Source organism: Sciurus vulgaris, assembly GCF_902686455.1.
Source record: "Sciurus vulgaris genome assembly, chromosome: 2".
Taxonomy (NCBI): Eukaryota; Metazoa; Chordata; class Mammalia; order Rodentia; family Sciuridae; genus Sciurus; species Sciurus vulgaris.
This window is the reverse complement of record NC_136462.1, coordinates 103,603,430-103,747,608: the sequence shown is the minus strand read 5'-3', so window position 1 is coordinate 103,747,608 and position 144,179 is coordinate 103,603,430. Positions and strand designations below refer to the sequence as shown.

Here is a 144,179-nt window from a genome sequence, read left to right as displayed (position 1 = left end):
ATACTTTGAGAAGTATTGGAATGAGCTCTTCTTTAAAGGTTTTGTAGAACTCGGCTGAGAACCCATCTGGTCCCGGACTTTTCTTTGTTGGTAGGCTTTTGATGACTTCTTCTATTTCAGTACTTGAAATTGGTCTATTTAAATTGTTTATGTCCTCCTCGTTCAGTTTAGGCAATTCATATGTCTCTAGAAACCTGTTGATGCCTTCAAAATTTTCTATTTTGTTGGAGTATAGATTTTCAAAATAGCTTCTAATTATGTTTTGTATTTCAATCCTGTCTGTTGTGATATTTCCTTGTTCATTCCGAATTTTAGTGATTTGGGTTTTCTCTCGTCTTCTCTTTGTTAGTGTGGCTAAAGGTTTATCAATTTTGTTTATTTTTTCGAAGAACCAACTATTTATTTTGTCAATTTTTTGTATTGTTTCTTTTGTTTCAATTTCATTGATTTCAGCTCTGAGTTTAACTATTTCCTGTCTTCTACTACTTTTGGTGCTGTTCTGTTCTTCTTTTTCTAGGGCTTTGAGCTGTAGTGTTAGGTCGTTTATTTGTTGAGTTTTACTTCTTTTATTAAATGCACTCCATGAAATAAATTTCCCTCTAAGTACTGCTTTCATAGTGTCCCAGAGATTTTGATATGATGTTTCTTTGTTCTCATTTACCTCTAAGAATTTTTTAATTTCCTTCCTAATATCTTCTGTTATCCATTCATCATATAATAGCATATTGTTTAATCTCCAGATGTTGGAATAGTTTCTGTGTTTTACTCTTTCATTTATTTCTAACTTCAATCCATTATGATCTGATAGAATACATGCTAGTGTCTCTATCTTCTTGTATTTGCTAACATTAGCTTTGTGGCATAATATATGGTCTATTTTAGAGAAGGATCCATGTGCTGCTGAGAAGAAAGTGTATTCGCTCTTGGTTGGATGGTATATTCTATAAATGTCCGTTAAGTCTAAATTATTGATTGTGTTATTGAGATCTATGGTTTCTTTGTTCAATTTTTGTCTGGAAGATCTGTCCAGTGGTGAGAGAGGCGTGTTAAAATCACCTAGTATTATTGTGTTGTGGTCTATTTGGTTTCTGAAATTGAGAAGGATTTGTTTGACATACATGGATGAGCCACTGTTTGGGGCATAGATGTTTATGATTGTTATATCTTGCTGATTTATGCTTCCCTTAAGCAGTATGAAATGACCTTCTTTATCCCTTCTGACTAACTTTGGCTTGAAGTCCACATTATCGGAAATGAGGATGGATACCCCAGCTTTTTTGCTGAGTCCATGTGCATGGTATGTTTTTCCCCATCCTTTCACCTTTAGTCTATGGGTATCTTTTTGTATGAGGTGAGTCTCTTGCAGGCAACATATTGTTGGATCTTTGTTTTTAATCCAATCTGCCAGTCTATGTCTTTTGATTGATGAATTCAGGCCATTAACATTCAGGGTTATTATAGAGATATGATTTGGTTTCCCGGTCATTTGGTTCATTTTTTAAATTTTATTTATTTATTTGTTTGACACAACTTGTTTCCTCCTTTATTTGACAATTCCTTTAGGATTATTCCTCCCTTTGCTGATTTGCTTCTTTGTTTTTCATCTCTTCCTCATGGAATATTTTGCTGAGAATGTTCTGTAATGCTGGCTTTCTTTTTGTAAATTCTTTTAGCTTTTGTTTATCATGGAAGGATTTTATTTCATCGTCAAATTTGAAGGTAAGTTTTGCTGGGTATAAGATTCTTGGTTGGCATCCATTTTCTTTCAGGGCTTGAAAAATGTTGTTCCAGGCCCTTCTAGCTTTTAGGGTCTGGATTGAAAAATCTGCTGATATCCGTATTGGTTTCCCCCTGAATGTCATTTGGTTCTTTTCTCTCACAGCCTTTAAAATTCTGTCTTTATTTTGTATGTTCGGTATTTTCATTATAATGTGCCTTGGTGTGGGTCTGTTGTAATTTTGTGTATTTGGAGTCCTATAAGCCTCTTGAACTTGATTTTCCATTTCATTCTTCAGATTTGGGAAATTTTCTGATATTATTTCATTGAATAGGTTGTTCATTCCTTTGGTTTGTTTCTCTAGGCCTTCCTCAATCCCAATAATTCTTAAATTTGGCCTTTTCATGATATCCCATAGTTCTTGTAGATTCTGTTCATGATTTCTTACCATCTTCTCTGCTTGTTCAACTTTGTTTTCAAGGTTAAATATTTTGTCTTCAATGTCTGAGGTTCTGTCTTCCAGGTGTTCTATCCTATTGGATATGCTTTATGGAGTTCTTAATTTGGTTTATTGTTTCCTTCATGTCAAGGATTTCTGTTTGGTTTTTTTTCAATATCTCTAACTCTTTATTGAAATGATCTTTTGCTTCCTGTATTTGCTCTTTTAACTGTCGATTGGTGCGATCATTCAATGCTTGCATTTGCTCTTTCATCTCATCATTCAGTGCGTGCATTTGCTCTTTCATCTCATCGTTTGCTTCTCTGATCATTTTAATTATGTACATTCTGAACTCCTTTTCTGTCATTTCTTCTGCCATGCTGTCACTGGGTTTTATTGATGTAACATCTAGATTTGTTTGCAGCGTTTTCTTTCCTTGTTTTCTCATATTGTTCAGGTATCAGAGGACCGCTGAGATATTGCAGATTTCCTCTATTGACTTACAATGTCCCTGAAGATTTCTATATATATCCCCCCTTAGCCTTCAGTAGGCTGAAGTCTTGGAGGAAGTTGATAATGCGGTGCTCCACAAGGAAGCTGCCTCTCTAGGAGTGGTGGCCTTCAGGTGGGGTATAATCCCTGCTAATGGGCAGAGGTGCCTCCACTTGTTGACCAATGGTCATCCAAAGGGGACCTAGGCTGTGGGCTGAGGCAAGGCCTGTTTTGGCCTGAGTCTCTGGTTTTACCGTCCTTGTGGGGAAACCTCACCCAGCAGGGAAGACTCACCCAGTGGGGAGGTCTCACTGGTCAGTTCCCTCCTAGAGGTTCCCCTCAATTTACAGCTACCGCCTGGGCTGGGCTGCCTTCCTCTGCAAAGTTCCCAGGGGCCCGGCCCTACCTCCTGAGCCTGGGAGCCTCACCCTTTGCAGATGACTCTCCTTAGGCTGCCCTTCCTTAGAGAATCTGCCCGCAGGTCTGGAACCTTCGCTCCGCCCTAAGCCTGTCTCTGTGCGGCTCTTCCACCAAGAAGCCTCCTAGATCCTGGGGCCCGGCTCTGCACCTAATCGCCTGGCTATGCGGCCCCTCCTCTGAGCAGCCACCTGGGGCCCTGTACAATCGCTCTGAGTCCCAGAGACCCGCCACACGCCTCTTCCTCCGGACAGCCGCCCAGTATTCCGGTGGGGTCACTAGGAGTCCAAGAAACTCACTGCGTGCCTCCACCTCCACCAACCACCCGTAGCCCTGGGCAATCAATCACTCCGAGACGAAGTGACCCTCCCCTTTCCTCCTCCTTCTCCAGATAACCCCCGGGGTGTTCAGGAGCGGTCGCTCTGAGTGGCTCTGAGTCCACGTGACCCGCAGCACGGGTCCTCTGGGCAACCGCCCGGAGCTCTGGTGCGGCCACTCAAGACCAAGCGTCCCACCACGCTCCTCCTCCAGGCAGCCCCCCTGTGTTCAGGAGCTGTCCCTTTAAGTCCAAACAACTCACCACTCGCCTTCTCCTCTGAGCAGCCGCCTGGAGCGCTAATGCAGTCACTGCGAGTCCAAACGACCTGCCGCGCTCCTCCTCCTCCTCCTCCTCCTACTCCTCCGGGCAGGCCCCGGGGTTCAGAAGTGGTCTGGGTCCAAACAGCTCGCCACGCAGCCCCTTCTCTGGCAACCGCCTGTAGCTCTGGTGCAGTCACTCCAAATCCAAGTGGCCACGCTCCTCCTCCTCCTCCTCAGGGCAGGCCCCGGTGTCCTGAGTCCACACAGCTCTCCTCGCCACTCCTCCCCTGGGCAGCCGCCTGAGCCCCAGTGGTTGCTCCGAGTCCCAGCGCTGTGCCGAGCGGCCTTCTTTACGGCGCTCCCAGCTGTCTGGTCCTCTGTTCTTTATATGTATAAATGAATACTGTGTTTTTGAATGTGATTGATCATTTCAAGTGATCTTCACTCATCTTCTCTTATAGGACATACCATAAGGATGAATCATTGTAATCAGGTTTATAAGTAAATAGTCCTAGTTTCTCAACAGAAAGGAAGGAAGACAAATGTGTTCTCCAGTCCCCCTATTCTTCCATCTTTTCTCCTCCCTTTCTCCCCCCTTCCATCTCATTCCTTACCCCTTTTCCATTTCTCTCTGATCCCTTCCTGTTCCTCCTCATTATTATTACTGTAAATTGCTTGTCTTAATGTTAACAACTTAGCCAGTTGAATATTAAACACATTTTCACTTCTTGTGAAGTTGGGTCAGAAGAAATCTCATCCTGGATCAGTATGTTAACTAGTTTTCTCCTAAGTAAAAAAATTTATCATAATCCTGGTTTATCAATATTCCTTATTTTTTAGTTGACAAAGAGATGATGCAGAGAATAAGAGAAAATTCTATTTTACAAGCACAGGAGAAAGCAAAAGAGGCTACAGAAGCAAAGGCTATAGCAAAGCGAGAAGATCAAAAATATACACTAAATGTTATGATGAAGGTAAGTTTCATATTGATAGGAAATATCTCTGAAGAGATAATAGTAAGTATGTAAAGACAATTATTTTCAATCATAATAATTCTCAACATTTGATTATAAGACTTAGTATGTTATATGAGCCATTTGCTAATTGCATGTATTCTTGAAAATCTGTATGAAAGTCAGCAGTATAGTACTTGGATGGTAAGCTGGGTACTGTGGCACATGTATATAGTCCAAGGTACTCTGGAGGCTGAGGCAGGAGGATTGCAAGTTGAGGACAGGCTGGGTAACTCTGTCTCAAAATAAAAAATAAAAAGGACTGTGGACATAGATTAGTGGTAGAGCACTTGCTTAGTGCTCTTGGTTCGATCCCCAGCACTGAGAAACAAAATTAGAACTTCTCTTTCTGAGAGTGATTCCTAAGAAACTCTAATATTTCCCTGCCTTTAGTTAGCTATAAGAAAATTCTGTCCTCAGCACTGCAACAACAACAAAAAAAAGGAAGAGAAAGAAAGAAAGAAAGAAAAGAAAGAAAGAAAGAAAGAAAGAAAGAAAGAAAGAAAGAAAGAAAGAAAGAAAAGAAAAGAAAAGAAAAGAAAAGAAAAGAAAAGAAAAGAAAAGATATGGGCTGGGGATATAGTTGGTAGAGTGCTTTCCTCACAAGCACAAGGCCCTGGGTTCAATCCCCAGCACCACAAAAAAGAAAAGATAATCTCTGACATGCCTTGTCTGATAGTAGGTCATTAAGATCCTCCTTGATTTCATCTCATTCTAATCAGAATGGCAATTAAGAAGAATATAAGTAACATTAAATGTTGGTGAGGATGTGAGGAAAAAGGTTCTCTCATACATCGCTGGTTGGACTGCAAATTAGTGCAACCACTCTGGAAAGCAGTATGGAGAGTCCTCAAAAAACTAAGAATGGAACCACTATTTGACCTCAGTATATATTCCAAAGATTTAAAATCAGCATACTACAGTGATGCAGCCACATCAATGTGTATAACAGCACAATTCACAATAGTCAAGCTATGGACCCTACCTAGGTGCCTTTCAATATATAAATGGATAAGAAAATGTAGTATGTATACACAATGGAATATTACTTACCATAAAGAAGACTGACTTTGTCTATTTGCTGGTAAATGGATGGCATTGGAGACTATCATGCTAAGTGAAATAAACCAGTCCCAAAAAGTCGAAGGTCAAGTGTTTTCTCTGATATGTAGAAGTTAATCCAAAATGGGGGGTGGTGATGGTAAGAAAAAGAATAGAAGAAAGATCAGCGGTATAGATAAAGAAGGATGGAGGGAAGGGAGGAGTGGGGATAGGGAAAGACAGTGGAATGAATCTGACCTAACCTATATATGTGTGTGTGTGTGTGTGTGTGTGTGTGTATGTACATATGAATATATCACAGTGAATCTCACCATCATGTATATCCACAAGACACTAATTAAAAATATATATAATTAATTAGGAGAAAGACCAGTAGAGTAAAGGAAAGGAAGTAAGGGGGGAGGGAGGAGGGGAGGTAAAGAGGAAGTACTAGGGACTGAATTAGAACAAATTATATTCCATGTTTTTATAATTATATCAAAATGAATCTATTGTTATGTATAACTAAAAAGAACCAATAAAAAAGACCCTCCTCAGTCCAGAGGCGTCCTGCCCCATACCCTGAAGGAAGGAATGGTACACAAAGAACCAAGAAAAATCTGAATGGACAAGCCTTGCTGGGTTTCCTCACCCAGTCTATTAACAACCCTGCCTATGCCATAAGTCTCCATAAAACCCCAAAAGGGCAAGGTTCAAAGAGCTTCCAGATGTGGCATGTAGGGGCTCCTGGAAGGTGGCACACCTGAAGGGGGCATGGAACTTCTTCACTACTTCCCCCATACTCTTCCCCCATACCCTGGCCTATACATTGTATCATCTAAATTCTTTGTTATGTTCTTTTTTTTTTTTTTTGCAGTACTGGGGATTGAACTCTCAGGGCCTTGTGCTTGTGAGGCAAGCACTCTACCAGCTGAGCTATCTCCCCAGCCCTGTTATGTTCTTTATGATAAACTGGTACATGTGTTTCCCTGAGTTCTGTGAGCAGCTTTTTTTTTTTTTTTTTTGTGGTGATAGGTATTGAACCCAGGGCCTTGTGCATGCAAGGCAAGCACTTTACCAACTGACCTATATCCCCAGCCCTCTGTGAGCAGCTTGAGCAAATTATTCTGACCCTGCTTTATAATAAGGCAGTCAGAAGCACAGGTAAAAATAACCTGGGGCTTATGATGACATCTAAAGTTGTGGACTGGGGGTGGGGTGTCAATCTGTGGCATCTGATGTTGTTATCTCTACGTATCAGAACTGAACAGGATTAGAGGATACCCCACTGTAAAACTGATTACTGACTTGCTGATGGGGAGAAATTCTTACACATCCAGTGTTAGAAGTCTGTGTTGACTGTGGTGTGAGATTAGAGGAAAAATAGACATTTTGTTTTTTCAGACACAACCTGTCTCTCCATATTTCAGGGTAACATTTTTCACTGCAACCTCACTTCTAATGAGTCCAAAAAAAATTGATTTTTATTTTTTTTTCAACATTTTCTTATTGTAATAATGGGAGTAACAATTTTAAAGTTCTTTTGTTGTTTTTAAAATTTATTTAAAGTTTCCATAAAAACCCAGCGGGGTTTGGAGAGGTCCCAGATGACTGGACATGTGGACCTACCCCGAGGGTAACACACCTGAAGAGGGCAAAACCACAGGATTTCCCTTCCTCATTCAGAAATGAGATGTCTTTTACCAACAAAGCTGTTGGGTTCTTTTTCACTAGCTTCACGCTGGTAAAATTGACAGGCTCATCATCCAGTTGGAAGTAAGTAGTTAGGAGCATCTTTAGGCAGAAGGACACAGCTTCCTATTGTCCTTATCTGTAATTTTAGCAGTTTTTTTAAATTAAACACTTCAATTTGCAGTTTTTCTTTGGTTAATTTCCAGTGCCCTAAAATGGTTTTGATATTTCTATCCAGTTTTATCCTTGATATTTGTGCAGAATTGCCAGTCTCTTCATATCTCTATAAAACCCGAACTTTTTCTTTTGCAGATGAATTTTATATTTATTTATTTACCAAGTTCCCTATGAGTTCTCTTAGCATTTTGATTGAATTTACATTGACTATAAATTAATCTGTGAAGCATCAACATATTTGTGTATTGAGATTTACTTTCAGGAGCATTTTCAGGAACATTCCTTTCAGGCTTCATCTTCATTTATTTGGATTAACTTTATGTCCCTTAGGAAAATTATGTAACATACATATAGAACTTGCTCATATTTTGTTAAACTTATTCGTAACGTTTTAAGAATTTTTTTTTTCCAGGTACCAGATATTGAACCCAGAACCTCACGCATGTTAGGCGAGTACTCTTCTACCACACTACATCCCAGCCCTTTATTCTTAGCATTTTAAGTTTTTCTGGGTACTGGGGTTGTAGTTCAGTAATAGGGCACTTTCCTAGCATGAATGAAGCCTTGAGTTCAGATCCTTAACACTGCAAAAAGAAAGTCTGTAGACATTGTCAAAAGTCCCAGAGCGGGGAGGGGCAAATTGCCCCAAATCAAACAGTATAGTGTTCCTTAATTTAGAGTCTTTCCCGATCCATCTCTTTGATATATTTCTTCTTGAGTTGGATCCTTTTATAATAAAGGGTAAATATATGTGAATAGTTTCCCTGAGTCTTGTGTGAGTTCTTGTAACAAATGATTGGCAAGGTTTGTGGGAACCTCCACTGTATAACTGGTCGACCAGCGGTATCAGAGGCCTGGACTTAGTATTGGCATCTAATGTGAGACTGACCCTTAAACCTGTGGGATCTGGTGCTAAGTCCAGGTAGATAGTGTCAGAATTGAATTGAATTATAGGACACCCAGTTGGTATTAGAGAATTACTCAGGGTAGTGATCAGAATTGAAGTATAAAGTATTGTGAGAGTCAGGCATAGTGGCTGGCATATACCTGAAATCCTCATCTGTTTCAGAGGTTGAGGCAAGATTGAAAGTTCCAGACCAACCTGGGCAACTTAGAGAGACCAAAATAAAATAAAAAGTGCTGGAATGTAGTTCAGTGGTGGGGTGCTTCCCTAGCATGTGTGAAACCCTGGGTTCAATCACCAGTACAAAAAAAAAAAAAAAAAGTCTTGTAAAAGCATAGCAGAGGCAAAAACTATTTTTTCCCTATACGTTCTTTTTCTTTGATACATAGTTTCTCTTTTCCCTTCGCCATAAGCTTTGTGTTATTTCCTTCATGCTTTTCTGGTCATCATATTTACTTTCTGAGAAGGCTTTCTTTGTCCTTCTTCTTCCTTTCTCTGAAGGGTATTGTGTATCTCTAATATAATTTACTATAAATTAAAATTGTAGATATAATTCCCTTAACTACAACTTAGCTTATATCAGAACTCTACTATTAACTTTTGATTTTAAGAAGAGTCCCACTTTTGGTAATAATACTTAGTCTTAAGTATTTTTAAAAGCCTTATTTAAAATTCATCCTGCTATTCTCTACCATGCCCTTCTGCCATGATGTTCTGCCTCATCTCAGACCCAGAGCAATGAAGTCAACCAGCCATGGGCTGAGACCTGTAAAACCATAAACCCCAAGCGAACTTTTCTTCTCCTATCTTGTTCTTATCAGGTATTTTGGTCAGAGTGAGGAAAAACTAACAGAAAAGATAGATACTGTTAATAAGATGCTTTGGACACCATAGTGGATAGAGTTCATCCAATTTGGAAACAGGGAAGCCAGATGGTGGTGTCCTTTTAGGCTCTGTACCTCCCTGAATTGTTCTCCTACCCATATAGTACTAACAGTTAACTTGTTTTTCTAAGCCATAACATTCCAGATATGCCTTCTTTCTAGCATAGAAAGAAGGAAACGTTTCTTTCTTTGATTAAAAAGATTTTCAGAAGCCCGAATGTCTAAAAAAATGGTGGTTCACAGACCAGATGACCTGAATTCTAATTAGCAAGGTCCTACAATATCCTCATCTTCCTAAGAAAACTCATACCATCAAGAACTTTCTCTCTACTGCCAGAATCTTCTATAGAAACAACAGACCCAATAGCACGTACAACCGACACACATGTACCATCTTTATGGTGCTTTTTTTGGAGCCAAATCCCACCTTCTGACGTTGATGGTGCTCCTTTGGAAGATAGTCAGGAGCTGGGAGCCCATCTCCACAAACCTCTGTCTGGTCTTTTGATTCCAGATATGTTCTTCCGTAGTTGGTAAGAGTGTTTGAGGTCAAAGGGAAGGAGTCGGGAAGGGACTTTCGATTGACTACTAATGAGGAATCCCACCTACCCAATTTTTTGTCTGTTAAATTTCTTTTCCTTTCTTTAGGACCATTCATGTTCTTTCCAATTCCTGCTTTGTTTTCTGGAAATTGCTGTTCTAGCATGGCTAAAGAAATCTTTAGGAGGAACAGGGTAGGGGAATATAGTACTCTAGAATGCTCTAGACTTCTGCGTGCCACAGGGATCCTGGCAATGAACTATTTGTGAGTTAAGTTCTTAGCTTTGGATAGTATTATGAGTTTTTTTTCTTTCTCCCATTTCCTCCATCCATCTCTCCCTCCTTCCTCCTACCTGACCTCCCCTTTCCCTCTTCCCTCCTCCTCCTCTCTACCCACCCCCTTCCCTCTCCTTTCTTTCTTTCTAATTTAGTTATAGCTTAAGAAGGGGCAGTTGTGGGATGGGGGTATAGCTCAATGGTACGGTGTGTGTTTAGTATGCTCAGGGGCCCAGTTGAATCCTAAATACCAAACAAATAACACCCCCACTCAAAATAAAACACCAAAAACAAAAAAGACAACAAAACAAAGAAGGAATAGTTAGCTAGACTGCATTTCATTTTAATAGGAATACATTTTGACTGTTTTCAATCCTAAGACACCTTAGTTATTCCTTCATGCCTTGGCACTTGGAGAAAATGAGGTTTTTGTCTTATTTTTTAAATGCTTATTGCCCCATATCAGTCCTGCCTTCAGGGCTGCTCGACTCCAGGGTTGGCTGTATACTCTTGAGTCTCTCAGTTTCTCTTACCTCCCAGTTTAGAAAGTAGCTGAAGTACCTAGTTCTAAGTACCATTGAATGAGGTACTTAAGAGTAGCAGCTCCTTGCTTAGGTAAGGGTAAAGTGATGGTGCTGCTGGTGTCACTAGTCATGTGACATTCTAGATAGAGAAAAAACATGTGCAATGGGAAAAAGATAGGAAGAACATAGTGCGTGTGGGGAGTGTTGGATTGTTGATGAGACTGTCATAATCCTAAGAGTCTGGGTTTTATTATTGGACCAGTTCTGTTACTTATTCTCCACATAAACTTTTACAAGTCACTTAGACACTTCACTTTCCTCATTTGCAAAATGGGGATAATAAAAGTAGCTAACTCATATGATTGTTGCAAAGATTAAACAATATAATGCATGTAATGTTGAGTGCTTAGCACAGTGTTAGGGTCTTTTTTATTGCCATCATTTGTTTAATTTCCACCCAGAATACAGCTGGAGCCATCAGGTATGGTAGAGGATGAGGGGTCTTTTATACATAAAGGATTTTGGACCATGAGAAACCACCAGAAAGAGCAGGGGCAGTGATATATGGTGTTATTTGTGTTGAAATGACTACAGTGCTTTGGGCATCTTGATTATAAAGACAAGGGCCAGGGCAGTGGTATGTAGCTAGGAATTTTCTGAGTAGGTTATTAAACATAGCCATTATTAAATATTAAATTATACTAAAATTAAAGATTTAAAAGGTTTATCATTTCCTAATTAACTTACTACATTTTACTATTATCCAAGTTTCTGAGATGTTTTTAAAAAATCTACAGTATCTGGAGAGTGGAAACACTATATAATGGTGAGCTACTGAGCATCTCTTCCCAACACTGTTCCCACTGACAGTAGATGGAAATGAGCCAGGGTGGGGGTATTTGCCTCACAGAAATCAGCAGATACTGCAAATCAGTGTTTTTCCCACTTCCAGAGAGCTGGTTGTAGAATCTATGTGGGTACAGTACCAAGCTAGAGAGACTCTGTAGAATAGCAGTAGAGCAAAGATGAGTACTGAATCTTAGGACTTAAAATGGAGAGGAGAAGACAGACTTGAGAGACACTTTAGTGTTAGGATCTGTAGGGCACGGTAACTGACTGAATGTGGGAGAAATAAAGATTGAAATGTGAAACAAAGGTCTCTGCCTTGAGCAGCTGTCCTTGCTGCCTTTGATGAAGCAAAAGGCAATATTGTGAGCTGTCCTGCAGAAAGGCCATCATGGCTAGGAACAGAAGGTTATTTCTGGCTGACAGCCAGCAAAGACTGGAGGCCATTAATCCAACAGTCTGCAAGGTGCTGGATCCTGCCAACAAACATGTGAGCTTAGAAACAGATCCTGCCTCAACTAAGCCTTCATATCTGACTCCAGCTCTGGCTGACACCTTGATTGCAGCCTCTTAAGAGACCTTGAAGTAGAGGACCCAAATAAGCGGATCCCAAATCTAGACCCACCCAAACCATTAGACTATAAAGATGTTTTGGGCTGGGGTTGTAGCTCAGAGGTAGTGGCTTGCCTTGCATGTACGAGGCACTGGGTTTGATCCTCAGAACCAAAGTATTGTGTCCGTCTACAACTAAATTTTAAATAAATAAAGATGTATTGTTTTAAGCTGAAATTAAAAATTTCTGTCAATACAGATTATGAGGGGTGAGCATGTCTGACTTGATATACTTTTCCTTTTTCCTTGTCTTAGGGCAGAAAGAATAAAAGGCAAACTTTATTAAACTGGGTAAAATCATTATTTTCTCCTTTTTGATCTTTAATACTGACTGTTCATAATCCCCTTTGCCAAGTATATAAATGCTGGCTCATTGCTATGTATAAATTCTCCCTAACCCATCTTGTTGGAAGTTCACTGGCAACTCTCTGAATTTAGAATATGTAGTAATTATTATCTTCTCTGCTTAGCCCAAGCCTTAGGTGAATGTATTTTATCTATTTTTCATTACTGTAAGAAAACACCTGAAGCTGGGTAACTTTATAAAGAAAAGAGGTTCATTTAGCTCAGTTTTAGAGACTGAAAGTCTAAGATCAGGGAGCCCCATCTGCTCAGCCTCTGATGGATAACATGATAGGAAGAGCATGTGTGAGAGCAGGAGATCATATCCCAAGATAGGAAGCCAGAGAGTGATTCAGGTATCAGGCTCAGGCTTTTATAACAACTTGCTCTCTCTAAAACTGACTCAAGGGTCTCCAAAGAACGATTTTAATCCCTTCTGAGGACAGTGCCCCTAGTGACCTAAGGATCTCCCACTAGGCCACAGTTCTTAAAGGTCCCACCCTACCACCTCCCACATCACCAGTCAAAGGACTAGGCCTCTAATATATGAATGTTGGGCAGAAACCAGATCCAAACCATAGCAACAGAATTAGAATTCTTTCAGTATCCTGTGAAATTTATTTTGAAGTTTTTGTCTCAAAGTTCAGTAGGAAAATAGTCTTCCAGAAGAGAGTATTAAGTCATGTAGATATTATAGAGCACCTTTCAGTACTGATTTCTTATAAAGTTTGTATCCTAAAGCAATACAATCTCTAGGAGCCTTCATCCACCATGTCCCTATTCTAGAACCACTCTAGATGTACTATTTAAATGTAAATTACTTTAAATATACATTGCTGGCACAACAATATATATTGATTATAGGTAGCAAATAACTATAATCCCAGCAACTCAAGAGGCTGAGGCAGAAGGATCATATGTTTGAGACCAGCCTTAGCAACTTAGTGAGACCCTATCTCAAAACAAAAAAGAACTGGAGATGTAGTTCAGTGGTTAAGAGCCCCTGGGTTCAGTCCACAGTACTGTAAACACATATATAAATATGTTTATATAAGTATATATATTATGTATATACACACACACACACACACACATATATATATATATATATATATATGAAAGTAAAATTGAAAATTCAGTTCCTCAGTCATAATAGCCACATTCAAAGTGTTTAAATTAGCAATGTGTGGCTAATGCCTACTGTATTGGGTAACAGGACATTTTGATCAATGGAGAAAATACTTCTCTAGAGGATAGAGGTGAGAAATTTTCTTTACCATATGAAAATCAGATAGTCATGTACACCAACCATTTGCTCTATTTAACATTTTTTTTCTTGTCTGCGTGAAGACATTTTTAGAGGTAAAAAATGTTGCCACACTCCTATACAAGATACTGCTTTCAAATTCATCCAATGTTTAGCTTTTTACGTGAAAGCATTAAACAGCTACAGTGCAAACATAATCAGCAGCAGGATTAAGAGTTCAGGCATTTCCATCCACCAGAAACAAACTCTCTGTTTATCTTTCCTATTTCCTTCTCTACTGTGCCCTCTTTTCTCAGGTGAGGGTGGGTAGAACTTCAGTCCTAAGATAAGGTAAGACTGGGATAAGTAGAAGGGCACACGTTTGGTTTGTGTATATGTTTTGGTGGGTATATGTACGTAGGTTTGGGGGGAACTTACTTAACTTTTAGAATAATAAATTCTAACTTTTTAATGGAACCCTTAGATATAATATAACAATACCCACCACATTTTATATATGAGTAAACTGAACTTAGAGGAAGTGATTGCCCAAGATCGGAACAGTAATTAGTGGTAGATCCAGGACTAAAACATGTGTTCCATGACCCACAAATCAATAGGCATTCTATTAAATAATTTGTCTTTCCCATTTTTATTCTTTATTTACTACTATGGCTACAGATGCAATGGCAGAAGTTTAGAGATAAGAATAATTAACTAGTATAATCTATTTAAAGAAATGTTTTTTATGTGTCTTAAAGGATTTGGTAATTGTAATTTTTACAGATTGAAGAAGAAGAGAGGAAGAAAATAGAAGATATGAAAGAAAATGAACGAAGAAAAGCAACTAAAGAATTGGAAGCCTGGAAAGAATGTCAAAGAAAAGCTGAAGAACGAAAAAGAATTCAGAAAGAAAAGAAATTACATCAACAAGAAAAGCAAACTGAAGAAGAAAGAAAAAAATTAAAACATAAAAATCTCACTAAAAATTCAGCATCTAGAAATCTTGCCACAAAAGGTACCTGATTACTTTAATAATTCTGGAAAAGTGAGTACTGTTGTTGAAATATATATGATACTTTTATTATGATCATTATTATTTCGGTAAATTTGTTCACAGTATTAGGTCATTGTTTTGTATATTGAGAATAAGCATTACAATATGAAGATTAAAACAAAATATATCAGAAATATATTTCTTCTTATAGGGAGTAGTGAGCTTTTCTAATAAATGACTAAAGATTCAGTGTCTTCATTGCTTGTGTACCTTAAAAAAATGATGCAGGTACTGTTGAAAATGTGCTTAATTTAGGTGTCAAAAGACTTCGAGTGTCCGAGCAGTCTAAGGAGTATTCATTTATTCCTTTAGATGTGAGGAACTAGGAATTTCATTCAAAGACCCTATTCTAACGTGACTCAGGAAAATGAGTACTATAAGCAAACTTGGTCTTCAGTAAATAAGGGCTGCTTCTGGCTTTTGATCCCGATGTGTTCAAAGATAGGTAAAAGACTATAATTCTTTATTGAAAGCTAATTTTGACTTTATCTGATTTTAGAGTATTGAAATTTATTGTAGATTTATAGGGGTCTCCCTTTATCCTTGAGGGATATGTTCTGAGACCCCCAGTGGATTCCTGAAACTGAGGATATTAATGAACCCTACACATACTATGCTTTTCCTATACATACATACCTCTGACAAACTTTAAAGTTGTAAATTATTCACTGTTCTGAGTAGTGTGCCATCCTGCTCTGTCCTGCCCAGGATGTGAATCATCCTTTTGTCCTCTGTGTCCATGCTGTATGTACCCATTAGTCACTCAGTAACCATTTTGGTCACAGAATACTGTGAAACAGTTTATGCTAACAAATTAAGCAACCGAGATGAAATATACTAATTTATTAAAAAATAAAGTGTACCATAATTGGCACAGAAAAAAGAGGAAATCTGAAGAGTTACAGGAACTGAACTGGCTGTTATAAACCTTCCTACAGGGACAGTGTAGTTTAGTGTTATAACATTTGCCTAGCCTGTTTGAAGACCTAAGTTTGAATGCCCCTAGGACTTGGGAAAAAAAAAATTCCATAAAGAAAACTCTAGGCCCCAATGATATCAATAATGGATTCTACCAAACATTTAAAGAAGAAATAATACCAATTTTACATAAAAATCTTTTGTAAAACAGAATATTGTTTTATGAATACTTTTCAACTCTTTTTAGGAATACTTCTCAACTTTTACCCCCTACTTTTTTGGGGGGTGGGGAATGTACCAGGGATTGAACTCAGGAGTACTTGATCACTGAGCAGCATCCCCAGCCCTATTTTGTATTTTCTTTAGAGGCAGGGTCTCACTGAGTTGCTTAGCACCTTGCTTTCCTGAGGCTGGCTTTGACTCCCAATGCTTCTGCCTTACAGTCTCTTGAGCCACTGCACCCGGCTCCCCAACCCTTTTTGAAGCCAGTCTAATTCTAAAATCAAATCCTGACAAAGTCATTACAGAAAAAGAAAATTGCAAGCCTATGTGCCTTATGAATATAAATGCAAACATCCACAACAATACAGTAACAAATTGAGTCCTGCAATAAAAAATAGAATTTATTTAGGAATGCATAGTTAGCTTACCATTTGAAAATCATTCATTGTAATTCATCACATTAATAGAATAAAGGAAAAAATATGATCATTTCAGTATTACAGAAAGACATTTGACAAAATCCAACACTAATTTATGAAAACTTTCTCAGAAAATTTCGTATTTTCCAAGTACACATATTTACTGTTGAATTATTGAATGCTTTGCCCCATAGATCCAAGAACAATACAAAGTTGTCCACTTTTACTACTTCTATTCAACATTATACTGGAGGTCTTTGCCATTGTATTAACACAAGAAGAAATAAAAAGCATAAAGATTAGGTGAAGTTGGATGTGGTCACTCAAGCCTGTAATCCCAATGTATTGGGAAGCTGAGGCAGGAGGATCACAAATTCAAAGCCAGCCTCAGCAACTTAGTGAGGCTATACCCAACATAGCGAGACCCTGTCTCAAAATTAAAAATTAAAAAAAAAAAGGGCCAGTTCAGTGGTTAAGGTCCCCTGGGTTCAATCCCCAGTACCACCACCAAAAAAAAAAAAAAAAAGTGAGAAGTAGAAATGATTTTCAATGTAGAAATCCCTAAAGAAGATACAGAATAACTGCTAACTAGTAAGTAGATTTAGCAGTGTCTTGGGTTATAATATTATAAAAGTCACTTGATTTTTTTATTGATCAACAGCAAACAATTGGAAAATCAAACTTTAATTCATATTTAGTAGCCCAAGAAACATGAAATATTTATGAATAAATTTAACAAAAGAAATTCAAGATCTCATCACTAAAAGTTATGGAATAATTGATGAGAGATAGTTTAAAAAGCCTACATAAATGAAAAGGTATAACATGTTCATGAATCACAAAACTGGATATTGTTAAGATGCCAATTTTTATTGATTAATTAATTGATTTTGGTATTACAGATTGAACCCTGAACCACATCCCCAGTCATTTTTTTATTTTTTATTTTGAGACAGGATTTTGCTAAATTGTTTAGGACCTCACTAAGTTGCTGAGGCTGTCCTCAAACTTGAGATCCTCCTACCTCAACTGATAAGTTGCTACAATTACAGGCATGTACTTCCACACCTGGTTCCAATTCTCTTTATTTTCTCCTCTATTTTTTTAAGTTGTAGATGGTATTGCACAATACCTTTATTTTATTCTATTTTTTAATTAATTAATTAATTAATTTATTTATATTTGGTGCTGAGGATCAAACACAGTGCCTCACACGTGTCAGGCAGACGCTCTACCACTGAACCACAAACCCAACCCTCCAATTCTCTTTAAATCGACTATAGATTCAGTGCAATTCCAATAGAAATCCCTTAGAAACTGACAAGTTGATGTTAAAATTTTATATAAGAACGCAAACGACCTAGAATAGTGAAAGAAATGGAAAAAAAAAGATGGATTAAACTACCTGATTTGGAGACTTAGCATCAAGCTACAGTAATAAAGACAGGGTGGAACTAATGAAAGAATGAATATACAGTTCAAAAGAGCAGAGTTCGAGATTGCCACTGGGAGACAAGCAGCTTTGGTTTGCCGCGCATTCTGGCAATGGCGATGTACTACCTTGTCACAGGCACAAAAGCAACAGAGCCAGGCGACCACAGACCATGGACCGAAGCCTCTGAAACCGACCCCCAGACCAACTGACTGCCCTATCACCGGGAACACAGACCAACTGATTGCACCCGGCCTCCTGGATCCCACAACCACACCAAACACACCCGACCTCCAGGACCACTGCCGGACCAACTGCATCCTGTCTCCAGGACCTCCACTGACCACGTCCACCCCTGAGCTGCAGCTCCCCATTTGCCAACACATTTGGAAGCCAGAGCAGCCATCTTGGATAATCCTGGAAGCTGTAGCTCCCATCTTCGGGTGGGGCAAATCCCATCATGAGACGCCTGCTGGAGGCTTGAAGCTCATTGTCAGGTACCTCTCATACATCAGTCTACTGAACATGGAAGGTTTCATTAATATATGACTATTATACAGTAGATTTTCTTTTTTCTCCTTTTTAAAAAAAATATTTAAGTTTTTATTTCTTTATGTTTCTTGCTTTCTTTTCCTTCTGTTTACCTATTCCCTCAGAGTCGCTTTCTCCCTTATTTACATGATGTTATTGTCCCCATAGGGGCTATTTGGTCTAGGATTGCATAGTGTCTGATTTGGGCACTGCTAATAATGATTTCTCCTTAAAGAAAGGGTTTTGGAAACCTATAGGGCCACTATAAGCCTATAGGGGGAAATCTGCAGCACCCCAGAACTGCAGCGCTAGAAGGGAAGATACATGAACAACATGAAAAAACAAGGGAAGAAAATGATCCAAACAAATCTAGATTCTATAGTAATAGAATCCAATGATAGTATGTTAGAAGAAATGTCAGAAAAGGACTTCAGATTATACATGATTAAGATGATTCGCGAAGCAAAGGATGAGATAAGAGAGCAAATGCAGGTAATGAATGATAATACCAATAGCTGAAAGAGCACCTGCAGGAAGCAGAAGATCATTTCAACAAAGAGATAGAGATTCTCAAAAAAACCAAATGTAAATCCTTGAAATGAAGGAGACAATAAACCAAATTAAAAACTCAGTGGAAAGCATCACCAACAGACTAGACCACTTGGAAGACAGAACCTCAGACAATGAAGACAAAATATTTAATCTTGAAATTAAAGTTGCCCAAACAGAGACGATGGTAAGAAATCATGAACAGAATCTCCAAGAACTATGGGACATCATGAAAAGACCAAATTTAAGAATTATTGGGATTGACGAAAGCACAGAGATACAGACCAAAGGAATGAACAGCCTACTCAATGAAATAATATCAGAAAATTTCCCAAACCTGAAGAATGAAATAGAAAATCAAATACAAGAGGCTTACAGAACACCAAATGCACAGAATCACAACAGATCCACACCAAGACACATTATAATGAAAATGCCTATAAAGATAGGATTTTGAAGGCTGTGAGAGAAAAGCATGAGATTACATATAGGGGGAGACCAATACGGATAGGAGCCGACTTCTCAACCCAGACTCTAAAAGCTAGAAGGGCCTGCACCAACATATTTCAAGCTCTGAAAGAACATGGTTGCCAACCAAGAATCCTATACCCAGCAAAACTAACCTTCAGATTTGAAGATGAAATGAAATCCTTCCTTGATAAACAAAAGTTAAAAGAATTTACAAATAGAAAGCCTGCACTACAGAATGTTCTCAACAAAATATTCCATGAGGAGGAAATGAAAAACAACAATGGAGGTCAGCAAAGGGAGGAACTACCTTAGAGAAAAACCAAAGGAGAAACCAAGCCAACTTAAAAAGCAAAAATAAGCCAAATGACTGGGAATACAAATCATTTCTCAATAATAACCCTGAACGTTAATGGCCTAAACTCATCAATCAGAAGACATAGACTGGCAGAATGGATTAAAAAGAAAGACCCAGCACTATGCTGCCTGCAAGAGACTCATCTCATAGAAAAAGACATCCACAGACTAAAGGTGAAAGGATGGGAAAAAACCTACCATGCACATGGACCCAGTAAAAGAGCGGGGGTTTCCATCCTTATATCAGATAAAGTGGACGTCAAGCCAAAGTTAGTCAGAAGGGATAAAGAAGGACATTTCATACTGCTTAAGGGAATCATAAATCAGGAAGACATAGCGATAGTAAATATTTATGCCCCAAACAATGGTGCATCCCTGTACATCAAACAAATCCTTCTCAATTGCAAGAATCACATAACCAAAACACAATAATTCTGGGCGACTTTAATGCACCGCTGTCACCACTAGATAGATCTTCCAAACAAAATCCATCCAAAGAAACCATAGAACTCAATAACACAATCAATAACCTAGACTTAATAGACACATATAGAATATTCCATCCATCAACGAATGGATACACTTTCTTCTCAGCAGCACATGGAACCTTCTCGAAAATAGACTATATGTTATGCCACAAAGCAGCCCTTAGGAAATGCAAAAAAATAGAGATACTGCCTTGTGTTCTATCAGATCATAATGGACTGAGAGTAGAAATCAATGACAAAGTAAAAAAGGGAAATTTCTTCAACACTTGGAGACTAAATAATATGCTATTGAATGAAACATGGATAACAAAAAACATCAGGGAGGAGATTAAAAAATTCTTAGAGGTCAATGAGAATGATGATACAACATATCAAAATCTCTGGGACACTATGAAAGCGGTACTAAGAGGAAAATTCATTGCATGGAGCGCATTCCCGAAAAGAATGAAAAGTCAACCATTAAATGACCTAACATTACAGCTCAAAGCCCTAGAAAAAGAAGAACAGAATAACAGCAAAAGTAGTAGAAGACAGGAAATAATTAAAATCAGAGCTGAAATCAATGAAATTGAAACAAAAGAAATTATTCAAAAATTTGACATAACAGAAGTTGGTTCTTTGAGAAAGTAAACAAAATAGATAAACCCTTAGCCACACTAACAAAGAGGAGAGAGAAGACTCAAATTACTAAAATACATGATGCAAAAGGAAATATCACAACAGACACCACTGAGATACAGAACATAATGAGAAGCTACTTTGAAAATCTGTATTCCAACAAAATAGAAAGTACCGAAGACATTGAGAAATTTCTAGAGACATATGCTCCTCCCACACTGAACCAGGAGGACATACACGATTTAAACAGATCAATATCAAGCAATGAAATAGAAGAAGCCATTAAAAATCTACCATCCAAGGAAAGCCCAGGACCAGATGGATTCTCAGCCGAGTTCTACAAGACCTTCAAAGAAGAACTCATTCCAATACTTCTCAAAGTATTCCAGGAAATAGAAAAGGAGGGTACCCTACCGAACTCATTCTATGAAGCTAATATCACCCTCATACCCAAACCAGGAAAAGACACATCAAGGAAAGAAAATTTTAGACCAATATCCTTGATGAATATAGATGCAAAGATCCTTAACAAAATATTGGCAAACCTTATCCAAAAACATATTAAGAAAATTGTGCACCATGATCAAGTGGGGTTCATTCCTGGAATGCAAGGATGGTTTAACATCCGTAAATCAATCAACATAATCCATCATGTCAATAGACTTAAGGATAAGAATCATATGGTTATTTCAATTGACACAGAAAAAGCATTTGACAATATACAACAACCCTTCATGCTGAAAACACTAGAAAAAATAGGGATAGTAGTAACATACCTGGACATTGTAAAGGCTATTTATGGTAAGCCCATGGTCAACATCATGCTTAATGGAGAAAAACTGAAAGCATTCCCTTTAAAAACGGGAACAAGACAGGGATGTCCTCTTTCACCACTTCTATTCAACATTGTCCTCGAAATTCTAGCAAGAGCAGTTAGGCAGACTAAAGAAATTAAAGGGATATGAATAGGAAAAGAGGAACCAAAGCTGTCACTATTTGCTGATGACATGATTCTATATTTAGAGGATCCAAAAACCTCCTCCAGAAAACTTCTAGACCTCATCAATGAATTCAGCAAAAAAGCAGTCTATAAAATCTATCCAAAGAGGTAAAAGATCTCTACAATGAAAACTACAAAACACTGAAGAAAGAAATTAAGGAAGACCTTAGAAGATGGAAAGATCTCCCATGTTCTTGGATAGGCAGAATTAATATTGTCAAAATGGCCATACTACCAAAAGTGCTATACAGATTCAATGCAATTCCAACTAAAATCCCAATGATGTACCTCACAGAAATAGAGCAGCAATCATGAAATTCATCTGGAAGAATAAGAAACCCAGAATAGCTAAAGCAATCCTTAGCAGGAAAAATGAAATGGGGTATCGCAATACCAGAACTTCAACTGTACTACAACGCAATAGTAACAAAAACGACATGGTATTGGCACCAAAATAGACAGGTAGATCAATGGTACAGAATAAAGGACACGGACACAAACCCAAATAAATACAATTTTCTCATACTAGACAAAGGTTCCAGAAATATGCAATGGAGAAAAGATAGCCTCTTCAACAAATGGTGCTGGGAAAACTGGAAATCCATATGCAACAGAATGAAACTAAACCCCTATCTCTCACCCTGCACAAAACTCAACTCACAATGGATCAAGGACCTTGAAATCAGACCAGAGACCCTGCATCTTATAGAAGAAAAAGTAGGTCCAAATCTTCACCTTGTTGACTTAGGATCAGACTTCCTTAACAGGACTCCCATAGCACAAGAAATAAAAGCAAGAATCAATAACTGGGATAGATTCAAACTAAATAGCTTTCTCTCAGCAGAGGAAACTATCAGCAATGTGAAGAGAGAGCCTACAGAGTGGGAGAATATCTTTGCCTCTCATACTTCAGATAGAGCGCTAATTTCCAGAATATATAAAGAACTCAAAAAACTCTACACCCAGAATACAAATAACCCAATCAACAAATGGGCTAAGGAAACGAACAGACACTTCACAGAAGAAGATGTACAAGCAATCAACAGATATATGAAAAAATGTTCACCATCTTTAGTAATAAGAGAAATGCAAATCAAAACTACACTAAGATTCCATCTCACCCCAATTAGAATGGCGATTATCAAGAACACAAGCAACAATAGGTGTTGGAGAGGATGTGGGGAAAAAGGTATACTCATACATTGCTGGTGGGACTGCAAATTAGTGCAGCCACTCTGGAAAGCAGTGTGGAGATTCCTTAGAAAACTTGGAATGGACCTACCATTTGACCCAGCGATCCCACTCCTCAGTCTATACCCAAAGGACTTAAAATCAGCACACTACAGAGATACAGCCACATCAATGTTCATAGCTGCTCAATTCACAATAGCTAGACTATGGAACCAACCTAGATGCCCTTCAATTGATGAATGGATAAAGAAACTGTGGTATATATATACAACGGAATATTACTCAGCTATAAAGAATAATAAAATTATGGCATTTGCAGGCAAATGGATGAAATTGGAGAATATCATGTTAAGTGAGATAAGCCAATCTCAAAAATCCAAAAGACGAATGATCTCACTGATAAGCGGATGATGACAGTTAATGGGGGGTGGGAGTGGGACAAGAATGGAGGAAGGAGGGACTGTATAGAGGGAAAAGAGAGGTGGGAGGGGTTGGGGGGAAGAAAAAAATAATGGAATGAATCAAACATCATTACTCTATGTAAATTTATGAATATGCAAATGGTATGCTGTTACTCCATGTACAAACAGAAACAACATGTATCCCATTTGTTTACAATAAAAATAAATTAAAAAAAAAAAAGAGCAGAGTTCAGCCTGGTGCAGTGGCACATGCCTGTAATTCAGCCACTCTGGATGGGTGAGGCAAGAGGATCACAAGTTCGAGGCACACTGGGCAACTTAGCGAAATACTGTCTTGAAATTTTAAAAGAAAAACAGGCCAGGGATGTAGCATGTAATAGAGTGCTTGCCTAGTATGTGCAAGACCCTGGGTTTAATCCTTAATATTGAAAAATGGGCTACGAGGCTAAAATAAAGAATACTGAGAAAGCAAAAAGTTTGGGAAATTTTTCAGAAAGTAGAACAGAATGACAAAAAAATTTAAAATAGGAAAAGCATTAGAAGATTCAACCAAGATGTCCAGCATCACATAGTAGAAATATTAGGGAAAGGGAAAGAAAAATAGAGGAAATCATTAAAAGTGTTTTCTTAAATTCTGAGAATTAAAATAAATGAGGTTTTAGATTGAAAGGACCAAGCACGTCTTTTTGTTTTGTGAAAGTATCACAGAGTGCCACAGACCGGGTTATTTATTTATTTATTGAACCCAGGAGTGCTCTACCACTGAGCCATATCCTCAGCCCTTTTGAGCCCTTTTGTTTTTTTTATTTTGAGACAGGATCTCAATAAATTGTCAGTTGTGATCTCAAACTTACAGTCTTCCTGCCTCAGCCCCCCTGAGCAGGTGTGTGCCATATAATTTTATAATAGTTCACAGCTAGTTTTATATGTTTAGTTTTATAATAGTTCTGGGTTTTTCAAATTTTCTATTTTTTCAAGTTAATTTTGGTAATTTGTTTCTAAATTGCACATTTCATCTTTTTAAATTTGTTACCATAAATTTCTCTTATTTATTTATGTCTACTTTTGAACATAAGGTGGGCTCAAGCTAACCATTGTAATAAAGAGACCCAAAAAATTAATTTATTGTAATGTAACACTTTGTTATGCTACAGTGATCAATCTAGGTCTGATAGATGACTATGTTCCATAGGAACCAAGGTCCAGACTGGAAGGTTCACTTCTGTCTTCACATCATATGGCTCCCATTCTTGGGTACAAGAGGTCTTTTCTCTTACCTGCACCCCTCCTTTGAAATGTCTACTCAGGTCTTTTTCTGTTTTTATTTAATTATTTATTTATGGGATGGATCTCTTTATGTTGCCCAGGCTGGCCTGGAACTCCTAGGCTCAAGTCATTCTTCTGCCTTAGCCTCCCAAGTAGCTGGATTACACTTGGCCTTTTTCAAGTTTTTTAAATTGTAAGATTATTTTTTCTCTTTCTTTCTTTGTTTATATTCATTTTCTGTCAAGGATATTACTCCTGCTGTGTGTGTGTGTGTGTGTGTGTACACCCAGGGGCACTCTAGAAATGGGGTCTTGCTAAGTTGCTGAGGCTGATCTCAAACTTGTGATACTTCAGTCTCAGACTCCTGAGTTGTTACAATTACAGGCAAGTGCCATTCCACCTGGCCCTATCCTATTTCTTGCAAATTTTTTTTTTTCACCAGTTTTGATATTTGCCTTTAAGCCTGTGTATCCTATTTTTGGTTCTTTAGTGGTTTTGCTTTTTGTTGTTGCTGCTGTTGTTTTTAAGCTACCTTTTCTTTTTCTTTACTTAAATAGGTTATGTTCCAACATATATATTAATTTCCCTTCTTATATTGGCTTAACAGTCATTACAGCTCATCACTTTTATTTAAATATTCAGATTTTCATTAGTATTCTTTGCCTTTTCTCATTAGCTCTCTCTGATGGTAGAAAAACTTACACCCTCATAAGGAAATGTATAGGAGATATTGCTATAGGGGGTGGTATTGACAATGATGGCTTTGTATAAGTTCCTCATCTAGAGTGATATAGAGTTGCTTAAGTGCTCTTCCTTAGAGATGATGTAAATTGAACGTTATAGTTCAACAAAGAGAATCCTAGAAAAGTAGTGGAGTCACTGATTAAAGAATAGATTAGCTGCCATGTTATATTTCTTTTTGCAGAAAATATCGTTGGTTTATTTGTTTAAGATTTCAGGATTAGCTTAGATATGTAATCATTTTAAAAGTCAATTTGTTAACTAGAAAGTGAGAAATAAATGGTTTACTTCTACTATTGCTTTTGCAGGGAGAAATTCAGAAAATATATTTTTTGCAAAGTTAAAGGAAGACTGTATTCCTGCTCCTCGCTCTGTTGGAAATATTAAAATAAACTTCACTCCTCGTGTATTCCCAACTGCACTCCGTGAATCTAAAGTAGCAGAAGAAGAGGAGGTAGATACACTTGCTTTAGTTACAGTGATACCAGTTAAAATGCTTTCATTTCATTTCATCTATCAAAACTTGTACGATTCTATATTTTTAAGTATTTATTACACTAAAGACTTCATGGATATATTCATGAATATTTCCTTATGAGAAAGTATATTTTGAAGATTATTGACTCTCAAATACTGATGTGAGAACATTGATTTAATATATAAAATTACTGCTTATTCTAAGAGAGAAATGTTACACTTTACCATTTGTTTTATCGTTTTATTTTATACATCATTTTCTTTTTTTTTTTTCTTTTTTTTGGTGTGCGCGCGCGCGTGTGTATGTGTATGTGTTTGGTGCTGGGGATCAAACCCATAGCCATAGCTTTGTACATGCTAGCAAGCACTATACCACTGAGCTACATCCCCAACCCTTGGTAATATATTAATAAACTTTGGAACAGAAAAGATTTGAAAATTATCATTAAACTTACTGAGCGCTGGACTCTGAAGTATTATATCTGTAGTTACATAAATGCTAAGAGGGTTTTTTTGTTTGTTTTTGTTTTTTTTTTTTACTGTAAGGCAAGAACTGATGCCTTTCTCAGTTGAAAAGTTCTAGAAACTATGCACAGTGGCATATGCCTATAATCCCAGCAGATGAGAAGGCAGAGAGAAGAGAGTTGCACGTTCAAAGTCAGCCTCAGCAACTTAGTGAGGCCCTAAGCAATTAGTGAAAATAAGAAACAAAAAGGGCTGGGGATATAGATCAGTGGTAAAGCACTTCTGGTTTCAATCCCAGTACACGCCCCACCAAAAAATGCTGTAGAAATAACTGAAGATCCTTAAGACAGAATGACAATTTGTAAATATGTTTTCTTATTAAGCAACATATTTCTTTTTTTTGGTGGGGAGAGTACTGGGGATTAAACTCAGGGGCACTTGACCACTGAGCCATGTCCCCAGCTCTTTTTTGTATTTTGTTTAGAGACAGTAATATATAACTGAGTATATATAATAAATAGCTGAGTTACTTACTGAGAGCCTTGCTTTTGCTGAGGCTAGCTTTGAACTGTCAATCCTCCTGCCTCAGCCTCCTGAGCCACTGGGATTACAGGCATGCTCCATCTTGCTCAGCTAACCAACATATTTCTATATTTCATTTTAAAATTATTTCTACAATTATGCAACTATACTTAATTTAATGTAGAAAAATAAAATGTCAAAAAGTAAAATAATAGGGGGTACCGTTGTGGCTCAGTGATAAAGCACTTGCCTGGCATGTGTGAGGCTCTGGGTTTGATACTCAGCACCACATATAAATAAATAAAATAAATAAAATAAAAAGATCCATTGACAACTAAAAAAATATTTAAAAAAGGAATAAAAAATGGTAAAATAATAATCAAGCGAATTCCCAGAGAGATGACATTTGTACTCGAAATTTTTATCTATTTAATCTCCACCAGGTTGTGAAATTTTTAAAAAGTTTTAAAGTGTATAAATACTAAGTTGGGCATGGTGGCACATACCTGTAATCTCAGCTACTTGGGAGGCTGTCCTGGGCAACTAAGTTAGACCCTGTCTCAAAATAAAATAAAAAGGGATGGGGGTGTATCTCACTTACCTAGCATGTTCAATCCCCAGTATTTGGGGTGGGGGTTGTATAAAGACTGACAGGTTAAAAATCACCATCAAATAGTGCATTTTTCTGTTCAGGCTGCTATAATCGAAATATCACAAATTGAGTGGCATAATCAACAAATGTTCCTTTCTCTTTTTATTAAGTATTTTGTTTAGTTGTCAATTAACTTTATTTAATTTATTTATATGTATTGCTGAGAATCAAACCCAGTGCCTCACACATGTTAGACAAGCACTCTACTACCACTGAGCCGTGACTCCAGCCCAAACATTCCTTTCTTATGATTTTAAGATCAGGGTGCAAGGGAGCTGGAGTGCTTGCCTAGCACGTGTGAGGCCCTGGGTTCAATCCTCAGCACCACATAAAAATAAATAAATAAAGGCACTATGTCCACTACAACTAAAAAATGCGATTAGGGTGCAAGTGTAGCCAGATTTTGATGTGTGTCCTCATCCTAGCTTGTTGCATGCCTACTTTCTTACTATATCTTCATAGCTACCTTCTTATTATTATCTTCACATGATGGTAGGGAATAAGAGCTTTTCGATCACTTTTTTTTTTTTTGTACTGCTGAAGATTGAACCCAAGGGTGTTCTGCCAGTTAGCCACATCCTCAGCCCTTCTTAGAAATAAGATCTTTATATATGATATGGTTTGGTTATAGTTTGTCCCCTGTGTTCAGTAGCTTTCTGTCACTGAAAAAATACCAAAGAAAATCAACTTATAAGGATTTACTCTACTCATGTTGACCAGGAAGCACAGATGAAGAGACTAGGATCCCATATATTCTTAAAGGTCATACTCTTAATAACCTAACTTCCTTCCATTAGGTCCTGCCTCTTAAAGGTTCTGCTTCCTCCCAATAGTACCACAGTCTGATGACCAAAGCTTTTCTTTTCATTTATTTTTTTTTAAAGTTTGTTAGGGGTGGGTACCAGGGATTGAACCCATGAGTGCTTAATACTGAGCCATGTCCCCAGCCCATTTTATTTTTTATTTTAAGACAGGATCTCACTAACTTAGCAAGTTGCTTAGGGCCTTGCTAAATTGCTGAGGCTGGCTAAGTTGCTGAGGCTGGCTTTGAACTTGCCATCTTCCTGCCTTAGCCTTCCAAGTCACTGGGATGACAGGCATATGCCACCATACACGGGCTGTGACCAAGCTTTTAAGACATGACCTTTGGGGGACATTTAAGATCCAAGCTATAACATTCCCCAAAATTTCATATGCTAGAAACTTGGTTCCAAAGTAAAGGTATTGAGTGGTGATAGATTTTTAAGAGTTGAGGCTTAGTAGAAGGTGATTAGGTCATGGATACACCACCCTTGGAAAGGATTAGTGCCAGCCTTGAAGAGTGTATTAGTTTCCATTAGAGTAGACTATCATAAATCATGGAGCCTGGCCCTTCTCTATCGACTGCTTCCTATGATCTCTCTCTCTCTCTCTGCCCCACCCCCCTTACTCTCCCTCTCATCACATCCCTTCACACAAACTCCCACCACATGCCATTCAACATGTTGTAATGTAACCAAGAAGGCTCTCATTAGAGCCTGGCCAAGTAGGGGTCATTCAGTCTTAGACTTCAAAGCCTCCAAAACAGTGAACAAAATGAACCTCTTTTCTTTATAAGTACTCAGACTTGGGTATTTTGTCATAGCAACACAAAATAGACTAAGACAATGTCCCTCTCAAGACTTTCTTTTCATTTCAGTGGCTGCACAAACAAGCTGAGGCACGAAGAGCAATGAATACTGATATCCCTGAATTTTGTGATTTAAAAGAAGACGAAAAGAACCCAGAATGGTTGAAGGAAAAAGGAAAGTAAGTTGTTTGAAATCTGGCCATGAGATGTATAATGTATGTAGGCATTTGTACTAATGACATTTTCTGGATATTTTGACCTCTGTGTTTGTGTTTGTTAGTGGGGAGAGATTATTACAAATAAGCAAATAAGGTAGGTAGGGCCTTCACACTTAAGAAGTCAGATAGTATGACAAGTATGGGTCTTATTTTTAAATATAAATGTCATATAAATGAAAATATTGCATCTTTTGTGATGTTTATTAAAATCCCTTTTAAAGCTGAGTGTAGTGGTGCATGCCTGTAATCCCAGCAGCTTGGGAGGCTGAGGCAGGAGGATTGCAAGTTCAAATCCAGCCTCAGCAACTTAGCAAGGCCCTAAGTGACTCAGTGAGACCCTGTCTCTAAATAAAATATAGAAAACAGCTGGGAATGTGGCTCAGGAGTTAAGTGCCCCTGGATTCAGTCCCCAGTACCGATAAATAAATAAATTAATTAATTAAAATCCCTGTTAAAATCACTTTTCATTTAGCATAAGTCCTTCCTGACACCTCCCTTAAAACGTTTCTAAAAAATGTATTTTTATTATTCATGTCCATTTTTTAAAAAGTACTAATTGCCAGGTGCACTGGTACACACTCCTAATCCCAGCTACTCAGGAGGCTGAGGCAGGAGGATAGCAAATTTAAGGTCAGCCTCTGCAATTTAGAGAGATTTGTCTCAAAATTTAACGGGCTGGGAACGTAGGTTGGTGGTAGAGTGCTCCTGAGTACGGTCCCCATACCACAAAATAACACATTTTAAGAAAATTATAAAAAATTTAAAGTTTCAAATTATTTCATAAATTATTGTTTTATATCTAAGCTACCACTTTACTTATATATGGTTCTGAGTATTAATATTGTAATACAGTTATTAAAAACAGTGAATTCTGGTGTATTCTGGGTAGCAATTTGAGTTCATACTTTGAGGTAGTTATGGATACTTTTCTTTTTTTTTTTTTGATATGGGGATTGAACCCCATATCAGGGTTGCTTAACCACCAAGTCGTATCCCCAGCCCTTTTTGCCTTTTGATTTTTTTATTTTGAGACAGAGTCTCACTTAGTTGCTTAGGGCCTCACTTAGTTGCTGAGGCTGGCTTTGGACTTATGGTCCTTCTGCCTCAGTCTCCCAAGTTGCTGGGATTACAGACATGTGCCACTATGTTCGGCTTTCTTTTTTTCTTTTGTAAGGACATTTAGATAACACTAGTTCCACCTGCATAACCTGGAAAACTCTATCTCAAGATCTTTAACTTAATCATATCTGCAAGCTCCTTTCTATCAGATTAGATAACATTCATGAATTCTGGGAATTAGGATGCAGACATCTTTTCAGGGGACACAACATCTATATTTTTCTTTTCTCATATTTTTGATTGGTCTTTTCTTCTGTTACAACACCAGGGATTGATTTGTGGCATTTAGGTGGATTTGGCAATTTTTATGAGGGTTAGAAGCTTGAGATATGATGGGTTGGTTCTTTTTATTCTGAACAGTAAAACTAATGTGATCTTTCCTCTTCTATCTCCTTTTCCTTTTTTCCTTTCTCTCCATTTTTTTAACCATTAATTCAACATCTATTGATTAACAGCAATTTACCAGACTATAGCATAGAACTGTACTACAGAGAGCAGGGGAAAGAGACATACACAAATACTTTAATACTGAGTGGGAAGTACAGTAACTTAGATGAGGAAAAGGAATATGCAGTTATGGAAGAGGGGCACCTAATCTTAAAGGCAGAAGGTCAGCTGAGAAAAAACTTTATAGAGAAAATAGTACTTGAGCTCCTTTTAATGATATCTAGGTTTTAGGAGTAATGTAGAAAAAGGCCGTTATTTTAGACAAAGGTGACAGAATGAGCAGAAATAGGAAATAGTATGATGAAACTATGGGAAGTTTATTCTTTGCTGAAACATAAAATTTGATGCTATGGGGATTGACAAATGAACCTAGAAAATAGGCAGAGGCTTGTAAGATTCACATGTTAGCCCATAAGGTGGGGAAAAATTTTTTTTGTTGTAAAAACACAGACAAAGCCTTTGAAGTAAGCCATGTTATACAGAAGGGGTGACCTAAGAAATATTTATGCAGTAAATGGGCAAAAATTATTATCTTTTTCAGTGTTGGGGATCAAACCCAGTGCCTTGAGCATGATAGGTAAGCTCTCTACCTACCATTGAGATACATAACACCTCAGAAATTCTTGACTGATTTTTGGGAGTAAGAAAGAAAAAATACTCATGGGTAACTTCCAGATTTTTAGCTTGAGTGACTATGTGATGCCACCAACTGAATTTGAAAATACTTAGAAGAAGGACTAGTTAGAAAGGAATGCAAGTAAGTTTAATTTTGAATAGGTTGAATTTGAGATGTCTCTGAGCCAGTGATGAGTTTGAAACTCAGGGAAGAGGCCAGCACTGTCGATATATATATATTTGGGTATTATTAGCATTTTAAATAGAAGTTAAATTTATAAAAGTAGTTGAGATCGACTGGGAATATAGCTCAGTGGTAGAAGGTGCATTTAGTATGTACAGGGAACTGGGTTCAATCCTCAGCACTGAAACAAACAGAAACCAAAAACAACAAAAAGAAAGGTTAGCCAGTGGTACACACTTGTGATACCAGCTATTTGGAGGAGGTTGAAACAGGAGGTTCACAAGTTTGAGGCCAGCCTCAGCCACTTAGACCCCATCTCAAAATAAAAAATAAAGCAGACCACCAGTGGAGCACCCTCTGCCTGCTGTTGCCTGGAAGTTCACTGTCACAGTACCTGCAGGTTTGGTTACATGTGACTGCTGCCATTTTGATACAACATTCAGACCCCATAGGATCCCCGGCCAACCAACTAAGCCCCGTCAGGATCCCTCAGCCAGTCTGATCACTCCCTGCCTCCGGGCCGTCACATCAAATGCTCCCCGCCACCAGGAACCCCGGACTGACTGCATCCTATCACCAGGACCCCTAGACCAACTGATTGTACCCTACCTCCAGGATCTGCAACCAGACCGACCACAGCCCACCTCCAGGACCTCTGCCTGACCAACCGCACCCCCTCCTCCAGGACCTCCAGCTGACCACGTCCACACCCGAGCTGCATCTCTCCATTTGCCAACACATTTGGAAGGCAGAGCGGTCATCTTGGATAATCCTGGAAGCCATAGCTCCCATCTTTAGGTGGAGCAAATCCCATCCTGAGACTCCTGCTGGAGACTGGAAGCTCATTGTCAGCTCTCATGCATCAGGCTACTGAACACTGGGAGATTTGAATACTATATGACTGTTATAGTGTAAAATTTCTTTTTTCTCCTTATTGAAAAATTTTAAGGTTTTATTTCTTTACTTTTCTCGCTCTCTTTTCCTTTTGTTTACCTGTTCCCTCAGAGTTTCTTTCTCCCTTTTCGCATGCTAACAACCAACTTCTTTTGATTACACTCTCACGCTTTCCATGATCTAGAACTTCTATATATTCTTTTCTTATCCCATTAACAGGTACATTCTACACCCCTCCACATCCTCTTTGTCCTCTAGTAGAAACTGCACATCTTATTGCAAATCTGTTATACTCATTTTGTTTATTATGACAATATTGTTAATGTCCTCATGGGGGTTTTTTGGTCTAGGATTGCATACTGTCTGAACTGGGCACTGCTAATATTGATCTCCCCCTTAAAGAAAAAGGTTTTGGAAACCTATAGGGTCACTATAAGCCTATTAGGGGGAAACTACAATACCCTAGATCTGCACTGCTAGAGGGGAAGATACATGAACAACATGAAAAAACAAGGGAAGAAAATGATCCTAACAAATCTAGATTCTATATTAATAGACTCCAGTGACAGTATGGTAGAAGAAATGTCAGAAAGGGACTTCAGATTATACATGATTAAGATGATTCATGAAGCAAAGGATGAGATAAGAAAGCAAATACTGGCAATGAATGATAATACCAATAAGCAGTTGAAAGAGCAGCTGCAGGAAGCAAAAGATCATTTCAACAAAGAGATAGAGATTCTCAAAAAAAAACCAAACGGAAATCCTGAAAGGAAGGAAACAATAAACCAAATAAAAAACTCAGTGGAAAGCATCACCAACAGACTAGACCACTTGGAAGACAGAACCTCAGACAATGAAGACAAAATATTTAATCTTGAAAATAAAGTTGCCCAAATAGAGAAGATGGTAAAAAAGTCATGAACAAAATCTCCAACTGTAAGACCCCAAAAAGGAGACCCGAACTCTGTCCCACAGATCGACGGCAACCCCAATCAACCGCAGGAGGTGTCACTTGATGCAAACCACAAGAGGCTTTTATGCCAGCGCACTGGGACCCAACTCGTGACTCACGCAGGAGTCGAGGAGTTGAGTCCCTAGCAGAAAATATTACAAGTTTATAAAGGCAGAAACCACACATCGGGAGGGGTCGCACACGGAAGGGAAAAGGGGAACAAAGCCGCCGGGAAATTCCAAAGGGGGTCTGGTTTGCTGATAACATACAACATGTTTCACAATGTTTTACAACAGGGCGTAGATTCTGGTCAACAGTTTCTGGTAATCTTATATCCTATATATCTTAACTGTCTGAGCACTATCTTGCTCAATTTACCCTTTTACTCTCTGTTTGGGGCTGTTTCCTGGAACAGCTTTAAGGGCTTTGTTCCCATCACTGGGAGGGAGGCCTTAGGGAGTTGAGATAAAACAGACAGCTTAAAAAAATGTCCATTCTTTCACAACAACTATGGGACATCATGAAAAGACCAAATTTAAGAAATATCAGGATTGAGGAAGGCACAGAGATACAAATCAAAGGAATGAACAACCTATTCAATGAAATAATATCAGAAAATTTCCCAAACCTGAAGAATGAAATGGAAAATCAAAATCAAAAGGCTTACAGAACACCAAATGCACACAATCACAACAGATCCACACCAAGGCACATTATAATGAAAATACCTAACATACACAATAAAGATAGGATTTTGAATGCTGTGAGAGAAAAGCATGAGATTACATATAGGGGGAGACCAATACGGATATCAGCAGATTTCTCAGCCCAGACTCTAAAAGCTAGATGGACCTGGAACAACAAATTTCAAGTTCTGAAAGAACATGGTTGCCAACCAAGAATCCTATACCCAGCAAAACTAACCTTCAGATTTGAAGATGAAATAAAATCCTTCCATGATAAACAAAAGTTAAAAGAATTTACAAATAGAAAGCCCACACTACAGAATATTCTCAACAAAATATTCCAAGAGGAGAAAATGAAAAACAACAATGGAGGTCAGCAAAGGGAGGAACTACCTTAAAGAAATATCCATTCAAAGGAGAAACCAAGCCAAGTTAAAAACCAAAAATAAGCCCAAATGACTGGGAATGCAGTCACTCAATAATAACCCTGAACATTAATGTCCTAAACTCATCAATCAAAAGACATAGACTGGCAGAATGGATTAAAAAGAAAGACCCAGGCCTGGGGAGATAGTTTAGTTGGTAAAGTGCTTGCCTTACAAGCACAAGGCCGTGGGTTTGATCCCCAGCACCAAAAAAAAAAAAAAAAAAAAAATAGACCCAACAATATGGTGCATTCAAGAGACTCATCTCATAGATAAAGACATCCACAGACTAAAGGTGAAAGGATGGGGAAAAACCTACCATGCACACAGACTCAGTAAAAACGTGGGGGTTTCCATCCTTATATCAGATAAACTGAACTTCAGGCCAAAGTTAGAAGGAATAAAGAAGGACATGTCATACTGCTTAAGGGAACCATAAATTAGGAAGACATAACGATCATAAATATTTATGCCCCAAGCAATGGTGCATCCAGGTACATCAAACAAATCCTCAATTTCTCAGTTCCAAGAATCAAATAGACCACAACACAATAATTCTGGGTGACTTTAACACACCTCTGTCACCACTGGATACATCTTCCAAACAAAAAATACACAAAGAAAACATAGAACTGAATAACACCATCAATAATCTAGACTTAACAGACATATATAGAATATTCCATCCATCAATGAGCGAATTCACTTTCTTCTCAGCAGCACATGGAACCTTCTTGAAAATAGACCATATGTTATGCCACAAAGCAGCCCTTAGGAAATGCAAAAAAATAGAGATACTGCCTTGTGTTCTATCACATCATAATGGAATGAAATGAGAAATCAATGACAAAATAAAAAAACAGAAATTACTCCAACACCTGGAGACTAAATAATATGCTATTGAATGAAGCATGGATAAACAGAAAACATCAGGGAGGAGATAAAAAAATTCTCAGAGGTAAGTGAGAATGATGATACAACATATCAAAATCTCTGGGACACTATGAAAGCAGTACTAAGAGGAAAATTCATTGCATGGAGTGCATTCAAGAAAAGAATAAAATGTCAACAACTAAATGACCTAACATTACAGCTCAAAGCCCTAGAAAAAGAAGAACAGCAACAAAAGTAGTAAAAGACTGGAAATAATTAAAATCAGAGCTGAAATCAATGAAATTGAACAAAAGAAACAATTCAAAAAACTGACAAAACAAAAAGTTGGTTCTTTGAAAAAGGAAACAAAATAGACAAACCCTTAGCCACACTAACAAAGAGAAGGAGAGAGAAAACTCAAATTACTAAAATTCGTGATGAAAAAGGAAATATCACAACAGACACCATTGAGATACATAACATAATGAGAAGCTACTTTGAAAATTTATATTCCAACAAAATAGAAAATACCAAAGACATCAACAAATTCCTAGAGACATATGCTCCTCCCAAACTGAACCAGGAGACATACACAATTTAAACAGATCAATATCACGCAATGAAATACAAGAAGCCATCAAAAGCCTACCATCCAAGAAAAGCCCAGGACCAGATGGATTCTCAGCTGAGTTCTACAAGACCTTCAAAGAAGAACTCATTCCAATGCTTCTCAAAGTATTCCAGGAAATAGAAAAGGAGAGAACCCTACCAAATCCATTCTATAAAGCTAATATCACCTCATACCCAAACCAGGAAAAGACACATCAAGGAAAGAAAATTTTAGACCAATATCCTTGATGAATATGGATGCAAGTTCCTTAACAAAATATTGGCAAAATATTGGCAAATGTATCCAAAAACATATTAAGAAAATTGTGCACCACGATCAAGTGGGGTTCATCCCTGGAATGCAAGGATGGTTTAACATCCATAAATCAATCAACGTAATCCATCATGTCAGTAGACTTAAGGATAAGAATCATATGGTTATATCAATTGATGCAAAAAAAGCATTCGACAAAATACAACATCCCTTCATGCTCAAAACACTAGAAAAAATAGGTATAGTAGGAACATACCTGAACATTGTAAAGGCTATTTATGCTAAGCCCATAGCCAACATCATTCTTAATAAAGAAAAACTGAAAGCATTCCCTTTAAAAACGGGAACAAGACAGGGATGTCCTCTTTCACCACTTCTATTCAACATCATCCTTGAAACTCGAGCCAGAGCAATTAGGCAGACTAAAGAAATTAAAGGTATACAAATAGGAAAAGAGGAACGTAAGCTGTCACTATTTGCTGATGACATGATTCTATATTTAGAGGATCCAAAAACCTCCTCCAGAAAACTTCTAGACCTCATCAATGAATTCAGCAAAATAGCAGGCTATAAAATCAACACGCATAAATCTACAGCATTTTTATACGCAAGTGATGAAACAGCTGAAAGGGAAATGAGGAAAACAACTCCATTTGCAATAGCCTCAAAAAAAATAAAATACGTGGGTATCAATCTAACCAAAGAGGTAAAAGATCTCTACAATGAAAACTACAAAACACTGAAGAAAGAAATTAAGGAAGACCTTAGAAGATGGAAAGATCTCCCATGTTCTTGGATAGGCAGAATTAATATTGTCAAAATGGCCATACTACCAAAAGTGCTATACAGATTCAATGCAATTCCAATTAAAATCCCAATGATGTACCTCACAGAAATAGAGCAGCAATCATGAAATTCATCTGGAAGAATAAGAAACCCAGAATAGCTAAAGCAATCCTTAGCAGGAAGAATGAAACAGGGTGTATCGCAATACCAGAACTTCAACTGTACTACAAAGCAATAGTAACAAAAACGGTATGGTATTGGCACCAAAATACACAGGTAGATCAATGGTACAGAATAGAGGACACGGACACAAACCCAAATAAATACAATTTTCTCATACTAGACAAAGGTTCCAAAAATATGCAATGGAGAAAAGATAGCCTCTTCAACAAATGGTGCTGGGAAAACTGGAAATCCATATGCAGTAAAATGAAATTAAACCCCTATCTCTCATCCAGTACAAAAGTCAACTTGAAATGGATCAAGGATCTAGGAATTAGACCTGAGACCCTTCACCAAATAGAAGAAAAAGTAGGCCCACATCTCTATCATGTTGCCTTAGGACCAGACTTCCTTAACAAAACCCCCATAGCACAAGAAATAAAAGCAAGCATCAATAAATGGGATAGATTCAAACTAAAAAGTTTTTTCTCAGCACATGAAACAATCAACAATGTGAAAAGAGAACCTACAGAGTGGGAGAAAATCTTCTTTTCCACACACTTTAGACAGAGCTCTCATCTCCAGAGTTTATAAAGAACTTAAAACACTTTATAACCAAAATATAAAGAACCAATCAATAAATGGGCTAAGGAAATGGGCAGACACTTCACAGAAGATATACAGGTGATCAATAAATATATGAAAAAGTGCTCATCATCCCTGGTAATTAGAGAAATACAAATTAAAACTACCCTAAGATTTCATCTAACTCCAATTAGAATGACTGTTATCAAGAACACAAGCAATAATAAGTGTTGGCGTGGATGTGGGGGAAAAGGCACACTCATACATTGCTGGTGGAGTTGCAAATTGGTGCAGCCACTTTGTAAAGCAATATTGAGATTCTTCAGAAAGCTTGCAATGGACCACCATTTGACCCAGCTATCCCACTCCTCGGTTTATACCCAAAGGACTTAAAATCAGCATACTACAGTGATGCAGCCACATCAATGTTCATAGCAACTGAATTCACAATAGCTAGATTGTGGATCCGACCTAGATGCCCTTCAATTGATGAATGGATAAAGAAACTGTGGTATATATTCACAATGGAATATTACTCAGCCATAAAGAATAAAATTATGGCATTTGCTGGTAAATGGATGAAGTTGAAAAACATCATGCTAAGTGAAATAGGCCAAGCCCAAAAAAACCAAAGGCCGAATGTTTTCTCTAATAAGTGCATGACAATATATAACAATGGGAGGTGGCGGGGGTGGCGGGGCGGCGGAAGAGAAGAATGAAGGAATTTTGGATGGTGTAGAGGAAAAAGGGGTGGGAGGGGGTGGGGATGGAAAAACAGTAGAATGAAACAGATAGTATTACCCTATATATATGTATGAATACATGAATGGTGTGAATGTATATTGTGTACAGCCATAGAAATGAAAAGTTGTACCCCATTTGTGTATAATGAATCAAAATGTGTCTGTAAAAATAAAAAAATATTTTAATTAAAAAAAAAGAAAAATAAAGAGAAACTAGCAGCATCGCACAAATTATTTCACTTAATTCCTATAATAACCTGACCAGTTGGGTATTATTATATTTATCCCCATTTTTATAAGTGTAGAAACAGGAATAGGGAGTTTGAGAGACTTCGCTAAAATGATAGTTAATATGTAGAATTTGGGATTCAATTCTAGGCAATATGATTTCAAAGCTTGTGTTCTAACCACGCCTTACATCTTTCACATCTGAAAAAAAATACAATTCCAGTCCTTTTGTTCCATTTACTTAGCTCTTATAAAGGCAGACCAGATGTTTGGGGGTATAAATTAGTCCTCCTTGTTGCCTGAGAGTGCAGTGCCTAAGTGTGCATAGCTGAATATTGTGTTCTGTTGAATTGCTTACTTTGCTCTAGAAAATGTTGGCAAATTAGTTTGTGATAGACAGAGATACTTCATTTTCTGAGATTGAAAGAAAGTAAAACAAGTGTGGATCTAGGTAGGTGTGTTACTAGAGATATTGATTAGTAGGTACTGTTGAAAGCCCTGCTAGGTTAGAAAACATGAATTCAGAGAGATACCAGTTAATACAACTGTGTGATTTGTTAAGCATAGAAAAGGTAAGTTAGATTACTGAACACAGAATTGAAGATTATTTATTTACTTAATGGTACTGGGAATTGAACCAAGGGCCTCACAAGTGCTAAACAAGTGCTCTATCACGAGCTACACCTTCAGCCCTTTTTTTTTTGTTGTTGTTTTTTTGAAACAGTGTCTCGCTAAATCGTCCAGGCTGGCCTCACAATTGTAGTCATCCTGCCCCAGCCTCCCAAGCATCTGGGATTACAGGTGTGCACCATCACACATACCAAGGTTGTAATTTTGACTAACAAATACAATAAAAGACTAGGTGTGCAAGAGACCAGCAATTGCTCAAGGGAAAATACCTCAGATATGAAGCCATGGTGTTTAGGCTCAGAAAGATTGAGATGCTGAGAGGTCCAGTAGACCAAGAGAAAATGGAACCATCATTATTAAACCTGGAAAGTGCCGAACCCCGTAGGCCCCCTGATTGGGAATTAAGGTACCTCAGTAAACAGTATGGTAGAAATAGCACTCTACTTAGGGCAAAGTCAGATAAATTTTAAGAAAACATTTTTTGGAAAAGTTGAAGTATTGGAAAGGATTGGAGATTGATACAGATGTAGCAGAAATAGGAGTAAGAAAGGGCAAAGGAGCTAAGGGTTGGAAAAGGCCACAAATAGGAACTTCAGCATGAAGCAAAGAAGAGGTTTGCTTTTTGATCAGTGTCCAAATATAACAGGGTTGATGGACACTAAAATATGTTGACATAAGATGTTATGATTCTGGAACTAGCAAAAGGTCCTAGGCACCGTAGACATGGGGGTACATGCCTGTAATCCCAGCTACTCCAGAGGCTGAAGCAGAAGGATTGCACATTCGACGCCAGTCTTGGCAAATTAGCAAGGCCCTAAACAACTTAACAAGCCTGTCTGAAAATATAAAACAAAAAATGGGCTGGGGTCACTGCATGCCTGTAATCCCAGTAACTTGGGAGGATCACAATCAGCAACTTAGTGAGACCATGTCTCAAAATATAAAAAGGGGAGACTGGGGTTGTGGTTCAGTGGTAGAGCACTTGCCTGACACGTGTGAGGCACTGAATTTTATTCACCACATATAAATAAATAAATAAAAGTCCATCAACAACAATAAAAATAAATAAATAAAATAAAATAAAATAAAAAATAAAAAGGGCTGGGGATATAACTCAGTGATAGAGTACTTCCCTAACAAGTGTGAGGCCCCTGAGCTCATTTCCCAGTACCTGTCTCCCTACACACAAAAGCATTCTTAGAAAAAAACAGAATGCTTTCATTTATCTTTGCCTGCCCTTCTACTGTTATGTCTTAGTTTTATACACCAAAACTACTTTAAAAAAATACTATAAGGTGATATTATTTGCTTATGAAAGTATTTTGCCTTTCCAAATAATATTGTGGATAGCTTTTTTTTTTTCTTGTGGTACTGAGGATTGAACCCAGTGCCTCATGTATGCTCAGAAAGTGCTCTACCAACACTAAGATTCCATCTCACCCCAATTAGAATGGTGATTATCAAGAACACAGCAACAATAGGTGTTGGAGAGGATGTGGGGAAAAAGGTACATTCATACATTGCTGGTGGGGCTGCAAATTAATGCAGCCACTCTGGAAAGCAGTGTGGAGATTCCTTAGAAAACTTGGAATTGACCTACCATTTGACCCAGCTATCCCACTCCTCGGCCTATACCCATAGGACTTAAAATCAGCATACTACAGAGATACAGCCACATCAATGTTCATAGCTGCTCAATTCATAATAGCCAGACAATGGAACCAACCTAGATGCCCTTCAATTGATGAATGGATAAAGAAATTGTGGTGTATATATATATATATATATATATATATATATATACACAAAGGAATATTACTCCGCCATAAAGAATAATAAAATTATGGCATTTGCAGGCAAATGGATGAAATTGGAGAATATCATGTTAAGTGAGATAAGCCAATCTAAAAAATCCAAAAGATGAATGATCTCACTGATAAGCGGATGATGACACATAATGGGGGGTGGGAGGGGGGCAAGAATGGAGGAAGGAGGGACTGTATAGAGGGAAAAGAGAGGTAGGAGGGGTGGGGGGTAAGGAAAAAAATAACGGAATGAATCAAACCATTACTCTATGTAAATGTATGAATATGCAAATGTATGCTGTTACTCCATGTACAAACAGAAACAACATGTATCCCATTCATTTACAATAAAAAAAAAATAAATAAATAAATAAATAAAAGAAAGTGCTCTACCACTGAGCCACATGCCCAGCCCTTTTTAAATATTATTATTATTATTATTATTACTATTATTATTATTATTATTTGCACATCCTCAGCCCTTTTTATTTTTTTATTTTGAGACAGGGTCTCACTAAGTTGCTGAGGGTATTGCTAAATTATTATTATTATTATAGTTTTTTAATATAGGTTGTAGGTAGACACAATACCTTTATTTTATTTAGTTATTTTTATGTGGTGCTGAGGATCGAACTCAGTGCCTCATATGTGCTAGGCAAGCGCTTTACCACCCAGCCACCCCCCAGCCCCTGGCTAAGTTATTGAGGCTAGCCTGGAACTTGTGATCCTCCTGCCTCAGCCTCCCAAGTTGCTGGGATTACAGGTATGGACCACTATGCCCTGCTAAATTTTTTCAATTTTGAGATAGCGTCTTCCTGAGTTGCCCAGTCTTTCCTGGAACTTACAATTCTCCTGCTTCAGCCTCCTGAGTAGTTGTGATTACAGGTATATGCCACCACACCTGGTCCAAATATCTTTTTATTGAGAACATCTCACATAAAACAGTCTGTGTGTTCTAATATAGGTATATACATGCATGATGTTATTTAATAGGTATATGTGACTCAGAATCTGTAAATAACTTTAATAACTAGTGAATAACTTTAATAACTACTTTTCTAAATACTTGTATCACATGAGATAGATGGACCATTGTTTTGTCCCTTTGACATTACTTTGTGTTTGATATTTAGCATGAATTTCTTTGTACCCTAGATTTAAAATTCCTTCTTTCCCCATTTTAGGTTCATTTGAATTCTATCTGCATACCTCACACTCTCAAATTCTAACATAAGAAGATATTAAGGATATATAACTCTACAGTCTAGGATCTAGTAACTTATTATTGTTGTTATGTAAATTTACCTTCTACCCGAATTCTAGTGTCTAAACTTTCTTTTATTTTCTCTAAGGTTTTGTAGCTTGCCTAAAAACCTAGTCATTTTTAAAATTGAGGCCCTGCTTTGCTTTTGCTTTTCCTCTTGCCACCCAGGGTAATTATGCTTCCAAATCCCAGTTTAGTATGTAGGAGACTGCTACTTGCTACCCGTGCCAACTTATGCTAGTCAGACTTTTGCTGTTTCTGAATTTTATGCAGCTGGATTCCATCTGTTTGTTGGATGTCCTTTTACTTTACATTGGACTTTTTTTTTTCCCTTGCAGTACTGGGAATTAAATCCAGGGCCTTGAACATGTTAGGCAAGTGCTGAACCAATGACCTACATCCTCAACCCCTTTAATTTAAAAAAAAATTTAAATTTAATTTTAATTTTGAAACAGGTTGCTAAATTCCTGAAGCTTGCCTCAAACTTGTGATCCTTCTGCTTCAGCCTTCTTGTTTTTTCATGCTGATTCTTGACTACCTGTAACCATCTTCTCCCAACACAGTACACAGTTTCTACTTTCCAAATTGAATTTCCTACCAATACTTTAGTTTGGGTCTATGCCCCTACAAGAAATATGAGGAATTAGCCTACCACACTCTTGGATGCTGGTAGAACACAGGAGATTCAGCTGGATGTGGCATATGCCTATAATCCCAGTGACTTGGGAGGCTGAGGCAGGAGGATTTCAAGTTCCAGGCCAGCTTAAAAAGCAAAACCAGTGAGACCCTGTCTCAAAATAAAAAATAAAAAGGGCCAGGTGTGGTGGTGCACACCTGTAGTCCCAGGCTAGGGAGGCTGAGGCAGGAGAATTGGAAATTCAAAGCCAGCCTCAGGAATTTAGTGAGGTCCTGAACAACTTGGTGAGACCCTTCTCAAAATAAAATATTATAAGGGTTGGGGATGTGGCACAGTGGTTAAGCACTCCTGGATTCAATTCCTGGTACCAAAAAATAAATTAAAAAAAAAAAAAGGGATGGAGATGTAGCTCAGTGGTAGAGTGCCCCTGGATTTAAACCCCAATACTGCAAAAATGAAACACACACACACACACACACAGACACACACCAACAACAACACAGGAGACTCATGCGAGTCAGAGACAATTGATATTATTATGCAAGACACAGCAAGCAGCATGAGCTTCATGTCGGTTCCCTCTGCCCATCAAGTCAGTGCAGAGGTGAGCCCAGGTAGATGCTATATACAAAGAGGTTTTGCACTTAAGCTGGGGAAGGCCAATCTTAAGGAAAACAATTTTTTTCATAAGAGCGTTGCAAGTGAACCTAACAACCTTTGCCCTGCAATGAAACATAGAAGTCATAGAAAGGGAAGATTCATTCTTTTTGTGCTGGGGTATCTATCTCTTGCTCTCGGACATCAGCATAGCTGTTCTCAGGCCTTTATACCCAAGGCTTATACCATTGGCTCTCCTCGTTGTCAGGCTTTGGACTTGGATTAGAACTATACCACTAATTTTCTTTGGTGTCCGGTTTGCAGATGCCAGATAATGGAACTTCTCAGCCTCCATAACTGTATGAGCTAATCCCTCATAATAAATTTTTTTCTATATATCTATAAGTCATGCATTGCTTAATGACCAGGATACATTCTAAGAAATATGTCATTAGACGATTTTGTTATTATGTGAACATCATGGATTAATGCAAACTAAGATGGGTACGATATCACTAGGTGATAATAATCTTAAGGAACCACCATTATGTATGTAGTCCATTATTGACTGAAACATTGTTACGTGGTACATAACTGTATATGTCCTCTTAATTCTTTTTCTCCGGAAAATGCTGCAAGTACAGTACCTAGTATGGCCTAACTTGTCATTTTATTCAGTATGTATTATGCCTTTCCTTGTTCTATTCTGAGTGCTAAATTGTATTGGTTGATGTACTTTCAAAAGGCACATTGATACTGGCTTTTTTTCTTTTTTGTACTGAGATTTGAACTCAGGGCCTTGCACATTTTAGGCAAGTGCTCTGACCTGTATCCCCACCATTAAAAAAAGAAAAATTTTTTCTTTTTTTCTTTTTTGAGGCATGGTCTTGCTAAGTTGTTGAGGCTGGCCTTGAGCTTTCAATCCTCCTGCCTCAGACTCCTCAGTAGCTGGGATTGCAGGAGTGAACTATGAGGCCTGGCTGTAATACTGGATTTTTATTAAAAGGAATATTTTGGCCTCTATAACCAAAATGATGGAGGTATTTTGCATTTTAGGTAAAGCTTGATCTAACCACTTACCTTATCTCAAAAGACTGAATTTCTTCCTGCCTTTTTATTCTTTTTATATTTCCATTATATCAGCTTTATTTTAAATCTACCTTTTCCCAGTATGTTAAACATGAACAGCAGGGCTGTGACTCAGTGATAGGGTAATTGTCTAGCATGCGTGAGGCCCTGGGTTTGCGAAAAAAAAGAAAAGAAAAGAAAAAAGAAAAAAATGAATAGCAAAATTTGGGTCTTCTCATTCACATCCAGCATGGGGAGTTTTCCCAACTTTTCTCCAACTTTGAAACCAAAGTCACACCTTCATTCAGAATATACCGACCTAAGTCACAAGCCCATCCTTGAATCAGTCATTATAGCAAGAAGGATAAAAATATGCTTATTGACTTAACCTGCTGATGACTATTTTGTGGGAGGAGGTGAAACACCTCCTTTTCAGATTGGATGCTTTGTGTGGAGAAATAGTATAGTCAACAATGTCCATCCTGCAGGGAATAAAAAAGGAGGTAAGCTACCTCTGCCAAATATTACTTGATATTATTTCTGTTTCTGTTTTGATGATATTTTGTCTTTCTTTTCCATTTCTGTTTTATTAGCAAATTGTTTGCAACAGAAGACTATTTGGCAGCTATTAATGCATACAATTTAGCCATAAGACTGAATAACAAGATTCCTCTATTATATTTGAATCGGGCTGCTTGCCATCTAAAACTAAAAAACTTACATAAGGCCATTGAAGATTCTTCTAAGGTATCTATCTATCTGTTTATTTATATATGGTGCTTTAAAATTGTTATCCTGAGTGGCTGGGTATATAGATCAGTGGTAGAGCACATGCCTTGTGTGTGAGGTCCTGGGTTCTATCCCCAGCACATGTTTACAAAATTGTTATCCTCCTATTTATTATTGGTCTAAATAATGCTCTTGGGCTGGGGCTATTTGGTAGAGGACCATCTGTGAGGTCCTACATTCAGCACTACTACCACCACCAAAAAAAAAAAAGGAAATGATGCTCTTTTTCTACTATTAAATTTAAATAATCAAATCTCAAGGATTTTAAGAATTGTCTTGCTTTATTACTTTTTTAAGATCAATTTTAAGAAATGAACTATGAACTGGTATTTTTTAAAACTTTGAGTTAGATTAGATACCACCTTCAATTTACTGTATTATGGCATAACAGTTGAAATTCACAAGGAAATTGGTAAAGGGTTGTCAGTTATGCTGTTTTTATTATTAAGGTACTGCAGGTACAAGGAAGAACACTTCTCTTGTTATTTCTGCCACTTACATAGTAAAGGAATATTTCCATGATCATTTTCTCATTTTTAGAATCAATTAGTGTATCATGTGAATATCTTAAACAGCTTATTTTTTTCCATATCAGGGTAACTTATTTTATGGGAATGTCACAAGCAAAGTCTTGTATGTGGCTCCTTAAGATTGAGGATAAGAAGAAAAAAGCAAATTCTTAGGGCCTGGGGATATAGCCCAGTTGGTAGAGTGGTTCCCTAGCATGCATAAGGCCATGGGTTCAATCCCCAATACCACGGGAGGGGGGACAGGGAAGCAAATCCTCATACTTTGATCTCATAATATTTTTTCAATCCAGTTTTCCTTTGATTAACACAATTTTGTGTACAAATATTTATTGAATGAAAAAATAAACAGAGTCACTCAATCTGAATATAAAAGATCACAAATGCTGCTTAATCATTCCTGCTAATAAAGCTGCAGATATCAAATGAAAAACTAGATCATACTGTGTGCGGGGATATGAATCCCATATAGGAACAATTGAAAAATTCCTTAAATTTTCAACATAAATATATGTATTTTATAAATTACTGTATCTGCTAAGCCAAAAATTTAAGTGAGGGCTTAAGTCATGTTTTGAAGTTAGAATTTCTACTGTGTTTTTGCTCAAATTTAAATTAGGATGTTATGTCTTTATCTTGTTAATTACATATGTGTTTTGTAAGGCTCTGGAATTATTGACACCACATGTTGCAGACAATGCTAATGCAAGAATGAAGGCACATGTACGACGTGGAACAGCATTCTGTCAACTGGAATTGTATGTAGAAGGTAATAGAATACATTAATAGAAAATGGGTATTTTATTTTATTTTATTTTATTTGCCATTACTGGGGATTGAACCCAGAGCCTCTCACATGCTAGGCAACTGCTCTACCACTGAGCTATGCCCTAAACCTTTTCTTTAAATTTTATTTTGAGATGGTCTCTCACTAAATTGCCAGGCTGGCCTAGAACTTATGACCGTCCTGTCTCAGCCTCCTGAGTAGCTGACAGGTGTGTGGCACTGTGTCCAGCTCTGAAAAAAATGTCACTGGGATTATTAAAAAGATCATGATTTTTTTTCTCATACTGGGGTTTGAACCCAGGGCTTCACATATGCTAGGCAAGTGATCCACCACTGAAATACATCTCCACCCTTTACAAATTTTAAAAATTTTGAAACAGGGTCTCAATAAATTGTCTAGGTTGGCCTAGAACTTGTAATCCCCCTGACTCAGACTCCCAAATAGCTGATATTACAGGTGTGTGCCATCATGCCCAACCAAGATCATGATTTTTTAGGATTCCATTATTTTATATTTTTAGCATTTAATTTATTCTTTGCAACATATCAGATTAAATAAAAAGTGATTTTGAAATTATATTTTAAAAGTTCCTTGCATGCCTGGGTATAGAGTAGTGGAGTAGTAGAAGAGTGCTTGCCTAGCCCTGGGTTTACCAGCTCTGCAAAAATAAATAAATGAAGGAAGGAAGGAAGTAAAATTAATTCACTGTAGAAGGGAATTAGAACAAGATGTGAACCATTAGTTTACGTCTAGGAAAATGCTGTATTAGCAAACAACATTTCTATAGAAGGATATGTAATTAACTGTATAAATGATTCACTTGAGATAGTCAAACCTGTCTTGCGCAGTACATCTTCTAATCCCAGTGACCCAGGAGTCTGAGGCAGTAGGATCAAGAGTTCAAGGCTAGCCTTGGCAACTTAGCAAGACCTTGTCTCAAAGTAAAAAATAAAAAGGGCTGGGAATATAGCTCAGTGGTAGAGCTACCTTGGTTTCAATGCCTAGTACTGGAAATAAAAACCCCTCAAAAAACAGTGTGTGCATGTGTGTGTGTGACACCCTATAAGCTTACACACATGTATGTGCACACACACACACAAACTCAAATTACTCATGTGTCACAATTTATAAACATTGCTTTTATTTATGATACTCTACTAAGGTCCATAATTTAACCCAATGCATTTAAAAGTCATAGAACTCATTTTATTTCTTTTCTTTTTCCTCCCTCCCTCCCTTCCTCCCTCCCTCCCTCCCTCCCTCCCTCCCTTCCTTCTTCCTTCCTCCCTTCCTTCCTTCCTTCCTTCCTTCCTTCCTTCCTTCCTTCCTTCCTTCCTTCCTTCCTTCCTTCCTTCCTTCCTTCTTTCCTCCTTCTTCCATTCCTTTCTCTTTCTTTGTCTCTCTTCCCCCCTTTTATTTCTCTCTCTCTCTCTCTCTCTCTCTCTCTCTCTCTCTCTCTCTCTCTCTCTCTCTCTCTTTCTCTCTCTCTCTTTCCCTCTCTCTCTCTCCTTTCATTGCTTCATACCAGGGATTGAACCCAGGGGCACTTTACCATGGAACCACATCCCCAGCCCTTTTTTGTATTTTATTTACAGACAGGGTCTCACTGAGTTGCTTAAAGCCTTGCTAAGTTGCTGAAGCCGGCTTTGAACTCTCGATCCTCCTACCTCAGCCTCCTGAACCCCACCCAGCTAATTTTTTCATTTTTAATAAGTACTCAGTGAGCACTTACCCAAAATGCATGAGGCCCTGGTTCAATCCCCAGAAGTTTACCTTCAATATTCCTCTTCTCATACTTCCTTATCCAGATGCCCATTCAGCTTCCCTTTCCTCAAGGACTAAAGGCTGCCTCCTGATGATGCATTTCCAAGGAATGAGCTCCAGCCTATAAATTTTATTTCTGATTTTGTTATTAAATTTTATTCTATCATTTTTTTTAACCAAAGTATCCAAATTAGGCTTATATACTACATCATTTTTTAATATCTTATCCAGCTTCATGTGGATAACAATAATCAAGACAGGAATGTGCCATTTAAAGTATTCTTTAGAAAGTATAACAATGTGATGCGGTGGCACATGCCTGCATTCTCAGCAACTCAGGAGGCTGAGGTAGGAGGATGGCAAGTTTGAGGCTAGCCTCAGCAACTTAGAGAAACCCTGTTTCAAAGTAAAAACATAAAAAAGGGCTGGAGATGTAGCTCAGTGCTAAAGTGCCCCTGGATTGAATTCCCAGTACAAAAGATAGATAGATAGATAGATAGAGAGAGAGAGAGAGAGAGAGAGAGAGAGAGAGAGAGAGAGAGAGAGAGAGAGAGAAAGAATTAACATGACACTGGGAACTTTGGTGGATGCTGGCAGTCCCAGGTATTGGGGTATCTGAGTCATTGTGAATTCTAGGTGAGCCTGGGCAACTTTGTAAAACACTGTCTCAAATTTTTTAAGAAAGGGCTGGGGATGTAGCCTGTGGTAGAGCACCCTTGAGTTCAATCCCCAGTACTCAAAATAAATAAATAAGTAAAAAAATAAATAAAACATTAGCTACAGAGGGAAAGACATAAATTATAGCAACCTAGACATTTTTTGAGCTACAAGGAACCCTCTTTTTTAAGATTAAAAAATAGAGGATTGCAGAAGTTAAGTGATTTGCCTGAAGTGGCATAACAGTGGCATAACACTTGGAACTAGAACTCAGTTTTCCTTATTTCCCCCAAAATATTCTTTCCATTTGCTTTTTGGGTAAAGATTGAAATGCAGGGACTGGGGTTGTAGCTCAGTAGTAGAACGCTCGCCTGGCATGTGTGAGTCCGTGGGGTTCGATACTCAGCACCACATATAAATTAAAAAAAAAAAAAGATCCACTGATAACTAAAAAATTTTTTTTAAAAAAGATTGAGATGCAGTTACTTATTATTATTGAATAATCTACAATGTTGTTTTTTTAACAAATTTTCCTGAAAGGACTATAGATAACAGAAAAAAAAGCATATACTGTGTTGTACTTTATAAGTATAAAGTATTGATTGAGTTTACAACTATTATTTTTTAAAAATCTAGTTTCAGACTGGGGCTGTAACTTAGTTGTAGAGTACTGCCTAGCATGTAAAAAGACCTGGGTTCAAACCTCAACATCCCCTACTAGGCCAAAAAGAAAAAAAATCTAGAAATATATCTAAAGAAGATATATTTATTTACTTTTTTATTTAAGTGATAAAAGTAGACTGGATATGTAAACTTTACTGAGTTTGTTCGTATGTTAATTGTAAGGCCCCCAAAAAAGAAACCCCAACTCTGTCCCATGGATCGAGGGCAACTCCAATCAACCGCAGGAGGCGTCACTTGATGCAAACCACAAGAGGCTTTTATGCCAGCGTGCTGGGACCCAACTCGTGACTCACGCAAGAGTCGAGGAGTCGAGTCCCGAGCAAAAAATCTTGTAGGTTTATAAAGGCAGAGACCACACATTGGGAGGGGTCGCATATGAAAGGGAAAAGGGGAACAAAGCTGCTGGGAAAATTCAAAGGGGGTCTGGGTTTGCTGATAACATACAACATGTTTCACAATGTTTTACAACAGGGTGTAGATTCTGGTATCTTACCTGCCTGAATACTATCTTGCTCCAATTACTCTTTTACTCTCTGTTTGGGGCTGTTTCCTGGAACAGTTTTAAGGGCTTTGTTCCCATCACTGGGAGGGAGACCTCAGGGAGTTGAGATAAAATAGACAGCTTAAAAAAATGTCCATTCTTTCATTAATGAGCTTAAGCTGTTACCTTATTTGTGTTTATTTATTTATTTATTTGTTTATTTATTTATTTTTGGTACATGGGATCCAACTCAGGGATACTGAAGCACTGAGCCATATCCCCAGCCCATTTTATTTATTTATTTATTTTTTATTTTATAAATATCTTTATTATATAGATATATTTTTTCAGCATGCCATTTGCATATTCATAAATTTACATAGAGCAATGATGTTTGATTCATTCCATTATTTTTTTCCTTCCCCCCCACTCCTCCCACCTCTCTTTTCCCTCTATACAGTTCCTCCTTCCTCCATTCTTGTCCCACTCCCACCCTCCATTAAGTGTCATCTTCCGCTTATCAGTGAAATCATTCTTCTTTTGGATTTTTGAGATTGGCTTATCTCACTTAACATGATATTCTCCAATTTCATCCATTTGCCTGCAAATGCCATAATTTTATTATTCTTTATAGCTGAGTAATATTCCATTGTATATATATACCACAGTTTCTTTATCCATTCATCAATTGAAGGGCATCTAGGTTGGTTCCATAGTCTAGCTATTGTGAATTGAGCAGCTATGAACATTGATGTGGCAGTATCTCTGTAGTATGCTGATTTTAAGTCCTTTGGGTATAGACCGAGGAGTGGGATAGCTGGGTCAAATGGTAGGTCCATTCCAAGTTTTCTAAGGAATCTCCACACTGCTTTCCAGAGTGGCTGCACTAATTTGCAGTCCCACCAGCAATGTATGAATGTACCTTTTTCCCCACATCCTCTCCAACACCTATTGTTGCTTGTGTTCTTGATAATCGCCATTCTAATTGGGGTGAGATGGAATCTTAGTGTAGTTTTGATTTGCATATCTCTTATTACTGAAGATGGTGAACATTTTTTCATATATCTGTTGATTGCTTGTATATCTTTTTCTGTGAAGTGTGTTCATTTCCTTAGCCCATTTGTTGATTGGGTTATTTGTATTCTTGGTGTAGAGTTTTTTGAGTTCTTTATATATTCTGGAAATTAGTGCTCTATCTGAAGTATGAGTGGCAAAGATATTCTCCCACTCTGTAGGCTCTCTCTTCGCATTGCTGATAGTTTCCTTTGCTGAGAGAAAGCTATTTAGTTTGAATCTATCCCAGTTATTGATTCTTGCTTTTATTTCTTGTGCTATGGGAGTCCTGTTAAGGAAGTCTGATCCTAAGCCAACAAGGTGAAGATGTGGACCTACTTTTTCTTCTATAAGATGCAGGGTCTCTGGTCTGATTTCAAGGTCCTTGATCCATTGTGAGTTGAGTTTTGTGCAGGGTGAGAGATAGGGGTTTAGTTTCATTCTGTTGCATATGGATTTCCAGTTTTCCCAGCACCATTTGTTGAAGAGGCTATCTTTTCTCCATTGCATATTTTTGGAACCTTTGTCTAGTATGAGAAAATTGTATTTATTTGGGTTTGTGTCCGTGTCCTTTATTCTGTACCATTGATCTACCTGTGTATTTTGGTGCCAATACCATACCGCTTTTGTTACTATTGCTTTGTAGTACAGTTGAAGTTCTGGTATTGCGATATCCCCTGTTTCATTCTTCCTGCTAAGGATTGCTTTAGCTATTCTGGGTTTCTTATTCTTCCAGATGAATTTCATGATTGCTGCTCTATTTCTGTGAGGTACATCATTGGGATTTTAATTGGAATTGCATTGAATCTGCATAGCACTTTTGGTAGTATGGCCATTTTGACAATATTAATTCTGCCTATCCAAGAACATGGGAGATCTTTCCATCTTCTAAGGTGTTCTTTAATTTCTTTCTTTAAGTGTTCTGTAGTTCTCATTGTAGAGGTCTTTCACCTCTTTTGTGAGATTGATTCCCAAGTATTTTATTTTTTTTGAGGCTATTGCAAATGGAGTTGTTTTCCTCATTTCCCTTTCAGCTGTTTCATCACTTGCGTATAAAAATGCTGTAGATTTATGCGTGTTGATTTTATAGCCTGCTGTTTTGCTGAATTCATTGATGAGGTCTAGAAGTTTTCTGGAGGAGGTTTTTGGATCCTCTAAATATAGAATCATGTCATCCGCAAATAGTGACAGCTTAAGTTCCTCTTTTCCTATTCATATCCCTTTAATTTCTTTAGTCTGCCTAATTGCTCTGGCTAGAGTTTCGAGGACGATGTTGAATAGAAGTGGTGAAAGAGGACATCCCTGTCTTGTTCCCATTTTTAAAGGGAATGGTTTCAGTTTTTCTCCATTAAGAATGATGTTGGCTATGGGCTTAGCATAAATAGCCTTTACAATGTTCAGGTATGTTCCTACTATCCCTATTTTTCTAGTGTTTTCAGCATGAAGGGGTGTTGTATATTGTCAAATGCTTTTTCTGTGTCAATTGAAATAACCACATGATTCTTATCCTTAAGTCTGTTGACATGATGGATTACGTTGATTGATTTATGGATGTTAAACCATCCTTGCATTCCAGGAATGAACCCCACTTGATCGTGGTGCACGATTTTCTTAATATGTTTTTGGATATGGTTTGCCAATATTTTGTTAAGGATCTTAGCATCTATATTCATCAAGGATATTGGTCTAAAATTTTCTTTCCTTGATGTGTCTTTTCCTGGTTTGGGTATGAGGACGATATTAGCTTCATAGAATGAGTTCTGTAGGGTACCCTCCTTTTCTATTTTCTGGAATACTTTGAGAAGTATTGAAATAAGTTCTTCTTTGAAGGTCTTGTAGAACTAGGCTGAGAATTCGTCTGGTCCTCGGCTTTTCTTGGATGGTAGATTTTTAATGGCTTCTTCTATTTCATTGCTGGATATTGATCTGTTTAATTCATGTATGTCTTCCTGGTTCAGTTTGGGAGGACCATATGTCTCTAGAAATTCCTCAATGTCTTCAGTACTTTCTATTTTGTTGGAATACAGATTTTCAAAGTAGCTTCTCATTATGTTCTGTATCTTAGTGGTGTCTGTTGTGATATTTCCTTTTGCATCATGTATTTTAGTAATTTGAGTCTTCTCTCTCCTTCTCTTTGTTAGTGTGGCTAAGGATTTATCTGTTTTGTTTACTTTCTCAAAGAACCAACTTTTTGGTATGTCAAATTTTTGAATAGTTTCTTTTGTTTCAATTTCATTGATTTCAGCTCTGATTTTAATTATTTCCTGTCTTCTACTACTTTTGCTGTTATTCTGTTCTTCTTTTTCTAGGGCTTTGAGTTGTAATGTTAGGTCATTTAGTTGTTGATTTTTCATTATTTTCTGGAATGCGCTCCATGCAATGAATTTTCCTCTTAGTATTGCTTTCATAGTTTCCTAGAGATTTTGATATGTTGTATCGTCGTTCTCATTGACCTCTAAGAATTTTTTAATCTCCTCCCTGATGTTTTTTGTTATCCATGTTTCATTCAATAGCATATTATTTAGTCTCCAGGTGTAGGAGTAATTTCTCTTTTTTTTGTCATTGATTTCTACTCTCAGTCCATTATGATCTGATAGAACACAAGGCAGTATCTCTATTTTTTTGCATTTCCTAAGGGCTGCTTTGTGGCATAACATATGGTCTATTTTCAAGAAGGTTCCATGTGCTGCTGAGAAGAAAGTGAATCTGCACGTTGATGGATGGAATATTCTATATATGTCTATTAAGTCTAGGTTATTGATTGTGTTATTGAGTTCTATGGTTTCTTTGGTTGGATTTTGTTTGGAAGATCTATCTAGTGGTGACAGTGTCGCCCAGAATTATTGTGTTGTGGTCTATGTGATTCCTGAAATTGAGAAGGATTTGTTTGATGTACAGGGATGCACCATTTTTTGGGGCATAAGTATTTACTATTGTTATGTCTTCCTGATTTTTGGTTCCCTTAAGCAGTATGAAATGTCCTTCTTTATCCCTTCTGACTAACTTTGGCTTGAAGTCCACTTTACCTGATATAAGGATGGAAACCCCCGTTTTTTTACTGAGTCCATGTGCGTGGTAGGTTTTTTCCCATCCTTTTACCTTTAGTCTGTGGATGTCTTTTTCTATGAGATGAGTCTCTTGCAGGCAGCATATTGTTGGGTGTTTCTTTTTAATCCATTCTGCCAGTCTATGTCTTTTGATGGATGAGTTTTGGCCATTAATGTTCAGGGTTATTATTGAGAAATGATTTGTATTCCCAGTCATTTGGCTTATTTTTGGTTTTTAAGTTGGCTTGGTTTCTCCTTTGAGTGGTTTTTCTCTAAGGTAGTTCCTCCCTTTGCTGACCTACATTGTTGTTTTTTATTTCCTCCTCATGGAATATTTTGTTGAGAACATTCTGTAGTGCAGGCTTTCTATTTGTATATTCTTTTCACTTTTGTTTATCATGGAAGGATTTTATTTCATCTTCAAATCTGAAGGTTAGTTTTGCTGGGTATATAATTCTTGGTTGGCAACCATGTTCTTTCAGACCTTGAAATATGTTGTTCCAGGCCCTTCTAGCTTTTAGAGTCTGGGTTGAGAAGTAGGCTGCTATCTGTATTGGTCTCCCCCTATATATAATCTGATGCTTTTCTCTCGCGGCCTTCAAAATCCTATCTTTATTTTGTATGTTAGGCATTTTCATTATAATGTGACTTGGAGTGGATCTGTTGTGATTCTGTGCATTTGGTGTTCTGTAAGCCTCTTGTATTTGATTTTCCATATCATTCTTCAGGTTTGGGAAATTTTCTGATATTATTTCATTGAATAGGTTGTTTATTCCTTTGGTTTGTATCTCTGTGCCTTCCTCAATCCCAACAATTCTTAAATTTGGTCTTTCCCATAGTTCTTGGAGATTCTGTTCATGATTTCTTACCATCTTCTCTGTTTGGGCTACTTTATTTTCAAGATTAAATATTTTGTCTTCATTGTCTGAGGTTCTGTCTTCCAAGTGGTCTAGTCTGTTGGTGATGCTTTCCATTGAGTTTTTTATTTGGTTTATTGTCTCCTTCATTTCAAGGATTTCTTTCTTTTTTTTTTCTTTCTTTTTTTTTTTTTTTTTTGAGAATCTCTCTTTGTTGAAATGATCTTTTGCTTCCTGCAGGTGCTCTTTCAGCTTATTGATATTATCATTCATTGCCTACAGTTGCTCTCTTATCTCATCCTTTGCGAATCTTCTTAATCATGTATAATCTGAAGTCCTTTTCTGACATTTCTTCTACCATACTGTCATTGGATTCTATTACTATAGAATCTAGATTTGTTTGGATCATTTTCTTCCCTTGTTTTTTCATGTTGTTCATGTATCTTCCCCTCTAGCGCTGCAGTTCTGGGGTATTGCAGATTTCCCCCTATAGGCTTATTGTGGCCCTATAGGTTTCCAAAACCCTTTCTTTAAGGGGAGATCAATATTAGCAGTACCCAAATCAGACACTATGCAATCCTAGACCAAATAGCCCCTATGGGGACAATAACATCATGTAAATAAGGGAGAAAGCTACTCTGAGGGAATAGGTATACAGAAGGAAAAGAAAGCAAGAAATGTAAAGAAATAAAAACAAATATTTTTTTTTAAAAAAGGAGAAAAAAGAAAATCTACTGTATAACAGTCATATACTAATGAAACCTCCTGATGTATGAGAGGTACCTGACAATGGGCTTCAAGCCTCCAGCAGGCTTCGCAAGATGGGATTTGCCCCACCCAAAGATCGGAGCTCTGGCTTCCAGGATTATCCAAGATGGCTGCTCTGGCTTCCATATGTGTTGGCAAATGGGGAGCTGCAGCTCAGGGGTGGACGTGGTCACCTGGAGGTCCTGGAGACAGGATGCAGTTGGTCCGGCAGTGGTCCTGGAGGTCGGTGTGTTTGGTGTGGTTATGGGATCCAGGAGGCCGGGTGCAATCAGTTTGTCTGTGTTCCCGGTGACAGGGCACAGTCAGTTGGTCTGGGGGTCCTGGCAGCAGGGAGCAGTCAGTTGATGTAAGGGCTCCAGAGGCAGGGAGTGATCGGTCGGGCTGAGGGATCTGGAGACGGGACTCAGTGAGTCCGGCCAGGGGTCCTACAGGGCCTGGCTATTGTCTCAAAATGGTGGCAGCCACATGTAATCAAACCTGCAGGTACTCTAACAGTGAACTTCCAGGCAGCAGCAGGCACCTGATTCTCCACTGGCGGTCTGCGGTCAATCTGCTGGCAGCTGTCGGACAATCGGGAGGTGAACCTCGAGCGTTGCATGATGGATAGGGGCAAGGCAGGCGATGGACAGGCGAGAGGCAGGCAAATGGTTAATGACAAACGCCTGACAGTGAGCAATCTGCTCTCAAAAAAGGCATCGATATGTTGGCAGATTGCAGGTGATCACAGCAGACAAATGGGGTAAAGAGCAGGGGATTGATAAGCAGCAAAAACTGCCTCACCGAGAAATAGATATCCTCTCCTTGAATCCGGAGTTGCGGAGCGACAAGGAACGCAGCCTCCCTCTAGACCACCATCTTGGATCTCCCAGCTTATTTGTGTTTGAATTTAAAATTACTGCTTCTTACTGAACTCTGAATGAAATCATAATTATTCCCCAAATCACTGAAAAATTTCTGTAGTCTCATACATACTATGGAAGATAGAAAACTGATTTGAAACCTAGTGATTGTCCTAAACTATACTTTATATGATTTCTTTTGTTTTTCTAATTTAATGTTTTTTTGAGCACTGGGGATTGAACCCAGGAGTGCTTTACCACTGAGCTAAAATCCCCAGTCCTTTTTATATTTTATTTTGAGATAAGGGCTCCCTAACTTTCTTAGGGCCTCACTAAATTGCCGAGGCTAGCTTTGAACTTATGATTCTTCTGCCTCAGCCTCCCAAGTCAGTGGGATCACAGATGTATGCCACTGCACCCAGCTGGCCTAGAATTTGTTATCCTCCTGCCTCAACTTCCAGAGTCACAGGGATTACAGGTTACTTTTGTTATTTTTATTTTATTTGGGGGTGGGTTGGGGATTTAACCCAGGGGCAGTTTACCACTGAGCTAAATTCCTAACCTTTTTATTTTTACTTTTTATTTTTTATTCGGAGACAGGGTCTCACTAAGTTGTTTAGAGCCTTGCTAAATTGCTGAGACTGACCTTGAACTTGTTATCTTCCTGTTTCGGCCTCCTGAGCTGCTTAGATTACTGTCATGTGCAACCGCACCTGGCTCCAGGTTACTTTTATTTTTTGAAAAAAATCTTGTCTAGCTGGGTGTGATGACACACATTCATAATCCCAGCTACTTGGGAGGCTGAGGCAGGAGTGTGGCAAGTTGGAGGCTGCCTGAACAATTTAGTGAGACCCTATCTCCAAAAAAAAGGTCTGGACATGTAGTTCAGTGGTAGAGAATGTTGAGAACAAGGTGACATCTGTGCAGCCATGTTGTATGAACAAGCCATGTTGGGAAATGGCCCGTAAAACCCCCCAGGGAAGGGCGTGCAGGTGCTGCCCTCAAGAGCCAATACAGGACAAACGGGACATACTGGGCCCCCGGGGTTTATCAAGGCTGTTAAGAGATATCTGTCCGAGAAATGGGCAGCTGCCCGGGAACCTTATCTATCAAGGACAAGGGGGCCTAGCCCCACTCATCTCCTGCATAGTTCACCCCTTCCCTCCTCCCTTCTTCCTCCAGGACCTTTCAGTTCTGGACCCAATGAGAATCAAATAGATTGGCAGACCCAACCAAAGAGGACAGATGTTTAGCTGTTCAGATGTTAATCAATAATATACAGGTTTTTTGTGTGAAAATCTCTTAGAGTGCTTTCTCACCCCCCGGGGCTGCTCCCCACTCAGCCATTGTAGCGGTCTGAGAAGCTGGTTGTGGTCCAAGCTCGAGCTTGCAATAAAACCTCATTGTGTGTCTTGCATTATTATGTGTGCACTTTGACTCTCTGGGGATAGTTCGATATTGAACCCCAGTAGAGAGCCCCTGGGTTTAAGCCACTCTATGGCAAAATGAATGAATGAATGAATGAATGAATGAATAAATCAGGCTAAGGATGTAACTTAGAGGTAGAGTACCTGCCTACCATGTCCAAAGTCATGGGTTCAATCCCTATTACCAGTGGGGGGAAATGTCATCTAGATAAGACAAGTAAGTGTAAAATATTTATTTTATTAATCATAATTGCTAAATATTGTAGGCCTACAGGATTATGAAGCTGCACTTAAGATTGATCCAGCTAACAAAATTGTGCAAAACGATGCTGAGAAGATTCGGAATGTAATTCAAGGAACAGAATTAAAATCATAATGACTACTAGAAGCAATTAGGTACTAGTACTAGGTATTATTTTATGTTTTTCAAAAATAACTGGAGACATTAGAACTATTTGTACATATTATGACTGATTGTGCATACTCTTTAGTACTCTTTGTAAAGAGGGGAACATAGTACAAATCTACAGAAAAAAATGTTTGAATCATTTCTAAATAAGTAAATCAAAATAATAATCTGCTTTAATAGTTGCTTCCTCATATTAGCATGCATATTATACTTTTTTAAAACCAAATTACACTTGCTCTTCTAACAAAATTGTTGGTATGATAGAACACTTACTGATTTTTAATGTTAAACAAGGTAGAATTTGTTTTAAAAAGATTGTGTTTATGCAGTACTTTTTTTTTTGTTGTTGTTGTTGTTAAATATACTATTTCATTGTCTGAATGACTGACTTTGGTGTTATAAATATTAACAGGTTTTTAGTTAATTTCCAAAGGCACAGAAACTTATTTTTCTTTAATACTTTACTACCTGCTGTTTGAGGTTAGGCTTATTCAGCCTTTTAAAACAACTACCTGAAAAAACATATTTTCAATGTTAGTTACAGGCTGTTGTCAAAAAAATTACAAGAGATTTAGCTTACAGATCTTGATTGGCTTTGTTTTGCACTTCCAGTGTTGTTCCAATTGGACAACACTTCATTCCTTAAAATAGAATAAGTGTTTTTGTGGGCTGAGGAGAAGAGGTTGGTTTTATAAGCACAGAAGAACTAAACAAAGCAAAAACAGAACAAAGTTATCTTCCTTGTGAAGTGGGGACAGGGATACAAAACAATAGGAAAGTAAGATTGGTTATCATGTTATTGTTTCAGGTTACTGGTTTTGTTACTGAAAGCTTGGTCCTTGTCCTGGATAACAATCCAATAACAAGGACATGGTTTTGAGAAAAAGGAAAAAGGAGTTTTATTGCTTTGCTCATAAACGAAAAACACAGGGGACTCCTGTCCCAGAGGCTGTGATTCTGCCCATCAGGAGGAACAGAGGGTTTTTAAAGAGGTGATTCAAAGGCTACATTCCTTTTCTCTGTCAGAGTTGTAATTCACTTGTTAATTTGGGAGATGGTCATTTCTGAGAACTTCTGGTGCCATGCCCAAAGTCTGAATTAATTCCTTCTTATGGTACATGTGTACTCAAGGACAGATAATTCGGCCTAGGATGGGGAAGAAAGGTAATCCTGTTTCCCCCAAAATTAGGGAGGGGGAGAGATTAGGAGGGAGAGGAAGAGAAACACATCCCTTTTAAAAATAAGTTCCAGTAGTACAGTAGCATGGGCTATATTCAAAGGATAAAGTGAACCACTATTATAGTTTTTGTTTCTGTTTTTGGTACTAGGGATTGAAGCCAGGGCCTCACTTATGGTAGGCAAGTACTCTATTACTAAGCTATATCCCTATCCTTTTAAAATTTTTATTCTGGGACAGGATCTTGCTAAGTCGCCCAGATTGGCCTTAAACTTGTGATTCCCTGCCTGAGCCATGAGTAGCTGGTATTACAAGTATATGACAACTAGCCCAGGTCAGGTTACTTTTTTTTTTTTTTTTTTTTTGGTGGGGAACTTCATTATCATACTGATAGACACTGGCATGTTTGGAAAATTTGGTATTTGTCTTTCCCTCCTGATTTCTTGCAAGGTCAGATAATAACTTGGTTACTGGAACTTTATAATGAGTATGACTCCATTTTTATTTTTATTTTATTCTGGTCTGTTGGGGTCTAGTGCAAGAGCTTCACCCAAAACATCAGCTTCCAGTTTGAGAGACTGAGGCAGGAGGATGCTGAGTTCAAAACCAGCCTCAGCAACTCAGTGAGATCCTGTTTCTAAATAATATATATATATATATATATATTTATATATATTTATATATATATATATATAAAAAGGGCTGGGGATGTGGCTCAGTGGTTAAGCACCCCTGGGTTCAATCCCTGGACAAAAAATTAAAGAATTGAAAAATAAAACTCTTTTCCCAAAAATATTGATCATATTTCTTTACACTATCTATCTGGTGAAGAGTTTTTTTTTTACTGTGATTGTTTTCTAGTACCTGAAAGTAGACCAGGGGTTTAAAAAAAAAAGAGAGAGATAGTAAAGGATGAGATGTTAACCTAGAATATTTTGGTATTGATGGATTTTACCACTATTTATGTATTATCAATTATTCTGTAAACATTAAGCATAATACAGCTTTCTTTTTACATATAGTTATAATTATATGATTAAATTTAGAGAATTTTAGGAAAATAAAACTGAGGCTGTCACTAAAGGAGGGTGCAAGGAGATCCCAGGAGAGGAGTAACTCAAATCAGGATTATAGTTCTTTTTGACGAATGTGATGGAAAAAATTTCAGCACATGTCAGATGTTGAGGCACAAGTAGAGATTTATTTAGGAAAGCAAGGATTATGCACTCTAAGGAAAAGAATAAGGGCTATTGTTTCGGAACGCTTAGTCCTTGTCCAATAATGAGGACATGGTTTAGAGAAAAAGAAAAAAAGGTTTGTTGCTTTGCTAGCAAAGGAGAAACACAGGGGACTTCTGTCCTAGAGGCTGTGATTTGATTCATCAGAAGGAACAGGGTGGGCTGGGGATATAGCTCAGTTGGGAGAGTGCTTGTCTCCCATGCACAAGGCCCTGGGTTCAATTCCCAGTACCACCATCAAAAAGAGGGAACAGGGGACTTTTAAAGAGGTGATTCAAAGGCTACATTCCACATACTGTCTGTCAGAGTTGTAATTTACTTGTTAATTTGGAAGATAGTCATTTCTGAAATCTTCTGGTACCATCTCCAAAGTCTGAATTACTTTCTTTCCATGGTGGGTGTGTACTCAAGGAGAGCAGGTTAACTCTGCCTGGGATGGGGAAGAAAGATAATCCTGTGAGACCCTCCCCTGAGATTAGGGAAGCGGAGAGATTAGGGAGGAGCAGGGAGAGAGGAAGAGAAAGAAATCTCCCTGAGATTAGGGAAGTGGAGAGATTAGGGAGGAGCAGGGAGAGAGGAAGAGAAGAGAAATGTAGCCATTTAAAAAATAAGCTACAATGGCAGAGCAGCCAGGGTTATATTCAAAGCATAAAGTGGGACCACTGTTACAGTATTTCTAGAGTGAAAAACAACCCCTTAGTCTGGGGTCTTAATATTTATAGAAGATAGGCACGGTCATATGCACCTGTGATCTGAATGTTTTGGGAGGATGAGACAGAAGGATCCCAAGTTGGAGGTCAGCCTGGGCAATTAGTGAGAACCTGTCTCTAAATAATTTTTTTTTTTTCAAAATAAATGGCTGGGGTTGGGCTGGGAATATAGCTCAGTTGGTAGAGTGCTTAAGTCCCTGGGTTCAATCCCTAGCACCACAAAAAAACACAAAAACAATAAAAGGGCTGGGTTTGTAGCTCAAAGGCAGAATGCACCTGAGTTCAGTCCCCATTACACGCCCCACCCCAGACACAAATTATACAGAAACAGTAGCAAGAAACTGAACTAGAGGTGGAGTCAGGGCGCGTTCACACAGTTTGACACTGGTTTTCTTTGCACTTGGCACATTGTCCTCACACAGACTACTTTCTGTGGGCAAGGATGTGGCTGGGTTGCTCTAAAGCTGCTTGTTTTGCTTTCCAAAAGTGCATGGACATTTCCTGCATACCAATGGCCAAGGATTCATGGGGGCTTTTCTTTTGAGTTCAGTATTTTTTTTTTTTTTTTTAATTCTATCTGGAAATTCCTGTCTCAGGGTGAGATTTTTTATAGTATTTGATCACTAGAGACTATTATTTGAATGGATCATAAAACAGCTGTATTTTTTTTTTTAACGTAGTATCTTTTAAAATATGCCTTTTGTGGGGGTGGGTGGAAAGGCTAAAATGATAGAATTTCTCTCACAGTTCTCAAGACCAGAAATCAGAAATGAAAGTGTTGTTAGGGTCACATTCTCTGGGAAAGATTGGGAAAGAATCTTTTGCTGGGAAAGATTTTGATTTAGCTTTATCTTCTCAAGATGCTTCTGATCTCCTTGGTCTCAACGTGAGCAGTACTATGTCTGAAATACTTTGCACATACATTACATTGCATAAATTACCACATTTTATTAATTTGCTAATTCCAAATTGTGTTAACTGAAACAATAAAAGCCACTGTTTTTCACTTGTGTCTTCATTTGTATTTTTTACCATATATATTTGTTAAATAAAGGAATAACAAGTTCATTCACTCATCAGCCTTTCAGTGGGAACTAACATTCTCCTAAATTCTAAGCAATTAATTGAAATCACAGAAGAGTAAAAAATTATTTTTTAGGATCTCTCTTTTTTGGGATAAGGGGGTACTATTCCTCCCCACTCCCCGCACTTCCATGAGAGGTATTAAACATAGGGACTTGTGCATGCTAGATGATAAGCACTCTACCACTAAGCTACATCCCCGGTCTTTTTCTTTTTTCTTTTGAGACAGGGTCTAAGTGGACCAGCCTTGCGTCAAATTTGTGATATTTCCATGTAGCTGGGATTATAGGTGTTCACCACCATACCCAGAGTCTGTCTTCATTCAATTTTTTTTTCTTAAAACTCCTGTGTTCTTTTGTCTCAATAAATAGTAGACAAATGAGATCATGAAAATCATTTTGAAACCTTTGGAGTACATGTACTAAATATAACTTGGAGTCAGGCATGATGGTGTATGTTTTTAATAACAGTTCCTCAGAGGTAAGGCAGGATCCCAAGTACAAGATAAGCCTGGGCAAGTTAGGGAGACCCTGTCCCAAAAAGAGAAAAAAAAAGTTGGGGCAGGGGCAGGTGCTGGGGATGTAGCTAAGCCATATAGCATTTGCCTAGCAAGTGCAAGTTCCTGTGCTCAATTCCCATTACCATAAATAAACATATAAATAAATACTAGGCTGTATGAAAACACTTTTATTTTACTATTTTGGATACATTTTTGTTCAAAAATTCACTGTCATTCAGTTATTAATTGAAATACCTTATTTCTTAAAAGGTTTTTAAGAAAATTGATTCAAATCTATGTTCTAAATTGGGTGTTCTAACCTCATTTTAAAAACTTACACTTTCCTAGATATATTTTCCCTTAAATTGTCAAGGGAATGTATTTTCATAGAGTATGTTGAAAATTAGGAAAATCAAGGGTTCTACTTCTATCAGGTGCAGTATTTAGACTGTTATTTTGATAAAGTCCAGTTGCTCTAATATGGTTTGAAAATACTTGCTCCCTTGGCATATAATTGCAGGGGAGAAACTGTGGCATAGGTAAAAATTCACCATAATGACTTGAATTGGTTTTGTACATAATCATCTGAGGTTTTGATAGTGAAGTAGCTGTATGGAGTGTCTTTGGGTCCAACATACAGGAAAACACAGGATTGCCAGGGTTCACACAAGGAAGCAGTTGTTCAGGTTTCATTCCTGTGTCTGACTTTGAAGCTGAAGTACTTTTCTTATCCTAAAAGATAAATATATAAAATCATTCTCAATTATTGAAAAATGGAATTAAACTTATTCCTGTCATACTCCTTTTGGGGGGAATGCTGTTCCCTTGAAGGCATTGAAGACCACCTGCTAAATGAACTTGATTTGTTGAGAGAAACTTGTCAAAATATTCATAACATTTTATACTAGTACTATGAAAGTTTATTAATTTGTAAATCAAGCTGGATGTGGTGATTGCATGTCTATAATTTCAGCTATTGGGGAGGCCAACTTGAGCAATTTAGTGAGACCCTGTCTCAAAAAAACAAAACAAAAAGAAAACGAAAAAAGAGCCAGGGATATAGCTCAGTGGTAAAGTATCCCTGGGTTCAATCCCCGGTACTGAGAGGTGAAAAATTGTAAATCATAGGAAAAGTCTGTACTAAATCATAATTGAAGAGGGAGTATACCTCAATTTTGGGGGGGAATAGCCATAACAAATAATTATACAGCTAACAGAATAAACTGGGGAATTGGGATAAGTGCTATGAAGAAAAATACAAGATATGAAGATATATTGGGGGGCTTTAACTTAGTGTGAAGGGTTAGGGAAGGCTGTTTTGGTGAAGTGTCATTAAATCTAAAGGTAGAAAGCAAGGTAGGAATGGAGGTGGAAACAAAGATAAATCATGACCAAAGTCAAGTATATTAGGGTAAAAATGTCTTGAGATAATATAAGAGGCTGGGGCCAGATCTTGCAAGATCTTGGTAATAACTATGTTAAAAATTTGAGCTGGGTGTGGTGGTGCATACCTGTAGTCCCAGTGATATGGGAGGCCCGAGGCAGGAGGATCTTAAGTTTGAGGTTAGCCTCAGCAACTTAAACCCTGTCTTAAAGGAAAAAAAAAAAAAAAAAGGATTGGGAATATATCTCAGTGGTAGAGTAGTCTGAGTTCAGTCCTCAGTATCACAGTACCAAAAAGTTTTTTTTTTTTTTTTTTTTTTTTTTTGAGTAGGTGCAATAGAGCACAACTGTAATGCAGTGACTGAGGAAGCTGAGGCAGAGGAATCAAAAGTTGGAGGGCAGCCTCAGCAATTTAGTGAGACCTCAAAAGGATTGAGGATATAGCTCAGAGGTAAAGCATGACTGAGTTCAATCTCCAGTACCAGAAAAAACAAAAAACCAAAATGAATCTTCATCATAAAAGCAATGGAAAACTCTAAGTAAAGCAAGGTATAATGTAATTTTTAGTAAAATTCTTTAGTTTCTCTCAGAGCTTTGTGTAATGTGGAGAGGAACTGTAGTAGTCCATGTGACTGAGGATAATTTATAGTAGTGTGATGGCACAGACATGGAGATTAGTAAACACATTTGAAATTTAGTTGTTTGCGGAGGGAGATGGCAATATGTCAAAAACAATGGATGCAAAACTTCATGGAGCTTTCTAACACAAGTATATAACAATGTTTTACCTTTAATAAAATCTCTTTTTTTCTTTTTCTTTTGGCATTGGGGATTGATCCCAGGGCTTCACATATGGAGCAAGCAAGTGCTCTACCATTATATCCCTTGCCCTTATTTATTTTCAGACAGGGTCTCACTAAATTGCCCAGGCTGGCTTCCTGCCTCAAACTCCACAGTAGCTGAGATTACACACCTGGTCACTGTACCTGGTCCTAATTTACTGTTATGGGTACCTGATCTGTGGACTTTTTTTTTTTTAAAAAAAGGTTGTTAATACTATTGCCATTAGTCATGAGAACTCTTTTCTCATCAAATCACCCTTTTTATTATTGCTCTAAATTTCTGATCAGCTTTAGCTCAAAATGTAATACAGAAAAGCAAATCAAGTCCAAACAGAAGACAAATTAGCTGATAAACTTTGTTGGCCTAACATATACCACAAAATCTGGAAGTTAGTGTCTACCAAAATCTTAGGTCTCCATGGTAATTCACAAATGTTTATAGATTCAGAAACAAAATTATCTGTTGTTTTTACTTTACCACATATGCCCTCAATGCGGTTCTTCTTGTTTGGGTTTTGCCCTTTTCAAACTTTTTTTTTTTTTGGTAATACTGGGATCGAACGCAGAGTCTTTTGCATGCTAGGCAAGCCCTCTGTCACGAGCTACATTCCCAGCCCTTTTTAGTTTATTTTGAGACCAAATCTTACTAAGGCCTCCAACTTGCCAACCTCTTGCCTTAACCTCTGAGTACCTGGGACACCCTGCTAAATCTGCTAGTCTTAAAATGTGAAGTTCAAACTATATACAATTAAATATACAAATGGTTGGTATTAGCTATTTTAGGGATTTAATTTTCAAGTCAGGCCACTTAGACTTTTCAAAGTCCATGGGTAAAAACACACACATATATATATATATATATTTTTTTTTTTTTTTTGTGAGATGAGGTTTATTATCTCCACATTTATATATTAATGAAAACTGAGATAAAATAGAAGAAATAAAAGAGATAGAAAGGAAATAAAAGGAAAAGGAAATTATAACTTTAAAAGTCTTATGCTAAAGTTCTTTGCATCTTTACTGCCCAAGGAGGGTCTCTCTCCCAGGCCTGTCATTCCCAAATTTCTGGGAAGTCTAGATCTTCACTCACAATCTTAAAGTTACTGGACATTCACCCACTATAAAGATTTCCCTGAGCACTGTTAGTTAGCCCACTAATACATATATTTTCAGGATAAATCGAACAGAGGAAGACATGAAATTTATATGGTACTTTCCCAGTATTATCTATTGATTAGATAATGCAGATGTCAACCCCTTAAGAATCCTGAGAATCGCCAGACTGATGCTATTCCTTCACAACTTCCCATGTCCACCCCTCCCCAAATTTCCTTTATTTATTTTGGTACTGGAGAGTGAAACTAGGGGTACTTTACCACTAAGCTACATTCCCCCAACCCTTGTACAATTTTGAGATAAGGTCTAAGTTGCCCAGGTTGGCCTTGAGTTTGCTATCCTCCTGCCTCAGCTTTCTAAATCACTTCCTTTAAAGCATGTGAGAACCCCCAAACTGTCTCTCATTTTTCAGATAACCAACATGCTCCCTTGAACATGTATTTCTTGTTTTCATAAATACATCTGTGCCTCAATATCTGAGACGTGCTGCAATTCTTTTCCATCATATCTATCAAAGGCCCTGTTGTTTTGAGCCAAGGTCCCCCTTTTCAAGATCTTCTCTTACTACCTCCGGTGACAAAAACAAGCCATCCAATAATAAAATTGTCCATTATAGAAGCTGTAAATTATGAAACTAAGATTTTTTTTTTATCTGTTTTGGTGGCGTGTCATAGTTGATGATATAGTTAGCCCAAAAGCAAAAAACCAAACAAAACAGGTCTAATTTGAGCACCTTGCCTCTATGCAGGTCCACCATTTTCCTTATTAATGGTTTCCTTATTTATTTGCCAGTTAGGGGACGGCGAATTAAACCTTAACTTACCACTGTTTCCATTAACAGTGATTATAAACTCACTTTTCCCTTATATCTTTTTTGGACAAGAGACATAAACATGACATTAAAATTAAGGTACGTTAGTCTTGTTCAAAACTATCACCAGTTTGCAGTGGGGTACCAGTGTGTAACATTCCCTAATTGCCTTCAGATCAACAATGACTTAATTAAACGCTCATTTTACATCTGTAAATGTAAAAACATCTAGCCTTCTGCCCAGACCCACCCAGTCGCAGTCCGTCATTCTCGCTATCTTCCTTAATTTTTCGGCAAACGGAGTCTTTTCCTGAGGCGGATGGCAAGAAGTCCGGCAAGTGCCCAGAGACGCGGCCTTTTAGATGCACCCAATTAAAGCAGCACAAAGTTGGAATCCTTGGCTGGATCGATATGTGTAAAACGATCTGCCTAATCCAGGGAGCCGTACTGCCTGGCGCAACCGCGAATCCTTCCTGGTGGTTGCAACTCGTCTCCATAGCAACTGGCCGCGGGCGCCGGGGCCCGGATGTTGTGAGGATCCGCGGTGGTTTGGCCCAGCTTCCTGCCGCCTCCTACGACTGGCTGCGCTCCTTTTCGGGAGTCGTAGTTCTCTCCTCTGCTGCCGCCTGGCCTGAGGCGCAAGGTGGACTACGAGTCCCGGCATGCGCTGGGACACCTCGCCAGCCGCCGCCCCCTCTGGCTGCGGACGCCTGCTAGCAGGTTGTTGTTTTTATGAGAGGCGTCACTAGCTCCCGGAGCCGTGACCGCAGCCACCGTGACAGCCGGCTCCGTCGGGTGGAGGTGGCGCTGCCGCGTCAGGTACGGTCTTGGGCGAGTTTGGATCCCGGGAGGAGGGTCGGGGCGGACTGTCGGCAGTCGTGGCTCAGACCCTCGGCTGCGCAGCCTCCCGAGGGCAGAGTGGAAGTCTCCCTTCAGCGCGGGGGTTGCTCGGGCGGGGACCTGACCCCTGGCGCGGGCTGCCGCACGGGCGAACTCCTCGGGCCGCGAGTTCCCAGCCCCCGCGGACCTGGCTGGCCAGTGAGGTGTCAGGTCCCGTGGTCTGCAGCCTCTGACCCCAGCTGCAGTACCGAGGTGTTTGCCGGGGTCGGGGAGCTGATGCCCCAGAGGACCCTCCCTTTGGCCTGTAGGGCTTGAGGCAATTCTCAGTCCCGGCTGATGGAATCCATATGGTAAGATGTGTGAGTCACCTTGCCCGCCTTTTGGGTCTTTTTATTTTGGTGACGTTTGAGCTCCGTGATGCCAGGAATAGAAAGAATAAATGTAAAACAATGCAGCTGAGATTTCTCCAACGCCAGCCTCATAATAATCAAATCCGCCTTCCTACCTTTTTTCCTCTATGCCGGCCTCCTTTAGCCATTGTTTTCTTATGGATTTGTCCTCAGTAGCAGCTGTCCCACGCGATGTCTTGTTTGTGCTACATATTTGTCTTATTTAATGAACCCCGACTCTGCCATTGGGAATGACAATTTTAACAAACTCAGCCAATTAAAGTTTGGTTGAGTGGTTAAATTCGCACTATCTCATTCTGGCTTTATTAAAAACCAGAATGGGGCTTCCTTGTAGCTAGAATGGATAACTACTTTAGTACTGTGAATTTTGGGAGTAATTAGCTTCCTGCCATAAGGTCATAGCTACTAAATAGTGCTTGAAATGAGATTATTAACAGATCACATCTTTGGCTTAAGGTTTGAGGAGGCCCCACGTTTCTCAGGGGATATTTGTCACACATGGCTAATGTGAATTCTTTACTATTTTTTCCTGACTTCAAATCATGTCAAGGAAGGAACGGAGAAAGTGAAGGTATATTAATGCACAAGCTTTAACCCTTTTTACACTAAGGATTGCAGTCGTTAAAAGAACTTGTTAAAGAAGTTGTTAAAATTTATTCCTGGGCTGGGGATATAGCCGAGTCGGTGAACACTTTTCTAGCATGCACGAGCCCTTGGGTTCCATACCTAGCCTTGAAAACAAGAAATTCTAAACAGTATTTAAAGGCTTTGGGAAGCACTCATTTTGAAATAAAAACAATTTAGAAAATAGTGTAATTAAATCCAATTTTGTATACTAAGGCATAGAATAAGCTTCTATTTCTATTGAAAATAAGGCCAAAAGATATTCAAAAGTGATTATTTGGAACTTCAAACTACAAATGATTTTCTCTTTGCTATATTTTCCAAATTTTCTGTAGAAAGAAAAGGAATGCAGCAGTTTCATTTATATGGATTCATCAAACATTACTTACTGTAAATAACAACAACAAAAACAGTCCCTGTTGCTGAATCCACAGACTATGAATTTAAAAGTAAATTAATTTGGAGAGATGAATTAGTTGCACTGGAAAGAATAAAAAATGTAGACAACGATAATTTTTAGTACATCTTATTTTTTGATCTGTTTTATTCTCACCTTGTGTATGGTAAAATCAAAGACAAAAGTACTTAGGCTTTTTTTTAGTTAAGTGTAGGCAATTCCTAAAAATCCACCAGTTGACAAAAGATTGGACCTACTGGAAAGATCTGGAAGTAGCAGAATTTTAAAATTATTTTTAAGCATTTACTAGTGGAAATTTTAATCTTGTTAACATGGAATCATTTTGAGTACTATATTTTATGTGTCTTTTGATATTTTGCATTTATTTTTATTTTATTTTGTTACTGTTATGTAGCCTATGGATAGGTAAGTAGCATAATTATTTAGTTCACAGTTTGTTTTCTGCCACAAAGACCACATTGTTCTTCCATAGGAATACTATTTGCACTTTTGCTTTTATCAGTCACTTTTAAAAAATTGATTTACCTGAAAGCCAGTTAATTCTTAATGCTTCAGTGCCATTAATTATTTTTAAACATTTTAACCTTTGTTTAATTAGTTATACATGATAATAGAATGCATTTTGTATTTTGATAAATCATACATAAATGGAATATATTTCTCATTTTTCTGATTGTACATATTGTAGGATCACATTAGTCATGCAGTAATTTTTTGGGGGGTGGGTATCAGGGGGATTGAACCTAGGGGTGCATAACCACTGAGCCACATCCCCAGCCCTTTTTTATATTTTATTAGAGACAGTCTCGCTGAGTTGCTTAGAGCCTTGTTAAGTTGAGGCTGGGTTTGAACTTCAGTGCTCCTACCTCAGCCTCTTGAGTTGCTGGAATTACAGGCATGCATCAAGGCCTCTGGCTAAGGCCATTAATTTTTTTTTTTTTTTTTTTTTGGTGCTGGGGATTGAACCCAGGGCCTTGTGCATGTGAGGCAAGCACTCTACCAACTGAACTCTACCAACTGAGCTATATCCCCAGCCCTGTTAATTCTTAATAAAATATCTATTCTGTTATTTTTCAGGCAATAGTATTCATATTTTATTTTTTTAGATTGTTGTCTTTGGAGTTTTCCTTCTATAAATTTCAGTTTATTTTGTACATTTTAATTTTGTATATTTTGTGTATAGTGTTGGTTCTATATGTTGTTAGGCTGTGGGTCCTCTTAATAAAGCATAAGAAGTATTCATAATGTATAACATTTCTGATTTACTAATAGGTATCATTGTATTCCTATCTAAATTAGAGATTTTTTAAAATGAGGTCTGATTATGAACTGCCAGAATCATTTAAAAAAAATAGTAGTAGTTTCTGAAAATGTTAAGAACTGCAACAAAGCCTCTTAAGCTCCTGGTGGTTTAAAACAACATGCAGACTCATCTAACAATAGAGAACCACTAAAGGTTAAATTGTTTTTGTGTTTATGTGGTTAAGGTGAGGAAGTTGCCATATTCTAAGTGATAACATATTTTGAAGAATATCCTTCTTGCCAGTTCTGCAAATTTGAGTAGATTTAAAGTTTTAAAAATGTTTGTTTCAAAGGTCTTTTTCAGTGTCTAACATCAGAAAAATTTGACTAAATCATCTTTCAATTTGAGTTCTAAGATGAAAGTTAGCCCCATAATGTGCAAAGAATTGCATCTAACTAATAAACTTAGGGATTTTTTTTTTTTTAAAGGGAATTCATTGTATGGTAAGCTGTTAAAGAGGTTTTAGGATTTTCTGAAGAAGTCTTTGAAAATAAGTAGTGCGAATTAAAGATTTTCCTCTTTAACCACATGCAGCCAAAAATCTAATTTTTCTTGACTACTTGTCTATAAATCACTATCCTTTCAAAATTTCCTGGTTCATATTGCCAGAAATAATGAAGAGTGAAAAGGGCATTGGATTGGGAATCAGGATGTTTAGTGATGTTGAACAAGTAATTTAACTTAAGAGTATCTATTTCCATTTATAAATTGTAAATAATACAATAATAGCAACTGGTTGCCTTACTTCTTGAGATGTTTGAGAAGATCAAATCAGATATGATTTGTGACAGAGTCATCTGTTTACATAAAGTAGTACTGGCCTGCATACTGGCCTGCATAAGTGACATTTACATCAAGTATATTATACATTTGAAGTGTGATGACTTGATGTGGTAAGTGCTTCTCAATGAAGTTTCATTATACAAAGTGAAATGGAGCTTCATTTGATTTTTTTTTTTTTTTTTGGGTAGAGCTTGGTGGTATTTTCTAGGTTGAAGGAAATCTGGCTTCTCTTCTGTGACTTTGCACTCTGCTGCATTAAAGGCCTTGAAATAGTAGTGTGTTTCTATGGTGGGCTTTTAATTTTTGTTTTAATCTCACACCTCGAAGAGATCATTAGAGCCTAATTTAACAGTAGGAGGTGGCTACTCTTTTTAAAATGTTCTAAAATGAAACTTTAAGTTGATTTTATGAGAAATGGGACTACATTTAGTATGAAATCCCAGGTCCTCTGAGAGGTAACATTGCTTACATAAACAGTAAAGTTTAGCCACCTCCTTCTGGGGATGCAGCCTGGCTGTTATAGCATCTGACCATGGAGATTAACTTCAAAGTTCTGTTGACAAACAGAACATTCAAATAAAAAGTCCTTTAGAAACTTAGGAATACATTTTAAGGAGTTTTTCAGAGTAAATAGAGGTAAATGAAAATAAAAGACAAATACATATTGTGTCAGGGGTTGGTAATTTTGCTGCTTATAAATTTAGTTGATAACAAATAACATCTTAATTAGTAATAATGTATGCATAATTATCTTTTAATCAGGTTCTGTAAATGTTAACAAATAGAAAATAAAAATATATAAAACATGTTTGTTTTCACAGTTTTTTTTTTTTTTTTTTTTTTTTAGTACTGGGGGTTGAATCCAGGGCCTGATGCATTCTAGGCACAGGCTCTCCCACTGAGTCATCTCTAGCCCCATTTTCAGATTTTCTTCCTAAATAAAGACAAATTATCCTTTTTCTAAGAAAATGTTTAAAATAAAACAATAGAAATATTATGGAAAAAAATCTATATTCTTTTTTGTTTTTGGTTGTACTGGGATTGAAGCCAGAAACTCACATAAGCTAGGCAAGCATCCTACCACTGAGCCCAAATATATATTGTTATCCAGTAAGAACATGAAAATTTGAGAATAGCAAAAAATAGGCAGGATTCAGTATTTCTTTTTTTTTTTTTTTGTTTTTTTAATTTCTTGCTACAGAGGAAAAAGACTATCAGTGACTTACAGTACTAGTGAGGACAGACCCTATATTTGTGTCTTATATATCTATTAGCCTTTTCAGGCTTTTACAAAATTAAGATATGACATTACTGAAAATCAGGATTTTTCTCACAATGAAAATATCCTTTGAAAGGAATATTTCCATACTAGCAGTTATTTTTCCCTCAGTGTTTTGGATTCATTATTGTTTACTTACTTTATTTCAAATTTTTAATAAAAAATGTGCCTTCTTCTAAATTAAGGCAGAAAGGAAAACTTTTATCTTCAGATGTGGCAGCAATTATTTTTGTTTCTCAATCATTACATCAAAGAAGGAAATGTGTGAAGTAATTGTGTATTGACTCACTTCTCTTGCAGAATTTATTTTCTAGATCAAAAGGTCACTTTGCTGTAATTAACCGTATTACTGCCTCTTTCTGGGCATGGATAAAATGACATTATTCCTTCTTTTCTAGATTTTTCCAGATACCTCTGTTTAGTGATAGATTTCAGGGTTTTTTCCTACTTTATTAGAATTGGAAGAGTCTGCTTAATAGATGAGTTAGTTTTGCATTCACTTTCATGATGAATATAACCAAGAGGCAGGACAGCCATGGAACCTACTTCTTGATGCTCTAATTGCCACTCTGAGGACTGAACTCATCAAAAATGGTAAACATTTTATGGTAACCTACTAATAGCTTTAGCTTGAAAAAATGAGTTTTCCAGAATCTGTTTGGATTTGGTTCTGTCATTCACTGTGCTTAAAATTGGCCTTTGTCTTTTTATTTAAAAAAATGTCAGGGGATGGTGGTGGGGCAGCAAAAATGGAGGAAGGATGGATGGATAGAGGAAAATGAGGGGTGGAGAAGTGGTAGGGGGAAGGAAAAATAATAGAATGAGACAAACATCATTACCCTATGTATATGTATGATTATGCAAATGGTGTGCCTCTACTTTGTGTACAGCCAGAGAAATGAAAGTTGTACCCCATTTGTGTACAGTGAATCAAAATTGAAAAAAAAATTTTCCTTGCTTTAGAAAGTAATAAATGATCACTGAAAATTTAGCAGATAGTTCATATGTAATTTTGTGTTTTTTTAAGTAAAAATACACTTTAATTTTTTTTGTAGGTCAGTGCCTCTTTAAATTTTTAATATATTGAACCAGGAATAGTGGTACACTTCTGTAATCCCAGCTATTTAGGAGGCTGAGGCAGGAGGATTGCAGGTTAGAGTCTAGTCTGGGCCATTTATCAGGATCCTATCTCAAAAATGAAATTTAAAAAGGGGGGTTGGTGGGCACTCAAGTTTTAGAATGCTTGCCTAGAATGTACAAGACCCTGGGTTTGATCCCTGATACTGCTTAAAAAAAAATTATTCCAGAAGACAGTTTCCATATTCAGGATTTACTGTCAAATCTTTTGTCTCTTGGTGCTGCTTAGAAACCAATTTAATTTGGACTCTTACTTGGTAAATACTTGGTACAAGATTTATCTGGTTGTAATAGTTAAACATCCCTTCAAGAAAGAGCTGGGTGTGGTGTCACATGGCTGTAATCCCATTATTCATGAGCCTGAGGCAGGAGAACTACAAATTTGAGGACTGTCTGGGCTACTTGGTGAAATCTTGTCTTTAAAAAAAAAAGCTCTGGTGGTGTAACTCAGTGGAAGAATACTCCTGGGTTTAATCCCAGTAAGATGAGGGAAAGGGGAATCACTATAAGAACCTACAGACTTTTTTAGCTGAAGGGTTTACCTGACTATTATGGCCCATAAACATTGGCATCAACCTTCCCACTAGCACACAGGCCTAGTGGGTATTCCCTAGCAAGTTTTGTTTTTTTAAATTGCCAGGATATGGGGCTGAAAAAGTTTGATATTACAGGGGACTTAAAGGGTCTTTTACTTAAGATCAAACTGAAAAAAAGAAACCTATACAGTGGAAGTTTCTGTCTGCCCTCAAGAATAGGACTAAAGGCCCTTTCTTCCTTCAGAGCATTATGAGTCTGTTGGTGTTAACTGTAACAAAATACTTAGACTGAATTTATAAAGAAAAGACGTTTATTTAACTCAAAGTTCTGGAGGTTCCAGCCTCCTCTACCCCCTAATCTGGCGATGGTCTTATTGCTGTTAGGTGGCACAGGACATCTTGTGACAAGGGGCGGTAAAGCATGTGTATGTGTCATATGTTCTGTTCTTTCTTCCTTGTAAAGCCAGTATTCAATTGAGGATATAGCTCCTTGGTAAAATTACCCTGGGTTTTCAATCCCCAGTACAAAAAAAAAAAACAAAACTGTGGTGTTTGACCATAATTATGTAAAATGAATAAAAAAAGAAATGTAATTTTTTTCTAACAGTAAAAAAAAAAAAAAAAAAAAAAAAAATCCAGTATTCAATCATGGCTGTACTTTTGTGACCTAATATAATCCTATTAATGTTGCAAACCCCCCCCCACTCTAAAACATGACAATAGAAAAAGTAAGGAGAAAACTTGTTGACTCATCTGCTTATATAAAATCTTTGGAAGGATACAGCTTAGGTTCATTTAAATCAAAATTGTAGCAAAATGTACGCTGTTCTCAGCTATAGAAGACTTTTTCTTTGGTCATGCTTTTTTAAAAAATTATTTTCATTTTTTAATAAGTGGTGTTGGGGATTGATCCCAGGGCTTCCCATATGCCTGACAAATACTCATTGAACTACATACGCAACCTTTTTTATTTTGAGTCATGGTCTTGTCAAGTTGCCCAAGCTGGCCTTACACTTAGGACTCTCTTGCCGCAGCCTCTTGAGTAGCTGGGATTACAGGCATGTGTATCACTATGCCCAATTTATCTGCATGTTATACTCCTTCTTTGTACCGATTTTGTATTATTGCTTAATCTCCAGAATCATCTTTGAGCTATAAAGGGTAATAATTAAAATGATTTTGCTGGGTGCACACTTGTATTCCCAACTACGTGGAAGCTGAAACAGAGGATCACTTGAGCCCAGGAGTTCAAGGCCAACCTGGGCAATATAGCAGACCTTGTCTCAAAAAGAAAGGTTTAGCCAGTGCAGTGTACATACCTGTAATCCCAGTGACTGAGACAGGAGAATTGCAAATTTGAGGACAACCTCAGCAACTTAGTAAGACTCTGTCTCAAAATAAAAAATAAAAGGGATAGGGATGTGGCTCGGTGGTTAAGTGCCCCTGGGTTCATTCCCTGATACTGGGGGGAAACATGTTTAGAACAGTGTCTTATAGGTGCTTAATAAATATTTATTGAATGAGTCTGAGTATAAGAATGAATATATCTTGTTACCAGAAGGATTGAAGCAACTTACAAATAAAATATGTAGCAAGGTAACAAAATTAGAAGAGAAAAAGAAACGGGGACAATGGGAAAATAGGTATAAGGATTATAAAATGGAACAAAAAAAATGAAGATAATACCACGTACAAAATATATACTGTGAGATCCTATATTCTTGGTAGGACTAGGTTTTAAAGAGAGGATATTTTTCAGTTACACTTAGCCAACTGCTCAGGATGTAGTTATTCTAATACTAAAATAAAAAAATTTCTACTGAAAGTCCTAAAATGATGTGATAATGTTGTTAACTATGACACAAAAATAACTTCATTCGGACTTTTTTTTTTTGTACTAGGTATTGAACCCAGGAGTGCTTAACCACTGTACCACATCCTGAACTTTTTTTTTTGAGATAGGATCCTGCCGAGTGGCTAAGGCTGTTCTTGAACTTGCAGTCCTCTTGCCTCAGCCTCCCAAGTTGCTGGAATTACAGGCATGTTCCACAACCCAGTTCGAGGCTGTTTTTCTTGGTGACTGTTAATGTAGATTGGTAGTAGCACAGTGAAGCAAAGTTTAGGTTGGGGTTAAACTTTTGATACCTTTGGGGGCTTTCAATCTTTCTGTGCAACACAGTTGAAGAAAGTAAAATGCCATTATTGAATAGAACTGAACTATCTTCAATATTACATTGATATTGTATTTAGTATTCAATCTAGAAAGGTTGTCTCCTGATAGACACAAAAGAGTCTCGCCATCTTTGATTGCTGAAAGCAAGATGAAGTGATACAGAGGCCAACTCCAGCTGGTAACTTTCATCTTGTTCCTTAAATATTTCTGTCAGGCTGATACCGCTGTTCACTGGTGACGAGTTCTGCTTCCTCAAATGTTGAAATCGGAACATTAGAGAAGCACGCCAAGGCAAACATTAAGTAGGTTTCATCTAAAGGTAATAATACAGACTTCTCCTGGGAGGAAGAAGGGGGCCATGGCTGGTGTTCTAGAGTTGCAAGAAGTGAGCAGTGAGTACGCCCTACATCTCTTATAGGTTAGGGTCTCTTGTTCTTCAGTTCTCTTTCTCTCCTCTCTCTCCTTCCTGCCTATGTGACTAGGCCCAAGAGTGGCTGGTGATATAGCAAAAAGTGAGCAGCAGATAGTAGGGGGAGGACCAAAGTGATTCAGGCAGGTAAGGACCCAGGGGGCATTAATTAGCAGTTCCTTGCCCGCAGTCCCTGACCAGGGCAGGTAAATTTGGTAATCAGTGGGCTCTGGAGATCTTGACATTCCATTCTCCTAGGGGCAGTCTCCAAGTCCAGATGCAGATTGCTTTCTTGGCCTCCATTTCCTGGATTTGACCAGATTTCTTATTCTACACTAAACTAACTGTCTGTCCCCAAATCTGGCCTCAAGGCTTTGGTAAGAGGAATCCTGTAATGGGTCAGGACATTAATCATCATCAGATTTTCCTTTTTTGCTGCTGGAGACTGTGAGGAAGCAAGAGTGGCAGACAAGCTGTGGATGAGATTGTTAGATAATAGGAAATTACTTAAGTTTTCTGTTTTGACCTCATTGTGATGGTGGTTTATTTCAGTGACCATAAATACTTCTTAAAAATAATTCATAATGAAGTGTAATTTAAGAGATGCAAGTTTAGGGATGGGGTTATTAGAACTGCAATTGTTACTATTTCTGATCCACTTAATGAATAAATGAATGCTTACATGTTCTCTACTGTAGATTAATAGAATGCTAAGAGGTTATAGGTGATAGATTAATAAGTATTGCTTGGTGTTTTCTGACTAGTAGAGTACAGTTAAAACACTTATGCTGTTATAATTATTAAAAATGAAATTGTAGCTCTTTATCAAACTTCTAATGTAATATTAATAAGAGAAGTAACCTAAGGAAAAAAGTTGTATAAGATGCCATTAGGCTAATTCCTGTTCATTCCTAGCACATGGCATAGATGATGCGGATTCAGATTTAAAAACCTTGAACTTCCTCAGTTATTTCTGTAAGTGCAAAAGGACGTGAGGCAGACTTCCACAGCTTTAGAGAAGCCTTTATTCCTTCGCGGACTGGGGCACCATTGGGGCCCATTTTCTGGATGGAAAAAATGGCTGTCAGTCACAGAGGGGATTTTGGTTTTATAGAGTACAATGAGGATGATGTAATCATTGGAAACCATGCACATGCAGTTCTGACCATCAGGGGCTAGTTGTACAGGTTAAAACCAGACCCCAAGGGATGAGTACTCAAGTCTTGCCAATTGTCATTCAGGACTAATTTGACAAGGGGGAAGGTCAGGGCTTAGGGCCTGGCATTGTTATCCACCCCTTTCCTTTAGGGTCCATTGAATGCACTGGGAGAGGTTGAATGTTTGGCCAGTGTCCCCATCTCACCTTTGGAGCCACGCCTTCCCTCCTTTTTCTTTGGGAGCTGTCTTATAGGAATATTATTTTCCATAACCCTTCAATTTCTCCCTTCAATTTCTTCAATGAATATATCTGTACCTAGAGCCATCATTGTGTTCTACTTACAGTGTTGAAATCTTTCTCTTCATCTTCCCCCATCCCCTGCATTACTGGGGATAGAACCCAGGGGTGCTACCACTTAACTAATATCCCTAGACCTTTAAAAAAATTGTTTTAGGGCTTTGCCAAGTTTCTGAGGCCAACCTTGAACTTGTGATCCTCTTGCCTCAACCTCCTGAGTCACTGGGGTTTTTTGGTGTGAACCATTACTCCTGTTTTGTCTAGAATGCTGAATGGTATCCTGTATCTGTTCTTCCTGTATGTCTTTCATAGAATGAAAGGGCTTTTCTGAATTCACTTGTAGACTCTGGTGTTGGCCCCATTGCCATAATTAAATTCCGAAATTCTTAAGAGCTGAGGAGTGGTAGACCACATACTAAGCATGTGTGAGACCCTGAGTTCAGTCCCCAGTACCACCAAAACACAAACAAGCAACAATATGTTATGGGGTGCAACTTTTAAGAACAGACTGATCACCACTGAGAAGTCCAAATTTGAGAGTCTTTATTAAAAATGGCTATTGGGAGAACAGCCCCGACCATAGGGTTGTAGGGGTTCTTATACCAAAAATTACATCAATCATAAGTGTCCGTTGCTATGATTAAAAATTATAAGCTAACATCATGTGATCATCAACAGAGGAGGAAGTGGATCAAAACGACCCTTACCTATGTACAAACTGAAGAATGGTTGCTAACATCTACACAGTCACTGTTTACATGGTACATTGTTTAGGAGCAATAGGAATCAAAAGAGCAATTTTTCATTACATAAGTCTTGTCATTTTCTATTGCTAAACATGTCATGCTAAGTAACTGATGATGGGTACAGAGGTAGGGTGTTCCCATGGGAGAAGCATATTTCCTATATAACATGGAGTCTCAGAGCAAAATGGAGTCTGTTTAGTGATTTTCCTTGTAGTTTGGCCTACAACATTCAAATGGAGCTAGATCTGTCAGCCCATCACAAATAAAATGGGATTGAGGTGGTTCCCGTCTGTAATAACACCCAGAGGCCTTTCCTAGCCACTGTATCGTAAATTCCAATTTCTGCATCTTTCATTAGCCTCTTTATTTTTTTCTGTAGTACTTGTCACCAACTGGTCTTACTCTTATCTTCTAGAAAGTGTGCTCCTTTCATGGAGGACTTCCTTAGTTTTCCTTTAAGGGCTTATTCTTAGCACTTTGTATAGTTCACGGCACAGTGTAAGTTCTCAGTATTTGTTGAATGAATGACTATAATGTTAAATGTTTCAGTTCAGGATAGGCTCATTTAAAATATTTCTCTAGGGTTACTATTGGACAGTTGATTATAAAGGACATTTCAAAGTTTTCATTAGTTAAGATCTTGTGGTCTTTCTTTCTCAGGTGAAGTTTCTTTTAAAGCAGGCCTTTTCCTATCTGTTGGGGGAGATGAAAGACCAGAACCTTACAGCATTATAGAAAAGATTTGTGAAAGCTCTCCAGACTGTCTAGGATGACATTAACAGCAGCACTTCTGGGCCATTTACCTACAGTTTATTGGTTGCTTTACTTTGGAATTGTAGAAGCGTGTTATAATGCCCCCATTCTTCTCCATCACCACTAATTCTAGAAGATAGGGAAACGGAGACCTTATCTTTCCATAGTAAAATGTAGCTATGCAGGAATGATGAGGTATACCATCAGGTAATTCTAACCAGTTGTACTTAATGAGGTAAAATTAATATTATTGCTGTCTTATTCTTACAAGTTATTTTATTTATTTTTTTTGGGTACCTGAGATTGAGCTCAAGGGCACTTACTTACCCACTGAGCCATATCCCCAGTTTTTTTTATTTTTTATTTTGAGACACTGTCTCAAAATACAGCCTTACTAAGTTGCTGAGGCTGGCTTGGAACCTGTGATCTTTTTGCCTCGGTCTCCTGAGCTGCTGGGATTATAGGTTTATCCTGGTTTATTCTTGGAAGTTTTGATCACTATCACCTACTTTTCTTTTTTGAGGTGTTTGATATTGAATATAGGGTATCATGCATAGTTGGCAAAAACTCTTTCACTGAGCTGCATCTCCAACCCATTTTTAAAAATTTTGTTTTGATTCAGCCAGAATGCCAAAACTAGCCTTAAACTTGCAATCTTCTTACCTCAGACTCCCAAATAGCTGGGATGATAGACCTTTGCTACTGTGTCTAGCTTGGCTAATACTCTTTTCTGAGATACCAGAAACAGGAAGAGCAACAGGAAAATGATTTGTTTTGTGGATGTGTTTGAAAGGCCTGAGCAATCTACAAATGGACATAGAAAGCAATTGGGAATTTGTAACTGGTGATTTAGAGACTACCCTAAGGAGTAAAAGGAAACCTTAGTCTAACCAGGGTTTTAAGTTTATTGTCTTTCCAGAATTTCCTTCCTTAGCTTTATAACTGTATGATTCTTTTGTAAATTTCCCATAAACTCTGATTATTTCTAAGTTACTATTAGTAAACCTAGTAAAATAAGAATTCCTGCATTTACCTATGGTCAGAATAAGTGGTGAAAAACCTCATGACTTTCTCCAGAGTTTTGAGATCCTTAAGGAACAATATGGACTTGGGTCAATGACCACATCATTGTCCAGAAATATTTATTTAACAGGCAAATAAGCAATTATAGCACAGGATTCTAATTTAAGTACTAGATTAGGGAAAATATTAGTCTTTGTGTCAGGGAATGACACAAAGGAAGTATTAACCAAGATGAGCTTAGGAGTTTGGATTGCAGTAAAGGGATAGAGAACTGATCAGAATTTGCAGAGCCCTGGAATAAAGAGAAAGCATAGTGTTTTATTTTTTATATTTGGTGTGGGAGATTAATTCCAGGGCCACTTGCATGCTAAACACATACTGAGTCTTTTAAAGCCTGAGTCTTTTACAGGAATTTAAAAGGTTGGAGAAGAAGAATAAATTGAAAGAGGATGAATTGATAGAGATTAAAGATATTTAAGGACTTCGAGTCATATCCTGAAGACAGTATGAAAATTTTAACATTTTAAAAGAATGACATAATGAATTATTATTTTAGGAAGGTATCTGGCAAGGTTCAAACACCAAGGGAATATTTTATAGTCAGATATGTCTAGGGTGGGGCTCAGGAGCTTACTGTTTTTTTTGTATTATTATAGTGTACACAACTGCCTTTACCCCTATTCCCTGGGATGGAACCCAGAGGTGCTGTATCACTGAATTACATCTCCAGAGCTTTTTATTCTTTGACATAGGGTCTTACTTTGTTGCCCAGGCTGGCCTTGAATTTGGGATTCTCCTGTCTCAGCCTCCCAGAGAGCTGGGATTACAGTCATATACCAATTTACCTGGGCTGTAACCAGTTTTTGAGAATAAAGGGGGTTCTTTAGTAGGCCTGTGAACTTCGTTTACCCACACGTCACAATGGTGTATGATCATGTGAGAAATTTTTGCAGTTTAAAGGCATCTCAGATGCAAAAGGGAGAAACAACTAGGTAGAGTGAGCCAGGTATGCTGATCCAAGACTTGATTCTAGGTCATTGCTAGTGACCACAAGTTTTATACCAACCTCTGTTTTTTTTCCCTTTTATTTTATTTTATTTTATTTTCCCTTTTATTTTTATTTTATTTTGGGTTAGTTTGCACAAACATGTTTGTTTCCCCCGCACCGCCCCCAGGGAAGTAAAGAAACACTTAAATTGGGATTGGGTTAAAGTATGCTCATTGATTTGAGAAATTCAAGTTTGATAAATATCTACAGTTTAGCAATGTATATTACTTTCTTTTGAAATGTCTTTATTTCATCTCCGGAGTTACTAGAGGATGCTTTTTATTAGGAAACAAAAGCTAGGAGTTACCTGTTTAAGTTGAAATGACCTAGGTAATAGAAGATTTATGTATATTTAAATATCCCTGATGAGTAATCTGAAAGTTTTGGAAAGATATTAAGAAAATAAAGCACAAAGTAAGTGTCAGGAGGTGGCATGGAGCAACAGTGAGAGTGTGGGCTATTAACAAGATTTAGAAAGTGGGGTAGGCAAAGGAAAGAGAGAAGCTTTCACATGGTAAAGGATGCTTTTTAGGGAAAAAAAAAAGTGCTTTTTAGGCTTCAGTTAGTTTTCTTGTTCACAGAGCCCCACTTACTTGTTTCATGTAGAATGTGTTTTCCAGTTATCCAGTTACAAACCAGAAATCTGAAAATTACCCTATAGTTTTACCCTCTTATGGTTGGTTATTCATTTCTTTTAAAAAAAGAAGTCTTTCATGTCTTTTCAGATCTCTGAAACCTTCCCCTCCATTTGCCCTGTCTTCATTAGTACTTAAATTAGTAGTTCACCTTTTTCATGGATGTTTCATTGTTTGCATCCCATAGGTTTAGGGCCCTTTAGCTGCTTCCCCAACTTACAATATACTCTTAGGATTCAAATTTGATCTTTCACCACTCCATTCACGTTAGATTAATTGCCTTTTTTAGAACTTTCATACTGTAAATTTTTGAACCTTTGTTCTTGCTGTATAATGCTTTTTCCCTTTCTTGCTTGGGAAATCTTCCTACTGTCATCAGATCTGATTTTTTTTTTTTAACAAGAAGCTAGATATCTTTATTTTTATGTAATATCTCAATTTTTAAAATTTGGCAACTGTTAAGTCATTTTGAGAAATATGCTGTCTAGTTTGCAGGTTCATTTATAAAACCTTGATGAGTCTCCTTTCCCACTGCAAATTTAATGCTTAATCTTTGGGTATTCACATATGTCAATGTATGTTTTTGAAATTATTGTAAAATACAATACAAATAGTGACATCAGAAGTTTTTTTTAAACTCATGAAAACTTATTCAATGAGAAATTGGAATTTACATAATTTAATAAAGCATATTGGGATAAGGTAATCATATAGAACTGGTTAATATTCCTTGAGGTATTCATAATGTAGCCTTTTGAATAATTTCTGTTGGATAGAAAGTTTATTTTACTTGAAGAGTTTTCTATAAGTTTACCTTTAATTTTATGGGGTTATAGACAGCCAGACCTAACCAATTGAAATTAGAAATCAAACAAATGACTTCATGTGAACTTATTAGAAAATCTCTTGCACAGCATTGAAAGTGACATGATCATTTTTATGTCCAAGTTTTGAATAATGTATCTGAAAACATGCTAACTTTTATGGTTAGTGACTAGCTTATTTGTATCTCCTTTTAAAAAATATTAATTTACAGGAGTTTCCAGAATCAATAGATGATCCAGATCTTTATTTGTGGCCTGTTCTTATTTGAGCAGCAGTTCCATATTGTCTAGAGTTCTGTTAGCATAGCAGCCATTAGCTTGGATCTAATGTCTTCACGGTGTATATGTAGTAACAGAAGCTTATGATTTAGATGGATTTTGCAGTTTACAGGCATCTCAGATGCAAAAGGGAGAAACAACTAGGTAGAGTGAGCCAGGTATGCTGATCCAAGACTTGATTCTAGGTCATTGCTAGTGACCACAAGTTTTGTACCAACCTCTGTTTTTTTTCCCTTTTATTTTTCACTACTCAGATTGAATCTAACTGAAGTATCTCTGTCAGATATTTTAATAAAAACTGATGTTTCTTTTCTGCTTGAAAAATTTTAATTGTTTGCATAGCCAACATATAGACTTCATTTTGCTTGGCATGGGAGCTCTTTCCTTCTCCCTACTTCTTGATTTCTGTAGCCATGCTTTTTATCCCTCTCACTATTCATTGAAAATATGGGCCTTAATGTTGATATTTGTTCCCATTCACCATTCTACTAACCCTCAACTGTCTGACGTGGCTAAATAGGGTTCTCCTTCCTCGTCTAATTCTGCCTGGTCAAATCCTATATTTTCTTTCAGACCATTCTAGCTCAGGAGAATCTCCTCGTCTTTAGAAGTTTGGTTGTATTTGTTCATAAAGGTGTGCAATCATATCATATCCTATGTGACAAATCTATGGGTGGGTTGTCTCAGTTTCATCCTGAAGGCAATAATCCACATTCATACTTTATGTCACCTGTAGAGCTTCTTAGAGAATTAAAAAAATGTGTCCCACAAGTCAATATGTTCTTGTATTTGTAGACCTGAAAAATGTCTGAAAATTCCAGTGACAGTGATTCATCTTGTGGTTGGACTGTCATCAATCATGAGGTATGCTCTTTAATACTTTTTATGAGGCAATCTGTAACCTTACAGTGTTAGCAGTGATATAAACTGTTCTTTGAAGTCTAGCATTTTTCTACATTTAAGCCAAAGGTTCCATTGTCTGTAACTTGCTTTGCTGAAAGCTCTTCATGGACTAGTATCATCTGCATTATTGTTCATAGTTTTCCTTAGCTTGAAGTTGTTAGGCACATTTTTATTGAGGTTTATTACTGGTTGTTTACCTAATTCTCTTATAATTAAAAAAAAAACTCACTATGGTATAGATTGTTTTCATTCTTATTTTGTAGTTAAGAAAACGGAAGCCTAGAAAGATAATTTGGAGAAAATCATGTAACTAGAAAATATTCAAGCCTGGTTTTGAACAGAATGGCTCAAAGGAAGATGGACCAGAAAGGAAGATGGAGAACATATAATTATGTTATGTTATAGGAACTTGACAGGAAAAGAACTATGGTTAGAACTCTATCGTAAAATTTTTTAGAGGAGTTATGTACACACAGGAATGTAATAAAAATTGGTTTATGTCCTACACTTGTTTCATTATTTAAAAAAATCATAAGATACTGATGAACAGAAACAATAAAGTAAAAATCAGCCATACTTGTTCCAGTTTTTAATGGATTTTTCTATAGTTTTTCCATTTGTTTTCAGGATCTCTTTTCACTTGCTTTTGTTCATTAATAGAAAAATTTTAAGTTTCTTATATAATTATTTTAATGTTTTAAGATTTAGAAAATTGGTTAGTCATCTTACAGAAAGTAAGATTAACAAAAAAGATGACTTTTTCTGTTTTATAGTTTCAAAATTTAATAGCAATTCTACCAGTTGAGATTGAGGTTGTTTTTATTTTTATAAGTGTACCAGGTGTGGTGGCGCACACCTGTAATCTCAGCAATTTGGGAGGCCAAGGCAGGAGAATTGCAAGTTCAAGGCCCGCCTGAGCAACTTAGCTACATCTTAAGATTAAAAAATAAAAAAACCCAAAGGACTGGGGATATACAGTGGTAGAGCATCTCTGGGTTCTGTTCCTAGTCCTACACACACACAAAGTGGTTTTTCTATTTTTAACCTGTTTCTACAAACCTTAGGTCAACTCATCACAGCTTCTTTTCCTTCAAGGATAATTCACAGTACAGGAATAAGGCAGCACTGGGAATCCTACCTGCAAGTCTGCAGAGTAGAGCAGAACAGTAAATTTTTCTGGCACTTGTCAAGTGTGTTAGACATCATCTTTCTTCTTCTGTATATAGATAGTTACCAAATTCAGCTCTCTTCTAGTGTCTTGTATGTGTTTCCTTTTCCATTATCATCATTCTGATTCAGTCCAGAACAGGTGTCTCCAGCAACCCTGAGTCAGCTCTAACCTTGCCTTTGCTTCTACCATGCTCCTGCCACCATAGGCAACCTTGAAATCGTGTATTTAGAATTCTCTTTAGTCTTCAGAGGCTACTCCTTTCACAAATTCTTTTATATTTTGCCGTTTTGAGTTATATATGTGAAAAAATATGGAGAGGCAGCATCAGCTTCATGGTTAACTTTGCTTATTAAGACACAAGGAAAAAATTCATAAGATCTGTTAAAGAAAAGACAGTCTGACAACAAAGTATAAAGGACTACCTCAGAATAAAAAATAATCTAAACTTATAAGGAAAGGCTTTTGTTAACTTAATAGGTTCATTTAATTCATGCCTTTCAGTTGTCTGATCTTTGACAAAGATGCCAAAAACATACATTGGAGAAAAGATAGCCTTTTTAACAAGTGGTGCTGGGAAAATTTGTTACCCATAAGTAGAGAATTAAATTAGATCTTTATCTCTCACTGTGCACAAAAGTCAACTCACAGTGCATGAAAAGACCCAGGAATTGGACCAGAAACTATGCAACTCATAAAAGAATATGTAGGGGTGACATTCCAGCATATAGGTGCGGGGAATAACTTCTTCAATAGGACCCCTAAAAGCCCAGGAAATAATACCAAGCGTTAATAAATGGGATGGCATAAAATTAAAAAGCTGCACAGCAAAGGAGGTGAAGAGAGAATTTCCAGAATGGGAGAAAATCTTCCCTAGTTACTCTTCTGATAGAGGATTAATATGCAGAATATATAAAGAACTCAAACACCAAAAAAATCCCACAAAATGCACCACCAACAATAACACAACTAATAAATGGGCAGACACTTCTCAAAAGAAGAAATACAAATGGTCAAAAAAATGTTCAGCATCGTTAGCAGTTAGGGAAATGCAAATCAAAACTACCCTGAGATTTTATCTCACTCCAGTTAGAATGGCAGCTATCAAGAGTACAAACAGTAATAAATGCAGAAGATGATGTTGAGAAAAAGGAACACTTTCACACTGTCGTTGGAATTGTAAATTACAACAGCCACTATGGAAATCAGTATGGAGGTTCCTCAAAAAAAAAAAAAAGCAAACAAACAAAAAACAAAACTAGGCACGAAACTACTATACTGCCCAGCTGTAACACTCTTCGGTATTTATTCTAAAGAATCAGTCATACTATAGCAATACGTGCATACCCATGTTTGTAACTGCACAGTTCACAGTAGCTAAAATGGATCCAGCCTAGGTGTCAGAGAGTAAGTGAATGAATTAATAAAAATGTGGTATATACGGAGTTTTATTGAACCAAGAAGAGTGAAACTATTTCATTTTCTGGAAATTGGATGGAACTTGAGAACATTATGTTAAGCAATTTAAGCAAGACTCAGAAAGTCAAGGGTCAAATGTTTTCTCTCCTATGTGGGAGCCAAGGAAGAAAAAGGAAAAGAAAGGTAGAGCGGGGATCTCTTGAAAATTGAGGGGAGATCAGTCGAGTAGAGGAAATGGACCTGGGGGAGGGACAGGGGAAATATGAGAGAATGATATTGACCAAATATTATTATATTGTATGCACGTATGAATGTAAAAAAAATCATGCCTTTAACATAGCAGTTTACTTTGCCATAATAAGTAGTTGTTTGCATGTGGCTATTTCTCTGAATAGGTTGTAAATTTGAATTTTGGATTTGAGGTTTTTTTTTTTTTTTTGGAAACAGGGATTGAACCCAGAGGTGCTTAACCATTGAGCCACATCCTCAACCCTTTTTATCTTATATTTCGAGATAAGGTCTTGCTATGTTGTTTAGGTCCTGGCTAAGTTGCTGAGGCCGATCTTGAACTTTCGATTTTCCTGCCTCAGCCTCCTGAGTTGCTGGGGTTATAGGTGTGTGCCACTGTACCTGGCTTGGGTTTGAATTTTTTATACCCCACGGTAACTTGTAAAGTCCCTTTTCTAGAGTAGTTCCATAAATGTTAAGTACGAATAAATTGATAGAAATAGGTAAGTTCACTTATACATGAGATTCAAATTTATTGCCAAAGCTCTTAAAATAGAGCATTCATCCGTTAGGCTGACTTGACTTAGAATTTAAACCTAAGATTCTGTTCTGCTGTTTCTCTGACATAAACCCTTGTAGACTGAACTGAACAAAAGTTCATTGGATTAGATGCTGTTCCCTTTTGGAGTAAGGCAGCCTTTGGGACTTTTAATAAGGGAAACCATTTATATGTAATCAAATCCAGCTTTGAGAAATTAATAGGAAAATAACTGAATAATTATCACTTTTTCCCTAGGGGTCTGATGTAGAGATGGTGAATTCTGTCACAGCCAGTGACAGCTCTGAGCTCACCCCAGGATGTTCATCTTTAGAGCAAGAAGAGGATGTACAAGTACTGCAGATAGAGCAAGGAGGTAAGTCTGTTAAATTTTGTTTTAAAAAAAATATGAGTGCCATTATGAATCTTGCCTTCTTTCTAGGCAGTCAGCCTTTTGGATAATCTTAGTGATCTGGTCACAGAAGCACTCATTTTAATATGGATTAGGTAGAAATTCAGTGTGGATTTAGGAAAGCATGTAGAACCCAGTGTCACCAAACTGCTACAGGGTTTATTATTTGTAGCTGTAGTACGTTTGGACCTCAGATAGTCTTTCGTACTATAGAAGTAACCAGTGACTAAACATGTATTATGTGGTTTAAGATGAATTTGTTTGGTACTTTATATTTACTTGCCATGATTAATGTTATGACTAGTTATGTACAAAACTTTTTTCATCAGAAGAGATTCTTCATTTATCACCATGCTGTAGAGTTCTTGAGTCGGAATTTAGTACAATGATATCTGACCATGTACCGTACTGCATCTGTGGTTAATATACTTCCTGTGGGATTTGTGCATCTTATTTATATAGAGACGTATGACTCCTAAATAATTGCTGTAACTCCCAAGCAATTGCTGTATAGTCTTATCTTCTCTTCCTTAACACTTTTAAAAAAATGTTCATTAAAATGTAAGTAAGAACATTTCTTCTTCAGGAGAGTACAGTAGATATGTCAAGGCTAGAAACAGAGGAGATTGTACCTGTTAAATTTTTTTTTTAAGCTTATGTGCTGATTACTATTCTGAATTGCAGATATTCTCATTGTTTGTGGGTCATATCCCTCTGAGAGTCTAAAAGGCATGAATAGTTTCTCCTGAGAAATGTATTTACCCCATATGTAAAAAATTTCCATATTCTATAGTACTCTTAGACCCAAGTTCATCTTTGAGTTTTATCTCCAAATTAAGATAATATTCTATTATTAAATGGAAGAGTACTTTTTTTTTCTCTTGTTCTTATGAGGTTCAAATACATAAAAATAAAGTTTGTGATAGGGAAAATGATGTAAAGGATTTTTAAGAAAGTATTTTTAGTTGTAGATGGATACATAATACCTTTATTTTAATTTTATGTGGTACTAAGGATTGAATCCAGTGCCTCACATGTGCTAGGCAAGTGCTTTAACGACATACAACTTGAGCTACAACCCCAGCCCCCAAAATGGATTTTAACATGTGGTTAACTATAATACTTTTCAATTGCTATTGAATTTTTTCTTTCTTTCTTTCTTCTTTTTTTTTTTTTTTTTTTTTTTTTTTTTGCGGTACGGGGGATTGAACTCAGTGCCTTATACCACTGAGCTACCTCCCCAGACTTCTTTACTTATTTTTATTTTTATCTATCTATCTATTTATTTATTTTTTTTTAGACAAGAGACTAGCTAAGATGCCAAGACTGGCCTCAAACTTGTAGCCTTCTTGTCTTAGACTCCAAAGGAGTTGGGATTACATATGTGTACTACCACACCTGACTTGCTTTTCTGTATTCTTTTGATTCCTTTTTTTTTTTTTTTCATAGTTTAAAGCTTTTTTTTTGTTGTTTTTTTTGTATACTGGGGATTGAACCCAGGGGCAGTTAACCACTGAACCCTAGCCCCAGCCATTTTTTTATATTTTATTTAGAGACCAGGTCTTGCTGAGTTGCTGAGGCTGGCTTTGAACTTGGAATCCTCCTGCCTCCTGAGCCACTGGAATTACAGGCGCCACTGCACCTGGCAAGCTTCTTATAACTTAAAGCAGTTTTGATCCTTACATTACAAGCTATTGATAGCCATTGGAATGGTGGTATTTTTAGGAATTTTGAATGAACTTTTAAGAAGTCAGGAAATGTGCCAAGAGGTATAGAGGATGTATTTTCCTTATTAATGGGTTCTTAGAAACACTTCGCATTAAGGGATTTGTTATTACGAGGTAGAGATTTTATTTAGTTAAATTAGCTTTGATTTAAGTTCTTAGTAGGTCCTAAGTGAGTTCACTTAAATATCTAAAATTGTTTCCTCATAATTTCAAATAATTAAAATGTGGTAACAACAGTAAAGTTACTTTTATAATTGTATGTGACATTTCATTAATCCACTTTAACATATTGAGAATAGATTTTATCTATAATGATTGTATTTATAAGAAGTCAACTGTTTTAAATGAATAATTTTATTCTTTGCTTTATAACAGAAAGCAGCCGAAATGTCACCGTGTTAATGGAAGAAACTCTTTATCCTACTTTTGAAGAAACCAAGTCAGCAGTTGAGGTAAACTCGTATCGTGTATATGCCATAGTATATGGCATAGCTTGTTGAAGTTTATCACTTACATACCAGAAAGGTTTAATCAGTTTTTAACAGGTTCCTGAATGCAAAATTAAGTTTAAATTTATAGAACTGGTGAGAGAAATCAACTTTCTTTTTTCCTATGGCCATTGGGTAGCAAAGGTAGTCTCACTTCTGCATTCCAGTGAGAGAAAGCAGTGATCCATGTAATTCTGAGGGTTGCCAATAGGTTTGATGATGTTTTCAAGCTACTTGATGAATCTTTTATTGCATAATCCTTTATGGTTTGGAAGAAATAATATCTTTAGGAGCTGGTTGAATAGCTTAGTGGTATAGCACTTGTCTAACATGTACTAGGCTCTGTATTTGATTACTAGCACTGGAAAAAAATCATATATTTCACTTTAACCTCAAATTACTGTATATTACATTATACATTTTGAATTGTATAGAAAATATAAGGCTCTTAAATAATTTTAGAATTTATTATCTCTAAAATTGTGATACTTTAGGCAGAAGAAGAGCAGTCACCTGAGGACAATGTCTATTTTGGAACTGCCAGTGACGATTCTGATATTGTTACCCTCGAGCCTCCTAAGTTAGAAGAAATTGGAAATCAGGAAGTTACAATTGTTAAAGAAGCACAGAGTTCAGAAGACTTTAACATGGGCTCTTCTTCTAGCAGCCAGTATACATTCTGTCAGCCAGAAACCGGTAAGACCTATATAATGATAATATGCTGATGTGAGACTTAAGGACTTCTGTGACTACATTTTATATAATGTCTTCTTTTCTAACCCTAAATCTTACCTTTTGAATATATTGGGTAAACTCAAGAGATTTTTTTTGTAAATCTGTTATATCTAGGGTTTTCCTAGACTATATGGCATGGAGCACAGTAGTGTTGTACTGTAACAAGACTTTTTTTTTTGAAATCATGTTCTGTCTTTTTTTTTTTTAAATCATTAAATAGAAGACAGAATTTCTTGAGCTGGGTCAGTGGTACACACCTGTCGTTGTAGCTACTCAGGAGGCTGAGGCAGGAGAATTGCAAGTTAGAAGCCAGTGTCTGCACCTTAGCGAAACCCTGTCTCAAAATTTGGGGGAAAAAAAAAAAATTTGAGAGAACTGGAGATGAAACTCAGTGAGTGGTAAAGCACCCTTGAGTTCAATCCCCAGTATCCAGTTGGGGGTGAATTCTTGGAGGTTTTTCTTCTGCAGTTTGCACTTCCAAGGAAATTGCTGCATGACTGAGTTACGCCCCAGCCAAAGTTAGTTTCTTAAAGAAGATGTGTAACAGTCTCAAACACTTCAAAATGCACTTGGATTTTTTTTTTTTAAGATCTTTATGAGGGGGAAATTGAAGCATCTTATCTAAAAAGGAGGAAAATGTTAACATTTTTGCTTATAATAGTACACATTTGTACTATAGAAATAGCGAAAGAAAAAAAAAATTGTAGGGGGCAGGGGATTTAACCCAGGGGTGCATTACCACTGAGGTACATACCAGCCCTTTTTAATTTTTATTTTGAGACAGGGTCTAGCTAAGTTGCTGAGGCTGGCTGCAAACTTGGAATTGTCCTGCCTCAGCCGTCCCAGTCAGTGAATAGGTGTGTGCCACTGCTCCAGTGTTGGTGAAAGAAAATTCTTATTGAAGTCTGGCAGATCCCTTTGATTATAAGTAATTTAACAAATATTTATGGAGTACCTACCAAGTATAAAACAATGTTCAAGGAGCTGTTACTAAAGTGGTCTTCCCAAAAGGTTCTGACTTGGGTCTTTCATTTAGACTGTTATGAAAATGTACCTATTATAAGTCACTTTCCTAATGCTCATTGTTCATAATCATTTGGAGGTTAAATTCTGAATTGCTAAGCCATTTCTTTCCATAATTCTTATGCTCAGTTTTAGAAATGTATTTGAATATCTTTTAAGATGATCTAAAATATTTAGTTGTGAACTTCCTGGAATATATAAGATGCACTTATAATTAACCCACAGTTATAACATAAAGGTAAATTATGGGAGAGGCAACTTGGAATACTGTTAGTAATACCAAAAATTTCCTGATTTGATAGAAAACCAGGAACGGGTAGTATCTGAGATATTCTCTCTTTAATATTTACATTTGGCATCTAGAATCAAACAAGGGAATTTCTAGCATTCAAGTTTAATAAAATTCAATTTGAGATCTTTGGCTATCTCATTTGATAAGCTAATTTTAGTTAGTGTATCCATAGAGCCTAAAAACATTTTAACTATCTAAATACTCACCTGATGTTCTTAGTGGCTAGAGGGACACTTTGTCAGAAGAGCTTATCTAGTCCAGTTATCCCTTGGTATCCACAAAGGCCTGGTTCCAGGACCCTGGCAGACACCAAAATCTGGATGCTCAAATTTCTTATATAAAATGGCATAGTATTTGCAAATCACCTATGCACATCTTCTCATCTTTACATTACTTATAATACTGTAAAAGCTATGTAAATAGTTGTTATTTAGAGAATGACCAGAAAAAGAAGTCTTGTACATGTTCAGTACAGATGTGATTTTTTTGTGAATATTTTTAATCCATTGTTGGTTGAATGGGGGAACATAGGACCTATGGGATATGAGTGACTGACTGTACATTTATTTACAAGGGCTTAATTAACTTATACAATTTAGTAAGGTGATCAAATTTTGATGTGTTTTTGTACTCCAGGATTTGTTCTGTATTCAAATAGTCTCCCCCTGCTCTTTGGTTTAATTTAAGAATTTGCATGGCCAAAATGGTCACATTGAAGGAGAAGTGTGGAAAAGGGTCCAGGGTGACATGTAAGACAAAAAAGAGGCTACACACTGTTTTTCCAGGACCTTGGATAACTCTAAGCTGGTTAATTCTAATATTTTTATCCTTTGTGAATTCAGACTTTTTGGGAATTTTTGCAGATTTAGTTAACAGGAATATTTTATTAAGTGTGTTTTTACCCAGTGTTATCCCTCTAAAAGAAATTGTTCAGTTAAGCTTTTTAAAAAAATGAAACTTTGGATTGTGCCAAAAATACTATACAGCTATGTGTTGCTTAATGATGTGATATGTTCTGAGAAATGTGTCTTTAGGTGATCTTGTCATTGTGTGAACATCATAGAGTGCACTTACACAAAGTAAAACTGCTGTGATGTCACGAGGCAATATAATCTAATAGGATTTATCTCATAAATGTGGTCCATTGTTGACCAGGATGTCATTGTGGACTTGTAGTATATGATTAGTTGTTAGGCGTTTTCTTTCCTTTTCCTTACCTTCATTTTTTTCTTGGTTTGTTAATTTCATGTTACCCATTGACTGCTTAGTTATTTTGCCTTTTTCTTTTCCTTTCTTCTTCATCCTTATTTTGACTTCATGTTTTTCTTCTAAAAACATTTAGAAGAAACTTGAGATTTTAATAGTAACATACTTTTTGTTATTTAAGACCAGTACCAGCTTCTTTCATATTAACACACTTTCCTGACCTCAAAGGCAAAGTTGGTAGCTATAGAGATGTTTATATTATATGTATGTTTTTTAAAAGGCATGATATTAGATTTTAAGTTAGCAGAGATAACAATGTTGTGATAAGTATTTTCAATTATTTATTATCTTTATTCTTTATAATAAAGCTTTATACATCTTTTTTCCTGTTTATTCACAAAAGAAAGGTGGTGGGAGAAGCTGTGGAAGATTCCTGAATGCATAATGGGATGGGATGATCAGCTGAAACACCAAGTTCCTAGCCAACTCACTTTCCAAGGTGGTGTGACTAATTCTGATCAGCTTCCATAGAGCTGAGTGTGCCTAGTCACATTTACTACTTACTATGTGCTTCACAGATACCTGTTGTAATCTGTGATACCCTAAACAGGTGTTCAAAATTGATCTTATAAAAAAGCTGACTAAGCTTATTGCATGGCCTCTTGCATTGTTTGCATCTTGGACTATGGACCAAATTATGCTTTAAAAGTTTAAAAATCAAAATATTTCAGCTGTTAAGTATTTGGGTGAAAAAGATGGAAGCATTAGATAAAGACCTAAGTGTGGGTTAAGTTGGTTTATTAGAATATATAATGAAGGCAGTATGTGTTAATGGAACATTCAAAATTTATTCAAGGAATTTTGACAGTTTGTTTTATATTTACTTATTATAATTCTGAGTAGAAAGTCTGACTTAAATACTCATTCATGATCATGAATGCCTTTGCATTATGTAATGCTGTGTTTAAGTCTTCCTTTTTCTCTCTTTGTCCAAGAAATGTAACCTCATACCTGAGGCGACGGCATCTTGGAAAAGCTAGTGATCAAGAATAAACAAATAAACATGATGGGCATAAGGGTCATGACCAAAAGATCTCTCAGTGGCATCTGTATCACTAAATATTAGGAACATTAATTCATTCAGTAGTGACTTTCTCTTTGTGTTCGTTGTTGTGTGAAAATAAACTGTATCCCCCATGATCCATTTTTTAAAAAAGGATTGTCTAACCTAATCAGATTTCCTGTGGATATCCTGTCTTCTAAAGAACTGTTCCTTTTTTTTTTTTTTTTAAGAGCATGACTATTGTTTTGAAGCATTTTGTATTAAATTCAAGTTCAATTTTATCCTTAATTTTAGTGCTTTCCTTTACTTCCAACCAGCCTGTGGAAATCATTACTGAGTGATGTATCTGTCTGTTGTGTCATCAGATAGTATGTTGAAATATGGAAGAGTGTTAATAAATTTACATGTTTGTAGAAAAATTGAAGCTGATATTTCCAGAAAATGTTTCCTGGGCTTAAAATTTTTTTGTACAATTTTTTTTTTTTGTTATTCATTGTTCTATGCTATTCTTTTCATAAGGGAGAAGTCCTTAATATCTGAGATAGCTGTTGTGTCACTTCCTCATGCTGACATATTTACTAGAGGGTAAAATTAATAACCTTCTAGTAAGAGTGGCAGTCGAAGGGAAGGGCTCATCTGACTTCTGGAAACCTGTGTTAAACTATAGGGCTTTGAGCCTTGATTGTAGGCTAGTAGTATGGAATTGAAAGTAGGTGGCAGATAGACCCAGGAAATTTTTGGTAGTTATTATACTTGTGAATCACAGGGACTGCTTGTATATTCCTGTGTTCCTTAAACTTTTGGGTTTAAATTATTTAAATCTATTAAAAAATGAATGAAGAGAGAGGATTTTTTTTCTTCCAGAAGTAGTACTTGTTTATGCCTTCCATGGCAATCAAATTTAATAGGTTATGAGAATGATTATTCTTAAAATGTAAGTTGCAAGGGGAGTTTTAAAAAAAACTCTCTCAGGCTGGGGAGATAGCTCAGTAGGTAAAGTGCTTGCCATGCATGCATAAGGCCCTGGGTTCGATTCCCCAGCACCAAAAACAAACAAAAACAAAAACTCTCTCAAAGCACAGAGTAATTTTTTTTTTTTTTGGGGGGGTGCTGGGGGTCGAGCCCAGGGCCTTGTGCTTATAAGGCAAGCACTCTACTGACTGAACTACCTTCCCAGCCCCTGGAGTAATATGTTTTAACAAATTCCCATGTATCACATTCAAGGACTTTTATACTTTTTCTCTATTTGATAAATTGAAAAACTGTTTGTGGTGTTTGTTTTTGCTATTTCCTGTAAAAAGGCATGTAGAGATAGCATTGATTGTTCTAAGTCATATTTATTGGGAAAGCTTTTCTAAAAGTTTTAATACCTAAATATCAACCTTTTTCTTTTTAAAATAGTATTTTCATCTCAGCCTAGTGATGACGAATCAAGTAGTGATGAAACCAGTAATCAACCCAGTCCTGCCTTTAGACGACGCCGTGCTAGGAAGAAGACTGTTTCCACTTCAGAATCTGAGGAACGATTGCTCGCTGAACAGGAAAATGAACCTTCTAAGGAGTTGAGTAGACGCCAGTTCAGTAGTGGTCTCAATAAGTGTGTTATACTTGCTTTGGTGATTGCAGTCAGCATGGGATTTGGACATTTCTATGGTAAGTGTTTGAAAATGTGTTATACATTAACTGATGCCATTATATAGAGGCACTGATTAAGAGTGAGGAATCTTAGATCCGTTTTCATTGTCATTATTAAGCAGATGATCTTGCAACCTGTTTGTGTTTCAGTTTTCTTATTTGCAAAGTGGAGATAACTGCTTATCTCCTTGAACTATTTTCACTTAAATTAGGCAGTAGTTATTAAGAAATGTAAGAACTGGCTGTGGTAGTATGTACCTGTAGTCCCACTTGCTTGAGAGGCTCATGCAGTAGGTTTATTTGAGGCCAGATTGAATGACAAAGCCAGACCTCATTTCAAGTAAAAAAAAAAGAAAATTAACATGTATGACTTTTTTTCCAAAGTAAAAAGATTAAAAGATTAAAAATTTGAAATGCCAGAGCTGGGGATGTGGCTCAGTAGTAGAGTGCTTGCCTAGCATGCAGGAAGCCCTGGATTCGATCCCTAGCATCACCCAAAAAAAGAAAATTTGAATTGCTCACCATGAGGCAAGTCATTAATTTACTATTACAGATTATTTAAATCCTAGTTGAAGCAGTTACATTTGAAGTCTCCCAATAATTAGTGCTATCATTTCTATTTTGAGGTTTAATGCAATTGTCATTTTGTGACATTCATTTTTGTTTCATGATTCACATTAAATGAAAAATTTTCATCTTATACTTTAGTATATTTTGGTGTTTGTTACACCCAGGTTGCTTAGTGCCTCGCGAAGTTTCTGAGGCCAGCTTTGAACTTGTGATCCTCCTGCTTCAGCCTCCTGAGCTGTAGGGATTAAACGTGTGTGCCACCATGCCTGGCTCTTGATTATCTTATTAATTCAAACCCTTTACATGTTTCATGGGTAAGATGAAGAAGGACTTGTATGTGGTATTTTGTTTGTTTTTTTTTTTTTTTTTCATTTAGGAGTCTCACTGTTAGGTTTCTTATTTAAGGTATATTTCTTTAGTACAAAGACAGGAGTATTTAAGAACTAGTGTTATTCCTGCCCCTTGCTCTGTTGGATTTTGAGTGGGGGAAGATACTTTTAAAAAGTGTCTTAGATCTTGTTAGTTTCACAAATTTTAGTTTGCATTGTATTAACTACTTTTAGAATTTTTTTTTTTGCCTTTGTAATCTGTACTTTAACTTTGGTTTGCTCGTTCCTTCCAATAATGTGTTCTTGATCCAAAGATTGAAGAATTGCAAGTATACTTTATTGATTTGCAAAAAGGATATTTATATTATAATGTTAGAATAAACTTAATATCAACATAGCATAATAAAGAATACTTGTTTAAAGTCAGTCAGTAAAATGTGTTGTTTCTTGAATTTAATTCTGTGTTAATAAAAATAGGTACTTAGATTCCTGATGGATGCCTGCTTGAATTTAATACTGAGGTACTATAACTTGTATCCTCTTTTGAAGTTTATTGTAATGAGATTTGATTTGAAATATATATTTTATTGACTAACTAGAGCAAATGTATCAATATGTTTTTGAGTTATGATTTTTTCTCCCTACAGGTAAACATGAAGGTAACAAAGGAGAAGGTCTTAATCTTTTTTTCTTACTAAAAGCAAAAATTTGAAAGTGACTTCTAATGTTAATTTGGACAATTGCATGACCTTTAAATATGTTATAGAAAGTTCAGTTTAGAGGGGAGTTCTTTCAAAAGTGAGAAATTATTTCCTTGTTATTTAGAATTTTGTTACTGGTAAAATTTACTTTAATAATTGCAATTGATAAAACATTTTTTGTACTTTTTCATATTAGTCTTTCCAAAATATGAAAAACCAGGATCTAGGCCTATATAGTAATGAAAAATTGGTTTAATAAAAATATAAGATCTAACCTGAATGACCTTTTAAAATCACTACTTAAACGGATAACAAGTTTTATTTTCTAAGTTCTATTTTCTAAGTTCTGGCACTGATTTAAGCATTCTTTTGGAGTTGCTTTCGGGGTTAGTTTGAATTTCCAACCACTGTGTACTTATTTGCATTCCATAATCAGTCATTTACCTTATAATCTCCTAACAAAAATAAAGTACTAAGTGAGTCTCATTAAGCACACTCACCAGCCTTGACTTTATATAAAGTTGGAGTGTCTCATCTATGCTGGAATAAAGAGAAAACTCAGGATAGTAAAACACTGTACTCCAGGTATTTGACGATGACTTTAATTCTGAAAGTATTTCTAAAATTAATAAAAGATAATTATATCTTTATGATGTACTTATCTTCCTTCCTCTTATCTTTTTTATAAGTTTCTTAGTTATCAAAGAATCTTTATTTTTAAAATTAATTAATTTATTTATATGCAATTCTGAGAATCGAACCCAGTGCTTCACATATGCTTAGCAAACACTCTACCACTGAGTTACAACCCCAGAACCCTTACTCTTATATTTACTTGCAGATTATCTATACACTAAATTTTCACTAAATTGGTTTTCTCACGGAGTTACTCTAAGTATTGATAAGACTGTTCAGTTCTTCAACAGACAACTAGGTGCTGATGTACAACCTGGTGCTAAGTTATAACAAATTAATTACTGCTCAAAGGATATACCTACTGAGTCATCCTAGAGGTGATAGGATTTAAATTGGGTTAGTCTTAGCAAGCTTATGATGGGCAGAAGGGAAGGTGAGAGTCTAGCAATGGAGAATCTGATAAACTGCAGAAAAAGTAATAAACCTTTTGGGTTTCATAACAATGAGGAGATTGCCTGGACTATGGAATATTTATATAGAAATAATGGAAGTGGTGGGGTGATACTAGGTTGTAAAACATCTTGGAGTCTGGGTAGCAGAGTTGGATTTATTGAGTGAGCACTCAAGTCACTCAATAAATGTTAGAGGAAAAAGTACAGGAAGATAAGTGGTATGGGACAAGAAGAACTAACTGCTAGGAGTTTTGTGATGTGAATATTTGATGATGAGGACCTTGAAAACTGTAGTGACTGGGGATACAGGAGTTAATAAAATAAGGGACATCAAAAGAATAAGATAGGACTTTGACCTGGATAGTAAGTTAACAAACTTAATAAAGTTCTAAGAAGTGTGCTAGCTGTTTCATTTTTGGATTTGGGAGTTAATGGAGAAAGGGTTTGCTAGATGATAAATAGATGGTAAGCATAGTTTGGATTATTTTTACTCAGATTTATTCTAGAGTGGTTGAAGTAGGTGTCAAAGTTGATTTCTTTTCTCCCGTAAAGAGGCCCCCAGAATTGTGCCCAACACACAGCTGGATATATTGGCTAGAAACTCTGGTCAGACATTGCAACTGTATCTGTAGCTGAGAGGACTTAACAGGAATGACAGCAAAACTGACAGTGCATTAATGTGTGGAGAAAAGTAGTGTTTTTAGACAAGGCTTTGCCAAAGATAGCATCTTGGGTGGTAATACTTTATAGGTAGGCAACTGAAGATGCAGGGTCAAAGCCCCAATGATTAGTTAGTGAGATTAAAAAGGACTACATTAAGACAGTCATTAAGCATATACTATGTTTATATCTCACAATCAAATCTCACCATAGTTTTTGGTTATTTTTCAGTGGACAAAGGAATTTATCTGGTTAGCACTTTAAAATAGAAGTTTTCTGGTTACTCTGGGTATTAAGTATATTTCAACATTTTAAAAAATCTGAGTTCTTTTGAGTCATTTTAAAACAATTAATTCTATAAATAAAATTTAAAGAAATGAATCCTAATGCAGAGTTTCATATTCATATTTCATACAGTGTTTATACTATCCAACAGTTGTCTGTGAGTGGCTAAAAGCTTTCAGTGTTTTTCAAGATGAAGACATTTAAAAATAACTTTTGTAGCAGTAAAGGGGGAAAACATAGTAAGCTATCATTACATCCTTTTATTTTAAAATTGTGTAATGTCTCTTTATAATGGTATGCCCACTCAGTAATATTAAGGTTGCTGGATGCATTTTGCCCTATTTTTGATTTAGTGTTTTGTTTTTGTTCATGCATGAAGTTTGTAGGAGCATGTGAACAGCATGTCTTGGCAAAATAACATTTTGATTTTAGGGTGAAAATAAAGGAGTCTTCCTTTATCACTGCTGGGTTAGGGACAGTGGTACTCCAGTACAGATTTAACCATTGTAGAGTTCTTAAAAGATTTGGCTTTGAGAATGGTAGGTACCAGCCAACTTTTTGTGCTGTAGTTCTTGGGCTTGTGTTGTATCCTTTAGGCAAAATATTAGAGGTACACAAATAGACAGTTTTTTTCATGTTTCCTTTTAACCTGTGGAAGAAACACCACTGATTATTTCTCTGTGTAAAGGGGTTTTAAACACTTTACATGCTTAAAGATACCCACAAAACAACAAAGCTGAGTGCCTTCAATATAGTAAGATAAGAACATTTAATATATCTTTTCTTATTAGAGTAATGTAGGCTGGTCTGTTCATTTTAATCAAAAGGTTCATGAACTTCTTAAATGTTCCTGGGTATATACTAAATAAATTAACCTATTTGGACTGGTTTGTATTATAACTAACTTCCATCATCATTTGATCAGTGATACCATATTTATTCTTTGTTTATTAAAAAATCAGGATTTTTAAAGAAACATAAAATGCTGATACTTTGAAAAATGATTTTATCCAGATTTAGATACAGTTAGGTTTATATGTAGATAAAATGTTTTTTGTATTTTAAAATTTTGGTAATCATAATGTTATATGCCTCTAATAAAAATTTTTCATTTTAGGCACAATTCAGATTCAGAAGCACCAAGAGTTAGTCAGAAAGATACATGAAGATGAACTGAACGATATGAAAGATTATCTTACCCAATGCCAACAGAAACAAGAGCCCTTTATAGATTCTAAGGTGTGTACCACTAACAAATATTAAAAATAATTAGTATTTGTGCTATTTAGATACAAGTACAGCGAAAATTAGTGATAATATTGGTAATTGTTTATTAAGTACTTGCTGAAACTTCATCACTATCATAGAAAGCACTATGTATCTCTTATTTCTCATAACAATACTATGATTTAAGCAAGTATTAAGTTCATTTTATAGATGGTAAAGAGAACTAATTTGTTTCAAGGTATCTAATTTGAAAGACCTTTCTTCATAACTGCTATATTAAATTAATTAACATTGTTTAAAATTGACATTTAAGACATATATTTTTTCACATACACACATATTTTGCATACACAGCACATTATTAACATTGTTTTCACAGAGCTAAGCAAAATATTTGGAAGTTGGGGCTTTATAGCCCTTCCAAGATCTTCCTTGGTTGGGTGAAATTGCCAGTATTTTTAACTGTTTTTGTTGTTAGATCTGACAGAATGGAGAGCACCTAACCAAATAGGAATATACTGTCAACTCTCCCTCCTTACCCGACACCTTAGGATGAGTAGAAAAACAACTGGTTTCATATTTTGTTCTTCCCTAGTAAGGTGGTGAAGGAATGATAGTAAACTCAGGATAGAAAATTAAGTTGTTGCAGTGTGCCATGGTACACACCTGTAATCCCAGCAGCTCGGGAATCTGAGGCAGGAGGATCTGGAGTTCAAAGCCAGCCTCAGCAAAATCCAGGTGCTAATAAGCAACTCAGTGAAACCCTGTCTCTAAATAAAATACAAAATAGGACTGGGGATATGACTCTGTGGTTGAGTGCCCCCAAGTTCAATTCCTAGTACCCAAAATAAAGAAAAAAGAAAATTAAGCTGTTGCTTTTCCCATCCATCCCACTGCATCTTCCTCACAGTTTATGTATGTGTCATTTATAGGTTTATGATTATATTTCTTGGAAAGACAGAATCCTGGTTTATGTTCCAGTTATATCTTTTAGGGTGTATGCTAAAGTCAATTGTCAGTGGTGCAGTTACTCCTCATATATCAGAAGGTGCCATTTGCTTTTTTACAACTTAGTTTCTGGTTCTGTAGGATGGCACTGACTTTTAGAAGACATAAGTCTTTAGAGAGTTTTTTTCAGACCTTGTGTCCGGCTATTAAGTATGGTTCAGGTGTGGAAGCATTTTGGAAGACATGCCCAGGATCTCTACATGTCCATCACTTAATTTCAAGATCAGGTGTATATATGAGGAATGTTGAATTCTTCATTTCCCCTGTGGCTTATACTCCATGATCCACTGCTATTGGGTAGATGAAACTTGTTTTCTCAGACAGGTAGAGCAGATGAAATGATTATGATTGAGTTTTAAATTTTAATTTATCCTTTGAAGATTGAGCTAAACAGTGAAGCAACCATTTCATTTTTTTCAAATGTAAAATACTATTATTCTGTAAAAAAAAACATATATATATATTGTTGATGGACCTTTGTTTTATTTATTTATGTGGTGCTGAGAATTAAACCCAGGGCCTCACACATGCCAGGCAAGTGCTCTACCACTGAGCCACAACCCCAGCCCAACTAGTTTTTTTTTTTTTTTTTGTGGTGCTGGGGATTGAACCCAGGCCTGTGCTTGCGAGGCAAGCATGCTACCAACTGTGCTGTCTCCCCAGCCCTCTTTATGAACTTTTTCCCATCTTAAATCAGATTATAAATACTGTCTGATTCAAGTAAGATTAACCATAATATCTATAGTAAATTAAGACAAAGTTAAATGTCATTTTGCATATTTCACATAGATCCTTTTTTTTTTTTTTTTTTTTTTTTAAGTGCTTGGGGTTGAATCCAGTATCCAGTGGTGGTCTACCGCAGAGCTACATCCCTAGCCCTTTTTATTTTTTATCTTGAGCTAGGGTCTTGCTAAATTTCCCAGGCTGTCCTTGAACTTGTTATCCTCTTGCCTTATCCTCCAGTGTAGCCGAGATTACAGGTGTGTGCCACCAGGCTTGGCTATAGTAGAACTGTATAAACCTGATTGAGCAGTTTCTCTGTCATGGGTTCTGACTTCAGAGTCACGTTAATCTAGAGATTAGTCTTCAAGAGTTAATCTGTGGGCTGGGGAGATAGCTCAGTTGGTAGAGTGCTTGCCTCGTAAGCACAAGGCCCTGGGTTCAATCCCCAGCACTGCAAAAAAAAAAAAAAAAAAAAAAGAGAGAGTTAATCTGTACAGATTATAGAGTTACTGTAATCTGGTTTAAAGTGACTTGAAATTGGGGGAATTAGTTATATATTACAGAGATTTAGTCTGTCCTCTAATATGCTTGTAGAATTTTGCACCTATCTAGAAATGTTTTTATAGGATTAAAATGTTTCAACTAGGACAAAGACTGTCTGAAGTGTTTCTAAATCCAGGACCTTGTGAATGCTAGGCAAGCACTGTACCACTGTGCAACATCTCCAGCCTTTTAAAAAATTTTTTCACAATTTTGAGACAGCATTTCACTAAATTGCTGAGATTGACCTCCAATTTATGATCCTTCTACCTCAGCCTTCTGAGTAGCTGGGATTATAGGAATGTGCATTCATATATTACAAACACAATTTTTGGAATTATTTTGGCTCTAGATGACGTTACTTTTTATAAAAGATAGTTTCCTTAATTCAAGAAATGGAAAAGCCTTTATTTAGTCTTATCTATATTGTCTAGGATTTTTTTCAGGAGTGCATCATGTATTCAAAAAAACAGTCAGGCTATTCTGTTTCTTTTAGCATTTAGATGGGGCTAGAAGTCAGTAAAAAAATTCATATTACTATGGAAAACATTAATCAAAGGCACCTCTCTTTTTTTCCTTTCTCTTGCAGTGCTGGGGATTAAACACAGGGCCTTATACATGTTAGGCAAGCTCTCTACCACTGAGCTATATCTCAAGCTGCTTATATTTTTTTTTTCCCCAAAGGGGAGAGGGCAACCATTTATTTGTTTTATTAGTACATTATAGTTACACATAATATCAGGGTTCATTTTGACAGTATTATATAAGCATGAACTATAATTTTGCCCCAATTCAGTCTCCAGTGTGTTCCCTTTCCCCCCTCCCTCCCTCCCTTTAATCTCTTTCCTCTACCCTGGTGGTCTTATATTTATATGAAAAATCCTGTTAGGGATAAACAGAGCTCTAGATAACTTTTCCTTGTCTTTATAAATTCTTCCACCATACTATTGTTCTTAATTTGATATAATTCTCTACACTGCATTTTCTTGCATATGAAATTTAATATTTTTCAATTTTATACTATTGAAAATAGTATACAGGTCACAGGGCCTGTGGAAATAAAGACAATAAAGTTAATAGGGTATATCTTAAAGATTTAATTTCAGCTTTTAAAGCACCTAACATTTTTCTTTTCTTTCCAAAAAAAATTTAGTCATTGAAAGAAAACCTTGCAAGGTGTGAGACTCTTACTGAATCAGAGAAGATATCCTTTGATACTCAGAAAAAGAATCTTGCTGCAGAAAATCAGTATTTAAGAATATCTCTGGAGAAGGAAGAGAAAGCCATATCTGCATTACAGGAAGAATTAATGAAGCTAAGAGAACAGATTAGAATACTGGAAAACAAAGGAAGAAATACCGAATTGGTTACAGAAAATCAGAACCTTAAGCAGCATTTAGAAGAGGAAAAACAGAAAGTGCACAGCTTCCTTAGTCAAAGGGAGACTCTGCTGGCAGAAACTAAGATGCTAAAGAGAGAACTGGAGAGAGAACGACTGATAGCAATGACTTTAAGGGTGGAACTCCAGCAGCTAAGCACTAGTCAGTCACAAGACAACGTAGATTCTCCTAATGTACTGACTGAAAAAAAGGAAATAGCAGTCTTGCAGGAACGACTCACTGAGCTGGAGCAGAAACTAAACTTTGAACAGCAGCGTTCTGATTTGTGGGAAAGACTGTATGTTGAGGCAAAAGATCGGAATGGAAAACAAGAAACTGATGGAAAAAAGAAAGGTAGTAGAGGAAACCACAGGGCTAAAAATAAGTCAAAGGAAACATTTTTGGGAACGGTTAAGGAAACATTTGATGCCATGAAGAATTCTACCAAGGAGTTTGTGAGGCATCATAAAGAAAAAATTAAGCAGGCTAAAGAGGCTGTGAAGGAAAATCTGAAAAAGTTCTCAGATTCAGTTAAATCCACTTTCCGACATTTTAAAGATACTACCAAGAATATCTTTGATGAAAAGGGCAATAAAAGATTTAGTGCTCCAAGAGAAGAAACAGCTGAAAAATCAAGAACAGTTTTTAGTGACTACTTACATCCACAGTATAAGGCACCTATTCAAAACCAGAATCTTAGAGGCCCTACTCTGCAACAGGATGGAAGAAAAGAGAAGCCAACTCACTTTGAAGAATTTAGAAAAAATACAAATACACAGAAGTGCAGTGCTGAGCGTGACTGTAGGGGAAATTATTTCAGAAAGGCTTGTTCTGGTATGTTTGAATGTGCTCAACAAGAATCCATTAACCCTTTTAATGTAATGATGAATCCTGTAAGGATGGATGAGTTTAGACAGTTAATTGAAAGGTACTTATTAAAAGAAGTGGATGCTTTTCATCATTGGAAAGAACTAGATCAATTCATCAACAAGTTTTTCCTAAATGGTGTCTTTATCCATGATCAGAAGCTCTTCCCGGACTTTGTTAATGATGTTAAAGATTATCTTAAAGACATGAAGGAATATCAAGTAAATAATGATGGAGTGTTTGAGAAGTTGGATGGATATATATATAGACACTTCTTTGGTCACACTTTTCCCCCTCCATATGGACCCAGGTCGGTTTACATAAAACCATGTTATTATAATAGTTTCTAACAGTTGTATATTATGGTAGCATTTTTATCATTTGATTAGTTTCTTAGAAGGTTACTCTTTGTAAAAGACATGCTTTATGATTACTGGAAGTTTAGAATAAATTGAGAGATATAGTTTTAAATTTATAAATATTAAAAATAATTTCATATGACAATTGCTGACTTGAACAGATGGTTTAATTTCTATCTTAAAAATCAGTTGTGGATATATAAATCCTATTTTGACTAATTTTGTTTCTTTTCAGTATAGTTGATATGAAAAGATAATTACCTTAAGTGCAATTATTTTCCTCTAATCTTTAATTTCTTTATTCACCTTAGGAAGCTAGGAATGAACAACACAAATTTTACTCTGAAACCAGAAGAGCTCACATATAACAATTCTGGTGTCCCCACATTTTCATTTGTCCATTCCATATTCCAACTTAATTATTATATGATACTTATTACAAAATTATTATTTATAGGGGTAGTGGCATGATCAAAGAGGCAAACTCAGCAAGCCAGAAATTCTAATGTGCGTACTTCATAATAACTTTTAATCCAGTTTATCTGCTTTTTATTCTGTAACATGAAATTCTAATGCTCAAATGTCAGCTTCACTTTTTACCTTTGAGATGCATATATATCTATGTTTTTATGAATAAATGTAATGTGTCTATAAAATAATGAGACTGATTCTGGTGTCTTTAGTCGTTAAACATCTAGTGCTATAATGAGCAAAGTGTTGGAAGGCTGTCTTGAGGAAAACAAATGAAAAATTCTTACCTTAAACAAGTTCACAAGATATGCAAATACAGAAAATTACATGAAGATATGGAGGCATGTATATGGTAGTCTCAGGTGTCTGGAAATGTTTGGAAAGGCTTCATGAGTGAGGTGACCTTTGAAATAAAATTGTGTTTATACTGTCTTTTGAAAGAGAATTGAGAGTTAGGTACACAGGGGAAGGTTTTCACTTGCAAAGCCTTGGAAATGTGAAGCAGGGTAGTGCTGGGGGATGAATAAAAAGATCACGGTGGCCTCATTTTATGCTAAAGGATTTGTCTTGCAGGACATGCAGAACTTCTGAAGAATTTTGAAGTAGAGTGGAATTATAGATTAATTAGATTACCTTTTAGATTATTGGAAGCAACCTGGAAGATTGGAAAGGTGTGAAGCTAGAAGGTGGTCAGTACTATAGTTGTGAGCTGATGAGAATTAGAACTAGGATAGGAGCAGAGACAGAGTAATTACACATTAGGTATATAGTAAAATAGTTATTTCTTGTGCAAGAGAAGTAGAAAGTAACAGTGACTTTTAGATTTCTAGGATGGGTTACCTGGTGTATAGCATTATCACTCAGATACAGAATGTGCTTTTGGGCAAGAGGAATTAGATACAAAAATTATGTTTGAAGGTACCTATTGACATTCAACTGTGGAGAGGGTTAGTTGGCAGTTATTAATATTTCCACTTCTCTAGCCCAAACTGTGTGAAGATAGTCTCCACTGGAAGTGTTTATCACACCCTTGGGGAACAAATACCAACATCTGTAGGGTTGTATAGAAGTCTGAGAAGGGCAAGACTACAGAAAGTATGAAAACCCAAGTAAAAGGAATATTTAAATGAGTCAAATGCCTTAAAAGTTGAGGACTGAAAAATATTTCTTGGTTTGGGAATTGGGTGGCCAGGATGGCATCATGGGTTTGCCTTGAAGTAGTGACAGAAATCTGCTCATGGAAACTGAGGGAAGCAATGCAGATGTTGTGAATGTTTGCTGTAAGAAAAAGTTAAAGATACTTTTTTTTTTTAAGAGATGTGTGCATATGTCTGTGAGGGATGAAGCAAATGGGGGAGGATTTTTTTTTTTTTATGGGAAGGAGGAAAAATAATGGAAACACATCTCATTATTTTATTGTCACATTCTATTCTTATTATCTTATTCAGTATTTTCCCTTTTGGCAGTACACTTACATTTGTCTGTTTTTGCTTTCTAAAGGGTAAAAAAAAAAGTATAATACTCATTTAACTCCCTCCCCCCCCCAGTTTATGGTACAGATATAATAGGATTATACTATATTAACATCTGTTTGCAGAATGTTCAGATAGATTAATGGAGAAAAACATTAAAATTGTTTTTTATTTAAATAAATTGAACTCTAACATAGATGAAAAATGTGTTTACTACTTTCAGTCGACCTGATAAAAAGCAACGTATGGTAAATATTGAAAACTCCAGGCATCGAAAACAAGAGCAGAAGCACCTTCAGCCACAGCCTTATAAAAGGGAAGGTAAATGGCATAAATATGGTCGCACTAATGGAAGACACATGGCAAATCTTGAAATAGAATTGGGGCAATTACCTTTTGATCCTAAATACTGACTCATGATTAAGTTAAAATTAGAAAACCAAGCGACATGGATGCTTTCTACAATATCTGGTGTTTAAACTAAGATCAAATTATGAAGATGACAGTGTCTTTCATTTTTAAAAGTTCAGTTTGATTGCTTTCTATTCTTACACAGAAGCATCAGTCAAAAGCTTACTAACCTGCATATTCCTGTAGTTCAGCTTTGTTGAATTTTTTTTTTTTTTTGTACTGGAAAAAAGTTTCATTAAGGAAACCAGGTCTGCAACTGATTTGTGCATGAAATGAGACTTCCTTGCAGTGTTTAGCTTACAACAAGCTCAAATCATACATGACAAAGTGTAATTAACACTGATTGCATTAGATTTGCAATAGAGCTGAGAAAAGTACATTGTGATGGGATTTCATCTCTAACATTTTATAATCTTACACTTCTTGTCTTTTTGTGGGTTCAAGAGCCTGTTGACTTGTGAAGAATTTGCTGCCCTCTTAAGAGCTTGCTGACTTGTTCTCTTGTGAAATTTCTTGCACATCTGAATATTATGGAAGAAACAATAAAACTACACCATGAGGAAAACTAAAGGTCTTTATTTAAAATCTGGCATTGCATTAATATGTGATTTCTTACTTTGTGATATTTTATACAATTCCTTTCCTCAGTGATATTTGGTAAAGCAATCCATAGTGGCTTTTTGCAAATTCCATGAATCATACTTGGTATTGACTAAAATGTCTAGCAGCATCTGAATGTTTCCACCCAGAAATGTCAGTTTCTCTGGAGAAGCTCTAAACACAGTTTAGAATTTCATCTTCTGTTGAGTTCCCCATTTAACTCTTCGTTCATAGACATATATGTGACTTCCAGTTCGACCCTCTGGCAAGTGAGTGTGGAAGAAAACAGCAGTTCTCTCATAATTTCTTGAAATTAGGAAAGTACTTATTTCCTAGAAGTAAACAAATGTTTAAGTAAATAAAGGCTATATTTTGTCATACTGTTGCAAAGAATTTTAGAACTGCCTATTCTAATTGCTCCTCTGCAACGTTTTTCTTCATAAAACAAGATTTTCTTTTTAAAAAATGGGATGCATTGTGTTACATTCATATATGCACAGAGCATAATTTGGTCTATTTCATTCCCCAGCATCTCTCTTTCCCTCTTCTCCTCCTTTCCCCTGGCCGCCATCCTCTACTGCTCTCCCTTCTATTTTCATGAGATCCCCCAACCCCTGTATTTTTCCCTTTTTCTCTCTAGCTGCCACATAAAGGAGAGCAAATATAACAGTCCTTAATGTTCGGAGTCTGGCTTATTTCACTTAGTACGAGTATCTCCAGTTCCACCTACTTTCCTGAAAATGACATAATTTTGTTCTTGATGGCTGAGTACAACTTGTGTATATATAACACATTTCCTTTATTCACTTGTGATAAAACAAGGTTCTTTTAATAAAAAAATTAACTTATAATAACCAACATACCTTGACAGTTTTAGAACTGGGACTGATTTTGACTGGGAAAAAGACAAACTGTGGAATATGGAGGTTGAAAAGGACTATAAAAACAGGTTTTGTTGTCTTTTTACCTGTTTGCTAAACCTGGGGTAAATAAAAATACTGAGTTTTTTTTTTTTTTTCTTTTTCATGTTTACTTACCTCCTCCAAAACATTGAAGATGATCAAGTGAGTAGGCAGTGATGCATCATCAGGAAGCTCTTTATGTAACCAGATTAAGGGATTTAGGTAGAATGTATCTGCTTCATCAAGATACTGACTTTTTCCAGTCAAATCTGGGGGACATTGGAGAAATCTCATTGGAAGTGGACAGTGCACGTGGCTATGAGAAAAAAGTCACCATAATATTTACAAGAGGTAAAGAAACATGGTGAATGTTTTCCTATTACTCTTAAGATACATCACATAACACTTAGCAATTCCAATTAATGTGAAGAAGGAAGTCCCTAAAACAAATTATCAAACATGGAGAACATGATTCTCCACTGCAGTAATAGCATAAACGACAAGCCCAAACTAAAACATTTCAAGGAGCAAAGTAAATAAAGCAGCTTGCGGGGACTAACCATCCTCAAGCATTAGTGTACCATAAATCCAAGTGGTCTCTGGGATCAGGTAAGTTTCCTCATTATAGAGTAATTCTCTATAGGCTTATTTGTAAAGGTAGGAAAGCTGTTCATAATGAATGGAATTTTTGATTTCTTCCCTTCCTACTCTGAAAGGGGATGGATTACATCCTTAAATGAGAAGTTTTCGCCCTTTTCCCCTGACGTACTTCTGTAAGGTTAGTAATAGGAAGCCACAAATGTTCACTGATTAACAATCTATATAAGTAATGGCTTTATTGTGTGGTATAGAAAAGACTAGAGTGTAAAAAGATGGATTTGTCCCTTTAGTTCCAGTTACAATAATTTAAGTCACTTACTTAGGCAATGCAAAATGCCATGTTTTAAATTGAGGAAAAAAAACCTAACTTGATAAAAAGATTTAAAATGTTCAATTAGAGGACTGGGATGTAGCTCTGATAGAGCACTTGCCTAGCTTGTGCAAGCCTGAGTTCCATCCCAGGCCCGGGGGTGGGGACGGGGGCGGGGGGGGGGGGGAGACCCAGTTAGAAATGAAGTAAAATTATAGAGATTTATCTATGAGATACATATCAACTGAATTTATGTAAGACCTAATACTTCATGACTCATGATTTTGGAGATGAAAAGCAGAAATTCCTGACAAAAAGCTGCTAGCCTTGTAATATGGAGTGGGCATTGGGCATTTTTTTGTTTTGTTTTTTCATTATGTGCTTTGAAAAAGTGTAAGATGAGACGCTGTAATCCCAGCAACTCAGGAGGCTGAGAGAGTAGGATTGTAGTTCCAGGCCATCCTGGAGGACTTAGACCCTATCTCAAAATAAAAAGGCTAGGGATGTAGCTCAGTGGTAAAGCACCCCTGGGTTCAATCCCACTACCACACATAAAGTATAACAGCTATACAAAAGCCTTAGATATCAACCCCTATTATCATATATGAAGAATATCTTATTAACACTAGAATTCCTGTACTACCAACATGAACATGGAAGAACAGTGAATGTCCACCACTAAAGGAATACTTGGGGTCTTCCATCTAGCCTGTGGCTTTTGCAAGGCAATTCCAGCTTTCTAAATTGTATATTGGGCTGGGGTTGTGGCTCAGTGGTAGAGCGCTTGCCTAGCATGTGTGAGGCACTGGGTTCGAATCTTAGCACCACATTAAAAAAAAAAAGCATCTAAATTGTATATTAATGATTGGCACTTAAGTAGAATATTCCAAAATGTTAAATTCCTTTGACAGGAACTCCATGGTAATGTTAATTTAATGTGCACACTGACTGTCAACCCAGATTGCTTAAAGCCAGGTTTGAGTTAAACAGGCGTAGAATTTTCTTTAGGGAAGCTGGTTGCTTTGCTCCTGTACTCTTTATTAGACTATTGGTGACTAAGATAGATTCTTGAAATACAATCATAGGACCAAACGGATATCTTTTTAAATGCCTTGTGTAGTTAAGGCAACATTAGTATTTTATATTTCCTAGGAATACTTTTTTCAAGCATTAGACTGTATGCATTCCCCGATTTTTATGGATGAGACAACTGATGCCCCAACAGATTAAAAGACTGGTTTAAAACCAGGGCAAAAAGTACAGCTGCAAATCTGAACTAGAATCTAGTATTTTGAGATTAATCAAAATTGTGTAAATAAAATTTAAGCATAAATTTTTTTAATATTTTAAAAAAGTATATTTAAAAATGATTTTCATTGACACATCAAATGGTTTTTAAAGTCCACCATTATATAAACAATTGGAAGTTTAAATTTTCTCATCATTTGATCAACAATCAATTAATTGAATCTGAGAATTTTAAAGTAGTTTTATTTTCTTAATAATAATATATAGAACAAATTTTATTACCTGTAATAAGGAGTAGAGTGGCAAGGCATCATTACAAATATTGAGGCTGAAGATTTATTGGTACTGTTGTAACAGACTTTTTGAATATGACTCATGACATCAAGAGTACCTCGTTGATGAACTAAACCAGTATAGAGTGCGAGGAACATATTTGATAAAAACAGGAAACTTAAAACTGTTTTTTTCCATGTTTTCAGGTGGGCTAGTGAGTATCCTATATGAAGATAGGTACATTGAATTGTAACACTGGCAATCTTGTGGTTTTTTATATTAACTGCAAATACATTTGTAACTTTTCACAGAAACGGCATAAACTGCAATGCTGTCATAGACATTAAAAATAAGCAGTAAGTCACAATTTCTCTGACCATTCACTATCAATGTATTGTCATCTACGTCTGAATCTTTTTCTAGTAAAAGGTATTGTGATGTGGCATAAAACTTAGGGCTATTGAGTATAACATGCAGATTTTTAAGTCTTTGCGGGCTTTCAAATCATCTGACAGTGGAAGTTTACCAAGGGAACTTCAGAAATTGAAGTTATTAAAGGGGTTATTCAAGGGAGAGTGAGACACATTAGTTATATTGCTAGAATGAGTGAGCCATGAGAAGGCTAAGATCTATGGTTTTCTTACAGGGAAATAGCAGTTTCTTCAATACATATTATAAGAAAGTAGGCATATTTTATTGAAATGGCAAATAATATGGAGATACAGATTTCATTGAAATGGTCCTCTTTCAAATGACCTACCTTCAGAAAGTGATAATCACTACTACTTCAGTAATGCTTTACCTAATTTAAAATAGGAGACTCTTTCCCAGTCACTGAAGATTTGGGACTTTATATCTGGTGACTAGCTGTCAAAATATGGGGTCTTTCATTTCACACATTGGCTAACTAGTTGCTAATTGGATGCCAGACAATGCTCTCAAATACTTAATTTGCTCTTGTTATCTGGAGCTACAAAAAGATACATAAAGTAGGTATATAGAAAATTTCTAGATGAATTATGTAAGTGATAATAGTTTGCCACTGGGAAATAGGGGTAGATGATTACAAGACAACCACTAATGTATTTATTCCTGTACCATGAACATTTTGTTTTAAATAACACATGGTTTTTATCCAATTCTCATCAGATGATTTTTTTAAAAAAAGTACTATAAATCCATTATATCACAATTAATTATTTTCAAGGATAAAATCTAAAAACTTGAATACAGTTTCTTTCAGTATCCACAGGGACTGGTTAGGACACACCACTCCTCAAAGATAACAAAAATCCTCAAATGCTCAAGTCCCTTATATAAAATGATGTGCATATAACCTATGCACATTCTCCTGATTAGTTTAAATCATCTCTTGACTACTTACAATATCTAATACTATGTAAACAGTGATGTAATATTTATGGAAATAGTGATGATGGGTGATTTATAGATAATAACAATGGAAAGTCTATATCAGTACATTTTCCTGAATATCTTTGATCCTTGGCTAGTTTGAATCCGTGGATGTGGGACATGCAGAAATAAGAGTATATAAGAAGACCCTATATAAATTGGCCTTTTTAGCCATGCCTCCAAATTCCATACTATTTAGCTTGATTTAGCTTGGGTATTTAGGATGGCAGTTATTCTCCAGCAATTATTAATGAATTTCTTCTCACCAATGTATGGCTCTTGGCAGTGGAGAGCAATGGGAATACCTTTCACTAATTTCCATCACATTTATTGAGGAGTGGTGAGGATGTATCCTGGTTGGGCAAGAATTATTAGAAAAATCTAACATCAAGAAAAAAATCTGTACTATGTTCTCTACTACTTTGTACCAATTAGAAAATATATGAGTTAACCTTTCTACTTTTAAATACGCTGGGAAAGCTGTTAGGTCAGTTTAATTTCAGTGATTACATGAGAGAAAAAGTAGTTTAATTTTGGAGTTGGATTTAAGAGGACAGCTAGGGGAAATAGTGAGACTTTGAACTTTTAATCACAATGAGAGTACTGGGTAAAGACAGGTATCAGGAAGAGTTTTGGTGGCTACTTTGTTAAGGAAACAAGCTATATTTTCATTTTCTCTAATGAGAAGTAAATAGATAATGCCCCAAACAAAGATCTTTAAGTGGCATTGTAAGCATTTTATTTAGAAATAGGGAGGTAAATACCAAAATAACCTGTTAAAAGAATGTTTAAGTGATTGCTTCTGGGGAGTTCTGGGAGGGAGGACAAAGGGAAATCATTGTTCTGTTTTTTTTTTTTTTTTTTAAACAAACTATGAAATAACAATTGAAACAATGTGCATGTGTAATTCTAATAACAAGACTGGAATATAGAGAACAAAGTGGCCTAATTCCAGAGAAGCAAGTCTGCACTGGTCATGTGGTAAAAACTGATTGATACCCAACTCAGAATTGGCAGCAGGTACTGGAAACATATCAGCACAAATGAGAGGCATAAGCTAAGAATTTCAGTATTGTTAAAGCAGTAGTGTCTTACTTTTACAGATAAAGTTGAGGCACAACTTGAGACATTTAACTAAAGATCAGAACCAATCACAGGAAGTATGTTTTTAGAGTTAAGTCCTATTTATAGGACCGAGGGAAATTCAGACTAAGTAAGATAAGTTATGGCGGACTGAAAAATAACTGCTATAATTAATTATTATTCCTATGTTTGATTCCATTATTTCCCTGTCAATTGGATCTCAGTTGGATCTGGCCTGGCCTTTTGAATTGCTTTGACAAAAAAAAGTTATGAAAGTACCAGTATGCAAATTTTGAACCAGGGATCCCTCTCTGGTAACCCTGCGTATACCAAGTGAACAAGCCTCAGCTAGCCAACAAGAGGATGAAAAACAGACCAGCTGAGATGCCTTAGCCAACAACTTGGACCCCAAATATGGGGGCCCTGCCTAGGTCAACGGAGCTGTCTACCCAATCTACAGTTGATCACATGTGCATAAGTGAACACAGCAGAGATGAGAAAAACTGCACAAATGAAATGTAGACTTGTAAGTAATAGTAAATGGAATTTTAGGTCACTAAGTGCTTTTTCTTTTTTTTCCTTTTTTTTTTTTTGAGGTGGTATCTTAACTACGTTGTCCAAGCTGACCTAGAACTTGGAATCCTCCTGCCTCAGTCTCCCAATTAGCAGGGATTACAGGCACACACCACTATGCCTGGCCTAGCTATTAAGTTTTGAAGTGGCTTATTACACATCAGTGACTAACAAAGTTGTCTTATTTATATAGAAGATGGGTCAAAATAGGTCATACAAACAGAATAAGGCTGAAATTTGTGATATAACAATTTCAAGTGGTTAGAAAAGTTTCAAACTGGGCCATTTAAAACATCAAGAATTGCAATGAGAGCTGTTTTTCTGACAGTGTTTCCTGAATGTCCACAGATTTCTGTCTAGGTTAACTCAGTACTTGGCTCTATTGCCAGAACCATCTGGTAGTAAAGATCTTTTGACTCTTGGTGGAAGTACAAATTATCTAGGAATCAGAGATTCTCTGGGCCCATTTTAGAACATTAGTACTGTGTATCTGGAGAAAAAGATAACATCCTGTGAGGAGATGAAGTGTTAAGTTTCCATCCTGGAACAATACCTAACGAAAGGATGATGTGTGTGTGTGCACGCGCGTGTGTGCGCGCGCAAGCACACGGGGTGTGGGTGAACCCAGGGCCTCACACATTCTGGGCAGGTGCTTTACAATTGAACTATACTCCCAGCCCAAGAAAAGGTATTTTTATCCACTAAAAATGAGGTCTTTTTATGCTTCATCAAATTTTGAGAATTGAAATGGCCGTAATTACAGGGATCCCATCACTTAAAGATTCAAACTTTTGGACTGGGAGTGAGGATTCAGACACGTTGATATTTCTCTAAATGCTTTGTAAGAAATAGAGCACAGAAGAGGACACAGAAAAAGGCAGATTATGAACTCAAACCAAGCTCCTAAATAAACCAAACCAAACTATAAACAGACTGACAGATGGGGACACACACATATATTTATCTTCCAGTACTCTGACAATGCTTAATTATAACTAATGCTCAAGTGACTGTACAAACAAACAACTTTAAAATCTAAAGTAATTTGTTAAAGATTTTCTCTGGTAAATGGACCCACTATTATTAAAATTTGCCATATGGCTGATGTCTATTTGTATATGAGGTAATACTGTAATAACAATTTGAGAGTTTGGTTTCAGTACTTCATATATGTCACATACATAGATGTATAAATTTATCTACATTGTAGTGTACATGTGTCTGAAATCTGTAGGAGCTGATGTGTACATGGTCATAGAAGGCCACCTAACTCAATGGGTTATTTGGACTTTTTTTTTTTTTTAAAGTAAAATTAAGACTTAGGTCTCACTCCCTAGTTTTTTCCAGCCTCCAGTCCCAGATGGTTACTCATTTCCTTCCCTCCTAACCCAGTTATTTTTTTAAGGATGTACTATTGGAAGGAAGCTAAACAGTCATTTACTTTGAATTAAGTTTGAAGTTAATGAAGTTTTAATTCATAATTTTCCCCAAACCAATCAATGTAAAAATTCAGATTTTCTTCAGCTGATTCACATAAGATTTCTTAAAAAAAAAAAATCACAGGTAAAATCTACAATGCAAATACCTCATGGAAAAATAGAGAAAGGGCCAAAAATAAAATCACAGCTGTGTGCAGTGATGCATGCCTGTAATTCCAGCAACTTGGGAGATGGAGGCAGGAGGACTGCAAGTTTCAGGACAGCCTCAGCAATTCAGTGAAACCCTGTCTCAAAATAACAATTGTTTTAAAAGAAAGGGCTGGGAATGTAGCTCAGTGGTAAAGTACCCTTGGGGTTTAATCCCCAGTACAGGGATGTGGTGGGGTAGAGGCTGGAGGCGGGAAGCATAGGCATTAGTCAGTCTTAAAGGGGTAAATATTTTGTGTATAAAAGCAATAAAAACTAGTTTCAACAGCTACAAATATATCCTTATGTTTTTATCTGACTTCATAGGATATGGGAAAACGATGCAATTAACTTTAATTAATTAATTAATTCTCATTTAGCTTAGTTGAAAATAAAAGTTTAATGAGCATGTACTGTCTTTTCACTATTATTATATAATCTTTTTTTCTATTTTAATAAAAACACTTACCACAGAACACCATACAAAATGGTAAAACTGGATAGATAAACCTGAATTCTTTGTGGCCCAACATGCTATAATAAAAAAGATATTAACAAAAACATTAAGTACCATTTTATTTTGACACGATTGAGAAATTAATGTATTTAAAATGAAACAACATGATCTATGTTTTCTAAGTATTAGAGATTGAATTTCTTCAGGAATTAGTCATTATTTTGTAGTTATAAGGTAATTATGTGTTAAAACTAATATTTAATGTCAAAGTAAAATTATAAAGTACAATTACATTCTAAAAAAAATTTGTTACCAATTCAGTTAAGTAGTAGTACACAAAAGTGGAATACGGATACATAACATTTTCATTTTAGAATAGTATTTCTCTGGCCCTTCAATATTTAAAATTTTGGTATTTTTTTAAGCAAATAAAATTTGTTTAATTAAAAACTGAATATAATTCTGGTTAAGCAAACTATGTATCAGAAGTATTTATATAAGCACCAGCATAATTACTACTACTATGTCTTCTAAATCTCTGACAAACATGAGTTAATATATTAGTTTACTTTTTGAAGAAATTGATTTCATGGTAACACTCAAAACATTTACTACTTGAACAAATAAAATCTTACCTGTATATTATCAGTGTCCATAGCACAGTCACCAAAAGTATCTGGTACCTCTTTGGGGCTAGAAAGCAGCCATGAATAAAGAAGGGTAAGTGAGTACCCAAGACAACTGGAAATCCTTGACTGAAGTACCAATGCCATGGATGAGAACCATAGAATGTTCCCAAGTTCTGCAGCACATTAAATTTCAAAAAATTAAACTGAACCACAGTCCACTGGTGCAGTTGAAGGAAAAGGAAAGAAAAATGTGTTAGTGTCAAGTATTACTCTGGCATTAGGGAATTTGACAGAATCTTGATATTCAATCAGAATTTAAGTCTAATAACCAGCCAACAGTTAACAATAATTTTGATTAATGGCTATATGAAATCATTGTTTAACTATAGTTTTTTCTTCTCTAAGTACTGATGTGGTCTTTGTTATTTTTTAAAACACTAGGGTTTTTGAGATTTAAGATGAATCTGAAAAATTATGAATAAATGTTCACACACATTTTGGCAATATTTTACATCCAATTAAGAGAGAGAAAGGATCCTATAACTATAGGTTAACTATAGGTTAACCATAGTAACCTATATTTACTCTAGTACCTTAAAGTGTCACATATTACCTATTAAAATAAAACTCTACAAACATTACAATTTGAATTATAACACAAAGCAAATAATAATGATAGTAACAGGTAAAATTAAGTGCTCACTTGTGCCAAGAACTATTGTTATTTTATGTGTTATGTCATTTAATCCTATTCCCAGATAAAGGAACCATGGAAAGAAGGGTTGGAAACTTGTCCAAGATCACATGGCTAATAATGAAGACTATTAGGCTTCAATATATAGATACGTTTCCAGAGCCATAACCAACTTTTAAGAGAGAAAAAGGGAATTTAAAAACAACCAAAGGCCATTACCTACAGTTATGAGATTAAAATCTCAAACCAAATGACTCTGGAATAAAATAATTCTGGATGATTAAGAGTCAACTAAAGTCATTAAAATTCTTAACTTTTATTATTACAAACCTAACAAAAATGTAGGTATACTTCCCTTCCTTAAAAAAGACTTATGAACATCAGCTAGGAATACATTATAGCTAAGAATACAACAGCACAGCAAATTGAACCAAAAGCCTACATGAAAAATTTTTTTAATGTGTCACAGATTTTTTTTTTTAAAAGATTTGCTTCTGAATTATTAATGAATTAAAAAAAATCCAGCTTGAGGTTTTGGCACAATAAATGGTCAAAATAAAGTAGCTGTTAGCTTAATATATTTTTACTTACTTGACCAAAAAAAATACGATCAATTATTAGAGATAAGCTCAAAGTTACAAATCTGAAAAACAAGAAAGAGAATGGTGATTCACTTTCTGAGCATGCTAAAGATCCGATATTGCTATATGGTTTTTTGCATGTATTTTACATTAAATGCCACTTCAAAAATGATTTACAATTTCACCAAATAAATATGGATGTGTACATTCTGAAAGATCTTCACTGACGAGAACACGCATTTGAGCAGACTTTTTTTTTTTCCCCCCAATGCTAAGGATCAATTCCTGGGCTTTATGCATGCCTGACAAGGGCTCTGCCACTGAGCTATGTACCTCTCCCTTAATTTTTTTTTTAATTTAAATTCTGAAAAGTTGCCCACGTTGACCTCAAACTTGCAATCCTCCTGCCTTACCTTCTGAGTAGCTGAGATTACAGGCCCGCGTCACTATGTCCCCAGCTAAGCAAACCTCTGAATATAAGCACTATATTTTCTATTGCTACATAACAGGTTACCCCAAAACTTGGCAACTTAAAAATATGAATATTTATAGTTCATGTGGGTAAAAAATCCAAGTGTAGTTTGGCTGAGTTCCTCTGGCTCAAGGTCTCATGAATTGCAGACAAGCTCTTAGCTGAGGCTGTAGTTTTTTATATGAAAGCTTAACTGGGGAGGGAAGAGAAAAGGGCTTCTGAATTCACATGGTTACTGCTAGGGTTCATTCCCTTGACATGTGGCCCTCTTCTTACTTCATGGCATAATGACTGGCTTCCTGCAAGTAAGACATACACCCAAGATGGAAGACAGTCATTTTTTGGAGGTGACATTCCATCACTTCTGCTATATTCTACTCATTAGAATTGAGTTGACAAATCTAGCCCACTAAAGAAGAGGGGGTTATCTGATAGCATGAGTTTTACCTTTTTTGAATTTTATAAGAATGGCATCATATCATATGTACTCTCATTTCTAGTTTCTTTCAATCATCATGCTTGTGAGATTGAACTGTGTGGCTTTTGTATGCTGTAGTTCATTCATGTACAGTTACAGTGTGTGTAACTGTGTATACCACACACTTTCTTTATTCTGTTAATGGACACTGTGCTTCCCATTTTCAGATATTATAAACAGCGTTGTTAGGAACATTCTTTTACAAATCCTTTTGTGTTCATTAATCTGTATTCCCTTTGGGTATATACCTAGAATTAGAATTGCTTAGTCTAAGCCATCAGCTTGAATAAATGCTTACAGTTTTCCAAAGTGGTTGTACTAAGTTACATTCCCACAGGAGTAAGTAAGTGTTCCACATTGTTTCCCACCATTGGGGTAGGTGTATAGTCATGGAGGTTTTAATTTTCATTTTCTTCATCATGTGAGTGTATTTAATTTGCTGGTCATTTGGATATTTTTAAGTAGCTGCTCAGGTATTTGATAATTTTTTCTATTGAAGTATCTTTTTCTTATAGATTTTTGCAAGCTTTGTATCTAATCTAGATATGAGATTATATATATTAAGATAATATATATTAAGATCTTCAGATGGGTAGCTGCTTTTTTACTCTCTTAACGGTGAATCTAATGAACAAACTTTCCTTGCACTATTTCTTCATAGTCTTAATTACTTTAACTTTGTAGTAAGTCTTAATATCTAGCAGTATAAATCTGCTAACATTTTTTTCCCCTCTAGCTATTCTTGGCCTATTGCATTCCACTTAAAAGTTTACAATCAGCAGGGAACAGTGGCACATGCCTGTAATCCCAGTGGTTGGGGAGACTGAGGTTGAGGCAGGAGAATCCCAAGTTCAAAGTCAATCTCAGCAATTTAGAGAGGACTTAAGCAATTTAGTGAGACCCTATCTCAAAATAAGAAGTAAAAAGGGCTGGGGATGTTACTCAGTGGTTAAGTGCCACTGGGTTCAGTCCCCTAGTACCAAAGAAAAAAATGTTCACAGCCTAACAGTTCACTCACACACGCGCGCACACACACACACACACACACACACACACACACACACACTACATATATTACATATTATATAATTGTAAATAATATATTATTTTGTAAATATTGTTTTTCTCAAATGTCTAACCAACTGTAGTGTCCAAGTGCAATTAATATTTGTGTATTATCATCTATTCAATGAACATGCTTAACTAATTAGTTATAATAGTTTATGTTCTTTTAGATTTTCTATACATAGAATCATGTCATATGGCTTTACTTCTTCCTTTCCAACCATTTAGTTGCTTTTCTTACTGCCCTAGCTAGGATGTGTACTGCTGAACAGAGGTGGAGATAAGCATTCTCATTATCTTCCCCAATCTCAGAGGGAAATTTTTCAATACTTCCACACTAAGTATGACTTTGCTATAACATTTTATAGGAAATCATTATATTAATGAGTCCCTTCTCATTGCTTGTTTTCTAAAGAGCTGTCTTTTAATTTTGCTTCAAATCATGATGGGGATTTTAATTTTATAATTTCCTTTTCTGTGTCTACTGAGAAAATCCTAAGATTTTTCTTGTTATGTTAATATCTTAATATTAAATCAACTTCATATTCCTAGAATAAGGCTAAGTTTGTGCTATAGTCCCCTTTTTAATATCACTGGATTCAATTTGCTAAAATTTGTTTAGGATTTTTTACATTCACGTTTATGAGAGATACTGGTCTATACCTGCCTTTTGTTATATTGTGGTATAAAGGACATGCTCTTTTCATTAAAGGAGTTAAGAAGTGTTCTTGTTTTATTCTGTGGAAGAATTTATGTAGGTTGATTAATGTTTCTTCTTTCTTTCTTTCTTTCTTTTTTTCCCCTTTTTTTCTTTCTTGGTACTGGGGATAGAACCCAGAGCCTCCCACATGCTGGGCAATCAGTCTACCACTGAGCTACTTCCCCAGACCTTTAAATCTTTTTTTTTTTTTTTTTTTTTTTTTTAATTTTGAGACAGGGTCTAGCTAAATTGCTTAAGCTGGCCTTCAATTTGCAATCCTTCTGCCTCAGCCTCCTGGGAAGCTGGGATATGAATATAAAACATGCCAGGTGCAGTGGCACATGCTTATAATTCCAGTGACTCAGGAGGTTGAGGCAGGAAAATCACAAATTTGAGGCCAGTCTCAGCAACTTATTGAGACCCTACCTCAAAAAGTAGAGGGTTGAGGGTGTAGCTCAGTGATAGAGTGCCCCTGGGCTTAATACCCAGTACCACTGGGGTTGGGGTTTTGTGTGTGTGCGTGTGTGTGTGTGTGTGAAATTATTTATACACACACACACACACACATTTATATAAAAAACTTGAAAATATTCTATTTCCTTGGACTAAGAGTTCTCAATGACATTATAATATAATAATAACTGAAAGATACAAAATCTTATTCATCATCATTTACAGGTTAGTAAAATTAATAGATTATATCTATCTATTAGACATAAAGATACTTACCCTACAGGTAAAAAGTGATATAGAATAAGATCAGCTTTTCTCTGTTCTTGCCAGAAATGCCTGAAGAGCAAAGGCATCCATGGAATGACAGCTGTGGGACGAATTATGAAGGCAAGTGCCACCAGGGAAGAATATTTAACACTACAAACAAGGAAAATGTATTATCCAGACAACTGAGAAATTAGTTTTGAAGTTAATCTACTGTTTAAACTGTGATAAAGCTTTTTTTTTTTTTTAAATGACAGCATTTTCCTTTTGGTATAAATTGCTAAATGAACTTTGGCAAGTTACTTGTATTTTCTGTGTCTTAGTTTTTTTTACTTGTAAAGAGAGGTAACATCTAGAGACTTTTCTAGCTCTAATTTCCTAATTCTAGTATTTTCATTTGAGGAAGTATCCTTTGTGTTAATGCTTGTCTTATTACTGAAAAGTATATTTTTGGTACCAGGGATTCAAATCAGGAATGCTTAACCACTGAGCCACATCCCCAGCCCCTTTTTATTTTTTATTTTGAGATAGGGTCTCACTAATTAGCTAGGGCCTAACTAAATTGCTGAGGCTGACTTTGAACTTGTGATACTCCTACCTCTGCCTCCCAAGCTGCTGGCATTACAGGTGGCACCATCATACCCTATTATATTAAGTTTTAATGTCACAACTGTGCCAGTTACTTTCATGACAAAAACGATCAAGTTTCTTCTAAGAGACTATAAGAAAGTCACATAAAACCTTTTTCTTTTTCTAAGAAAAAACATGCATGTTTAAAGAAGCATCAGAATTAGTAAATAATGGCCTTCTGAGTACGTGATTGTGTTCTGAAAGTAAGCTAATTCTATCCAACTGAAAGATGCATATATGCAACCAATAAAAAGTCTACTATAAAAACCTATATAATCCTGGATACAAATGTGGATTTTTACTGATAGGACTTTTCTTAGTAAATGGCTGAAAGAGATGATATAATAATTTAATTATGAGGCCTACAGATAGAAAATTATTATGTGGAAAATACTTAGCTGTGCTAAAATGCAAAAGCAATCAAAACAAAACAATGTTGCTAGCATTATATACATGTTAACTGTAAAAATAACTATTAAAAAATCCCTAATATTAGTGAGGATGAAAGAGCAAAGATAACCAATTCAAAGGCTTATAGAAATGAGGTAAGTAACAAAAATGGTGATGTAGGTTGGGTGGAGATTATGTAATTGTCATAAAGGAATCCTAGCTCAGAATGTTGCTACACCTTCCAATTTGTAAAGAGAAATCAGAAATCTAGGTTTTGTCTTTTCTTTTTGTGGTGCTGGAGGTTGAACCCAGGTCTTGGCCATCCTAGGTTAACAATTCTACCATTGAACTACACCCAGCCCCAGAAATCTAGATTTTAATGTAAGATCTTCCAATTTTAAAAACTTTGCCAAGTAGTTTATTAAAAAAAAAAAAAAAAAAACTGTATGTGTGAAATAAAGCATACTTATGGCTTGGTTTGATAGGCAGACTGTTTAAATACAACTTCTAGTAGTGAAACTACACAGAGGATTCCCAAATATATAATTCTTGTCTTGACCTTACTCTAGGTTTTCAGACTTACAAAATATTTTACTCCTTTCTGAACCTTTCTACCATAGATTGCATACTGCCACTCAAAATCAAAGTTTTTGGCAAAACCCCCATAATGCCCCAAACCTGTTCATTGTACAGTGTGTGTGTGTGTGTGTGTGTGTGTGTGTGTGTGTGATGGAACCCAGTGTGTGAGCTCTACCACTGAGCTACATCCCCAGTTCTTTTTTTTTTTTTTTTTTTTCTTGAGACAAGATCTTGCTAAGTTGCCAAGGTTGGCCTTGAATTCGCAATCTTCCTGCCTCAGATTCCTGAACAGCTGGGATGGGGATGGGCATGGACATGTGCCACTATCCCTGGATGTATACACTATTCAATGGTAGTATCACTTGGTTTTGTTCACCTTAACATTTTGGAGTCATTTTCTCATCCTATGCATCCACTTTTGTTTCCTTCCCATTCCCTCTCTCATCGTTTTACATCAAATTCTGTCACTCATCTGCAACCTTTCCATCATTTTTTTTGTATTGCCCAGAAATATTCCTTTATTTAACAATACTGTCATCAATACTTAATGATTTTTAATAGACCTTAGGTCACACATTTTATACAGATTTTCGTTTAATTCTGAAATGGTTTTATTACTTTCATTTTATAGAAATCAATGCTTAGAATATTCTCACATCATCCTTTAAGGAATCTTTCATTTATAATACTTGTGTTTTTAAGGAGTGTGTAAAATATTGTTTTATTGTTAAGTCTGGATTATTGTCATGCTTTTATGGAAAAGAAGTTTATGGGCTGGGGAGATAGCTCAGCTGGTAGAGTGCTTGCCTTGCAAGCACAAGGCCCCGAGTTTGATCCCCAGTACCGCAAAAAAAAAAAAAAAAAAAAAAAAAAAAAAATGTTCATAGTAATCCTTTTGTACATGACCTTCCTTTCCTGACTGAGTCAGGGGAGGGCACCTGAGGCAATACAGTTAAAAAAAAAAAAAAGCTATGTCCAAATGAAGTCAATGACATTTAATAGACCTAATCAAATTATCTCAAACCTAACATGAGATACAAAGAAAGTTGGGTAACTGGTAGTGAGACCAGAAGTGGACAGAGACCATTTAAGTCCCAAAATGATGGGTGACTAAAAACAAAGATTCACAGAGTAGGCTGTAAAGGCATAACAGTCAGTGCTTATTCTTGTAGTTCAGAGATTGTAATGCAGAAATAATCTTATCCCAACAACATTTTATAAGGGAAGAGTGGAGACCAGAGTTTTTACCAGATTTCCAAATTTTGGCTTTCTCTCTTTCAGTGTATCCTAAATATTGCTACTATAAGAGAATTCTTTTGAAATCGGATTTGATGTCATTCTCCTCAAAAACCTGCAATGGTTCACTACTACCTAAAGAATAAAATCCAATTTCTGAAGAAAGGCAGAGTCCCATTCTAGCCTCATCCTTCTTCTCTTCTTCCATATATCCTTCTATACTCCAGCTACTCTGCATAACCTGCCTTCACTGAAGCCTTTTTACAGCTCTATGCTTTAGTTCTTCTTGTTCTCTTTGCTTCATATTTACTTCCCCAGTTTACATGAATCCAAATTGGGTCAGAGTGTTTTCTGACTGCTCTTCCAGATGTGTTCTCCATACTTTCCCTGCTGTGTGTTGGGAGGCTGACCTGCATGGCATAACATCAATGGTCTAATGGTCTGCCTTATTTTCTGGCTTCTGATTGGTTTGGGTTAACTGAAAGATGGGAGGGGAGTGATTTGGGATTATTTATTTTCTTGGCTGTCTCCTGGCTGCTGCTAAAGGTTGGCTATGTCTGACTCCTGTTGAAGCTTTCTCTTAATAGTTACAGCTCTGTGTGGATCCCAGTAACTGTTTCTTATCCTAGCTCCTTGAGCCAGAGATAAAAGAATTTCTGTTGTGACTAGCCCTGGAGTACTGTGGTATTTTATTTTTAAAAATTTTTTTAGATGTTGATAGACCTTTATTTTGTTTATTTATATGTGGTGTTAAGAATCAAACCCAGGGGGCTGGGGAGATAGCTCAGCTGGTAGAGTGCTTGCCTCGCAAACACAAGGCCCTGAGTTCGATCCCCAGTACCGCAAAAAAAAAAAAAGAATCAAACCCAGGGCCTCACACATGCTAGGCAAATGTTCTACCACTGAGCCACAACCCCAACCTCAACCTCAACCTCCGTGGTATTTTTTATTGGCTTTTCTATGTATTGTCTACATCTTTGTAAATAGTCCTTTTATTAAACTCTTAACTATCCAGATTGAATGTATTATCTGTTTCCTGATATGCTATACCCACTGAATCTGTGGTTCTCATAACTCTGACTTAATGGTAGAACACTAGGGGGTCTAGTGGATATTACAATATATTGATATTTAAGATTTTTCAGAAAAAGCATGCTTTAGACATTTATACACAATTATTGGCAGTAATATATCTCACCTGTTTATAGACTTTGAACCTTCCAAAGGATAGTAGAAAAGGGCAATTATAGTAAGACCAGTTTCCATGGTGTTTGTAAGGGTTCTGGTACAGCAATACCATGTGAACCAAGAGCACAACTGGCAAAAAAACTAAGAAAAATTATATGAGAAATAAGTATGAAGTAAGAAATGGAAAGATTTAATATCATCTTCTAAAGGAAATAGCAAGTCTAAGTCTAAATATTATAAAAGCTACATTAAATTAAAAGAGAAAGGATTTTAAAAGTAAATAGGGCTGCCCAAACATTGTTTTCAAGAACTTAAATCAAACACAGGTATACCAAATCGGATTTGTATTTGTCAATGAATTTATACTTTCAGATGCATTTTTATGGCATTGCATTTGATTTAAATCCCAATTCCTACTAATGAAAGGCATAAAGTACAAATTCTTTTATGGTACAATTTATAGATAGACTGAAATTCATAACTAGATTCTGTCAGCCAGTAGGCCTCAAATTGTCTTACAGTACTGACAGTATTTTGAGTGTCTGTAATTGACCTTGGTTTGGAATGCTGCCCAATTCCTTCCTTCCTTCCTCCCTTCCTCCCTTCCTCCCTTCCTCCCTCCTTCCCTTCATTTCTACCAGGGATTGAACCCAGAGGTGCTTAACCACCCACAAGCCCTTTTTACTTTTGTGACACTAATTGCTTAGGGTTTTTACCCAATTTTTTTTTCTTTTTTGGTTGTGCTGGGGATTGAATCCAGGGTCCTGCACATGCTAGGCAAGCACTTACCACTGAGCTACACCCCCAGCCCTGTTGCCCAATTTCTGGATGAAAAAATTCAGACAAAATAAGGGAGCAAAAAATGTGAGGATGTGCTGGGTATGGTGGCGCATGTCTGTAATCCCAGCAGCTTGGGAGCCTGAGGAGGGAAGATCTCAAGTTCAAAGCCAGCCCCAGCAAAAGCCAGGTGCTAACCAACTCAGTCAGATCCTGTCTCTAAATAAAATACAAAACAGGGCTGGGGATGTGACTCAGTGGTTGAGGCCTCTGAGTTTAATCCCCAGTACCCATTTCCCCCTGTAAAAAAGTCAGGATGCATTATTCAATTTTAATTTGAAAACTGGCTAAATTAATAAATCAGGTTTTGGAGGAACATGTAAACAAGCATCAATAAGTCTAGAAAACAGATGTCTTAAAAGTAAATTATTAGTTGAGGCAAGGATCGTTAAGCATGTAGTACTAGCTTCCCATCTCTTCAAATATACCTTTAAAAAAATGTTCCAATTTTCATGAAGTTAAAGGTTTTTCCTAACTAGAAGACTCTAACAACAGTTTTGCTACTTTGGAGGAACGATTTTAAAAGCATCATGAACTTTGCCTATTATTTTCAGTCTTTAATAATGTACATAAAATATAAGCACAAAATAAAAAGCCTGACTTACTTGCTAATGTAACCTGTTTTATTTATGCAAAATACAATGCTTGTGGAAAAATGTCCTTTCTCCAATTTGCTAATAAATTATATTCCAGAAATGTATTAATAGGTTACTTATAATTTGGAACATATTTCCAATACAAACAATATTTAAAAGATATTAAGATTTCTAAGCTGTCTCATATTTATTTAATTTTATAAAGAGCCAAGTGAAGCAAAAAATATTACTACAGAATCCAGTGGCTCTTCAGGATGTGATTTAAATAGGAAAACCCATTCATGATTTGAATGTGAGATGTCAGGAATTTATCTCCCCAATTTGAAATAAGTCAAATGACAGAAAGTGTTCTATACCATACTCTCTCCCTTCTAGGAGTCCATCTATTTCAAACATGCCAGCTGGGGGTGAAATAGTGTTTTTGTGCAAAGGTTAAGTCTCAGGTAGCTGAAGGTATAATGAGCCAAGGTTGTAGAAAGCGGCAGTTCTTTGTGAGATAGGCAGTGATTTAGAACCATTCCTACTGCTTTTTTTTTTTTTTTTCCAAGTATATCATTTTATTTTTTGTCAGTGCTGGGGATTGAACCCAGGCCCTCTTCCATGCTAGGCAAATGCTCTACCACTAAACTATATCTCTAGCCCCTTCCTACTGAATTCTATGTAAAGTGAGGCAAGAAGTCTTGACAGTTTTGAGGAGTTAAGGGGTTCCAAAGGTCTCCTACAGTTTAGCTTCTCATAAGGTATGGTTTCCACTAATCATGGCTCAAGGAGAGATATGTCATATGTCACTTGCATTTTATTGTTCTTAATTATGGAAATACCTCTACAAAGTTCTATGAATTATCTTTTAAAGTTATTTGGGGAATCATTAGTTTTTTCCACATGCTTTATACCCACATTAATGAAATTAACTAGCATATAGTTTCTAAAGTATTTAAGGACTTACCACCCATCTAGCCACTTCCTGGTTTTCTAGTTGCTTCATTAATGAGTAAAGCCTCATGTCTGCTAGAGCAGACAGAAGGGCTTGGGCAAGCCTGGGAGTCCAGATCTTCATTAAGTTAAAAAGAAAAAGAAGTTAAACACATCTCTTGGCTATAATGAATTATTATAAAAATCAACAAGCTGATCCAACTATCAATTGAAAGTCATTTCTAGTACAAAAACAGACACAATGTATTATTGTGTTCTTCGTAAAAAATTCATGTTTTCTAGAAAAATTACATTAATTTCTCATGGACATACCAAAGGTAGTTTCACCATTCTCATTTTTCTGTTTTCATACAGGTTTCATATATATACTTTATACATGTTTCATATACATAAGAAATATGTGAGAATACATATCTTACAACACTAATTTTAATATAAATTAACTAGTAAACCATTTTATTGAGATTTATTTTAATATATATATTTTTTGTAGATAGACACAATACCTTTATTTTATTTATTTATTTTTATGTGGTGCTGAGGATCGATCCCAGTGACTCACACGTGCTAGGCAAGTGCAGTATCACTGAGCTACTACCCTGAGATTTATTTAGAAGTATAAATATATTTCCATTAGCATATAATAGGTTTTTAATTTTTCTTATAATCAAATATTTGTGGTACTATATACTGGTACTTTACATATATCGGCTTATTCAGTTTTAATAATCTGAGTTAGGTGCTGTTTTATCCTGTTTTATAAATGAGAAAACTGAGGTACAGAGAGATTAAGTAATTTTCTCAAGGCCGCAGAGCTAATTAGCAAAAAAACCCAGAATTCAAAAGCAGGTGTGTCTTTCACCAAAGCCTGTGCTTTTGCTGCTAAATTATACTGTTTTCCCATCCTACAATATAGAAAATAAGATGATAGATTATTTAGGGTTTAAAAAAAAAAAAAAAGCTGGGTATTGTGGTGCATGTCTGTAATCTCAGTGGTTTGGGAAGATGAGGTAGGAGGATTCCAAATTTGAGGCCAGCCTCAGCAATTTAGTGAAGCTCTAAGCAATTCTGTAAGAACCTGTCTCAAAATAAAAATAGGCTGTGGATGTGGCTCAGTGGTAAAGTGCCCCTGGGTTCAATCCCTCATACCAAAATAACCCAAAAAACCAAAAAAAATCCCAAAGTAATACAAAAAAATAAAAAACCCTCCACAAGTAATTTATAGTCAGTATTCAAATGACATTAAAGAATAATTTATGATTAAATTAAAAGAAACTAAAAAACTGGGCTGTGGCTCAGAGATAGTGTGCCTGCCTAGCATTCATGAGGCCCTGGGTTCCATCCCCAGCACCACAAAACAAAACAAAAAGACCACCCCAAAACAGAAAAAGATATTAAAGAGTGAATGTATTACAATTAAATTACAGTTATAGCATTAGCATGTCTGAGAGTTTTCTTTTTTTAAATGTGCCATAGTTATCACTGTCAGAGCACAATTTAATCTTGGTTGTTTAAAAGATGTGTTTCTAAAAACTATGTGAATTTGCATTTTTGTTGAGTTACACTTTATTTCACATTATAATTAGAGCTGTTTGACTTTCAGTTGTCAGTGGCTTCTAACACCTTAGCTTCTTTGTCAGTTATATGTAAATAAATGCTCTTAAAAGCTTAAGAATTTAAGGTAAGCTGTACTTCTTAATTCTACTTAAACTGTGCCCTGTAAAACACAGTGAAGGTACCTATATACATACCTTCCATTTACTCTGCATAGGGAGCTATAAGCTTCATCCTTACTTCCCAGGCTCCTGAAAGCAGTTCATATGGAAAGTCAGTATGGCTATAAACTTAGTATGAGCCAAAAGTGTGTGGTACTTACTAAAAAGCTAAAAGAATCCCTGTGCACTGAGAACTGTGTAGTTTTAAAAAAAATTCATTATATATGTATTCGTTCTAATTAGTTATACATGACAGAATGCAATTTAACGCATAATACATAATGGAGTATTACTTCTCATTCATCTGGTTGTACACGATGTAGAGTTACACAAGTCATGCAATCATATATGCAAATGGGTAATAATGTCCCATTCATTCTATTATCATTCCTTCCCCCATGCCCTCTCCCCTCCTTTCATTCCCCTCTGTCTAGTCCAAATTACCTCTATTTTCCTCCCCACTTATTGTGGACTAGCATCTGCATATCAGAGAAAACATTTGGCCTTTGGTTCTTTGTGATTGGCTTATTTTGCTTAGCATAATATTTTCCAGAGAACTGTGTAGTTTTTATAAATTTAAAGGCCCCACTATAATTTGAACTAATTACCCTAGTCTTCAGTATTGTGCTCAGTTTGGAGGTCTACATTTTAAGGTGGGTATGAGTGAAATATTAGGTGTTTACAGGATACTGTCTATGATTATGAGGTTAATAGCTAGTCTGGATAAAGAAAAAATTTTAAGAGCTTGTTATAGTTTGGATCTGGAATATACCCCCAAGACATGTGCCAAAAGCTTGGTTGCCAGACTGTGGTACTACTGAGAGGTGGTGGAGCCTTTAAGAGGTGGGGCCTAGTAAAAGGAAGTTAGGTCATTGGGAGTGTGCCACTGAAGGAGACAGTGGGACCCTGGCCTGTCCTCTTTTTCTGGGTTTCCTGAATGCTGTGAGGTGAGCAGCTTCCTCTACCACACACTCTCTTCTTGATTTACTGGTAATCCCCAATCCAACTAACTAAGGACTAAAACTTTCAAAACAGTAAATCAAAACTTTCCTCCTTTTAAAGTTGATTACATCTCAGGTATTTTGTTAAACACTTCTCTGGTTCACTGGAAGGTCCATTGAAGGTTGAGGGCAGTGGATAGGTCTTGGAGGAATAGTAAATTTTTCTGTCTTGAAAAGACCCTTTCATTCATAATTTAATCTATTTCTGGGATGTCCTTGACAACACCATGTATATTTGCCTAGAGTTCCAGATGGATACCCTGCATAATTTAGAAGCTAGTCATTAACTCTGAGAGGAGAACAGTGAGTTCACACCTTTTAAAGTCTACCTATGTAAATGGGAGAAGTTCTGCTATTGCTCTAAATTCTCTTTCCCTGTGATTGTCATGTTGTTTCATTGTTCTGATCCTCATTTCTTTGTAATGGGGAATCAAATATCAGTTCAAAGAAGAAGATACAATACCCCCTAGAACATCAGTGTCTTTCTAGGCTCCAAAAAGCACCCCAATATTTGGAATACTGAGCCACTAGCCCTCTAACTGAAAAACGGATTAGGCCTAAGCTTCTAGTCCAACCTGATGATGGCTTAAAAGATCTAGAATGTGAGGCTAGAGAAAAATTTGCACTACTCGTCCTCCTTTGTGAGCTTTCTTGGGAACTGATCCAGTAACTCAACATCTAGGAATTCTAATCCTATTTACTATTGATGGCCAAGTAAAAAAACACTGATCTCAAGTGATTCTTTATGAAGGAAGTATACTTCTAAAATTTAAATAATGCATATATACAAGTTATTTTGAAAATCTGCATATATTAACAAAATTTCTCACAGTAGGGCACTTTCATGCTCCATCTTGTGTTCTTTTGGGGTGAGGTGGTACTGGGGATTGAACCAAGGGGAGTTTTTCCATCAAGCTATATCCTCAGTCCTTTTTATTTTGGAGAAAAGGTCTTGCTAAATTACTTAGGACCTCACTAAATTGCTGAGGTTGGCCTCAGATTTGTAATTCTCCTGCCTTAGCCTCACAAATGGCTGGGATTACAGGCCTGCACCACTGCACCTGGCCCCAGCCCTTTTATTGCTCAGAGTCTTAACTAAATTCTGAGGCTGGCCTGGAAATTTGATTCTTCTGCCTCAGCCTCCTGAATCACTGGATTACAGACATGCCCCACTGCCCCTGCTCAGTTTGTATTTTGTATGTCTTCGGTATCTGTGGGCTTCCTAGGTGTGGCTGGACTTTAGCAACAGTAGCCTTTTAAAAACAAACTTCATGGTACCAATAATATAACTTAGTTAATACCAATTAACCCTTGGAAAAATGATAGAATACATGTTTTTAATAACTGTTTTGATCACTTTTATTTAAACTTACCAGCAGCTGAACACTATCTTTCCCCAAAAGATGCAGAATCTTGTAAATGCTTGCAAAGATTAAGGGGTAAGTATAACCCCTCAATCTTTCTGTCCATTCCCAGGTCATATAACCATAATTAGTAATATTAAGGATTAAATGTCAAATAGTATTGAAACAATCTATTTACACTTCCATATATAAAACAATGTTTTATTCTTTGACATTGAAATTTTAAAACCCAGTATTTTATGTTGGATATCAGAATTAAAACTTCATTTGGCCAACTAAATGCTCTGACTGCTTCAAGACAGAAATGTGTTTTTTACTTTACCCGAATCTGCCAAGTATGAGCATTGTGGGAATATACACACTAAAGAATGTGTCATGTATATTAAATTTCTTCTATTATATAGAAGATATTTATTATTTTCTTATATAGAAGAAATTTTGGCATTCAACAATGATATAATTTGATAAGCTGAAATTATGAGAAAATGTGTAACCGAAAGTGAAACTCAATTCCTATGATAAATACACATTCATAGTCTGGAAAAGAAACTAGAAAGGATATTTGAAAACCATGTGATGTGCAACTTCAAGAGACTGCCAGTATTCATCTGGAACGAAACTTGTCTGGACCAAAAAGCAGTTAAATATTCGTAAAGCAATGGTAAACAAAACCAGATAAATGTTTTCTCCAATAAGATCTGAAAAACAAAACAATAAGCAATTGTGGCAAAAAAGACTGGTATTCCACTTGCAGAATTTACAATCTATGGTTCAGGTTGGCCCCTAACTTAGCCTCTGTTAAGGCATAATGGTGAACTCTAAAAGTAGACTAGGGCTGAAAGGTACACTAGGACCAGAGCCTCACAACTGGGTGATGTCCACTCCTTTCATTTAAACCAACTTGTCTTGCAACTTACTGTACAGAAAGAATATTGAGATAAATACTGGAAAAAGGGACCGGGTTAACTAAGCCCGCAGGTTAATTGGATTACCCTACATGTGTGTCTAATGAAGGACTCCAGCAAACAAATTACTAATTAGAATACAACTCTCTGTCAAACAATGGAATTTAAAATGTTTATCATCATGATCAGTAGTAGTAATAGTAGTAGAGTAGAAGCCAAAATCACTTTACCACTGAGCTACTTTTTTTTTTTTTTTTGAACCAGGGTCAAACTAAATAACTGAGGCTGGCCTCGAATTTGCAATCCTCCAACAGCCTCCGGAGTCTCTGGGATTACAGACGTGCAACACCAACCCAGTTCCTCTGTATTTTAAAATCCCTTTTTGCTACTTAATGTATGCCAGTTACTGTGATAATTCCTTTACATGTATCTCATTTAACCCTCAAAACAATGCTATGGGTTAGGTATTATTAGCTCCATTTTACATACGAGGAAACTAAGACTCAGAATTACATTGCCTTGTCCAGAGTAAAATGTTGTAGAGGCTAAACATTCAAACTCAGGTCAGCCGGCTGATGCACAAGTCTGCTCAACCATAAATGGGCAGATTGTACGCCAGTTTTTTAAAAATATACGAATTTAGTTACCAACATTTAAAAATCAATTTTATATTAAAGTCTACATTTCCAGCATTCAACTCTATTTAAGGTCTGGAAACACTGGGCGCAACTGGTTAACTGGCTGACAGTGAAAAGTAGGGTGCTTCCTTCTGGATCGGGCTGAAGTTCTCCATACAGTCCCCTCACTCACCTCCGCGGCGCCGGTTCTTGTCCTGGGCGCTGACATACAAGGTGGACTTTCTCTTTCGCAGCTTCGTCTTCTCGTGGGAGCGGTTCTGGAGGGCGCGGAAAGCAAGGCTGCGGCCGCCACCTTCCGGCTCCATTTCCCTCCTTCTTGGAGGCCCGCTGAGGTTCCCCAGCAGCCACCTTCCAAGGACGGAAGGAAGCTGGAGAAACGCGCGCGCTGCTGCACTAAGTTTGGCCTTTGCGAGTAGCCGTCGCAGACGCGGAGGTAGCCCGGAAAGGGCAAGTCCTCACGCCAAGCTGCAAGGTGGTCCTCGCCGCCGGGGGCTGCACGTTGCGTCTGCGCCGTTACGCTCTGCCGAGAGTTCCCCGCTTTTGCCTTCGGCACTGCCTACCCGCGGAGGCCGGGCAATAGCTGCCTGCTTTTGGCTTTGTCTCTGCTCCGGCGCCCGGAAGCGCTGCCGGAAGGAGATCGGTCTCACCTCGCGGAGGCAGGCGGGGTGCAGGGGGCGGCAGGGTGGTAAGCGACGCCGAGCGGCCATTGGACCTGCGGAGGTGCCCGAGTGGTGGTAGTACTGGTAATGGAAATCATAAACGTAGGTGTTTGTATAACATTGCACGGCTTCGGTGGGCTTAGAGAAGTCTCCGTTGAACCGGGTAGTCAGGGTAGCATACTGCACAGATGTAGGAGCAGGAGGACATGAGTGGGGAGGGGGCGTCGATTCCACCCTTAGCCATTGAACGAAAGCATGACTGACGAAATTGTCATTTACTGACTTAACTGTAGGATATAGGAGAAAACAGGCTTCTCTTGCCCGAGTTAGTTAACGTTGCACTCCAGGGACTTTAAGGACAGGATAGTTGGTTTATAGGCTGATTTTTGTGCCCTCACGTGCTGGTTTAGGAGGCCATGTTAAAATAGAGAAAACAGATCCTTCACTGTGCTTTCCTTTTTCACAAATATCCACCAGTTTTTTAGATAGTAAGGTGTTGGCAAGGAATATTACTTTCTGGAAAGCCTTAGTCTTTCAGTTGTTAAAAGTATAGCAGCACATTCCATTATATTTTTCTTAAAAGTAGATGTCAAATAATTTATATTTGATGTTTTCTTGTACTTACTAAAACAACAAAGGGAACTCATTTATTTATTTTTGCTGGGTATTGAACCCAAAAGTGCTTTTACCACTGAGTCACATCTCCACCCCCTTTTTTATTTTTGGAAACATGGTCTTACTAAGTTGCTTAGGTCCTTGCTGAGTTGCCCATGTTGGCCTAACTTGAAATCCTGACTCACCCTCGAGAGTCTTTGGGATTACAGGTGTGGCGGACTAGACCAGGTGGAACTCATTAAATCTTTAAGCCTCTTAAAAAATGGTTCTTACGATACATACTGCTAAAAAACAAATAATATAAAAAGGACTAAAGAAAAGTAACAATTCTCTGCCTTTCTCTTGCTTCCAGGTCACATTTCTCAGAGTCAGTTTTTTCCAACTGTTTTTTGTTTTGTTTGGGTATTGTTTTGTGGTGTGAGTTAAAGGCATAAAGAGTGTGTCATTCCCTCCCATCCTTTTTCCATCTTAAGTTATCCACTTAAAACCACTGAGAACATTCTATAATAGGAGTTAGCTTTTTCTTATATCATCTCTTTACCTTATTTCCCATACTCTATATTTATATTTCTTTTTTTAGTTAAAGTGATGCTTAAATATTACAAAAATATTCACTCTAGAGCACAGTAGTGGCATGAAATCTTTAAAAAGGGATTATACTAAGTTATTGCTTTGTTTTCTCTTTTCTTTGTACACAGATATGAAGAGATTTGCTGGATGTGAAGTATAACTTTTCAGAATCACCTTTGTTTTGTGCTGTGTTTATTGCAACAATGTTTGGGAGATTGACTCTTCCACAACTGCTTTTTGCTGGAGTCCTTGGACTTGCTGGAGGAATATATATTTATCAACCAATATTTGAACAATATTCCAGAGAGCAGAAGGAATTAAAAGAAAGGGTGAAATTGGCACAAGTATCAGAGGAGAAGAAAAGTTAATACTACCTGGAGTTGAATTGTAATAATTGATTAAAGATCTGCTGAAATTATACGTTAACTGTGAATAACCTAGGAAAAACTTAGATATATTTTAAACTTAAATAAATCATGGATAGTGATTGTCAATGATTTTTTTTAAAACTAGCACCATTAATGTTTTATTTGCCATTTTAAATCTTTATCAGAACAAATTAGTAACTTCCTTTTAAAAAAACTCTTGTCTTTAGGGTAATATATAAATTGATTTAATTGGTACCTTTAACAGTTTAGTGTGAACCTTTGAGATGTTTTCTTCCATGAACTCTAAAATAGCTTGCTTCAAATGTCAAATGTCTATTATGTTCTGGAGGCTTCGGTTGGCTAAGTCTGTGTGTCTTCTAATTCTGGGACCCAAGTTCAATGAATAACTCCTATCTGAGCTCTGATAGTATAGGAGAGAAAGACTGAGAGGAAGCATATGATGGTAAGCTTTTGCTCAGCTGTGGCAAATATCATTATTTCATAATTTTGTTGGTTTAAAGCATGTTCACAGGGTCAATCCCAAAGGCAAGGCAAGGACATGGATTATTCCCACAGGATGTACAGCCAAGTCACATGACAATAAACAGAACTATGTAATCATTATATCCAAGGAATAATAATCCTAATACATTAAATTAAATTGCTTTTGAGTCTTCTTTTGAGATGTATTCATTGGCCAGTTGAGAAGTCACATACCAAGTGCTAGAGGCTGAGGTTTTTGTTTTTTTCTGGTAAAGACATGAAATCAAAGCCACAGGACTAGAGTATAGCTCAGTAGTAGAGTGCTTAACATGCACAAAGCCCTGGGTTCTGTCCCTAGCACCAAAGAAAAGAAAACCAAAAACCAAGCAAAGAAAACCAAAAACCAAGCAAAGTATAATGAAATACCTCTTTATAGTCACTAGGACGATTATAATAAAAAAGACAAAAAAATGTGGATGTGGAGCAATTGGAATCACATGCATTGCTAGTGGAAATATAAAATGGTACAGCCATTTTGGGCAGTTCTTCAAAAGTGGTTGAACTTAATTACTATATGACCCAGCAGTTCTCCTAGATACACACCAAATAGAATTGAAAACAAGTTTGTACTAAAGCTGTACATGAATGTTCATAGCAGTAACATTCATAATAGCCAGAAACTAGGAACAACTAAAATAGCCATCAACTGATGAATGGATAAGTAAATGTGATACAGCTCTACAGTGGAATATTATTCAGCCATAAAAATGAGGTACATGTTACAGCATGGATGAAACAAGAGCAGCTTTTGAGGGCTGTGGTTGTAGCTCAGTGGCAGAGCACTTATCTAGCATGTGTGGGGCACTATTTTTGATCTTTAGCACCACATATAAATAAAGGTATCCATCTACTAAAAACTAAAAATTTTTTTTTAAATCACATTATGAAAACAATCCAGGCATAAGCAACCACCTATTGTTATGATTCCATTTATATGGCATGTCCATAACAGGTAAAGGTATAGAGAAGTAAAGCAGATTAGTGGCTGCCAGGGACTGATTGAAAGGGGTAGAGAGGACTGTTAGTGGGTATAGTGTTTATTTTTAGGCTGATGAAATGTTCTGAAGCTAGATAGTGGTGACTAGCGTATGACTTTAAAAAACACTGAATGGTAAAGTTTTAAAGGAGTTTTGTGTGTGAATTATAAAACTATAATTTAAAAAGATACTGCATCCAAAATAGCAGTTGCAATTGAAGTACTCTACTGTTTCCTACTATAACAGTAGCATACACTCCCATCAGTTTTTTAAAATTGGGGTAAAATATACATAAAATTTGCCATTTTAAGGCCATATTCACTGGTATTAAGTACATTCACATAATGCAGTCATTACCACCATCCATCTCCTGAACTTTTTCCATCTAGTATTTGCAAGGCCCAGAGAGGTGTATTGAATTGGGTTATAGAGATTTTCACTATTTCCTTCAAGTGTTTTTTTTTTTTTTTTTTTTTTTTTTTTTTTTTGGTGCTGAGGATTGAACCCAGGGCCTTATGCTTACAAGGCAAGCACTCTACCGACTGAGCTATCTCCCCAGCCCTCCTTCAAGTCTTTGAATGTGACATTGATGTTGGAAATTCTTTGCATGAAATTGCTTCCGATTGACTATTTTAGCAAGGTAAAGCAGCCTTGGGTTTGTATTTTGATCCTTTCTATCACAAAGGTCAATGTGAGTTCTCTGTGAACTACTGAGTTTATATACCACTTACGGACTGAGGACACAACCTGTAGAGTGGGTCCTGTAAGATTAAGTTGAGCAAAACCTGCAGTCATCCTTTGACTTTCATGAGTTCCCACTCTTAACTGGGGGGTCCATGGTGCCGTTTCCAGTCTACATGTACAGTCAGGTTGTAGCTTAGAATCTGTATCTGCAGGTTATCAGAGCCTCAAGTTTTCTTCTCTCCAATGCACATTCTGATTAATGACTTTGGATCTCGTGGGGTAGGAGTGGGGAGTTGCTCTTTGTGTATATTTGTGGCATTGAGAAGAACTTCAAGTGGATATAACTCTGCAGTCATGGTTCTGAAGCTGTGAAGTGACTGTGATTCTGCGCATCAGCAGGAACAGGGAGATTTTAAAGGAGCTATTCAAAGGCCATGTTCCAGGTTTGCCCTGATAGGGTCCCAGGGTACCCTGATGGTGTGTTAACATTGACTTGTTAATTCGGGAGATACTCACGTCCTAGATTCTCTGGCAGATATCTCTTTCCTGTGGAGCACTGACAACTCAAGGTAATCTTGTTCCCAGCCCCCAGGTTGGGGAAGGGGAGAGAGAAGAGGAAAAGAACAACATGTCCCTTTTAAAAATAAGCCTTGGAGTTACATTCAAAAGGTTAAGTGGACCACTGTTAAAACTCCAGAACTAATCCACGATCACATTTGAATTAAGTTGACATGTCTCCTTTCTTAGTTTCACTTATTCTGGAGCAAATCTTTAGTCATTGCTTTTCATTACTAAGGCATTTTTGAAGAATATTGGCCTAAGGTTTTACAGAATGACCTTTAAATTGGGTTTATTGGCACTTTGTTAGGATTAGATTCAATTTGGTAGGAATGTGGAGAAATGATGTGTTACCATGATTCAGGGATTCTTATTTTGTTCCATGGATTATGATCCATTACTATCATCAGGGCTGGCTGCATGATTTATGGAAAAATGCATAGCCCTTGGGGTGCTGGGGGTGAGCAGGAGGAAGCCAATTCCTCTTATCACGGGTGACTGACTCCAGTTTATGCAAATGAACAATCCCAGGGGTTACAGAAGCCTCCATGATGATGGTGGTAAGTAGCCTTGCTGAATGGGCTACAGAATGTGCTATAGCACTACCAAACCAAGGAATGGAAAACTACCTTCTTGCCACCCCATAATACCATGGAGTGTATGCCCAATCCTGACTCCTGTGCACATTCATGCCAAGAGTGCTAACACAGTGGAAGATGATGGTGGAATGTGGGCCTTCCCCAGCCAAGGTGATTAGGTTACTCACTGGTCGAGTGGTCACTGCCCTTGAGCTAGATGAGGGGAATGTAAAGCCCAGCAGGGATCAGGGAACCATGGATGGGGAATGGGTCAAGAGTCAGACCCACATGTGAACAGAGGCTCCAAGCTGTTAGCATGTTCCATTATGCTATCAGACTTCACTTGTACAAATTCAAAAATAAAACAATTAGGCATTTCAAGACAGTGACTACAGAGCTTTAAAATTCCAAGTACAAGTCCCTATGTGATTCTAGGAAGCCAGCAACCAGTAGATAAACAATATTATGGGGGCTGGGGTTGTGGCTCAGTGGTAGAGTATTGGCCTTGCTTATGTGGGGCACTGGGTTTGATCCTCAGCACCTCAGAAATAAATAAAATAAAGGTATTGTGTCCATCTACAACTAGAAAAATTTAAAAAAAACCAATATTGTGATGTACAAATTATTCCAGATTTGACTATTGGAAACTCCTTCAAGTTGGCTCCTATGGTTTTTTGTTTTGTTTTGTTTGTTTGTTTCTGTGATTTGACACTTATTTTTTAAATAGTTTGTACATGAATCTAAAAGTAAGAATGTACTGTAAATATTAATGAGTACATCTGGATGGTAAATATAGGTGTCTTTAATATTCTTTTTCAAAGATTATATGATTACAAAGAATCTATATAACAGTTATAAAAAGAGAAACAAAAATTATTAAAAGCATATGCTCTTCTGGAAATCTTTGTAATAAAGTTCCAGGAAGTAATCAAGGGCATGCTTTTGTTCATGTTTTAGGCATTTCGTGTTCTAATACTAGGATTGTGTGGGAAGAAAATTGAAAGATTTGAAAATCTTTTAAAAACAGTGTTAACACAAAAGTCAATAACCAGAGACATGAGACAGAAATTAGTTTTCAGATAACTGCTGCTGATATTAAAAATTTCAAGTGCTTAATGTGTAGGCCTTTTTAAAAAATATTTCAAGTATAAAAAGTTATGTTTAAGCATTATTGTGTTTAGCTTAACAAATATAAAACTAGACTTCTGCAAACAATGTTTGCAATTAGATATTTAGGTCCTTAGGCCAAAGTGACTCCATTTTGAAAATCAGCACCTGCCCACCCGGGCATGACCTTTCTGGTAGGCTCACCCCGAAAGAGGCCCTAACTACCAAAACCACAGCAAAGACATCAAGTAACAATCACAGGGCCAGGCAGGTTATTTTTTAGCTACTCAATTGTACGTGACTATATAGTTAAGTAGTTTTTTCCTAAGGCTGCTGCACCTTACGGAAGGGCAGCCTGGCAGACTTTCTCTATCTATAAACCTTTGCTTGAACTCAGAGATGTGATTCTCATGGATATTCGCATCAGCTACCCTCCCAGATATAAAATACTTAAGAATACACTGGGGGCATTTTTGAAAAATAAGTTTTGCTAATGTAGCTTAAAAAAAATATATGGGGGCTGGGGTTGTGGCTCAGTGGTATGCGCTTGCCTAGCACCTGTTTAAGCACACTGGGTTCAATCCTCAGCACCACCTAAAGAAATAAATAAAATGAATGAATTGTGTCCATCTACAACCAAAAAATATTTAAAAAACATATTTTACACTCTCAGTTTTTTTGTTTTTGTTTTTGTGTTTTGGTACTGGGGGTTGAACTCAGGGCACTTGACCACTGAGCTATATCCCCAGCCCTTTTTTTTTATTTTATTTAGCCACAGGGTCTATGTGAGTTGCTTAGGGCCTTGCTAAGTTACTGAGGCTGGCTTTCAACTGGAGATCCTCCTGCCTCAGCCTTCCTAGCTGCTGGGATTACAGGCATTGCCACTGCACAGGGATAGGGGGTGGGTGGGGGATCCTGTGTCCTTTTGTACATCCCTGTCATTCTTGGGGTACTCTTTTACTTTGTGGCTCATCTTTCTATTTTCCAGACCAAGTTTTCAATCAGTTGGGTTATTTTTAAAAAATTGATTCAAAATTCACATAAAAAATTAACCCTTAGTGCTTTTAAACTGTTCAATTCTGTGGCATTTAGGACATTTACAATGTTGTATCATTATCACTTCCATATAGTTCCAAGACATTTTTGTTACCCCCTAAAGGAAACCTTGTGCACAAGAGGTTGTCACTTCCCATTTCCCCCTCTCCCTAGACTCTGGCAACCACCAATTTACTTTCCATTTCTATGGATATGCCTAGTCTAGATTTTTTATTAATTTTTTTTTAATCTTTACAGACTGCATTTTGATTCATTGTACACAAATGGGGTACAACTTTCATTTCTGTGGTTGCACCCAATGTAGATTCACACCATTCATATGATTCTTATCCTTAAGTCTATTGACATGATGGATTACGTTTATTGATTTACGAATGTTGAACCATCCTTGCATTCCAGGGATGAACCCCACTTGATCGTGGTGCACAATTTTCTTAATATGTTTTTGGATACGGTTTGCCAATAATTTGTTAAGGATCTTTGCATCTATATTCATCAAGGATATTGGTCTAAAACTTTCTTTCCTTAATGT

At 36.7% G+C, this 144,179-nt stretch overlaps 5 protein-coding genes across 16 annotated transcripts in view; 3 read left to right on the top strand and 2 right to left on the bottom strand.

Moving 5' to 3' along the window:
* DNAAF4 (dynein axonemal assembly factor 4) overlaps positions 1-59,300 on the top strand; it is a 68,877-nt gene extending 9,577 nt beyond the window's left edge. For 2 of the 5 annotated variants that reach the window (XM_079129963.1, XM_079129962.1), the window contains exons 3-9: positions 4,485-4,618; positions 14,528-14,759; positions 25,729-25,874; positions 29,215-29,324; positions 45,543-45,696; positions 46,929-47,034; positions 58,896-59,300. In XM_079129963.1, the coding sequence (XP_078986089.1) occupies positions 4,485-4,618; positions 14,528-14,759; positions 25,729-25,874; positions 29,215-29,324; positions 45,543-45,696; positions 46,929-47,034; positions 58,896-59,005 (992 nt within the window). In that variant the 3' untranslated portion in view covers positions 59,006-59,300. Of the gene's footprint in view, positions 1-4,484; positions 4,619-14,527; positions 14,760-25,728; positions 25,875-29,214; positions 29,325-30,937; positions 31,465-32,343; positions 32,910-45,542; positions 45,697-46,928; positions 47,035-58,895 lie in introns of those variants that run through there. The other 3 variants (XM_079129966.1, XM_079129964.1, XM_079129965.1) reach the window with 3 other exon arrangements.
* Positions 59,301-62,306: 3,006 nt separating this feature from the next.
* On the bottom strand, positions 62,307-68,448 carry PIERCE2 (piercer of microtubule wall 2). Its single transcript, XM_079130014.1, has 2 exons — positions 68,148-68,448; positions 62,307-64,477 (listed from the first exon to the last, which is right to left on the bottom strand). The coding sequence occupies exons 1-2, from the start codon at positions 68,163-68,165 to the stop codon at positions 64,130-64,132; spliced, it is 366 nt and encodes a 121-aa protein (XP_078986140.1). The 5' UTR covers positions 68,166-68,448; the 3' UTR covers positions 62,307-64,129.
* A 119-nt stretch (positions 68,449-68,567) lies between these two features.
* On the top strand, positions 68,568-138,042 carry CCPG1 (cell cycle progression 1). 8 transcript variants are annotated; one of them, XM_079129924.1, is made up of 11 exons: positions 68,582-68,716; positions 85,369-85,437; positions 89,088-89,205; positions 91,344-91,420; positions 91,951-92,152; positions 95,116-95,211; positions 97,177-97,428; positions 102,161-102,282; positions 105,695-107,097; positions 109,313-109,410; positions 126,801-127,447. In XM_079129924.1, the coding sequence occupies exons 2-11, from the start codon at positions 85,378-85,380 to the stop codon at positions 126,899-126,901; spliced, it is 2,529 nt and encodes an 842-aa protein (XP_078986050.1). In that variant the 5' UTR covers positions 68,582-68,716; positions 85,369-85,377; the 3' UTR covers positions 126,902-127,447. The 8 variants fall into 8 exon arrangements, with proteins under 8 accessions (XP_078986053.1, XP_078986049.1, XP_078986054.1 ...); XM_079129925.1 differs by lacking the exon at positions 68,582-68,716 and adding an exon at positions 68,759-69,087; XM_079129927.1 differs by lacking the exons at positions 85,369-85,437; positions 126,801-127,447 and adding an exon at positions 137,905-138,042 and having other exon boundaries at positions 68,568-68,716.
* Positions 109,693-136,462, bottom strand: PIGB (phosphatidylinositol glycan anchor biosynthesis class B). Its single transcript, XM_079129942.1, is given in 13 exon segments — positions 109,693-110,314; positions 110,316-110,432; positions 111,138-111,318; positions 113,443-113,656; positions 118,597-118,661; positions 119,220-119,431; positions 120,499-120,550; positions 123,933-124,073; positions 127,954-128,084; positions 130,323-130,427; positions 134,399-134,518; positions 134,954-135,087; positions 136,105-136,462. Coding segments are annotated over 13 exon segments (1,626 nt in total). The 5' UTR covers positions 136,238-136,462; the 3' UTR covers positions 109,693-110,293.
* Positions 137,980-138,279, top strand: PIGBOS1 (PIGB opposite strand 1; the record flags this gene model as incomplete). The annotated part of the gene is made up of 1 exon (XM_079130016.1): positions 137,980-138,279. The coding sequence occupies one exon, from the start codon at positions 137,980-137,982 to the stop codon at positions 138,142-138,144; it is 165 nt and encodes a 54-aa protein (XP_078986142.1). The 3' UTR covers positions 138,145-138,279.
* Positions 138,280-144,179: the final 5,900 nt, after the last annotated feature.

Bases quoted from the DNA above. Each gene is read 5' to 3' on its own strand.
- CCPG1 (XM_079129923.1), top strand. From the start codon at position 68,630: ATGAGAGGCGTCACTAGCTCCCGGAGCCGTGACCGCAGCCACCGTGAC. The intron at 91,421-91,950 runs GTAAACTCGTAT...GTGATACTTTAG, and splicing joins AAACCAAGTCAGCAGTTGAG to GCAGAAGAAGAGCAGTCACC. The intron at 102,283-105,694 runs GTGTGTACCACT...AAAAAAATTTAG, and splicing joins AGCCCTTTATAGATTCTAAG to TCATTGAAAGAAAACCTTGC.